Consider the following 144,179-nt stretch of genomic DNA (forward strand, 5'->3'; position numbering starts at 1 on the left):
ATTATATTGACAGAAGACCTTTGTTTTAGCCTGTTTATTAAATCCCCCTCTATGTAGACAGAGTGAAATGAAGAGTTCTCTTTAGAATATTTCTTTGCCTGAATTTGCCATAATGTATTAGAAATTGTGTGTTTTGTTTGGCAAACACATTACTTCTCATCCCTGAAAGACCAATATTCTTCTACATAAAACTAAATAAAAAGACATACTTCAAAGAAAGCAGTGAAATTAGGACAAGGAACACAAGGATTGACAGCGCTACCAAATTATTCTTTTTCTCATCTTGCTAGATAGGTCAGAATATCTCCTAAGAAGTACACCTTTAATATGTGCTATTTATTTGATCCTCACAGAGTTGAGATCAGAATTAAAGGAGCTGATACTATGTATGAATGTTTTTGTTTGATGGACTCCTAATCATTCTTCAAGATCCAGCCCCATTATCCTCTGTGGAGTCTCCTTTCTCTGGATGTCCCTAGCATTCTACTTGTACCCATGACACAGCAAGGGGCACATCTTATTCATCTGTTCATCTCCAGTCCTCTACACTTAATAGATGCTCAATAAATATTGAATGTGAAAACCTCTTGCTATAAATGACAGGAATAGGGACTGTGTTGTATTCTTCACTGCTGTATTCCCAGGTCCTGGTATTGTCCTACACTTAATAGGTGATAAAATAATATTTAAGTGGATAAACCTATTAAAAATTATAAAAGGCTGTAATGTGCAACACACAGTTACTCTGTATTATCTCTTGTATTTGTCCTGTCCATCTCTGGCTCATTAACTCTGATTTTATATTTCCATTACTGTCTAAATACATCCACCTGGACATTCTTCTAGCACTATAGAATCAACATGTGCAAAATTTTATTTCCATCTACATATTTTAATTTTCTTTTCTGATAAACAGATCTCAATTCTCTTGGTCATCCATGATTTCACGAATTCCTTGGCCCCATCCTTTTCCCCACCCCACCACTGCCTGTTTTTATCCAAGCCTGCTGATTATATTTCTACACTCTCACTTCTGACTTTTCACATTCTTCCTGGAAATGCATATTAAATCCTCATAATCTTTACTCTAGACTTCTATGTTAGTTTTCTGCCTGGTTAAGTTTCCTTGCACTACCATGTGAACCTTTTACCTGGTCTCTCTGTTTCCAATTCCTCAACTACCCTCTACCCATTCAATCTATCCTACACAATTTTTAAATCTAACATACTCCTAGATTTTCAATCACTTTCTTGTTTACAAATCAATTTTGCACAATTTATTACTAAACAGAAGTTCAACTCCTTAGGGTGTGCAAAGTTATTGATATCTAGCCCCGACCTGTTTTCATAGTCTTTTCTCTTCTCTCCTTTATTATTATTATAATCATGTTCCAGCCAGACTAAACTGAACCCCTCTGCTCAAACATTCTCTGTATTTTGCAAATCTTTGCTTTATTCCTACTGTGGCTGAAACATCCCTATCGATCTAAACCATACTCGTACATCAAGATTCACCTCAAACGCTACTCCCTGTGTGCATGTATAAGGAGGAACTCAGGTACAAGGTTTCCTATTAATCATACTTATCATTTCCTAGACTACTATCATCACTGGTCCATCTAAGGCCCCTCTCTTGTTTTATTCAGTTATTTATTCTCTTTACTCCTCCCCCTGTCGATGTCCCTTGGCAACCTTTCCAGAGCAACCATTTTAAGGGGTTTAATATGTATCCTTTTGTTATATGTGTTCTGGTCAGGCCATCATTATATAAATGACATTGTGCTATAGAACACACTCTGTCTTTTCCTTTTTCCTTTCAGTACTATGGCTTTTGGAGATCTAGCTACATATCAATGTGTACCTCTAGTCTGTCGCTTCTAATGGCTGCGTCTTATCCCACCAATCCAGTATTTACACTGCAGCCCAAGTAACCTTTAAAAATACAAATCTGATCATGTTGTTCAGTTGCTTAATATCCTTCAGTGATTTTTCATTTCATTTAGGATAAATTCCAAGATTGTTAACATGTCTAGAAGGCCTCGCAGGATCTGGGCTGTGTCTAGCTGTTAAGTTCCGTCCTTTACTCGTCTTCTCTTTGATTTTTGCATTCCCATCACACTGACCTCAGGTTCCTCAAACCCGTTACACTTCCCCTTTTGCTCTTTGCACATAGTGTTCTCTTTCCCTTTAGCTGTCAGTTTAAATTTCACTTCCTCAGATAAGCCTTTCAGGACTGGTGCAATAAATCATGGGCCCAAGTTTAAATATCCTTTCACATCCGAGGCTTTTTATTACACTTTACACAATCTGAATATGTATTTATTTCTAGGTTCTATTCTTTAATATCTGTCTTATCTCCTATAACATCAGCTCCACGAAGGCTGGGGCCAGGTCTATTTGTTCCTCAGTCCACCTTGTTTCCGGCCCATGGCCCATGGGAAGCCCTCAATAAAAAAGTGCTGAATGATGGGATGATGTATGAAAAGTGACTTACCCAAGGTCAGAAAACTAATTAAAGTCAAGCTCAGGACAGGAAATTTGCACCTCTCTCCTTGGACTTGATGTTCTTTGAATGTAGTGCCAAGGTGAGTTCTTATGTCTATCCCCAGCTCAATCCTTTGCACACAATAGATACTCACTAACTACTGCAGGAATACATAGAAATAGCAAGGAGTAGAAATGTTGATGATGTGGCTTTCTATTTAGACTGAAAAGATACTATTATTTTAAATCTGCAAACCTTAGAAATTAGTGGTAAAAAAAAAAAAGTTGTCATTGCCATTTTCCTGAGTTTGTAAGCAGACACTACATTTTCTTTCAGTTTTTTCCAGGTTGAAACTGCTTCCTTTGCTGTCATAAGGTCAGAGCTGCAATCTTAAAGTATTGCCAGGAGATTCTGACTCAGAAAATGTCTGTTAAAATGTGTAGGAAGCTAAGTTTCAAACCACGACTGAATAGAGAGAATCAATCTATGAATGTTCAATTTGTGCTCATTTTAATAAAGGAAAAAGACTAATGACCTCTGCTTAAAAGAGGATGGATGGATTCAAGTTTCTAAGGATATTTCCTTTACTTCAGGAGAACTAGAATAATAAACTGTCATTCTCCCCAACTTGGTTTCCGCCTGAGTAGGTTTTATCAATGGGCCTGTCACAAGGCTGAAATTGGGAGCTCTTGTTATGTTGTTTCATAAATCTAATTATCTTGAATCCTGGCAGTATCAGCAAAAAAAAAAAAAAAAACAAAAAACAACTCTTAAAGAAGGTCCAAAATAGCCTTTTTTTTTTTCTTATTTAATTTTTAGAAGTATCAGTTAAATTGCCATGTCTTCACCAGGTGGTGTATTTATATTATTTATTGAATCCATGCCTTGAAAACCAGGAATGATATTCTTTCCTGTTATTCTCAAAGAGTTAAATTACTTGAAAAGTAATACTGTTTTAACTTTTGACAGTGTCGATAGGTAAGTAAATAAAAATAATATAGCCCCTATTAGGTGTGACTGAGGGTGGGAAATAAAAGAGTCCCTTGTCCCACTAGCCTGTCCCAGCATCTGATGTCCCACCATCTGAGACTTACTCTTTTGGCTTAAGGTGTTATGCTTATAGGATTCTCTTATTTACAAAGTTCTACCCAATTTTCAGAGTTTACCCATTCATTAATGATTTTATCTTCATACCAGAACTATGATATAGCCAGATAAGTTGTTAATAACCAATAATAGGAAAGGAAACTAAAACTCAACAAGGTTAAATTATTTGTCCAAGGACTCAGACCAAACACTCAGGCCTTCCAACTGGAATATTTCACCAATATCACAAAATGCTAATGATTATTTACTATAAGTGCTTTGATTGGGACTATTACAAGTCAACTTCTATCTTCTAATCTCTTCTTCCTTCCCTACAATCTTTCATTGGACAGCCTCTTGCTCATCTTGTTCAGAAGTGTCCATCCCATCAGGGGCTGGCTTTGTCTAACAAGATTTACCTCTACCTGGTGACATCATGACCTCTCAGGCTCTTGGAATTTCCCATTGTTTGATTCTAAATCTCTTGGCAATCTACCTGTTGGGATTCAGAAAAACAAACAAGTCAAGCCTTACATAAGACAAGAATAAAGTTAAGGAAGGAAAAAGAGTATGCTGGGCCTTTGACTCTGACCTTAGGATGGTTTCAAAGAGGAGTCCAGGGATAAATTGCAGATATGGGTATGAAGCAGGTCTTCAAAGAGGTGATAGAAGGACTAAAGCCAGAGAGAGAATTGGCAGTTTGCATTAGTCAAACTCTTTAGTTACAAATGACAATACCCCAATACAGCAGTTTAAGCTATAACAAGAAATTCATTGGATCATGTCACCATATGGACGAGCAGAGTGTTGTAGGGCAGAGGGAAGCTGGCGTTAGGGACAGCTGTAGCCAGGAAATTGAACTATCAGGATGGTGTCCGCTTCTCATTTTTACTCTTCTCTGTGCAATTTCTTCTGTTTCTGCTACTGCATAACACTGATGTGGAGGACAGGGTCTTTGAAAACGGACCTCAGTTCTGTACTCAAGTTCTTTAACTACATGACCAGAGATGAAAGAATGCTCTTTTCCCAGCTGGAGTTAGACATTTTTAGGAGAGAATTCTGATAGATCCACTTTAGGTCTTATGCAAGCTTATTTACCAATCAACATGGATGGGTACACGAGTTTTATGATAGCCCAGTTTGGGTCATGTGCCCACAGCTGTAGCTAGGGAGGAAGTGTTGGTTGCCAGAAGAAAAGGGAGTGGTGCATTTACTGCCTTTCAGAGCAGAGATAGATCATGGAGAGCTTGGTATGCTCTGCCAAAGAATTAGGAGTTTATCCTATATGCCTGGCTTATCCATTGGAGAACTTAAAGTAGGAAAAACATAATAAGTTTTACATTTTAAAAAGACAGTTCTGGTGACAATGTAAAGGATGAAATAGAGATTTTTCCCCAGCTTTATTGAAGAATAATTTTTCAAAGTTTACTAAGATATAACATTGTTTAAGTTTAAGGTATACAGCATGATGATTTAGTATGCATATATATTGCGAAATGATTACACACAATAAGGTTAGTTAACATATCCATCACCTCACATACTTACCTTTTGTGTGTGTGCATGTGGTGAGAACATTTAAGATCTACTCTCTTAACTTTCAAGTATGTGATATAGTATTGTTAACTATAGTCACCATGCTGTGCATTAGATCCTCATAAATTATTTGTCTTCTAACTGGAAGTGTGTACCCTTTGACCAACATTTCCTCCACCTCCTAGCTCCCAGCAACCACCAATCACCATTTGTTTCTATGAGTTCAATTTCTTTAGATTCCACATATAAGTGGATCATACAGTATTTGTCTTTCTCTGTCTGACTTATTTCACTTAGCATAATGCTCTCAAGGTTCATCCATGTTGTAGCAAATAGCAGGATTTCCTTCTTTTTAGTGGCTGGGTAATATTCCATTATATGTATATAATTGCATTTTCTTTATCCATTCATCTGTCAGTGGACACTTAGGTTGTTTCCATATCTTAGCTATTGTGAATAATGCTAATAATAAAAATGCATAATAATGAATGAATAATTGTTAGCATAATAATAATGCTAATAATAATAGAGAATAATAATGAACACGGGGGAGAGGTTATCTCTTTGAGATAGTGATTTCATTTCCTTCAGATATATACCCAGAAGTGAGATTGCTGGATCATATGGTAGTTCTATTTTTAATTTTGGGGGGAACCTTCTTAATGTTTTCCATAATGGCTGTACCAATTTACATTCCCACCAACAGTGTACAAGTGTTCCCTTTTCTTCACATCATGACCAAGACTCATTATCTCTTTTTTTTTTTTTTTGGTAAGAGCTATTCTAACAGGTGTGAGGTGATAGCTCATTGAGGTTTTGATTTGCTTGAAATAGAGATTTTAAATACAAGAGATAGGTATCTTAGGAGACCATTTTACAAGTCTAACTAATATGCAATGATGGCTATAAGGAAGGCATTAGCAATGGGGGTACAGAGATGGAGGTCAGTCTTGAGAAGTGATATGAAGACAGAATCTATAGGATTGTCAGGGCTTGGAAGCGGAGAGTGGGAGAATATGAGAAACGAACTTAACTCTTATATTTCTGGCTTGTGTGATTCATAAATGATGGTATAATTCGCAATGTATGGAAAACATGAGGAAAAGCAGAGTGGGAAGAAATTTTTTATAAATTCATTATAAGATCTGCCCAGTTTTCATCTCTAGGTTACTGAGCAGTGACTACAAGCTTTCCTATGCCCAGAGAAAGAACGGTTATTACTCTTACTTTCCTTTGTCTTTTATGTAATTGAGCTTGTTTAGCAGATGATATGTAGTCAAAGAGTAGGTAAAAACCTTTCAGAGGTATCAGTGATCAGAGTCAACAAAGAGAATGCTTTGACAAAGGGCCTTTCCCTCCCCACCCACTGAACCTCAAGCCTGTATCTTCCACGATGTCTTGTGCAGAGATGCTACTTCTTCAAATAGTACACTTTCTTTCTTTTTACCTATATGAATGTGTATGCATAGGTGTGTATGCATTGCACATGAACGCACACTACTTCTCAAATGTTCCAGAAATGTTAGAGCAAGGAATAGCAAGTATGATGTGGAGCATGTGTCTGTAAGGACCTTGATAAAGAGCTTCGAGATTGTCCATTATCACACATTGAGATTCTGAAATGGTCTCAAATTCAATTAACATCTTTCTACTTGGATATGTTTTCTCAGGAAGTTCTCCTGCTCATGCTGCCTAGAATCTTTAATAATCACTCAGGCTCACCAGCTACATGAGGACATTTTCTTGACTTTGTTAAAAACTTCTCATTCTTAATTGGATCTTATTGCCTCAAGCTATAGAATGCATTGTGGGTTTTTTTTCTGTGTTTATACCCATAAATAATATGCAGAATGTTAGCATATACTTGCTTAGTGATCATTTTGACAAGCTATCCAGTAGGATCTTTTAAGATTCCATCATTAAGTAGTCTCAGTACTTTTTATCAAAAGGATTTGTGTTTCTGAATCTCTCTCTTCTAGACCAGGGATTGGCCAACTATGGCCTTCAGGCTGGTTGCCAGTTTATGTTTTTGTTTTTTTTAGTACTGTTTTATTGGAACATAGTCATTCCCATTTGTTTATGTATGCCTATGGCTGCTTTTGTGCTATGAGGGCAGAGCTGAATAGTTGTGACAGAGAACAAGCCTGCAAAGACTAAAATATTTCCTCCCTTACTCTTTATAGAAAAGATTTGCCGACCTCTGTGGTAAACTATGATTTCTTAATAATGGGGGAACCTGACTACAACTAATGGTCTCACTAAAAGAGTATAAGAATGGATGTGTATGGTGATGGATAGTAATTAGTTTTTAGGGGGTGAACATGATGTAGTCTATGCAGAAATGGAAATATGATGTATACCTGAAATTTATATAATGTTATAAACCAATGTTACCTCAATAAAAAATTATTTTTTTAAAAAAGAAAGAAAATATGTATCTTCCAAAGGAAAAGAAAAGCATATAAGAATGGCATGGTGAATTACTTTTAAAAAAAAGTCTTCTTCCTTTCCTCTGTCAGCTTTTTTTTCTTCACACAATTCATACTTTTCTATTATGTGTACAACTTTGGTTGAATTTCCTGCATTATTCCCACAAACAGTAGTATAAGTTCACTAGCACCGCCAATGTACATGTGTTATAGAGGTTGATTTCTTGGTAAAATAGAAAAGGAAATAGATCAGAATTATATTTTCCTACTGTTCTACTATTCTATCTACATCAGAAAATTATTTTTCTTTTACATTATTTTTGAGAAGAGCTAACAAAATTCTAACATTTATGTCCAAGAGGTAACTCCTTGTTGTTATTCTCTGTGCCTTCTAATCTCAATTTATTTTCAGGGGAATAGAAATGTCACAATTATGTCACTCTAACAAGCTGAATCTTTATCTTTTTTTCTGTGTCTGGCTACATATGAATCATAAGATCTCTGGACTAAAAGCACATTTAGTGACATGACATAACATCTCTCATACAATGCTTACTTTCATGTAATCCTAGTCCTCCCTTAGGCAAAAGGAGGAAATAAAAGAGAAATGTAAACATGAAACAAACAAAAACATAACCTTTTGCTAAAACAGAAAAGAGAGAAACCAGTAGTTAGAATCCCAGTACATAGGAAGCAGTTTCATATAGTGTTCTGGGATTTGTTTGAGTCTCACCTCTATGACTTAGCAGCTGTGTGACCTATCTGAGATCCATTTCTTATCTGTAGTGTGGGGATAATAATAGGTCCCATTTCACAGGGTTTTGGAGTGGATTAAAAGAGTAATCGCACAAAAAAGCACTTAGCATAGAGCCTGACATTTAACAAGCGTTCTGTAAATGTTAGCCTCATTAGTAGTAGTAATAATACCTTCTTGTAAGACTTTGTTAGTCTTAGTCAGCTTGGACTGCTATGACAAAATACTATAACGTGGGTGATTTATCAACAACAGAATTTATTTCTCACAGTTTTGGTGTTTGGACATCTGAGATCTTGGTGCAGGCATAGTCAGATTCTAGTAAGGACCCTTTTCCAGATTGCAGATGGCTAACTTGTCAATGTATCCTCACATGGCAGAGGGAGAGAGAGCTAGCTCTTTGACATATTCTCATAAGGGCACTAATCTCATTCATTAGGACTCCACCCTCATGATCAAATTACCTTCCAAAGGCCCCACCTCCTAATACCATCACTTTAAGGGTCAGGATTTCAACATATGAATTTTGAGGGGACACAAACATTCAAATCATAACACTTATCTACTCTAAGGGAACAAATTATGTTCCAAGAGGCTCTGGAGCAAGCCCTATACAGACATGTTTATGCAGTGTGGGTTCAATGATTTAATCGTCCATCAGGAATGAATGCATACACAGAAGCTTGACAGACACTATGAGACCTGACCTAAAGAAGAGGCGTAGGACAAGACCTGGTATGATAAGAGGAGAAGACAGTCTCGCAGTGTTTATTTAATCCACAATTTCAATCAGATACCCTCTCTTCAGTAAGAAAGAATATGTTATTAGTGAATGTAATTAATTACTTAGGAAGATTTCAAAATTTTGGCCACTGCTTTGTTTAAAAATAAGTTGATTACTCATATTTTTATAAACATAAATTAAAAACATTATATTTTATTGGGGAAATTAATTTTTAATAATGAGTATATAATAAAATTATTTTACAAGAGTATTCCTATTTAATTTGTATTTCTAATTTATCAATAAAGACCAAATAATCTAAATATGCATATCTTCTAAAATTATTAGACAGTATTAGGGAAAAAAATATTTTAAAAAACCTGAAAATCTAGGACCCTATTTTTTCCCCTAGAAGAAAGGAAAGTTTTCCCTCTGAGATCTGGAGACAAGACCTTCCTCTGTATAAAAGTCAATTTTGCCAAACAATATCACATTGACAATTATTCTTGTTCCTTTAGCTGTAGTAAGCTAATTGAAAAATTTACAAACTGGTCATCTTTATTGTTTAGACTGTGGCTTCAGAATACTAGTGGATCTGATGGCAATTTAAACTTAAAAAAAAAATGATTTTTCTTTTTACCATATTTCAACAAAAACACTCAACATACCACAGCTTCAGGGACCTTAACAAGATCCCCAAGGTTACTTCTATACCCGAACAGTCACGTGTATTCTTCCTTCTCTTTTTCTAAACTAGCTTTAAAATGGCTTCTTTTTATTAGTAGTTATTCAGGCACTCTTTTGCAACTCATTCATTTTTTTCCTTTATTGCAACAAAAATGTCAAGTTCCATGAATATTTGAATTCCCAGTGCTCTTCCTACTGGAACTAACTCTTAAATATAATAATTTTTTCAAGTATTTTTAAGATTTTCTTTTAAAATCTGATTAATAGAAAGCAGAGGAAAGTAATCCTTGTATGTGGCCCTGATTTCATTAGGAGAAAGTGAAATTAGCTAAACTTATCTTCAAGAATACAAAACATGGACAAGTTAACCAGGCAAGGGATTCTGTGGGTGATCCTGTGGGCAAGGTTTTAGTTGAGTCAGGTTGTGATGTTTTCAGTAAGCTGTAGAAATTTCCTCTTGAGAAAAAATGGGAAGCAAAATGTAAGTGGAGTAAAATGTGTAGTATATGAAAGTGAATATCTTTTCCTTTTAAGAAATTATCTGTGTGCTCATCTGGAAAATTTATGACCATTTTTAGTACTGCTGTATTAGAATATCATTCCATAACTAATCCAATCTGCTTTATAAATAAGCCATGGCAAACAACAACAGAACAACTACAGGAAAATGTGTGTCTAAGTCAAGAATTTATATTTATTTTAGATATCAAGCATTTTGAAAGTAACTTAAGTCACCGAAATCATGAGTCAGTTACTGTCTGATATACTTAATATTCAAAGGCCGTACCTACTTACTTGTGGGGACTACAGCCTAATCATAAGCTTTATGATTTGTCAAACTGTATCCACTTGGCAGGAACCTGCAGGTGTCAGGTCCTGTCACGTTTAGTGCTCTTTTAATATATCATGATGAAGCAGATATAATTAATCTTTATTTTTTTTTTTCCCACACGGACGTAGATGTGGACTAATGTGGAATCTATAAATGGGATTTCTTGAGTCTGATTCCTAAACTCAACCATTCCTCTCTGTGAATTTGGAGAGTTGGGAAAGATAAAATTTTGAAGATGGAAAAATATAGTCCAATATTCTCATATTATAGATTGCAGATACAGTGGCTCTGAAAAGCTAAATGACTTGTCCTAGACCAGAAGTTAGTGGCAAAACCAGGAGAGACCAGATTTAATGATTTCTGTTTCAAGATATAAATTCTATTTTTACTTAAAATATACACTATAAATGTAAAATAATATTTACAAGATGTGCTGAAATAGAAGTTTTGTGCTTAAGAGTTACATACATTCAGATTATTTTGAATAAATTCCTTCAATTTTTCATTGAATTTCTACCTTACCCAGCAATAATTTGGAAAATTCCATTAAATTATTTTGGTTTATCAACTCCTATTGCCACGATTTTTGAAATAATGGTTTATTTTCTGACTATATAGTTAATAAATAGTTGCTTTATAAAACTAATAAAATTTGTATATAGAAATTTTGATAAATGTGAATACAAAAAGGAAAAAATATAAAGTAGAAGCTCAACACATAAATAATCACTGGTACCGTTTTGGAGCATTTCCTTCTGTGTGTGTGTTTAAGCAATCAAGCAATCAATAAGTCTATCGTTATCATTCATTTATTCAACTTATTTTGGAGTATCTACAATGTGCCATCTTTAGCAGCTGGACATACACTTAAACATAAGACAAATACAGTTCGTTTCGTACTTCTATTTTATGTTGCTTGTGAAAGTTACAATTAAATAGTTTTAAAGCAGTCAATTACAACTGTAATTACAAAGAAGAGCAAAGTGTCATCTCAATATGTAACAAGGGGAACTTAGTTGAAGAGAGGCCAATGGAAGCTCCTCTAAAAAAGTGGCATTCAGGTTGACCCTGAATGATAAGTAGAAGTTAGCTAGAGAAAGCAGAAGTAGGGGGAGGGCTTAAGGCAAGTGTATCACAAGTTATGCACATCATTTTTTAATTTCATTTTTTATTTTCAACATTTTATAAAATAGGAATAGCTGTCATTAATTGTGCCCTACCAAATAAAAATTAGCCTTTCTAAGCTTCACAATTTTTATGCAATAAATATCAATATAATTGAATAGGTGAGGAAATTATAGAATGCTTTCATTGCCCTTCATTGGGCATTTTCTATATCTGATATTGCAATTGTATAAATAAACCTACAATGAGGATTCTTAATCAAAAATACTTTCTGAATCTATGAATAGTTCCTTAATATACATTCAGAGATCTGCAATAACTAGGCTAAAAATTGTGATAATATTAATGACTCAATGCATATTCATAAAATTATTCCAGGAAATGTATCTATTAATAATTCTAGCAGCATTATAGGACAGTTTTATCTTACTGTACCTGTGGTATATTTTTTATGTATTCAATAATAACAATTTTAAAATTTGAAATTTTTGAATATTTGAAAATTTCATTTTTATTTTCTTCTTTTTCTAATTATGATTATTTGCCACCATGGTAAAGTAGTATCTTATGTGCTCTTGCTCTGTATTAATATAATTTTTTATTGGTGAGTTTACTATTTGTTAGAGATTTTTTATGTATTAAAATTATTAACACTGAATATTTGTTTGGCAAATATTTTTCCTGTTATTTAGCTTATTGTTTAAAAATCTTGTATAAAAAATATTGATGTAGTCTTATTGCAGATTTTCCAAGATATAGGTTATATTTTCTGTATAGATAAGTGGTAGAAGAAAAAGAACCCATACCCTGCCACGATGCTCCACGGCTAACCTCGGTCAGCTATTTTGTGTGTATTCTTGCAGATTTAATTCTACACATTTAAAAATCTATCTACACACTCATATAAGCTTTTTGTTACTCAAAGGATCTTTCTATTCTGTAAAAGTTGTTCTTCAAGGTATTACTATTTCTTAAAAATTATTTCGTGTTGGTAAAAATAGCTCTGCTTCATTCTTGTCCGTGTTTATATAGTATTTCATAAAGAGAAGTTAGAAATAAAAGCAGTGATGTGCTGATAAGTGTTTAACAACCAGCTCAATGGGGAAAAAAAGTTTTTAAGCTCTGATATTTACCTTCACTGACTTATGAGGTAGAAATACTCCCACTCTTACTGGTTTCAAGCTACCAAGTTTAACAACCAGCTCACAAAATTCCTTCAAATTTCACAATTGGCTCTTATGCCAGTTGTACAAGGCTGATCCTTTGCAGGCCAGCTTTCCAGGTAGTTGACTTCTTGCAGAACATTGCAATTCTGTATACCAGAGTACTTAAAGGAAATGATACCACTATAATGCTGAGGTGGCAGGTTAATGTTAGAAGCTACTGGTTTGCCATGTCATACAGCTATAATCACAAGTTGTAGACCATAGCACCTGATCATGCCAGGGGAACAGCTGACACGCCTCCAATCCTGAATACACAAATGGTCGAACAGAGCTGGAAGTCAAGTTTCTGCCATATTGTATGGTAATAACAACAGTCAGTCCCTGATTCAGCCAAGGGTGATCAGGTGCTTCTAGTTATGCAAGTTATAATCTGATTACCAAAGGACTGCATTTCTTTCCCTAGGGATCTGACATCTGGCCTTGAACCTGGCCCAAAATTCTGGGTGTGTTTTCTCCCAAAAAACAGTGTTCCAGTATAGGACCATACTTTTTAACTAATCCTCTATTAATGAATATTAGATTGTTTCCAGTTTTTCGTTCTCAAAAACATTTCATGAACGTTATTATATATGCGAATATGTAACTATTTCTGAAGGACAGAAAGCTAGAAGTGGAATTGCTTGATTAAAACAAACACTGAAACTTGGGATAAGCAATGCCAACATCTCCTCCTGGAAGGCTATGTCAATTTGGATCTTCACCTCCAATATTTGTGTGTGTCTGTTTCCCTTCAATGTTTCCAATATTGTTTCCTGCAAGTTTTTAAATCTTTCCAAAATAAAGAGCATAAGAAGAAGTATCTCTGAGCTGATTTAAGGTGCATTTTATGACTACTGTCAGTGCTGATCATATTTTTATTTCCTTACATATCTTTTGTATTTCTTTGTGAAAATCTTATTCATATACTTTATCCAATTTCTGGGTATATATTTTTCTTAATAATTCATAGAAGTTTTTAATATATATTCTGGATGTTAACTTTGGTCTGTTAAATTGTTTTCAAAATATCATTTTTCTTTTAATTTTGACTATGGTGTTTTTCCTCCTATAGAAGTTTATTTTATGTCAACCTTTCCTCCTTATGGCTTTTGGTTTTTATATCTAGCTTAGTAAGTCTTTCTCTATTCTGAGATATAAGAATATTTTCCTATATAGGCTATGAATGTTTGACTTTTAAATATCTCTAAAAATTGCTTTTCTTTGTAGTATGAAAAAGTAATATAACTTCATAAATATTTTTTCAACTGGTTGTCACTACTTGTTCTTTTTCCACTGATTTGAAAATTTTCCTTTGTTTAAAAGGATCTGATTATAGACTCCTTATTTAGTTCCATTAACTTATTTGTGTTTTCCTATAACAACACTATATTTTTTATAGCTTTATTGTTGACCTACATTTTCAAAGTTGTACATTCTTGAGAATTTTATCTTCTAGATGAACTCGATAATCATCTCAAGTTCTGTAAGCACTCTTTTAGAAATTTTCATGGGGATTGTATTGAATTTATAGATATATATTTGGACATTCCACTTTTCTCTTACAATTTATTATTATCTGGCCTTCTTTATCTTCTTCAATAAAGCTTTGCCATCTTATTGTACACATCATAACCATTTCTTGTTATATTTATTCCCCAGGTGCTCATATTAGTCAAGATTCTAGGTTGCAAGTAACAAAACTCTCTGGACAAAATAGGCAGTAAAGACTTTTCCTAAGGATATTGGAGGCTTGTAAAAACAATAGGAGCCTGGAAGCTTATTAGTAGGCAATATCCCAAGTACTTTTGAAGTGCTAAGAAAAAGAAAACACGGTGACACTGACCCAGCCAAGTACAATGAAGTATGTACTCTGCTGCTAGAATAAATCCAATCCAATGATTCTTTCTGAAATTGAGTCATAAAGTTCAACATTCAAAATGCTAGAGTCCAATAGGCTGAGCTGAGATGGGAGACCTACACACTCTCTATTCCAAGGAGCTGGACTCCTGGGACTATTTCCCATGAAAACTACATTACATAGAGAAGTATTTCCCTCAAAGGAAATGAAGGTGCCAATAGGAAATGGGAGTCGGTTAGATAGGAGAAGCAGCCAACATATCACTATAATATTTGATGGTATATAAGAAAGCTACTAAGTTTTATATGTTCATCTTGTATTTGCTTACTTAATGCTTTTATTAATTTTCAGAATTTTTCACTTAACTTTGTGGATTTTCTAGGTAACTTTTCATATTATTTATAAATACAAACTATTATAAATATTTAAAAATATAAATATAAATTTTGTCTCCTCGTGTGTCATTGCATCTTAACTTTTCTTATTTTATTGCAATTACTTTTGGCTTTTCCTAAGATTGTTTTGTTTGTTTTTTCTTTTATGGTTATCATTTTCTAAGTAATAATGCCATATTGTTTATAGAAATCAAATAGTTCTATAAGCTTCATATTAAAAAACAGATTTTCCCAAATCCACCCTTCTTTCTCTTCAAATTTCTCTCTATCTAATGACAATCATTTTTTTTTTTTTTTTGTGAGGAAGATCAACCCTGTGCTAACATCTGCCAATCCTCCTCATTTTTTTGCTGAGGAAGACTGGCCCTGAGCTAACATCCGTGCCCATCTTCCTCCACTTTATGTGGGACGCCGCCACAGCGTGGCTTGCCAACCGGTGTGTCGGTGCGCACCCAGGATCCGAACCGGCGAACCCCGGGCCGCCGCAGCAGAGCGCTTGCACTTAACCGCTTGTGCCACTGGGCTGGCCCCTGACAATCATTTTTGATTCTGTTATCTATTTTTTCTGATGTTTACATACATATCTCTGGACAATATATCTTTAGAACTTCTGAATTTTCAATTTTAGGCAAAGATTACCAATTACCCATTATAGTAGCTGAGGCTTTAACTCTCTTATATAATTTCCTCCTTATTTCCCTACTCTTATCTTCCCAGCATACTTACAGTATAATTGTTTAAATCAGTAGCAGCCTCTTACACTTTTCTGCCTAGATGGATACATTTTTTTTTTCATTGATAAGGGCAAAAAATGTAGATTATATATTTTTTCATTCATATTCCTCATCCTCAGATTTAATCATTGCCTCATTACTTTTATTTACATAATTATCTATTTATCTACCATTACTGTCTCCGAAAGCAATAATTTTCCACACAAGCCATAATTTCTCCAATGCTGAAATGCCAAATAATATATCTGGTTCTTTTCTTTTTTTAATTCCTGGTTCTCTTTCTCCCTCAGCTATTTTCCCTTCTTCTCTAGTCTGGACTGGTTCCTCCTAAGCCTGCTGCAGGACAGTTGTCTTGGGACTTTCTTTACCTATCCTCCTACGTTTGAGGTCTCCTTTCTGGATCCCATATCTTCCTTTTGTTTCGACAAGCACATTTTCTAAAACTTCCTAGGAACAGGTACTTGGAAGATTAAATGTTAAATCCTTGGTTACTTTAAAATGTCTTTGATCTTTTTTCCAATTTTAATGGTATTTGGTCTTGGCAGAGCATGCTAGGTTAAAAATAATTTCTCTCAGAATTTAGAAGACATTGCTCCATTTTACTATAGGATCTAGAATTGCTATTGAGCAGTCCAATGTAATTTTGATGTCCACTCCTATGATATGCCCAGTTCCCAACCCCACTCTTAAGATTTTCTTTTTATCCACAGGTTTTTTGTTTGTTTGTTTGTTTGTTTGTTTGTTTTGTGAGGAAGATCAGCCCTGAGCTAACATCCATGCCAATCCCCCTCTTTTTGCTGAGGAAGACTGGCCCTGAGCCAGCATCCATGTGGATCTTCCTCCACTTTATGTGGGATGCGGCCACATCATGGCCTGACAAGTGGTACATCGGTGCACGTCGGGGATCTGAACCTGGGCTGCCAGCAGCGGAGCGCGGGCACTTAACTGCTACGCCACGGGGCTGGCCCCATATCCACAGGTTTTGAACGTACATGATGATGTACATCAATGAAATTCTTTATTCATTTTGCTAGTCATTCAATAAATCCTTTCAATATTGAGATTTAATGTGTGTTTCTTCACTTCTAGGAAATTTTCTTACTTTAAAAGATATATCAATTGTATATATATTAGCTTTACATATAAATATATATTTTATCTGCTCCTTTATACTTGTTCTCCTTTAGTTGGGTTTCTTAGCCATTCCTAGTAAGTATTATCCAGTTCCCCTGCCTCCCACCTTTGCTCCACAACCATCTTTCACTAGATTTCATTTTATTGTTGGTTGTGTCCCATTCTTTGTTTTTGCCTCTATGACATAGACTTGGTGTGTTCATGAGACCTGATTTTATTAGTTTTCATCAAAATTCTCTCTCTTTTTCAAAATAAAAAAAACCTTCTCATCTGGGAATGTGTACTCAATAATTAGAAGCATATGTTATTGCAACCATCTTAACCTTTGGATCTCACAAGCAAACATGGATAAAGGGGAAAGAAGCTGTGGTCTAGGTTTCTTCTGCATTGATAATTTCTTTATTTCTCTCATAACATGGAAAGTGACATTATTGATTCTGAGATGAATCTTGGTACTCTGCAAAATAATGAAAGTCCATTATTACATAGGCATTCATTCATTTATTAATTTTTTTCAAGAAAATGAATATGTTCTGTGGGTTAGATATTAGTAAGCACTGACTTTGATTAAACAAAAAAGGAGACGTTCTCTGTATTTGAGGTGCTCTCAGCATGTTAAAGGAGACAAATATGTAAACAAATTAGAACAAAATATGTTCATAAATATAATGGCACAATTGTTCACTGTTGCCTGAATTAAAGGATTAAGTTTTAGAATTTTAAAACTAACTGTAACTCTAGAGCTTGTTTTGTCCCAAAAAGAAAAAAAACAATGAACATACTATGTAAGAATATCTTTAGATATTTTCATTGAATCTTCACATGAAATGGATACTATATCCAATTTACAGGTGATAAAATGTATTCAGTTTCTCATTCATTCATTTATTCCTTCATTCACTATTTAGCAAATAATTACTAAGTGATGGACCCCATGCTCTGCACAGTAGAGACAGGCAGATGTAAGAGTCATTGTCCCTGATTCCATAAAGCTTAGTGTGGGTGTGGTGAAATATACAGTCAAATAATCACAAAAACAAATAAAATGTGTAAGTGTTTAGGAGGCATGGTACATGCTGCTGTCAGCATATGTAGTAGTGCAATTTGGCCTTGTCATTCCTTCAAGAACTATTTTAGAGCTTTGGCTTATTGCCAAGCATTGTTCCAGCTGCTGGAAATACCACACAAACAAGTCAGAAACAGTTCTTACCCTCACGGAAATTACAAACTAACAGATGCTCAGAAAGGATAGGAAATATGTTGGAGGTTATATATGAAGGAAGTAGGGGAGCCAAAATTCACACTTAGCTCAATCTGATGCCTAAGCCCAACATCCATTGTAGCATGCTGCCTTCCCCACTTTCATCTTTGTGTAGTTTAATGAGCATTTGCCTCCTTTTTGTTTATCTGCCCAACAAATGAACATCCTTCCCGTGTTGGAGCATTCCCCACACGCTATATGAGTCTTCATGGTAGGCAAAGGCTGCCTCTCACTGCGGACACTGAAAAGCCAGATACGTGTTTCCAAGTCATCAGTGCAGAAACAGGTTGGGCACGTGGTTTTGCCAATTCCGTATGCTTACCCTGCATTTTAATTAGGTTTAGGTGTCTCAAAGAAGGAGAGTACATCTATCAAAAAAGTGGCAGAGAAAACGCCTGTTGTGCGGGGCTTACAGCCATGAAAGCGCAGTCTGTGGCTCCAATATTCAGCAATGGTCTCAGAGCGCTGTGATTTTGGCTCCAGTCCACGCTTTTTTCTTACTATTTTCTGAGTCTCATTCTCCCACCTTCCTGATGACTGATTAAATTATCTAGATTTATTTTCTACTGCCTGCAATTAAAAACCCAGGCTAACTCAGTTTCGACTATTTCATCACAGCACTGAACTTGCCTGACCAATAGCGGATTGGATGATAATGGAAGAAAATTGTCATGTGCGTATGCAGAGTTCTATATAACTTCCTCCTTCATCTCCTTCCCTGTAGGGAAAGACAAATTAACAAGAATTAGAATATTGATTATGCTTTCAGGATGGTTGAGTGGTGTGATGGCAAAGACAATTCGCATAGAACAATTTGGCTTCTTGAAGTCTATAAAGTGATTCAGCCAAAATGAGTATCAACAAATATCCAGACTCTGATAGTATCTTCAAAACGACTGAAAACAGCAATAAAACTGAGATATTTTACTTTCCTTTTAGTCTACTCCTAGCTGTTGTCAACCTTTTATTCTCACTTTTTAATTTTTTTTAGATTTTTGTGTGAACATAGTCATCATTCTAAAAATGTGAACTGAAAAATCTGTCAAAATCTTTAACCTCATGATCACCAAATAACCGAGTACGTGTGATTTTTCACTTTTCAACTAGTTACTCTGATGTTATATACACACAATCTAAAGGAACTGTCAATCAAGGAATCTATTGATCCTCAAAGCTGTGATTTCAAACAGAGAAGTTTCCTTACCACCACTGAGTTTGTCTTTGGTAACTGGTTTGCTTCTCAATGCATGTTTTCCTTGTAATTCAAGAACACTTTCTGTTTTTCTGAGTTTTCACTAAGATTAATTTACGTAAACTTTTTTTTGTTGTTAGAGTTTATAGAGCTTTATGTTTGCTACAAGAGAAGTTTGATAAATGTATGCATATCTGGTTAAACAGAAATTTTCTGTTATGTTTATTTGTTATAGAAATTATTCAAGAATCTGTTGATTCAGCATATTTAATTATAGGAATACACTAACAGTTCTGAAAAGGAAAATGATTCAGCCATCCATGTTTTTCATTCTGTCAACCTTTCAAATCTTTCAAGGATATTAGAGAGCTTGGCCACTGGGCATGTGGCTATATCAATTAACATTAATACACGGTTAACACTACATATTAATCACCCAGAGGTTAAACTCTACATCCAGTAATCTGGGTATTTCAAAATACCGGGATGTCTGATGTTTGGTAGATGGATATCCAAGCAATTTTTTTTTAATTCCAAATAAATATTTATCTTTGAAGCCTATATTACTATGAACCGATGCCTTTAATGACTTATTCAAATTTCATTGAAAATAAGCAAAAGAATTTTTATATCACTATCAAATAAAAATAAAATACAGCATAAAGAAATAAAAGGATACAGCAAAGTGCCTAACCCTAGGATATAATTAAATATTTACATAATAGCAGATGCCAAATTTCTACAGATTGAATTACCAATAGATGCTTTATATCAATTCATTTTTGCCTTATTTATTTTGATACTGTCATCACTGTATTTCTAAGTAATTCATTGTCAGTTTTTGTGTTTCTTTCTTTTGGTTAGTTTCTTTGGAAATATTTTTCAGATTGACCTAGTTTAATTTTGGCCATATTATTTATTTACATTTTCACTCTAGCTTAGTATACCAAACTATATTATGTTATATTGATCCTTAATCCTGAGTGACTTTAGGTGTTATAGTTAGTATTTTATAAGATAAAAGCTATTTACAGTAAATTTGTTTTAGTATTACACAAAAGACTTAGTGAAATCTTTCTAATCCAGATTTGGGGGTGGGGACAAAAGAATTCCAGATAACTTGAACAGGTGGCCAATGTAGATGACTTTAGTGTTTTCACTGCTGACCTTCATCCAATCACTTCCCTCAGTCTTTCTTATGAGATCTATAAGCGAATGAAAGGCCTTTTGTTTTCATGTCATTGGGAGAGGTTTAGTTTCCTTCTCTTCCAAAATGGGAGGAACTAGTGATACTCTGCAATCTTACTAATTCTTGCCTTGCTTTCCTGTTTTATTACACAATACTACTGCTGTAATTTTATTATTGCCTGCATCTGCATCGTTACAGATTGCAAATACTTACACATATTTTATCACTTTGTGTGTCCAATACAGTCAAAGAAAGTATCAGTTTTTATCTTCATTTTATAGATAAGGACCCTAAAGACCAAAGAATTAAATGACACATGATGGCTTATTACATGGATCCACAGTTGGGACGAGCTAGTTCCTTAACCTCTGACTCCAAGGTGAGTGACGTTTCTAGTACACTACAACATCTCACTATCAGTTATTATGCTTATAATAAATATTTATTGAGCCAAACTCCTTTCTTTCAGGCCCATGTTAAAACCCATAGTCATTTTTATCACACTATGCCACCAGGTAATGTGGATTTAAGTTTGATAGTGAAGTATCAAAAATGTTGCTTTCTAAATATTTGGAGTTTGGTAAGTGCAAGATAGAAACATTTTTATTGTGTTATAAGCCAAGAATCCAATTCACTTCTATATCAGAGAATTAAATCTCTCAGCCTGAATGAGAGATCCTTTAGCATTACTTACTTGCGGCCTTTCCCTGAGTTAGCTTCTTACGCGTGGAGGCCAATTTCAGCCTTTCTCAATCATCTTAAGAGTAAATATGAGAATATGGAATAACAATGCTATTCAATTGAACTGCATTTTACAAGTTTTAAACATCTTGATCTGATAAGAATCCTGTCAAGGTCATGGGTTGGATTTTATAATTCTCATTTTAAGAGATGAAAAACTGGAAGTGAGGGACTAGCCCAAGTACACAAAGACTCAAGGCTAGAACCCAGTTTTCTTGACTTGCAGGTCTGCACTTCTTCTACTCTGCCGCCCCACTCTGCCGCAACTTGGCCAATACTTAGAAGCCATCATAATGCTCCTGACAAATAGCATTGTTCAAGAGAGGGTACATTCTCTGTACACTTTGAGAAGGCTTCCCTCAGTTCTTCACCGGGGATTGAGAAATTAAGCAACCAAAATTCTTTACAATAAAAACTCAAATCCTAATTGCAGGGTAATGCACAAAAGAAATGCTTTCTGGGAGACAAACATTTAGAAAAGTAAGAGAACATTAGTACTTCAAAGCACTGGATGCTGCTTTGTGCCGCTACGGGATTTAACCCTCCCCATGGGTTAAATCACTGGACTATTGGTTAAATCAATGGACTTGGGTGTCATCACTGGACTATTCCAATTACTATAGTGATAAATGCCGTCATCACAGTCGTCCCAATTTAAGACAAGGAAACAGAACTCTTATCTTGAAACAAAAATACTCAAGCAGGCTAAAAATGCTGACACTAGCCGTGTCTGCGCTTAAAAATAGTTTGTTCATGAGTGAGTTGCCTATATGGGTTGACAGGAAGTGATTCCAGAGTCACTTTTCCATGAGGTAGACGTATGGTAAGCAGAACAATCCTGTACCCATAAAGGAGGAAAGATGCATAAGAAAAGAACAAAATTATAAGCTGTGAAGGGAAGCTCAAATTATTATGCAATGCACTAATGAGAACAAATAGATACCATGTTGCTAAAGAATCTTCAGAGACAAATGACATCTCCAAATAGAATTTGAATATTAATAAAAAGGATGCTTGTTGAATTGCATGCTATGTAAATGTCAACTGTGTATTAGATCATAAGCAAAATATTGTTTAAAACAAGTCAGATGATTTGGATGTGTAATCATATCTGAGGCTCTAAAAGCTGAATGTATGTGGCACATTCTATAATCTACCAAGCATTTCATAATCGTGGACAGCATTTGACTTTATTAGCTCTCTTTTATCTGAAATATTTACATATGCATGAACATTTCTCCACATTTTTAAAGTTATAGTGACAAAATGCTCTATGAAGCTGTATTGGGGATCTGAATTTTTAAAAGGAATTCTAATCTAAAAAGGTAACATATTGCTCAGGAAATTAATATATTCAGCACTAGAAAAAGTGATAATTGGGTTCAGTTGTAGGAACTGCAAGTTCCTTTTTGGCCATTTCAAATGTCGTATTTCAATGTCACCATGCTGTCCAATTAGCAGTGTTCATGCTTCTTGGCTGGACGTTCATGGCCCTCCATAACTTACCCCAACCTACTTTTCTTATCTAATTTCCTGTTAAGTTTTACTTCATATTCCTTGTTTTCTGTTCATAGTGACATTTTTCTCTTCCAAGTTTTTATTTATGCTCTTCCCACTGTCTAAATGCCTTGTCCCCATTCTGGGTCCCTACACTTGATTCTTTCTTTAAGTTCCAACTCAAATGCATCCTCTTTCCTAAAGTATTTTCTACTTCCAAATAAGCCTGGGGTCACCCATTTAACCCTAATTACAGACATCTGCAGGAGGTTACAGCTAACAAGACTCCTTTGTGAGCAATTTCTCGTTATCATTTCCCGAGTCTTACTGTGAAGCAGAATAGGCAATGACTCTAGGTATTGGTGACTACAGAGGCAGATATTTTATTGATAAATGGTCATTTCATCAGGCTGAAAACAACTAACCTGATAGTGCTTTCTCTATGTTCACTGACTAATTTTTGATCGCTCATGAAGTGTTGAAGAAAAGATTTAAAGAGGCGGGTTCTATGTTTATATCTATAGCACTTCATTTCAGAAAGATGCCGGTTGACAATCTATTTGTATTAGCAATATTTTTATTATCTTAATGATGACTAAATCACTACGTTCTTTCTGTAAAATATTCAGAGTTCTTGTGGTTGCCATGTCAAAGACCTTTATCAGATTACAGTGTGCTAAAAATCTGATGATCCTCGGAACATATAGTTCAGCCTTCCCGAGATATCCATTCTAATTGTTTTTTTTTGAATTCCGGTGATAATGAATAAAGCTTAAAATGTAACTTCATTAAAATTATAGGAGATATTTGGATGTTTTCCTGGTTTGAGGATGCTAGGACATATATCCATTTGTTCAGCAAATAAATATCAATTGAGCACCGACTCTTTTCCTTAATACAGTATTGTGGACATGTAGGGAGGGTCTACTTTACCCTATTTAAAATTATATATATTTTTTATATTTTTATTTAGAAAATTATATATTTTTAAATAAAAATTCTGACATTATCTTCATGTAAAATGATTTACAACCTTGTTAACATATACAGAATTTTCCAAGCCTTGTGCTAATATTTGGCCCTAAAGAGTTTGCTTTCTCTTCTATTTACTGTAACTTGTTTACCTACAAAATAAGAGAAAATGAAAGGAAATGTTCAACTATTATTGTATTTTTTCAAACAACGTTTTAGTGAGCACTTACTTCTAATTTTCAGAATTGCTGCCCTCTGGGATACAAAGAAAAGTAATATTAGTTGCTACCCTCAAGAAGCTCACAGTCTAGTGGGGGAAAAATAATAATATCTAAGGTCTAAATAACCCTTTATTGATTATATGCCTTACTTATTTGTTTTTAATGCTATTTTATAGATGAGAAAATTGAGTTTCTTGGGTCAAGTTGTTTGCCCAAAGTTGCACAGTAATACAGTAGAAAAACCTATATTTAAATCGAGGTCTTATGCCTATGAGTCAGAGGCAGCACCTATTTCAGATTTGACCTTATATTAACGGGCAGCGAAAGCCCTAAGGAGATTAAAACCTGTCTTCTCTCTGATTCTTAAATTTAGAAATGTTGACTGCAACAATGGCAACTTCATTCTTGTTAAACAATTGCTGTCTTCAAATTTTCTCTTTATTCATCTTTTCAATTTGATCTATTAAGTATTTCACAGCTCTTCAGCTGGAGGAGAAACAGAATCAATGTTGTGCTACACTAAAAACAGCAAGGAATTATGAGAAAGCCCAGAGTTGATTATAAAAAGAGTCCAAAATCAGACAGGTGACTAGGATTCATTACTAATTAATTCATAATCCTCTGCTATCTGGAATGGCTGTGGTTGAGTGTTAACCAAACTTTCTAGTTGATACAATAAGTTTTCTGTTTTTTTTAAGTGAGTCTAAGTGCACTCAGTATCCTGCAGCACAGGAATGCCACTGATATCTCAACAGCATTGGCTGATGGTTCCACTAAAAATGAGAAAAATGCTAGTTTTAGAAACTTATGACTGATGGAAAGACAAGTAAAACTGATTTGGAGGCAGGTAAATTTTCTGTCCTTTATCAGAAAATATAAGTTAGAAATAAATTTGAGTCAGTAGCGTTAGCTAGCATTAAGTTTAGAGAGTGACAGATTTCAGCTCCCTGTAAAAAATTTTTCTAACAATTGTAACTGATCATGAATAGAATAAGCTAACTACGAAGTAATGAGGTCTTATGATTGGATGTCCCAATAAAAGCTATATGAAAATGTTTTAGGTTGTGGCAGAGGCACTCCCTGTGTGTGCTAGGGGGTTGAAATAGATGATTTTGAATTTACCTTACATCCCACGTTTCTTACACTATTCCTATGTTAACTCTTTGTTTTTTTCCCCTTCTTTAAAAAGGCTGATAATTTTGAAAAGTGGGCATATGAAAGAGGCAGAATAAAGATAAAAATAAAAATCAGAAATATAGAAGGAGAATGAGGGAAAGGGAGCAGTAGAGGAGAAAAAAAAGCTAGGTAGTATGAGGATAGATGGAAAATTAGGAAAAGGGATGCATAGTGGTAAGTCTAATGAGTCTTGTTTTTCTATAGTAGGAACAGGCCAGTACACAATGACTAACATCTGCTAAATATATCATAGGTGTGTTTAAGCAGGATACAAACACCCAGTTTAGACTTCCATAATGTTAGGGTATTAGGTAGGTCTTTCCGTGATGCCAGCGTGACCACTGACATTCAGCCTGATCTCTTTCACATATACTTCTGCCTCCATGGCCTGCACAGAGCACAGTGAAGAAGCAATGCTCCAGTAAATATGGCTTATTTATGAATAAAGCTTCAAGCTTCTGTACACAGTCTGTGGCATGTTCCTCCCCTACCCTGCTTTCGACTCTCCATGCTTTCAGCATTGTCTCTCATCCTCCTGTTTTCTTCTTTTTCCTGTTTAATGCAATGATTTCCTTCTGATTTTAACTTCTTTTCAGGGACATTCTGCCTCTTTATTTTGACATTGTCCTGAGAGGAAGGCTAATTTACACCCCCGCCATACTTGATTTGGCCTTTTCAACCCTTTTCTTGGGCAAGACATGGTCTGATGATTCATTCTTTTTACTGTCTAAATTCAAACTGTTTCTATTTCTCGTAGGCCTAAGGAAATCTGCTGATACCTGCCTAAGGTCATCCAACTCTAACGGGGATGCATACCAGACCCTCCCAAAGCTTTCTTTGGGACAAGAAAGGTGAAGAAACTCTATCATTAAGAAATTAAACTCTGAAAAAAAGTCTTCTGTTCCTCTTGCTGTAAAAAATAATATATTGATTTATAAGGCAGCGAATCTGAAGAAACTATGAAGGAAATAAAAGAACATCTACAATTGCTACTGGACTTTCCACTCACATCAGTTTACTCATCTTTCATTTCAAATCATTAAATACAGTGTAGTTAACGTGCACACATATAAATGCCATGCTATGGGAATGGGCTGTATAGAGCATCCTAAAGTTTACACAGGGATGTAGGAAGGCTGCCTTTTATGTTGCAGCCAACATAGGAATTGTTCCGGCAATAGTCCTGAAGTTTTATACTTCTACTTCCTTTTAACCTTTCCTGATTGGGCAATAATAGCTGAGCCTCTCTTTTTGGAGGTCGTCAAATATGAAGAATTGCTCTGGTCTGTTGCTGGAACCACAAGGCAAAATGTGGGCAGTTTTAACATTTGTAACAGTATCTCTGAATTTTGGTATTTTTAAAACAAAAAACAAAATTAGCAAATATGTCAAGACCAGTAAGATATTAAATTGGAAGCAAACACTATTACAATTTATATCTTTAAAACCTGAGTTGAGAGTTTTGCTTCTGTCTATGATGGAGTAGCATGTATCAAAGAAACCCTCTTGAAGAAAGTAAGTGTAAAACCTGGATATAAAACAAAAACAAAACAAAACAAAACAGCTGTTTGAATTCTTTAAAGAACAGTCATGACAGCCAATACTTGTGGAGACTAGACCTAAGAGGAAATTGGATCAAGGTGAACCCCACATTTGCCTCTATAACCCCCCCACATTACTTTGCTGATTCTCAGGGATGGAGATGAAGATTGCAGAGGAAGTAGTAGCCCAGAGTTGTGGCAATCTTATTGTGATGGAGAGAACACCATCCGAGTTCAGGGAAGCCAAGGCAACCACAACTTGAGAGAAAAAGATCCTGGAGGAGAGTACACTACAGAGAAGTAAGCCTCAAATTCTAAATGCAATTTTCCTTGAGCATTTACTGACTCATAAGGTGTACGGATTTGGTGCAAGACACTGAGAGACAGGCAGAAGATGTGTCCATTTCACAGTACTGGGGAAGCAATTTTAGCAGTCCCATCTCACAACAAAGGAGGGGCTCAGGAAAACACCCCAGTTGAGAACCTCAAAGGGCTACCCATAGCGATAAGAGCTATGCCATAAAAAACAAGGACTGTGCTTAAAAATAAAGGCAAAGTAAAAGTAGAACAGGACTTGCAAAACCTGAACTCCAGACTAGACTGTATGAAGGTGATCTGGTCATACTCTACGGCTTGCAAGAATTACACTAAATTCTCTTTGGAGGAAGGTAATATGTTCACTGCCACTACAATTTTTTCATAAGGTTCAGTTTAAAAAAATTATCAGTCATGGCAAGAAATTGAACAAAATGACTAAAAAAGAAAAGAAAAAGTGAGAAAAAGAAAATTAAAAGAAAAAAAGACAATAGTAAAACAACCACAAGAGATTCAGTTATTGTAATTATTAGACACAAAACATCAATATGACTATGATTAATATGTTCACAAAATAAAGAAAAAGATGGATGATTTAACCAGAGAACTGGAATCTACAAAAATATAAATCCTAGAAGTAAAATATATAGTAACTGAAATTAAGAAAGTAATAAAGGAGAGCATCTCATTCAGTACCTAGAAAGAGAAAAAGAAAGAAAGTAATAAAAGTTTCAATAGCAGTTTAGACTCCACAAGACCAAGGATTAGTGAACTAGAAGGTAGTTCAGAAAAAATATCCAGATTGAAGCCCAAAGAATACAAAAGATACAACTAGAAAAATATAGAAAATATCATGAGAGCCAAATAAAACAAGGTGAAAATTTCTGAAATTTGTGTTACTAGTTTTAGAGGGAAGGCAACAGATAATTGAAAAGAAACAATATTTAAAAATAATAAAAGGCAATTCTTTTTAGAAAGCTTAAATAAAAAAAGGACATCAAGCCCTTGTTTCAAATAGCTTTTAAAATACCCCAAATAGGGCTGGCCCCGTGGCTTAGCAGTTAAGTGCACGTGCTCCTCTGCTGGCGGCCCAGGTTCGGATCCCAGGCGCGCACCGACGCACTGCTTCTCCGGCCATGCTGAGGCCGCGTCCCACATACAGCAACTAGAAGGATGTGCAGCTGTGACATACAACTATCTACTGGGGCTTTGGGGGAAAAATAAATTTAAAAAATTAAAAAATAAATAAATAAAATAAAATAAAATAAAATACCCCAAATAAGAATAAAAGAAAACACACACACACACACACACACAGGCCCATTGTTAGTTTGGCTGAAAAATGGAAAACCAAGGAGAATTTGAATGCATCCATATAAAAATTTATGTTTTCTTCAGAGCTGAAATAATAAGACTGACAGCAAACTTTTCATCAGAAACAGTGGAAACTAGAAGACAGATATGACATCCTGAAATGCTGAGAGAAAATAACTACCATTATAGAATTCTATTCATGATAAAAATTTCCTTCAAAAAGTAAAGACATTTATACATAAACAAAAATTAGAGAGATTCATCATAAGGAGAGCTCACTAAAAGCACTATAAAAAGATGTTATAAAGCAAATAAAAAGAAGAGGATATTCACTATCTCCTTCAGGATCTTCCTCAGCTTTAGAGAACTGTCTCCTCTAGATCATGACTTTCCAGGGGCAGTCCATATCTGATCAAGGCAGATATACAAAAACTCTACAATTTTTACCTGATATGGGGTAACTATTAGAAAATTCTTGCTATAGTGCTCCCTGCCATGTTGGTCAAGGTTTTGACAGGGCAGTATGATAATGTTAATTTCTAATAAACTGTGATTACTGGTACTGGGAGTCGTTCAAGAAAGCAGGTGAGAAGATAAATCATTACAAAAGTTGGTTTTAGCAGCTGGATCATTCAATACCTGTCTGACAATAAGGATCCCAATGCCAAAGGTAGGTACAGCACAGATATATCTGGCATAAGGTGGTGGTCCAATTGTTAAACCTTTCACTAATAGTGATTTAGGAGGATGTACTGGTGGAAGGGAATGTATAGAGGAAATGGCAGATGAAAGGATAACATGCTTTCCTGGCAATTGCTAAAGACCATTGATGTTCCACAGAAGGGTAATGAAGAGCTAAGAGGAATACTAGGCAATTGAAGCCAGGTGTGAAAGCCTCTCCTGTAGTAAGAGGTAAAGAAAGCCTAAGACCAACTCAAAAACTTAAGAATCAGAGAGACCAGCTTCAGAGGTGATCAAATGCTCACGAAGCCTGTTCTATTATGTCAAGATCATGGCCCTGGTAGGGAAAACCTGGGACTTTGACACATTGGATAAAGACAACTCAGTAGATGCCATGAAACTTTTTGTCTTCTCAGAATCCTTGGACTCTTCTAAGCCTATAAAATAGCAACCCCATCAAGAGCCAGTGTGACCCATTCCCCACTTCTTGTGTTGGAAGATAACTCAGAGGCTCTTTCCTGTCAGCTATCAGGTGTGCCCCTCAGTTTCTGCTCCTACCTTCCATCATGGCCACTACTCCTATAACTAGGGTTAGGTTGCAGCATAGCCTAGCTGGTTCTATAGCCCAAAAGAGCTGCAAATATAGATTTCTTATGCCAGTAGGTACTGGGGGAGTGTGAGTGAGACTATATTCTGAGGGTGGTTAATCAAGGGGTAAGGATATAAAATAGGATAAAAAAGAGTTTATTGACTTGGAAATGCTCTCCTGTGATACAGGATTCAACGCTCAGGCAAAGATCCCTGGAGATAGGAAAAACTTGCTACTAGGATGTCTCCTAGAAGCATGTAAAAAACGATGACCTACATTGAGTGAATTAAAAGGCTAGAATTGCCATAGCAGAAAAGGGAAAAAGAAATCAGAATGCTCAGTGGACATCGGGGAATGGGCATAGCATGTATGGCCAGAAGGTCTACCAGATGATTATGTTCCATGGGAAGCCCAGAGGGCATACCATTTACAAGGGCTATGATGAATGATCTGATGAGAGGGGTACCAACAACACTAAAACTTTCAGTGGTGGCTTTACTCTGTAAGCCATAGCCATGGTTTCTCAGTAGGAGAAACTATTATATAATGCAGCTTGCTGATAATAATAGGGATGATAAGACTTCTCTACAAATAGAGGACATGTGATGGAGTTAACTGCTAAATCTAACAGGCTACAATTATCTTATTATTTACAAGTTAGAGAGGAAGCCAAGGGATTAAGGGTTTAGAACATGGCATCCCTATGGACAAAACAGATAGGCAGTCAACGAGGGCATTACTCAGCTTACACCAACAGAAAAAATCAAGGATGGATGACCAGGAGGCTGAGAGAAGTTGCCTCGATAAAAAGTCATGATCCATTGCACAGTTCAGTAACTTGAGCTGGTTTTCAGATTCGGAATACATTGACTGAAGAAGACACCAGGCCCCCAAGATGCAAGACTCTGCAACACCACAGCAAGTATATTCAATAATTTCCTCAGTGTTTACCCTAAGGAATCTACAGTCAGTTATTCAGGTTAAGCAATAGACTGAGAAAACAGTATTATTCAAACATTTCAAGGACTGTTGGACTGATCTGAATTGGCATTGATCCCTGGAGACCCAAAGTTTAATCACAGTCTCCCTGGTAAGACCTGGGTTATATGGGCCCAGGTAATACATAGAGTTTTGGTGAAGTTCTAGCTTATAGTGGATCTCTTGGGTCTGTGGATTCATCCAGTGGTCATTTTTCTGTCTCCCAAATGAATAATTAAAATACTTAGCAGTTGGTGCAACCTGCACTATGATTCCCTGGGGTAAGAGCTGTTACTGGAGAAGACAAAGAAGCCTGAGAAACTACCTCCATCCCTCAGCCAGGATAGTAACTAAAACCCAATATCATACTCCAAGGTGATAGTGAAAACTAGCGCCTGCTTTAGGGTAAATTTGCTCTCTTTTTAAATGTTATCTTGCTCCCTTCCGCCCCTTGTTCCAGGATCTCAAAGTAACTCATCTAGTTTATTTCAATATACTCTTTATAGAGTTTTTTGCAGTCAGTCTTACCTCTCTTCATACTACAACTAGAGTGATCATTTTAATCTAAGTATAATCGGGTAATTCATCTTCTTCAAAATCCAAGCATGGTTTACTTCTGGATTAAGTCAAAACCATAAAACCTGACACACTCCAATAGCATGTACTTTTGAGGCCTCTCCAATAACATCTAGTATGTGCTGCTGTGGTACCCTCTTTCATATCTTTATAAACCCATATTGTCATTCTGTGTTAACTTGTCCACTCCCTCTAGCTGTTCTGCTCACAGTAAATTATGCTCAGAGGAAAGTGGATATATTTTATTAACCTTTCTTTCCAGTGCCTTATCTAGTACCTGATATATAGTAAGGTATTCGATACATGTACCCATGAATCAATGTTCGTAAAAGTACCTAGCCTACGTTAGAAATGAGAATCAAAAATGGCTGGTTAAATCTGTTAGTTGAGTGCTGCCAGGAGACATAGTTGAGGGAGACGCCAGAGTAATATTTGCTTTAAGGATGCAGGATTGGCTTGTTGTCCTTTGCAGAATTTATTTGCTTTGATAATTAATTTTTAGCCTAGGCTAACATTAAAATTAGTTGCTATTCCCAAGGGCATAAAGACTGCCAGTAAATGATGTCAGGGACAATTTCCTCAGAGCAGTTGATAATTCATATGCAGATACTGTAAAGTTGGCTGCCATAGCAATGCTGATCAATAATAAAAAAGCGTGTTGAGTTCTTCTGCTCGTTGGTGCAAATAACAGCTGTCCATAAATTCTTACCAAATCAGTATTCAGAGAACATGTATATAGCCCTAGTCTAATTTCTAAATCCTGAGATTAGAAAAGTGATCACTTAACCCCTCTGCCATGCAGTGGGATTTTTAGGACAAGTAGATCTGTCTCAACCTATATACTGCCACAACTATTGAGCTTTATTCACAAATTTCAAGAAGAATCATGTTAGAAATGGAAGGGTTTTTTAATATTATTCTCACTGGACTCTGTCATTTTATAGTCCAGTAAGTTGGTCTAGAGATGTTCTGGAACTCTACCCAAAAGCCCCCAATCAGGTAGCGTCCAGAGCCCTCAGGCATTTTTTTTTTTTCCACTGAATGATCTACATTGAGTGGTGTTGCTTTATAGGGTCTCCATAGGGTCCGATTTAGTGAAGCTCAGGTAGCCACAGTGTAAAGGTTGATCACAGCAGTAAATTCCAGGAAGTAGCTCAGTTCAAGTATGTTTGTGCTCCTCAATTCATCCAGACTTCATGTAAAGTTGGACATTATAAACTGTTCTTTGGAACATTTTCCTCTTTAATTCTGAAATATTTTTCTTTTCCACTTGAAAGTAGAATCTGTTGCTCATTTAAAAGGCTTTGTTATAAATTTGCAATCTATTGAGGTTTCAGGAAAAAAAAATTCATTCCTTTAAAATGCTTCTGTGGGTAAATTTTGAGGAGCAATGAAAATAATTCCATTCTCAAAGTATACTGAAAAATTAATTCAGTATAGTCTTGGGAAAGTAAAATAACTTCAATTAGAATTATACAAATAATAATAATAAAATTCAGTACTACAAACTGGTCTCTTGTCAATGAGTGTTTAAAAGCCCATTATATCCTTGGAAATATTTTTAATCTATAAATTAATCTAAAAGGATATTTTAATTCCAGTGATATTCAGTTTGCTTAAAGTTAGTGTGAACATCAAAGTAAATTTTATTAATTAGTAAAATCATTTCATCTATGAGTAAACAATTTGACAATTATGATCCTAAACTGAGAACCTTAAAATTTATCACTGCCAGCTTCTGTTGCCTCATAACATTCTCTAGGCAGCACCAATCTTGCTTTGAGATACAGTAACTACCAATAACTACCCTCTCCCTACAATTGCAGTGAGCAAAATTCTAAGAACGTGCTGATTCATTAAAAATTAATTTTTTCGGGGCCGGCCCCATGGCTTAGCAGTTAAGGGCACGCGTTCTGCTGCTGGCGGCCCGGGTTTGGATCCCGGGCGTGCACCTACACACCGCTTCTCCGGCCATGCTGAGGCTGTGTCCCACATACAGCAACTAGAAGGATGTGCAGCTATGACAGACAACTATCTACTGGGGCTTTGGGGGGAAAAAATAGATAAAAATTAAAAATAATAATAATAATTTTTTCTCTCCTTTGTCTATCTGAAACTGTGGTCAGATCAGTGTGTTAAGATTCTAGATTCACTTCTAGGGAGTCTCTTCTAAGATTCTGAGAGCTAGAAACTATTTTAGAGGTCATCTACTCAATAGTTTCCAATTCTTGTATGTTTTCAACATTTGTCTTTAAAAGTAAAGAATAAAATCTTTGCATGCATTGAGAAACTACCTGATCTTACCCTCCAAACCTTTTAAGACTCCATCTTCAAGTTGTTTCCTAAGAAGCCACCCAGCCAACTATAGTCCATGACATTTCAAGTGAAAAAATATATAAAAAGAAGTTCACAAATGCTGATTCATTGACTATTCAGCATTCACTGAACTGCCAAGTATTGTGGCTTATTAAAAAAAAAAAAAAAAAAAACTAGAACTTGTGAGTCCTTTAGTAGACTTCGTATGTTTTCAAGTGATACCTTTACTGTGACAGCAGTGTGAGTATAGCATCCCTTCTCTTCCCAGTGAACCAATGGTGCTAACATTTTGACCTTTGAAGTTCTATACTTCTTTACTGTATAGCCCAAATCCTGCAGTTCTCTCCCTCATTGTAATGTGATTATTTCACAGTGGCACCATGTTTCTATAGTGATGCAGCACTGAGTCTACACAGAAGTATCATAAATAGAACACTCTACTTTCTTCAACAGCAAGTTAAAGGGTGTTCATGAGGTTGGCCACAATTCTGAAGGTGAGTGAGGCACCTGAATCAGTCTTCAACTCAATCCGTATCCCTCCTCTCGATGCTCTTACATGTTAAAGAATACAGGGGCCAGCAGAGAGAAGCAGGGAGTCAGTGTCAAGGTACCTGCATCTATTCTTTTAATTCTTATTAACTTTTATTAATGAAAATATTCACATTTTCTCACCACACTCATAAAAATTTTCACATCCGTGACGCCTATCTTCTTAAGAAAAAATTTCATTATGTCCCCCAAATAAATCAAATCTTCCTAGGATATGCTCATACAATACCCTATAATTTTTTTTAGCAATTTTCACTTTTATAATTACATCACGATATGATTGCATCATCAATGTCTGTTTTTTATATTAGACTTTAAGTTGCATTATGGCAATCCTTGAGTTTGCTTTGAGCACCATGGATATCCTTAGCACTTATGCTGCCTGGCAAATAGTAGACAATCTATAGATGTTAGTGGAATAAGTATATTAAGAATAAATTATCTTTCTTCTGTCAGTTTCTGCTGATTGATAACAAAACTCTCGCACAAGAAGTCAAGACACGGCTTCAGGGTTCTCAACACAACTTTCCAGAGAGTCACTACCAATTAGAATGGGTAAGAAAGTTGTTTGCCATTCTTGGCCTTACTACTCATCCAAAATAGCATTCCCCTAAAATTTTCTTCATGATAAAAGTCACCTGAGGGCTTAATAGAAAAACACATTCCCAGGTCCGTCCTCTAGAGATTCTGATTCAGTGAGTTTGAGGTGAGACCTAAGGACTTTTTCTTTTTTTTAAACAAGCATCTCAGGTAATCTTACATCAGGGGAATTTGAGAAATGCTGATGTAGATACACTTTACAAATTTGTCTGATCATAATACTCACTTGATAACTTGATTTTAGAAAAAATAAACCTAGCCATATACGAATCTGGATGTTTAACAAACACCAGGTTATTCTATTGATCAGATAAGTGTGAGAAACACTTATCTAGGAGAAATAAAATATAAACTACTCTGCTATATGTAAGCTCTGTTTTATGAGCTTAGATATAGCTTTTTTTTAGGTGGAACAAATTTAATTTTTTTAAAATAAGAGAAAAATGAATTCTGGATGAATATGATGAGTTTAACACATGAATTGTCTTGATTCTCATCTTTAAACCCCATTGAAATATCATAACATTGTTATAAAAAGTTACAAACTTACAGGATAAGAGAATGACAGAAGAGATGGTAAGTGAATCCTGAATTTACCACGATTTGGAAAGTAGCGATCACATGAATAGTAAGAATGATTCAGGTTGGAGTATTCACCCCTTTGCTAGGTGCTTGCAAGGAGGAAAGCACAAGAATCAAGCTAATTTGCCCCACAGATTCACAATGAAGCTCGTGAATTGGAGGCTCAAGTACCCCTGAAAGTGAGAAAGAAAACGAACAATAAACAAACAACAACAAACAGAACAAGAGGAATGGTTGCAAATCTGTATATAAAATAGCTATACACTCGAAACTTCTGGCTCACTGCCCCTTCCCATCCTAATAAAAGACAGCAGGCTTACTGCTCAGAGTTTGAGGACACCAGGTGCAGCTGAATGCGAGAAAGAAGTGCCTTACCAAAACCAGACAGTAATCCGAAGTTTATACGTAAGAATGGAAAAGAGGAAAAATAGAACAAATCAAGATCAATGGTACTATAACACTGCACCGTTACCACTGCACCAGCTCTGGAATCCCTGCTTTCAGATTTCTTGTACATCCCAAATCATTAAATGTCTTTAACGCTTAATCTACTATTTTCTTTCATTGTTGAACTTCCAGAAACACAGCCTACCAGGTTTATAGTACTCTAGACAGGTAAATAAAGAACTGTTATCTTGGGAAATCAGTTCAATAGAAAATCCTCTGTGCTCTGCCTACCCACCCCTGCCCTGCCACAACTCCTGGCAAACACTGATCTTTTTACTGTCTTCATAGTTTTGCCTTTTCCAGAATGTCATGTAGTTAGAATCATACAGTATGTAGCCTTTTCACATTGGCTTGTTTCACTTAGTAATATGCATTTAAGTTTCTTCCATGTCTTTTCTGGCTTAATAGCTCATTTCTTTTTAGTTGAATAATATTTCATTGTCTGGAGGCTTCACCTCTGATGAGAGGAACCACAAAGTGAAATTGCAAAATACATGGATATAAGAAAGGGAATAACTGGGACCATTTTGTTTGCAAGTCTTTTAACCAAGCCCAGCCAGTTTTTCTCCTGCTACTTGTTGCTTTGCTCTTTTTTTTTTTTTTATGGTATAATTGACATACAATAAACTACTTAAAAAGTATACAATTTTATAAGTTTATAGGTATTTATGCACTTATGAAACCATCACCACAATCAGGATATTGAATATATCTATCACTCCCAAAAAGTTTCCTTTCATCCCTTATAATCCCTCCTTTCTATGTACCCCTCCTCCACCCACACCCATTCCCAGGTAACCACTGACCCATTTTCAATCACTACGAATTCATTTGCGTTTTCTAGAATTTTATATAAAGGTAATCATACAATACGTATTCATTTTCCTCTTGCTTATTTCACTCAGCACAGTTATTTTGAGATTCATCCATGTTATTTCGTGTATCATTGGTTCATTTCTTTTTATTGCCAAGTAGTAGTTCATTTTGCTACAGTTTTCATTCATTCACCTATTAATGGAAATTTGGGTTGTTTCCAGGTTTTGTCTATTACATATAACATTACTATGAACAACCTTTTCTACAGACATATTCTTTCATTTATCTCTTGTAAACAGTTATGAGTGAAATGGATGGCTCCACATCCTTCACTACACTTGATTGACTCAGTCTTCATTTTTTGAAGATGTAATTGGCTTTATTAAGTGATTCATGAATCAGGAAGCATCCCATCTAGCAACTAGAAGAGCACTGAGTCAGTTTTTTTAATTGTAAACATTCTAATTGATGTGTAGAGAGATTTCATTGCAGTTTGTATTTCCCTAATGACTAATAATTTGACAACTTTTTCTATGGTTATTTAGCATCCACATACTTTTTTTCCCCCCCTAAACAAGAGAAATGTATTTCTTACAGTTCTGGATGCTGGGAAGTCCAAGATCAAGGCGCTGGCAAGGTAGGTTTCATTCTGAGGCCTCTTCTCCTGACTTGTGGGTGGTTGCCATCTCCCTGTGTGCTCACATGAACTCTTCCTTGTATGTACAGCGGTAGGGGTGGGGCGGGAGAGTGGAGAGAGTGAGCTCATCCTTGCATGTTTTGTGAAGAGTCTGTTCAAAATTTTTGCTCAAGATTTAGTGTGTTTTTTGTTTCTTATTTTGAAAGTTCCTTATATATTCTACATACAAATCCTTTGCCAATTAAATGAATTGCAAATATTTCCCTCTGGTCCGTAGCTTTCATTTTCATTCTCTTAACGGTATATTTTGATGAGCAAATATACTTGATTTTGGTGACCTAGGATTTATCAATTTTTTCCTGTATATATTTGTGCTTTTAGTTTTTTATTTAAGAAATCCTTCCTAATCCAAGATAACAAAGATTATCTCTTGTTTTCCTCTAGGAATTTTAATAGTTTTAAATTTATACTTAGGTTTATGATCCATTTTGATTTAATTTTTGTATATAATATGAAGAATGGATTAAAGTTTATTATTTTTTGCATGTGGATATCCAGTGGTTCCAGCATCATTTTTTTGAAAAGACTATTCTTTCTTCACTGAATTTTCTTTGCACTTTTGTTGAAAATTAATTTCTGGGTTGTTTAATTTGTTCCATTGATTTGTTTATCTTGATGCCAATATCACACTGTCTTGATTACTGTAGCTTTTCTAATCTGTATTGAAGTCAGGTTGTATAATCATCCAACTATGTTCTTTTTCAAAGTTATTTTAACTTTTCTAGATCCCTTGAATTGCCATATGAAACATTAGAATTATATTTCTAATTTCTATAGAACAGCCTGCTGATTTTGACTGAAATTGGATTGACTATGGATCAATTTGTGAAGAATTAATATCTTAACAATACTTTGTCTACTAATCTATGAACATGGACTGACTGTCTCTCCATTTATTTATGCCTTCTTTAATTTCTTTCATCAACGCTTTGTAGTTTTTAGTGACAGGTCTTCACATCTTTCATCACATTTATCCATAAGTACTTCATATATATTTTTTTATAAAAAATGCTGTTTTTATTTATGATTGTTCATTGCTAGTACCTAGAAATACAATTTATTTATTTGGTTTTGATCTTGCATCTTGCAAATTTTTTTAAACTCACTTATTAGTTCTAATAGCTTGATTTTTTTGTAGATACCAATGGATTTTCTAAATAAATGATCATGTTGTCTGCAAATAAAGAGAGTTTGACTTTTTTCTTTTCAATCTAAATGTGGTTTATTTATTTTTCTTGCCTTAGTGCATGGTCTAGAACCTCCAGTACAACGTTAAATAGACATAAAGAGATTTTCTTGTTTCTGATCTTAGGAGAAAAGCAATCAATCACTTAACACCAAGTATGGTGTTATATGTAGGGTTTTTTTTTAAATTTTATGTTCTTTATCAAGTTCTTATCTTTTCCTCATACACTGAAAGTTTTTATCAGGAATGGATGGTGGATTTCCTCAAGTGTTTTTTTCTATATTTATTGAGATTATTGTATGGTTTTTCTTCTTTCGTCTGTTAATAATATTGATAAATTTTCAAATGTTAAACTAGCTTTGCCTTTCTTAGGATAATCTGTACTTGATAATAATACATTGCCCCTTTTACATATTGTTGGATTCCATTTACTAGTTATATCTATGTTCATGAGAAATATGGGTCTCTAGTTTTTTTTCTTGTAAGCTCTTTCTGGTTTTGTTGTCAGGATAATCCTATCACCACTGAGTGGTTAAGAAAGTATTTCTTCTTCAATTTTTGGAATTTTGTATAGAACTGGCATTACTTTTTCTATCAGTTATTGAGAGTGAGATGTTGAAATCTCCAAATGTAATTGTGGATCTATCTATTTCTCCTTGCAGTTCTATCTATTTTTGCTTCATGTATTTTGAAGCTCTGTTACTGTATGTAAATATATCGTAGGATTGTTATAGCCCCTTGATGAATTGACTCTTCTGGATGGTGGGAACAGGCAATATTCTTGGCTCTGTGAGAATTACAATAGTTGTTCTCTCTGATCTTTCCAGTTGGTTTCTTCAGCTTCAGGAAGATTTCTCACACACGTCTACGGATCAGTCCTCTTCTGAAAAACTTGAGACAGACCTTCCACAGATCACCAGAGATTTCTTTCTTTGTTTACCCTCTGGTACTTGCTCTGTGGTCCCTAGCTGCTTTGGCCTCTGAACTCTCAGCTGTCTTCCCAACTCAGCCAAATGCCGCACTCTGATTGTGTTTCTTCTAGCTCACCTAAATTGGAAACTGTAGTTGATTGCATAATTTTCTACTTAAAACAAACCATGTTAATTTGTACTAAGATCTGAAATCTCATTTGGAATTATTCACATACTCTTTATTTAAGAATATACGATGTTATAATTCTGTTTTAAAACAAATTATCTAAAATACAAGGATAGAAAAAAATAAAAGGATAAACAACATAGGAAATTTGAATAACACTATGGAACTAATTCACCTTTGTGGTGTCAGGGAAATAAAGTTTCTACAAGCATTTTTAAAACCTAACTACTCCTGCAATGTGATATATTGTCACCATGTTGTAATGAGAAGCAAGTATAAATAATCATTTTGTGAAAGATTGTTATAAATGTATGTGCTTTAAATAGAATAAGGCTAAAGAACATTTTGTTCTTGTTACTGCTTTCCAGAAGTTTGGTGATTCAGTTTAGTTCAGATAAACCCTCCAAATATCTGTCTTCTTGTTCCAGCTCATACCAAAGATGTTCAAATGCCTTGATATCTCTTATTCCTTCTCTCCTCATTGCCTTGTCTGCTCATTTTTCATGTAACCGTTCCCTGACCTCACTCTTATCTTTCAACATCTAATTGGCCTTCAATAAGGACTGAACATGTGATGGCAAGATTTCGGGGCTGGAATTTTCTCTCTGTAGACTTTCCAACTAAAATTCCACAATGTTCTCGTTTTACTGAGTCAGTAAAACTCCCTAATGTTTCCATTCTTAGTATATCTCTACTTGGACTCTTCACCTCTTTTGTGACTTTTGACACCCTCTTGATATTTAAAAATATGGAAACAGCACCATGTCTCATTTCTGCCTAAGATGACCTCAAAATAAGATTTTTCTGTAAAGATTTGGATGAAAAAATATAGGTATTTATTCCAAATTAAATGACTTGTCTTCTTCAGGTTGAGTTTCAAACTGTGAACTTCAAAGAGTAAGTTCTGCTTGACTAATTATAAAGACAAAAAAAATTCCTTTATGAAAATGACTAAATTGTCATGAACATAAGCTTTTATATCCTGAAAGAATAGAAATAAGTTCTATGTTCAACATTTCTTAACCATTGTGTCTATGAACTACCATCACAGGAAAGGAATTTTTTTTAACATCTTAAGGCAGGATGCAGACAGGTAACCAGGGTAGCATAGATGCCTCTCTGCTACTGTGTGAGCTGCTCTTGTAGATGTTGATTCTGTACCAAGATATTAATGTTATTCAATCTTTCTCATCAAAAAGCAGTATCTATTCTAAATACTTAAACTCAACTTTTTTCTTAGAGGCAATGAACTAAATATAACGATAAGCGACAGAAAGGTCTAAAGATCATAACTTTAACTCAGCTATGATAATGAGATGAAAACACTTGATTGTGTCTGGGAAATGTTACTTTTATCCTAGGGAGAAGGCAGGCAGGCAGTAGAGGGTTGATACGGTGAAAGAAGATACGGACAGAGTTTTGGGGAAAAGAATAGCTTGGCTGTGAACAAAGGAAATCTTGTTGAAAATGTATTTAGGATCCTGTTCTCCTATTGTTAGAGCCCCTTTAGGACATTTTATGGTATTTTCTACAAGCACAGGACTGTGGCTGTTTAGCATGGTTTCTGTTATTCCTTTCTTGGCACCATGTAAGATAACTAGCACATCTGATAGGACACTGGTAAGACAATACAGACAGCACGGAAATAGAATGGCTTTTCTTCAACTGTTTATATGACAAGAAAGGCTGTTTTAGACTATACATGTCCTTAGAAGAATATGTCAAAATAAGGGCACGGAGAGGAACAGATGATTTCAACGATGTTCTATGTACAAACAACATAGTACATTGTTGCATCGTTATATAAATATCAAAAATTCCAGTATACTAATTCCTTTATGGGGGAGGAAGTGTTCTAAATTCATTTACCTCTTACACCACTCTCCTACATAGCCCACTAGACACAGCTTTTTGGCATCCTGAAGATAGCATTCTGAAGGGAAAACAGTACATTCCTTGGGGAGGTCAGTAGATGGCAGTATGTCTGAATTTAGTATTGTATTAGGGGAAAGCTTTTTAGCATTTTCCAAGAAAATGAAGGTTTGAAAGCTGTAGGGCAGCATGGGGCCTGGTGCATGGGCCAGGAGACTTGATTTTTATTTCTGGCTTTACTCCTGAATAAATTTATTTGAATAAATGGAGACCAGCCACTTAACTTTTGTGTTCCTTACTTTCCTGAACTTGAAATTAGAGAAAATACTCTGCCTCTTCGCATCTCCCTCACAAGGACACTGAGTTTAATCAGACTTCAGAATCATTTCCGTTCTTTGAAGAAAGACTCTTTATGAAATTGCTATGCTGTTTATAATGTGGGTGGCAAAAATCATCTGGGCTGTTCATCTGGGACTTGAAGTAAATAAACACAGAGGCAATTGGCAAGAAGGGTCTTCTGTATTTCAGTGCCATAAACGTTGGCATATTTTGGTTTTAAGTTGAAGCACTGGATCTCAGGATGCAAAATAACTCCTGTTACTTGGAATTAAAATAACTTCCTCAATGCCATTGAACTTGACAATTATGGAATGAAGCCAAAGGCCGCTGGCAACTTCCCAATTTAAATGCAACTGCTCACTGCAAGTACGGGTTCAGTCAGATACAATAATATTCATTTGTGGCTGCTATTGAACATGAGAATTTTCACTTTGGCATTTTACTCCAATGGCATTTTACTCCATTTTACACACTACGATAAATGTGAAATAAAATTATAAATTTGAAATAGCATTGAATGATTGAATGATGATTCTTTCTCCCACTGTGACCTGGCTGTGCATGTGGGTACCACTTTCATTTGAAGTTAGAATCCTCAACCAGAACATATCTGCAGGCGCACGGCACCAAAATGGGTCATGATAAGATCATGTTGGGGCAAAACAAACCATGGCATCTGACCTTCCCACCTGGCTCCAGCCATGTTCACAGATAAACTTCTCTGTAGGAGACGTGCTACTTTGAAGCTGACACGTGGATCAAAAAGGGATAAGATCAGTAATGCTTTTTTGGACAGGTGGGTTCTGATAAGGAGGGGTAGAGTGTGCCTAATTCAGACTCCTATCATATCCAGTCTTCCTGGAAGCAAGAAATTATATTGTGTGGGATAACCAGAAACCAACCCGCCATACAAAAAATAAAATCATAAAACTAAATGGCTGTCATGACTTGAATACATACCACACCATCATTTCTAGCCAGCAGCCATTTAATATATAGACACATATTTGAAGTGAATTCTTGCTATATAATCAGTCAGAAAAGCTATGCTAATACCAGAATCCACTGTCAAAATGTTAGCAAACAACTAGGCTTTTTGGAAATCTCTTGTGCAATAAGCATAGATCCAAGACAAGTGATTTTTGCTGTGTGTTATCTTATTTGTCAGACATGCCTTTCTAGTTGGATGGTGAATGGTTTGTTGGTTTGAATGTTAGGAGGTTAAAATTTTAATTTAAATATGCATAAGCATTAAAATATGTTCAAGAGAATGTCACATCAACCTCAACCTCAAAGTACCAATTATGTTGTTTGGGTTCTGCATTTGACTCTGTTCTGACTAAACTGATATCTCCAGCTCAGAACTTCTAAAAATGTTTAGATCTCTGTTTCATAATACATTCTATTTAAAGAAGAAACATTAAGAAGAACTGAATTGTAGGAACATTATTTCATAGTTTCAAGGACATAAAAGTCAAAGCATACTTCTTGCAGCTAATGAACAATTATAAAGATGTATAAGCCAGCACATTATCTATTAGCATTAAGATAGGAGAAATATACTTGGACAATTCTGTAACCGCTCGACAGGATGGATTCAAAAAAAAGAAATTTTTAAGGTTGGAGTTTAATTAGAAACACTAATTTTTAAGTTGGATGAGAACATGGAACTGTGTTTTTAATCCTTAGTCAAAGAGTTTCATCTTTCCCTGAAGCCACTTATTGAAGAAAATAAACGATGCAGCAGAAACAACGGGAATAACTATCAACTAGCCTTTTATGCATATTTATATAGAGAACTTGAGAAAAAACTGGACTGTAGCACAGTCAATTTAAATAAGATAAAACTTTACTTATCTATCAGGTATTCAACCAGAATTCTCTATTAAGAATCCCATTATAGATTAACAGTAAAATGCTAATTGATGTTTGTTGATGAGCCTCAAGCACTTTCTCATTCGGAAAAAATTGAATTAGAAGTTAAAGTATGCACAATACGTTTTTAATGTTATGTACATTTTATTGTATTTTATATTTTTGAATATTGGTGGTTCATAGCCAATTTCTGGCAATCCTATGAGTCTTCTCATTCATAAGTTGTAAGACTCCTTTTCAGATCATTATTTTTTAATAATTTACTATATTAAAATAATTTTAAACTTTGGTACAATGATGTTTAGAGATGGTTGCTCTGACAAGCTATGAATCAGTTAGTAGTTACCTAAAGGCATGGGATATAAGAATGTGTTTCTGCATGTTAGCTGTACACATCCATAAAATAAATCTGAAATAAAAGTGGTAAAAATAAGATGACATAGGAAACCGAGGAACTGAAAGGCCATTGGGAGACCCATGGAAATGGAAATTGGCTTTCTGAACCAGAGAGGAAAAGTAATAAAATGAAGGAAAAAAACAAGGTGACAACAGGCATCAAAAAGCATTGCATTTAATTTCTCTCAGTTACATGGATGATGATTCCTCAATCATCCTGATTTTGTAAAATGGATAGGGAGTTGATAAAAATAGACTGATTTCTACAAACTGAAGTGATTTCAAAAATTGGGAAGTGGAAGGTCACAGAATATACAAATGAAGAATTACAACTAGTTGACAAAAAGATGATGGTATCTATTAGTCAGGATTCTTTCTGCTTTAATAATTGACCATTCAGCTTAAACTGGATTAATAAACCTGGAGTATTGTGGAGAGTAATGGAAAGAAATAGTTCCGTTTAATTAGAAACTAGAATGCTAATGATTAGAATTCTCTTTTACACTGCTCCCTTGGGTAGCTCAGCTCTCAGAGTGGTGCCTCCCATGAATATAAAATGGCGGCAGCAGCAGCCCTCACATTCTCCTACCACTCATTGCAGAGAGAGTATTGTTGTCTAGCACACCTAACAATTGTTCTGAGGAATGCACTTATGGGATTCGATTAAATTGCTGGCCAATGCCTAAAGCTATCCTGATGGCCAGGAAAATATAATATGCCTATTGGCTGAAGACTGGGTTCATCCATTAATTTGTGAACTCCTTCCATAAATAAATCAATATGTTGAAACCCTTCCTTGGCCTCAGTCACTATGGCCAAGGGAATGAGCTGTGCCAATAAAACCCTAGGCAATCCACCAAAATTGCATAACCAATAATGGGAAAGTGATAGTTTCCCAAAAGCAGATGAGACACTATTATTTGAAGGAAGGAAAATAGATGCTGAGGAGCAAGCAACTGCAGGAGAATTCATAGCTGCTTTCCTGATTCAATACTTGCATAGAGTGGGTAAGCTTCAAGGAGGCTGAACATAGAGAGTGCATTTCAATATTTGCAATCTTGGCTCAGGAAAAGAGGATATATAAGTGATTGCCAACAAGGTGAACTAGTTTTATAAATCAAGGTCGCACCAACATTTTTGATTCTGTTCACCGTCAATGCACTCATTTATTTATTCTGTGTCATTTGTGGTTCATTAAGCCTCCATATGTAATTGTGAGGCAGTCCCATGTTTCAGGTATATCCACACATGTTCACTTATATCTGGAGAACTTCTACTCCTCCTTTAAGAGCTGAGCAAGTGTCACTTTTTCTATGAAGACTGAGCTGAACTGCCTTCATGTCAGTCACAAGTATGCCTTATACATACGCTGATTTGTGTACAAAAAAACAAAACAAACAGAAAACTTTAGATCTGATACCAGTAAGAAAATTGAAACACTCAAGTAAATGAAAAACCAGATGTGAATCTGGAAGCTCATCATATATATATGATATAAAGAGAGATTAAAAAACTCATCGAACACTGAAAGGGTATTTCTATCTTGTTATTATAGATTTAATTATTTGTGTGTGATTTTGCCTATGTGAGCTGTTAATTACTCATGTTCACATAGATCGTGGCATTGCTTAGGAGAGCTGGCCTACTGCTTCAAGTATGAAAAACCAGAAGAGGGTCTGTAAAAATTTCCAGAGAATAAGCAATAAGGGAAATTGTGAAACAATTTTTCTTTTCTGAGGTACTTTGCACAGTACCCCCTCTATGTATATCAATATAGATGGATAGATATAAATATAGAGATATACATGACGTGCGTATAATGTATATAATGTGTAATGTGTATACTAGATATAAATATAGAGATATACATGATGTGTGTATAGTGTGCAGTGTTTAATGGAAATGAAACTCCTCAACAAATCAGAATATGAAAACTGAAGCTGCTTAATTTCCTTTCTTCCCTAGAAATCATGTTGACTTCTTAGGATTTATTTTAAAAGTCACCTTTTGAGAATAAAGCAAAGATTTTGTGGGTTTTGGGGGGGATTGTATTTATACAATACCTGCAGTCAGAAAGGCTATATCTGCACTGGGTATAAATGACAGCTTTGTGAAGCAGTTATAACAAGCTTTGGTTCTTTAGGAACCTGGCCACCTCTACAGTATCTCCTGTCTTCTTTGGGTCCTCAAAGTGAGCTCTCACTAATGATCTGTGCATCCCCTCTGTTCGTGCTGTATGACTTTCCTCTAGATCTGCTTTTCAGTAATTCCTTCTCTTCCAGGGTAAGTTAACTCAGCTCTCAATTTGAGTTTGGGTCTCAAAATGTCTGATCATATATTACCCCCAACTCACAATGAACTTTATAAGATCTGATCTTTGTAATTGCTTTTTATTTTTCCCCCTGAAAAAAATGGTAAAATCATTTAAACTTCTCACTGTTACTGATGTTTTTTTCTCTCTATACTCTGACAAAGCAGCTTTCTTTTTTGTTGCATGTGAACCTAATCTAGCACAACGGAAACGGAAAAGAGAGCCAAATTATTAGGAACTGTTTAGAAAGTTGTTTCTAGAATAGATTTGGGAACTTCCGTCTTATCACATTTCTAGTTATTTTAGTAGGAGAAAAAGTAGGCATTAGAGGATGACAGGCAGCCTGATAGGCCCCCTCGCTGTGACAGTGATTCTCCTCGTGTGGGCAGAGTGGATGACTGATATGGGTAGAATGCCTCCAGATTGTTTGGCAACGTTAGCGTAAGCCTCCTCGTCAGCTTCTGCTCTAGTGCGTTCACATCTCCTCTATTGGCGTATTACCCCAAGTGTGAAATCCCATGTTACTGCCCTGGGTTGAAGTGCACTAGGCAATAGTACAACTGCAAATTACTGTTGGGGGCCATGGGGAGGGAAGAAAGAAATTATGTAGCGAGAAAGAAGGCAAAACAGGGTCAAAGAGTAGCATGGGCTAAATTTCAGGAAATATGGGATGATGTGACTAGAAGGGAGACCTTGATCATTCTTTATTTTTCCATACCCTCATTATCTTTTGCTAGTGCTGTTCACTGGCTTAATCACCAATTAGACAGTCATACACAAGCCAGTTGTATGAGCTCTTGATTCGTGCCATGACTGCCAACTCACCAGCTCACATCTTTATGACAATAATATTTTATGACATTGAAAACTGGCTAAAGGATGAAGAAAATTAGAAAGCACTTCTACTAGGGAACTGAAAATTATACAGGCTAGAAGGACAAGGTAAGGACTAATTCCTTTGGAGCAGGAAAGAGCAAACTAGAGTGGGAGACAGCACTTGAGAAAAGGAGATAGAACTCGACAGAGAGCAAGGTCATTAACCCAATGGGGAAGGAGGGAGAGGAAAGGAATTCACCTATATCTCAAGAGTTAGCTTGGATAAGAGTAAGAAAAGAGTGCCACTGGAATTGCAGAGCAAGCACAAGGAACATCAATATTTTCCACTGACATAAGAGTCTACAGGTGGCCCTTGAGATAAACAGAATGTCTGACATTATGGAAATTTGATGAGAATGGGTCATTACAAATATATTATTGCTGCAGCCAATTAGTTGGACAGAAAGTATGATTATAATTATATTTGTATGTTTGTATTCCTAGAGAATTGTATTTGCACCATTAGAATAGTATACAAAGCTCCTGTAAGCTATATATTACATACCTCAGGTTTGGGGGAGGTACGAGGCAGAAAAGCTCATTCCTTTTCATTCTGTGTGCAAGAGAATGACTGAAGGGGAAACTGGTGCAGCAAAATATATTTATATGCCTTCAAATAGCGTAAATCTCCTTCCCTGAAAGAGGAGAAAGGTTTCCACTTAGCAGGAGGATATTGCTGAAGCTCACACTTGGTCTCAGCCAATGGGGTCTTCCTTGGGGAGGTTGCACACCTACCAGTAGATAAGGCCTTCATTGGGAGCACATTTCATACAAATACTCTATTCTTGACCCGCTCATATGTCTTAGGACTTCCCCCTGTGCTGAGCCAGCAAGAAGAGGCTGAGGGTCCAAGACATGTTTCAAACTTCACTATCCACAGGTCCTAGAATAGGAAACAAGCGAAAGAAAGACAGGGAGAATGAGTGTTTGAAGAAGGAAGGGATGGAGAATTATTCCAACATCTGGTGCAGCAGTAAGACACTGTAACAGACAGAGTCGGGAACAGCCTTTGTTGTGAATGGTTCAAATAACAGAAAATAGAATAAATTCTGGCTCTCAAAGTGAGCTTCCCATCCGCACCGGATGTTTGTGAACATCTCAAAGGCACTATTCATTTCCTTTTGGCAGCAGCCTATGAAAAGAGGGAGAAAAAACTTTCCAAAGGCTTTTTTTCTATTGAAATCATAAAAAGTTATTTTCATAAATTGTAAAGAAGCATGTTTGTTAAATATGCCTCCTATTATTTTCAGGACCTACAATTCAAGGGGAAATACTGCAATTTCATAGTTGTAAGAGACACATTAAATACATTTTCAAACCATAAAAGGCTTAACATTGTCAGCTCTAAAAACTACCAGGTTGCTCTGGTGTCATTGAATTAGTTCACATAATTAAAATGATGTGTTGCTATTATTCACAGAGATCCAATATGACACATCTCACTTCACTATGGATTTGTGGCTCTGCTGCCTCTGAGGACAGTCTCTTTTTTACCAAGGAGTGTCTTCAATCAATGTAGTCTTTTAGTAGTCCTTATAATATTCTTCATTTCACTCTTTGTCAGAGAATGCAAATGCATGGATCAAAAGGCATATCAGGGTCTAAGGATAGATTAAGTCTATGAATAATGTTATCCCAAGATGATTTTATTCCCAGAGAAAAGTTGGTGCTAAAAGTATCAAACACAAAAAATTCAGCATTGCATTATTAGGTGACTTTCCTGAGTGAATGAGATTAGTAAAATAAATCAACCAGGTTTTTCTTATACAACCAAATATTACCTACAGCTATTGAGGCAAATTCAAAGAAGTTCCTATAACCAGTATTAGCTCAGAAAGAAGAGAATTTGATACCAGTGTCCATCATGCATAAAGGAGCATAATATTTCTAAAACCCATAACACCCCGTTTTAACACATCTTATAAATTATCGCCAGATGTATCTTTCAGAAACACAGTTGTGATGCTGTCACTCATCTCACCAAAAGCCTTTAATGGATGAGTTTCAGCTAAGGGGAAATCTCTCTGGGAGACCTTGAAGTAGCCATTTTCAATCTTGCACTAAAATATCTCAAGTGGCTCAGAAAAACAGAATAGTCACAATATTGAGGATCAAGACTAATGGTCAAATGTTTGTCATATTTTAAAAGAAATTTTTACCTATTCTTAGGACAATGCAGTTGGACTGAGACAAAGATGTGGTGGCTCACCCATGTTTTACTCTAAGAGAGACAGCGGCAAACACTGGCCACCTGGAAGAAGGTAGGATGACAGTCCGTTTCTCTGTGTCTGCCCAATGACTCAGAGACCTGGGAGGACATTTAGCTCTCTCCTAGTTTATCAGAAACCTGATAAGCACAGTATTCTGGGCATAAACAGGTAGGCATGTGTAAGTGGGTAGAAAGCTCTGACTTAAGACTTCAGTGTTTTCCATTCTCTCCTTCAATCCTTGTTGAGACTTACTATACAGGAGGCAGCATAAGATGGGGGAAAAAAGACCAAGTCCTGTGCCTTGACTCTATTGCTCTCTAGCTCCATGGCCTCAGGCATCTGTGGCTCAATCTAAAATGGGAATAATAGGAGTGCTAGTACTATTTCATGGAACTGTTGAGAACTAAATGAGTTAATTTTATTATGAAGGCAATTTTTAATTCAAGAATTTTTTAGCCAGAGAGGATTTATTTATTTTATTTTTTTGTAGTGCTTTGAAGGAAGATTTTCCAAGGCCAACTTAATCTTAAAGTACTTCCCTTCACCCAACCCTATTCCAAAAGTCAGAGCAATTTAAATAACCCAAATTCTGCTATCTCAGTAGAGAGGGACAAACCGATTCCAGGCAGCTGTGGCGGGGATTTGTGCAGAGGACACGCTAAAGGAGTGTTAATATTGCTAGGTCCTGCTATCACAGACATCTATGTGGGGCAGAAGCAAATACAAACATATAGTTAGATTGATAGAAACACAGTTCATGAAGAGAGTACTTTAAAGTCGGAACCTGAGCAACTGCAGACAGAGACCAAAAATGCTTCTCTTTTATATTCACTCCAATAAAGGAAGTTATTGGGTCATAGAGGGATGTGAGCCATGGGATCCGTGTGAGGTCCAGAACCAAGAAACATTCAGCACAGTGACACCAGGAAGGGCAGGACCAGAATATTTGAGTGTACTATAAAGTGATATTAGATTATTGAGATAACATATAACCTGTAGAAGAATATAAGTTCTGTGTGAGTTATAAATGGATTACCAAAAGAAATTTGCTGTTCCAAATTATTTACCTTGTCTGGAGGCATATATTCATTTAGGAAAAGAAACTAGTTCCCACAACAGTAATCTTACAAATTAAATTTAAATCATGAATAATCTCTCCTTCATATGTTTATCTCGCTCTCTAGCTGTCTGATTTTATATTCAAAATGATAAATTAAGATTTAAGATATTCTGAAGATCACAAGATATTCATAAATCTAGTATAATCCATACTTAATTTTTAAAATTTTAAATCTTTGGTCATTAATTATGATTATTTGTAAGATTTATTTAGCAAGAGCAAAAAACTAGTTTGAAAATATTTTAATTAGCATCTTAAAGTTAATAAGCTAATAAAATTATTTCTCAAAAGTGCCACAATCATTCCAGACACGTTGACAAATCAAAACCTTCACTCTCTTGATTCTCCCCTTTCCTCTTTGTCCTATTCTTCTTAAATCTCCCACAAGTTTTCTACTCCTCCTCACTTCTTCCAATCCCCTTAAGAGTTAGTGGTCCATCCTTCACCCGCTGATCTTCTTACTCCCATGCTGTCCTTGGGAAATCTTATCTACTCTTAAATTTTTAACTATTATTTGCCTGCTTAGATTCCCAAATCCAACCTTGATCTTTCCCTAAACCTAGGACTCCGATATCCCAATGGACATGTCCACCTGGAGGTCCTATGGGTGGCTCAAACTCAACATGTCTAACAGTAAACAAGAAATGATTTTTTAGTCAGGCTTTCTCATCCTTCCCTATTTTCTAGTTCATGGAACCACTATTTAGCTTCTGAAATTCAAGCTACCTATCCTGCATTTACTCCTTATTATTTGCTAGCCCATTTATCTTGGTTTGACTCCCTTTTCATAATTCTGAATGTGCTTGTCTCCCACCCATGGCTTTTCTCCTTTTCAATTTGAATGACATTGGATTAACACACAACTCTTCTCTTGACTCTAAGATCAGTTCAGTTTTTCAAGACAACTGGCTCTCAAGATTTGGTTTTCTAAGGCTCCTTTTCAAGGAAATTAACCAAGAGATCAGTGATATGAAATATACTCTCCAAGTTTCTTCAATTCCCTTGATCACCATGGCCTTCAGCCACATCTGTTCTTTGGATCTTCAACTCAAAATCAAGCCTGGACACTAAACCTACCCTGTGTAAGAAAACTATAGAAATATGCTGATTGGATTCCTTGAAGAATAAAATTTCTCAATATAGATGGGTCTTTAAAGTACATGGTATTAATTTTACGTGTTACTCTTTCTCCATTTCCCAATAGTTATTTATAAACTTTACTTCTTAGCTCAAGCTGACTATCTCCATCTCCAGTATAACCTTGACTTTTATTTCCCGCAGAAACAAAATCTAATGCATACCAACTCTCTTGATTTCTTCTTTCTCCCTCAAAACCTATATGTTTACTCATCCTTATGTAAAGGGATGTTGTGTTCTGAGTAGAACTTTCCTATTGTCTTAAAATTGGTGTCAAGGCCCAAAGTTAAGAATAGAAATCTCTAATCACATTCTAAACTCAGAGATCCACCAACTGTTGGACTGACCATCTTCCACAGGGCTTACTGAAAGGTGCCATCAGAGAACTCATCCTACAACCATTGCCTCACAAAACCCAGCTAATAAAATAAGAAAATTGGGAATAGATATATAGGTCTTTTTATAGAGTGTGGTGTTCTTTAAAAGAAGCTACTTTCTTCACTCTCTTTCCAATAGAAAGGCCAAAAGAGTCTCCTACCCTTTCCCAAATAAAGAGAGAAAGGACACAAGGAAATCACTTGTAAAATGTGGAGTCCTGCAAATAGGGCACTAGCATTTTATTCCTAGGTAGAAAATCCATTTAACCTTTGATGTGTTGATTTGCCCTTTGATGCTAGAACAGGGAGTAAAAGTCCTGGAGAGAGAAAGCATGAAGAAAAGCATGGAGAACAAAAACATTCCCTCTACATCCTGGCTTTCAAGAGATCTAAAGATATACGCCAAACTTGCCTTTAGGTCCTAGAGTTGGAAGTCATGGAAGGAAGATGGAATTGTGGACTTGGTAATAACATGGATTGGGGCAAGTTCTGGACAAAGTAGGGCAGAACTGAACCTTGACCACAAGCCTACAAGCCAAAGGATAAGGAAGTCTTTGTCTCCTCAAAGCCTGCTCCTCAGCCTAACACCAGAGATGGAGTTCAGGGAAGAGAGAGGACGGTGCTCACGGTAAACTATACCCCACTTCGAAACTGATAGAGCTGCTAAGGATCCTTCTGTTGAGAATTAAAAAAAAGCTTTAAAAAAGAAATTAGATTGATGATTTTGAATGATCAGTTGTCAAAGTTAAAATAGAAATTTTAATAACAAATTAATTAGAGAATGCTAGAATTGAGCTAAATTTTTTAAGGGGACTACCGTCAAGCAGGAAGAGTGTAGTTGAAAACAGGGATTCAAAAAATTTTGAAGTGTCTTGTGTTTATGTGAGTGAAAATACCTTTAAAAAATTCCTATTTTTTTTAACAGAGGAAGAATTTTCTCCCTTCATTATATCCAGGCTAATTCTGACATTTGTGATCTACATCCTAATATGTACTTTCCAGACCTTGCAGCCTTTCCTAGCCAAATACCCTCAAGACTCACTTCTAAAATCAGTACAACACAACACAACACAACAGAAACAACACAGTATAATACAATACAATAAAACTATCCCTCAACTCCTCCTTCCACTCAATCTGCTATTATATTTACTATGATGTTCTTGGTAATGAAGTCAACAGATAATGCATCCATTTTCAAGACATATGGATTTCCTGGGCACATTTGTTGTATTATGAAAATCTGCTTAAAAGTCTGCTTCTATTTTGTTACTTTTCTTATTTCATTGAGATCTGGGTCTATAGGCATTTTGAACTGGTCTGATATTCTTTAGATTATCTCATCTATACCCGCAATTTCTGTGCCTCTTTTATGCTGCCATTTTCCAAATCTGCATCTGCAGTATTGACCTCTATTCCAAGCTCTACATGTATATATCTGGTTTTATATTCATCTTCTCTACTTGAAACTTGCAGAGACAACTCACATTAAATATGTCCAAAATTGAACTTATTCTCAAAACTTTCAAACCATCTCCTCCTGAGGTAAGCGTATCAGTAAATGGCAATAGCACCTATTTATTTATTTTTCTAGCTTGTTTCTTGGCATTTAATAAATGCTCAGTAAATCTTGGTTAAATGAAATTAGTAGATTAATGACTATTAATTTAAATAAATCATAAATAGCATGAGGGTCTGCAGTCATATTTTTTTAAACATTTTTCCTTAAACCCTAGTTATTTTCATTTCTTTAAACAAAGATCCAAATTGTAAATTTTAAAATATTACATAAAACAATTAAATGATCTATTTATCAGTATTTAGTATCTTTTATTTCAAATAGTAGACTTTATTTTTCCTCTTTAAATCCATGCAAATTATACTGCCTATGCCCATGATGCTCTTTACATTTTCTTCTCATTTTCAAAGTCTGTCCATCTTGTAGGATCTAATTTAAATCTCATAGGCTCTCAGGAATTCTCAAACCTTCCCTCTTTGATCACTGGCCTTTAAAATTCATATTTATTGTATTCATTATTTTACTATTAAATTTAATATTAAATTCATTATTTTACTATTTTAATATTAAGTAATATTCCCCACTATTTTATGTGGGTTTGTCATATCTTCAATTTTTAACTCTTGGTTGCAATAAACATAATTTACATATCTTTTAGGATAAATCTGAATACTCAATGGGTACTCAAAAAATGCATGGTGAAATCATGCAAATAAGATCTATCTTATTTTTCCAGAATCACTTAGTGTTGCTTCATGAACCCTTTCTTCAAGGTTGGGAAATTGCCCTTGAAGAGTTACTAGTTGTAGACCCACAAAGCCATCAGATTTCTCCAAAAATGTAACTGTCATAAGATAATGAATAATGTTGTTGGCATTCATCTGACTGACCCACTAACTCATTACTTGAGCAGAAGGAAAACAGTCACATTCTTTACTGCAACATCATCTTAAGTGCCAGAGAGCCAAAATGAGATGCAGTGAGATACATGTTTTTGCAGAGCTAACCAGCCTCAGCCTAAAAGAGGCTTACCGATAGAGAGCTCCCTCATCCAATGGAACGATTATCTGTCTAATTGAAAAGTGAATTTAAATATTTTCCTGGGGGGAAAAATGCCAGTTTGATACTCTGTTAAAAAAAATAACCAACTTTGCACATGTAAAATGAGAAAATTGTATTGCAGGTTGCAATGATTTAGCACGTGTTAAAATTATGTATCTAAAATATCTACAGGGCCAGAAAGATATATGGAAATGAGCTGTTTTCCACGTTAATGTCACAGGAAATGACAGCTAAGCTGATCTCTTTTTTACACACTTTTAATGATGTATTTCTCTCAGGGTTTGAGAGAACTTAAGATCTAGCTGCTTTCAACTCTAGGGTATAGAAGATTCAAAGGGAAATTAGTCTTAGGTTGAGATATGTTAATTTGGAAGTAACTGGTAGTTTCATTTATGGGTGCTCAATTTCCATAAGTGATGTGTAGGCAAGTAGGTAGACTTATTAAATGAGCAATGTTTTTCTCTAGCCCCCCCAAGCCTTTCCATTTTCTAACTTACCTTGATAATTGATACAACTTTTATATCTTATCCTTCTTTCTAACGATTCTCTCTGATCATACACACTAATCTGTACATGCCAAATGTAAGTTTCTTTTTCCTATAAACTCTTGTTTTTAGGTCATTTCAATTTGAGCTTTAGAAGGTGGAGACAGGAGGCCACTGAACTGGTCCCCACTGCATGTGGCCATAAGAGCAATGGCAGCCATCTGAGCAAAGCACATGAAGGGGAGACACATCCCCCCTGAATCCTGCCCAGACTGCAAAATAATAACCAAATAGTTTCTGCTATTCTAAAACACTATGTTTTAGCGTGATTTGTTACACAGCCATAGATCACTGAAACATAGGACGATAATGTAGTTGTCAAGATATTGATGTGGGGTGAATATCGTGCGAAAACATATATATGGGAATGTTGTGTGTGTAAGGATTGACAAATATATATTAACACAAGTATTGAAAAAAATATGTGATTCTATATCTGAAATTAACATTAGAGATATTTTAAACCATGTTTTGCCTATGAGAAAAACGATTACAAATGAGGTGAAGAGGCTAGCTATATGTGATCAAGTTAAATTTTGCAGTGATTGCTGCTTTCTGAATTCCTGAAAATATTACATGTGGAGGAGGATGGGAATTAAAGCTCTTTTAATGACAAATGATATAAAAGTTAATAAAGATTTAAAAGGTACAGGAGGATTCAAATACAACTGTCTATTACATCTATTATAGAGACATATGGGGGGCGGAGTCAAGATGGCGGCGTAGGCAGACTCTGAACTCACCTCCTCCCGTGGACACAGCCAATTTACAACTACTCGTGGAAAAATTACCCCTGAGACAGAACTGAAAACTGGATAAGAGGAACTCCTGCAACAAAGGACAATCCTAACTGGGGTAGAAGAGGCAGAGACTCCCTTCCGGAGAGGAAAAATGCCGCCTTCCCAAGCCGCCAGCTTCACGGCCACCGGGAGCAGCTCACAGATACACAGCCCTCCCTGGAGGCGCGGGGCCCTGAGCCGGGGAGCGCCCCCGCTGTGGGCATTTTGTGGACCCAGCACAATCGACACCAGTGGCATAATATCTGACTGTGCCTGCTACTAAAACATTGGGTAGCACACCCAGAAAACCCGGTTCACAAAGAAACTAAAACTGGCTCTTAAAGGGCCCGTGCACAAACTCACCCATTCCAGAAAGCATCCTAAAATCACCAGAAAGAAAGGTGCACAGTGCTTCGGTGACAAGAGACTCACCTAATAGGCCCTGAGTGCATCTCGGTGAGGGGTGAGACCTCTCCAGGGACTGGGACATTGGGGGCGGCCATTGGTGTGGCCTGGTGTGAGCGTGCTGACACAGACGCCATTGGAGTTTTCCCTGAGACCTGCTAGCACAGGGTCTGCTCCACCCACTAGAGCACTGATTTAATCCAGCTCAGCCAGGGCAGGCAGCCCACCCTAGAGACTGGCCCCACCCAACAACAAGCCCTCAGGCAACTTGTGGGCCTGCATAGATTGGTGACTGGATTCTCTGCAGCCTGGCAACTGAGCTGACTTGAGCGGGGCAGGGTGTGCACAAGGAGTGGGTGGAGAGTGTGGGGCGGTGGCGGAGGGTGTGGGGCTCCCGCCGTGGAGAGACTGGGTCCGCTTGGGGAGGTCCGGGCGCTCACACGGGGCAGGACTGTGTTGACTGTGTGTGTGGACCTGTGGGCAACAGGGCTTGTCAGCTGCAGAAGACTTGTGCTTCTCAAAGACCCACATAGGAGGTTTGCCCCACCTTCCAAAGCCTGAAACAATTGGGTGCTCCTGTGCCTGAGGGCAGCCCCACCCAGCTGCAATCCCCAGAGAGCTGACAAGAGACCTAATAGGCTAGAGGCTTACAACAATTGTAAGGCCCTGAGCCTAACAACCTGCCACACTGGGGGCCTACTCACTTAAAAGAAATACTGCAACACAAATGTGGTATTAGAACTTACAGCCAACTGTGCTGGGGCTCCCCACACCTGATAAAGAGACTGAAGGGCCCACAACAACTACAAGCAGCTGAGCATTACAACAGCTGGCTAGGAGCATAACTCAGCCTCCCTGGGCGCCTATAGGGAGAGCTAACAGGCCACAATAGAAGGACACACGTAGCCCACATAGGGGCCACCCCTGGAACATTGAGAACTGAGGGAAGCACACTGGAAGCCTCCTAAGGCATCACCTACATAAGGTCACCTATCCAAGAGCAGGAGACGTAGCTGACCTACCTAATACGTAGACACAAGCACAGGGAAAGAGGCAAAATGAGGAGGCAAAAGAATACATTCCAAGTAAGGGAACAGGACAAAACCCCAGAAAAGGAACTAAGTGAAACAGAAATGAGCAACCTACATGACAGAGAGTTCAAACTAAGAGTGTTAAGGATGCTCACTGATCTGGGGAGAAGAATAGATGAACTCAGTGAGAATGTCAACAAAGAAATGGAAGATATAAAAAAGAACCAATCAGAAATGAAGAATACAATACTGGAAATGAAAAACTCATTAGAGGGACTCAAAAGCAGAGTAGAGGATACAGAAGAACGGATCAGTGAGCTGGAAGAAAGACTAGAAGAAATTACCCAAGGTGAACAGGGAAAACGAAAAAGAATAAAAAAGAGGGAGGACAGACTAAGGGACCTCTGGGACAACATCAAGCGCACTAACATCCGTGTTATAGGTGTCCCGGAAGGAGAAAAGCGAGACAAGGGGGCAGAGAATCTATTTCAAGAAATAATAGATGAAAACTTCCCTAACCTAAGGAAGGAAACAGACATCCAGGTACAGGAGGCACAGAGAGCCCCAAACAAGATAAACCCAAAGAGGCCCACACCAAGACACATCATAATCAAAATGTCCAGAATTAAAGATAAAGAGAGAATCCTAAAAGCCGCAAGAGAATGTCAAGTTACATACAAAGGAAACCCCATAAGGTTATCAGCTGACTTCTCAGCAGAAACCTTACAGGCTAGAAGAGAATGGCACGATATATTTAAAGTGCTAAAAGGAAAAAACTTACAGCCAACAATACTCTACCCAGCAAGGTTATCGTTCAAAATGGAAGGAGAGATCAAAATTTTCCCAGATAAGCAAAAATTAAAGGAGTTTGTCACCAAGAAACCAGTGTTACAAGAAATGTTAAAGGCACTGATTTAAGGGGAAAAGAGAAGACCACAAATAGGAAAAATTATCTATTTCCACGATTAGAATGTAATGGATACAAATGCACAAAAAAGAGGTTAGATATGATATCAAAAACATAAAAGGAGGGAGGAGGGTAGTTAAAGAGTACAGCTTTCAGACAGAGGTCAAAGTAAAGTGACCATCAATTCTGTATAGAAGGAGTAAGGAACAGAGAAGGACTACTAAAACACTGAGGGAAAAAAAAAAAAGTTAAAAAATGGCAGTAAGTACACACTTATCAATAGCTACTTTAAACGTCAATGGACTAAATGCCCCAATTAAAAGGCATAGGGTGGCTGACTGGATAAAAAAACAAGACCCATATATATGCTGCATACAAGAGACACACTTCAGACCTAAAGACACTCACAAACTGAAAGTGAAGGGATGGAAAAAGATACTCCACGCAAATGGCAATGAAAAGAAAGCTGGGGTAGCAGTACTCATATCAGACAAAATAGACTTTAAAACAAAAACTGTAAAAAGAGACAAAGAAGGGCATTATATAATGATCAAGGGAACAATCCAACAAGAGGATATAACACTTGTAAATATCTACGCACCCAATGTAGGTGCACCTAAATATATAAAGCAATTATTAACAGACATAAAAACCGAAATAGACAGTAACACAATAATAGTAGGGGACTTTAACACTCCACTTACACCAACGGATAGATCATCCAAACAGAAGATCAATAAGGAAACATTGGCCTTAAACGACACCTTAGAACAGATGGACCTAGTAGATATATACAGAACATTCCATCCAAAAACCGAAGAATACACGTTCTTTTCAAAGGCACATGGAACATTCTCCAGGATTGATCACATATTAGGCCACAAAACAAGTCTCCATAAATTTAAGAAGATTGAAATAATACCAAGCATCTTTTCTGACCACAATGGTATGAAACTAGAAATCAACTATAGGAAGAAAATCAGAAAAGCCACAAATACATGGAGATTAAACAAAATGCTACTGAACAACGACTGGGTTAACGAAGAAATCAAAGAAGAAATAAAAAAATACCTGGAGACAAATGAAAATGAAAATACGACATGCCAGAATTTATGGGATACAGCAAAAGCGGTTCTAAGAGGGAAGTTTATAGCGATACAGGCCTATCTCAACAAACAAGAAAAATCTCAAATAAACAATCTAAAAATGCACCTAAAGGAACTGGAAAAAGAAGAACAAACAAAGCCCAAAATCAGTAGAAGAAGGAAATAATAAAAATCAGAGCAGAAATAAATGAAATAGAGACCAGAAAAACAATAGAAAAAATTAATAAAACCAAGAGCTGGTTCTTTGAAAAGATCAACAAAATAGATAAACCTTTAGCTAGACTCACCAAGAAAAAAAGAGAGAAGGCACAAATAAGTAAAATCAGAAATGAAAGAGGAGAGGTTACAACAGACACCTCAGAAATACAAAAGATTATAAGAGAATACTATGAAAAACTATATGCCAACCAATTCGACAATCTGGAAGAAATGGATAAATTCTTAGAATCATACAACCTTCCAAAACTGGATCAAGAAGAAGTAGAGAATTTGAATAGACCAATCACCAGTAAGGAGATCAAAACAGTAATCAAAAACCTCCCCAAAAATAAAAGTCCAGGACCAGACGGCTTCCTGGGGAATTCTACCAAACATTCAAAGAAGACTTAATACCTATCCTTCTCAAACTCTTCCAAAAATTGAGGAGGGAAGCTCCTAACTCATTCTCTGAAGCTGACATTACCCTGATACCAAAACCAGACAAGGACAACACAAAAAAGAAAATTACAGGCCAATATCACTGATGAACATCGATGCGAAAATCCTCAACAAAATACTAGCAAATCGCATACAACAATACATTAAAAGATTATGCACCATGATCAAGTGGGATTTATTCCAGGTATGCAGGGATGGTTTAACATTCAAATCAATCAACGTAATACACCACATTAATAAAATGAAGAACAAAAATCACATGATCATCTCAATAGATGCAGAGAAAGCATTTGACAAGATCCAGCATCCATTTATGATAAAAACTCTGAATAAAATGGGGATAGAAGGAAAGTACCTCAACATAATAAAGACCATATATGAGAAACCCACAGCTAATATCATCCTCAATGGTGAAAAACTGAAAGCTATCCCTCTAAGAACAGGAACCAGACAAGGATGCCCACTGTCACCACTCCTATTTAACATAGTATTGGAAGTCCTAGACAGAGCAATCAGGCAAGAGAAAGAAATAAAAGGGATCCAAATTAGAAAGGAAGAAGTGAAACTGTCACTATTTGCAGATGACATGATTTTATATATAGAAAACCCTAAAGAATCCACCAGAAAACTTTTAGAAGTAATAAGCGAATATGGTAAAGTTGCAGGATACAAAATCAACATACAAAAATCAGTTGCATTTCTGTACACTAACAACGAAGTAGCAGAAAGAGAAATTAAGAATACCATCCCATTTACAATTGCAACAAAAAGAATAAAATACCTAGGAATAAACTTAACCAAAGAGGTGAAAGATCTGTACAGTGAAAACTATAAAACATTTCTGAAAGAAATTGAAGAAGACACAAAGAAATGGAAAGATATTCCGTGCTCTTGGATTGGAAGAATTAACATAGTTAAGATGTCCATACTTCCTAAAGCCATCTATAGATTCAATGCAATCCCTATCAAAGTTCCAACAACATTTTTCACAGAAATAGAACAAAGAATCCTAAAATTCATATGGAACAACAAAAGACCCCGAATAGCTAAAGGAATCCTGAGAAAAAAGAACAAAGCTGGAGGTATCACACTCCCTGATTTCAAAATATACTACAAAGCTATAGTAACCAAAACAGCATGGTACTGGCACAAAAACAGACACACAGATCAATGGAATAGAATCGAAAGCCCAGAAATAAACCCACACATCTATGGACAGCTAATCTTTGACAAAGGAGCCAAGAACATACAATGGGGAAAAGAAAGTCTCTTCAACAAATGGTGTTGGGAAAACTGGATAGCCATATGCAAAAAAATGAAAGTAGACCCTTACCTTACACCATACACAAAAATTAACTCCAAATGGATTAAAGACTTGAATGTAAGACCTGAAACTGTAAAAATTCTAGAAGAAAACATAGGCAGTACGCTCTTCGACATCGGTCTTAGCAACATCTTTTCAAACACCACATCTGACCTGGCAAGAGAAACAATAGAAAAAGTAAACAAATGGGACTACATCAAACTAAAAAGCTTCTGCACAGCAAAGGAAACCATCAACAAAACAAAAAGACAACCTAACAATTGGGAGAAGATATTTGCAAACCATACATCTGATAAGGGTTTAATCTCCAAAATATATAAAGAACTCATGCATCTCAACAACAAAACTACCAACCCAATTAAAAAATGGGCAAAAGACCTGAACAGACATTTCTCCAAAGAAGATATACAGATGGCCAACAGACACATGAAAAGATGTTCAAAATCACTAACTATCAGGGAAATGCAAATCAAAACTACAATGAGATATCACCTCACGCCCGTCAGAATGGCTATAATTAACAAGACAGGAAACAACATGTGTTGGAGAGGATGTGGAGAGAAGGGAACTCTCATACACTGCTGGTGGGAGTGCAAACTGGTGCAGCCACTATGGAAAACAGTATGGAGATTCCTCAAAAAATCAACGATAGAACTACCATATGATCCAGCTATTCCACTGTTGGGTATTTATCCAAAGAACTTGAAAACACCAATTTGCAAAGGTACATGCACCCCTGTGTTCATTGCAGCCTTATTCACGATAGCCAAGACTTGGAAGCAACCTAAGTGCCCATCAAGGGACGAATGGATAAAGAAGCTGTGGTATATATACACAATGGAATACTACTCAGCTATAAGAAACGACGAAATCCAGCCATTTGTGACAACATGGATGGACATTGAGGGTATAATGCAAAGTGAAATAAGTCAGAGGGAGAAGGCCAAATACCGTATGATTGCCTTCTTTAAGTAGTAGATAATAACAACAATAAACAAACACATAGGGACAGAGATTGGATTGGTGGTTACCAGAGGGGAAGGGGGGAGGGAGGAGGGTGAAAGGGATAATTCGGTACATGTGTGTGGTGATGGGTTGTAATTAGTATTTTGGTGGTGAACATGATGTAGTCCATGCAGAAATAGAAGTACAATGATGTACACCTGAAATTTTTGCAATGTTATAAACCAATGTTACTGCAATAAACAAAAAATTAAAAAAAAAAAATAGAGACATATGAAAAGACCCTAGTTTTTGAAAGGAAAAGGGCTGGTAAAATGATATCTTTATGCAATGTGTCTATATACTGACACACATGAAGTATTTTGGGGTACATCCTCCATGTGATGCCTTAATCAGATACTCATATAGTAATCACAGAGGGGAAAAAGAAAATCTGGGCTTATAGCCACTTCTCTTATGTGTATATACGGGAAAACATATGGACATGCATCCCTATTTTACAACTGTATTTAGTATCACAAAACTGAGAACCTATAAATAACATCATAGCAGACAAAAACAATTTACTTAAGTCAATTTGTAGGTGTCATCAACAATATGAAGCCTCTGTGAAAGTTTCATCACATTACTTGTATTTGATTAAATGTTGAATCATAGGACTAGACTTTTCATTCTCAATATCATCATAGTTACATTATACATCATAGTTACATTATACATCATAGTTACATATTACACAGTAAACATTACATATAAAACGCCATTTGTTGCATATAATTTCAAAAGCTATAGCTTCATTGATAAAAGTGAATTACAAAGAAAAAATATCAAAATTTTTGAATTAGTGATCTGAGGAGCAATGCTGTTAAGGAAAAAAGTGATCTTAGCTGAGGGAGGCTTTAATATAATAATTGACACAGTAACAAATTATGCCTAGGTGTTGTCTTTTTTGTGTGTGTGAGGAAGATTAACCCTGAGCTAACATCGGTTGCCAATCTTCCTCTTTTTCCTGAGGAAGATTGGTCTTGGGATAATATCCATGCCCATCTTCCTTTACTTTATATGGGACACCGCCACAGCATGGCTTGACAAGCAGTGTGTGAGTCCGTGCCTGGGATCCGATGCTTCGAAACTCCGGGCCAACGAAGCAGAGCTGGAGACCTTAACTACTATGCCACCAGGCCAGCCCCAAGGTGTTGTCATTTTTGAGGACAATCCTACACACCCTGGTTCAGAAACCTGTGCTGCTGAAGCTGATCTACAGGAGATCCCCCTTATTCTTGGTTTCATTTTCTGCGGTTTCAGTTACCCATGGTCAACTGCAGTCTGAGAATATTAAGTGGAAAATTCCATAAATAAACAATTTATAAGTTTTAAATTGCATGCTATTCTGCATAGCATGATGAAATCTCGCACTGTCCCACTCCACCCTGCCCAGGACGTGATTCATCCCTTGTCCGGTGTAATCACGCCATAGACTCTACCAACCGTTTAGTCACTTAGTAGCTGTTTGGGTTATCATTTCAACTGTCATGGTATAGCAGAGTTGTGTTCCAGTAACCGTTGACATTGTCTGCTCCTGATATCCAACCATTGAGGTCACCATGGCTTGGTGATCCTTCTTCTGACATATTGTCAGAAGGTCAGTGGTAGCCTAATTCTATATCACAATGCCTACATCATTCACCTCATGTCTTCTCCTCACCTAGGCACTGTATCATCTCACATCATCATAAGAAGGGTGGATACAGTACAATAAGATACTTTGAGAGAGAGAGAAACCACATTCACATAACTTTTATCACAGTATATTGTTATAATTTTTCTACTTTATTAGTTATTGTTGTTAATCTCTTAATATGCCTAATTTACAAATTAAACTTTATCATAGGTATGTATATATAGGAAAATCCTATAATATATATAGGATTCGGTATTATCCGTGGTATCAGGCATCCACTGAGGGTCTTGGAACGTATCCCTTGTGGATAAGTGGAGACTACTGTGTATGATTCCTTCCTTCTCATTAATTATTCTGAATTCTTTCTATCTCCAGTACATTACATCACTTCTCCATTGCCAATTCCTAACCTCTGGCACAATCCAGATCCCAGGAAGGGGTGAAGGTGCAATAACTGTGGAAGCCATGCCAATTAAAGCATGTGGGGTTTTTGGCTTTGGGCTCACATCCAGGTGATTCAGTTGTACTGAGCTCATGTCCAGAAAAGAAGGTTACTGAGGCCAGAAACAGCCTACCCTTTTAATGACTCTAGGAGCTCTGTAGTCAATACTGGTACCTCTATCATTCTAGAGAAGTTGTATGGCCCAGTTGAAGTGGGTACCAGATACATTTTCATATTAATCCCAGCTCAATCCTTTAGTAGTTTTGTCTTTAGCAAGCAATTTCAACAGTATTTACCCCAATTTAATAGAATTTATAATTAAATGAGTAAATAATATAAAAACTTATAGATTCAGAAAATAAATTCTCAATAAATGGTAAATACTACTAGCTATTTTTCACAACTTGTTCTCGTACACAAGTAATTTTTAATAAGGTTAATAAAGTTAATGTCAAGTTGATTAATACATGATGGATACAGTTTCAATTTATTGTCACATATTTTGGTATAAAATATATCAGTCGTATAGAGAATCACATAAAAAACAGCATTATACCCCTTACTCAGCTTTTTAAAAAATCTTGATATTTGTCCATATTAACTTCAGAGTTTGTGTTGTTTAAAAAATGAAGCAATATGGATATTGGCAGCCCTTGGTAGACACTTCCCAATTCCATTTTCTTTCCTCCCGATCCAAAGGGAATCTTGTGAAGTACATGTAGAATGTTTTCCTACATTTAAAAATATATTGGCATCAATAAACTTTTTAAAAAATAGTTGTTGTTTTTTTTAGATTTGTGCATTTTGATATATAGAGACTATTCATTGCATAGCTGCTTTAAGCTTCCTATGTATGAATATACCAGGCTTAAAACTCTGCTCTCTTATTAAGGAGCATTTAGGTAGTTTCAATATTTTGCTATTTTATACACAACACTGTGTGCCTCATTTCTAAATTGGAAAAGTTAATAGTAACTCCCTCATGGGATTTTTGTGGAGAATACAATAGTTACTAAATATAAGAATTGTGCTTGGTGCAAAATAAATACTTTATGTGTCCGCTATTATTATAAATAATGTTGCTAGGATCTTTTATACATTCACCTCTTTGATTCCAAGCATCAGATGTAGGAATGACATCCAGCAGTGGAAATATATGGTCTTTGGGTGCATAACTCTTCAACTTTACTATAATTTTCCTATCTGCTCTCCAAAGTAATTGTACTATGTTACGTTCTCAGGATTATATGGATCTGGAGTCAGACTCCTTGAGAACTAGTTGTACAACCTTGGCAAGATACTTCTCTGTGACTCAGGTTTCTCATCTGTCGAATGAATATAGCAATAATGTCTATCTCATTGGGTTGCACTAAAGATTAAATAGGTTTGGTACAGAGCATTTTTAACGATGTCTGCAACATCGTAAGTGTACAATAAATATTAGCTATCAAAACCATCATTAGCAGTATAGGAAAGTTCCCGTTTCTCTACTACTAGCTGAAATTGTCTGATTTCTTTTGTTGCTTTCTCTCTCTCTCTCATAGTACTTCGTGTTTGCTTTACTTTGCTTTCCTCTGATTACCAGAGAGGTTAAGTCTTTTTTGGAGGAGCCAGACTTCACCTTCTTCTGTTTCTCACTCATGTGCAATGATTTTAATCCTTGAACTGCTCCTGAAACCAAGCCCTGACCAACCTCCTGCTTCCGGCAGCCCAGAGGCTTTATCCTGATTTGCTCTCTTCTACTCCATGCAGATGGCTATCTTCTTTTTGAATCAGGGTGTATTCTTTGAATTTTGTCTTTTTATATATTGTATTTTCATATGACATTTTCATAGTCATTTCTTTGCTTTATGTTGGGAGCAGAGGGCTTGCCTCCAATCATGAACTTATAGACCATCTTGACTAGAATAAAAAAAAAATTTTTTTTCTAGTAAAATAAATTATGTTCACTGTAGGCAACATGAAAATAGATGACAGGCATTAATACAGTAAATAAAAACCATCCGTATTTCTACTAGTCAGGAAACATTTCTTAACACTATTTTATATTTCCATAAAATGAACTCTAAATAAAATTATTTAGATATTAATGGCACTATATATTAAATTACTTGAATTGTGGAAAAATATGTTATCAGAAGAAAGTTCTTCTTCTTAAACAATTTGATTATATGATAATATAACATTAAATAAATTGAATCAGAAATCAAATTTAAAGTTTGAAAAATAACCACAAAACCAATGTAAGAAAAGCAATTACAAGGACTCAAAAAAAGTAAAATATATGATTAAGTAGAAAACAAGATAAAAATTTGTACTCTTAAATAAAGTTGTAAGTTGGTTCCTTATAAACAAATAAAATATATAAACCAATTCTTAATGTAAATAAGAAAAAATAGAGGAATCATACAAAATTTATTATGAGCAAAAAGTTGTCAAGATACTTTGTATTTTGTGACGCTAATAAAATTGAATTTGTTTGAAATGATTCTCTAGGAAATATAAATTACTAAAATGACCACAAAATAAAACAATAAGTTGAATAGACAAAGAACCTTGGAAAATTTTTGAGATAATTGTCAAAATCTACTAACAAAAAAGATGGTTCCAGAAGGTTTCATAATTGAGTTTGTTGTAAATTTTAAGCAAATAATTCTGTGGCTTTTTAATTCATTCAGAACTTAAAGAAAAAAGGAAAATTTCCCAATAATTTAAAAATATGTAGCACAACCATGATACAAAGATATTACATATACAATGCATAAAACTTGAAATCAATCTCACTCACCAATAAAGATGCAAAAACTTGAATAAAATTTTCACAAATCAAGTACAATAGAGTACCAATTGTATGATAAGCCAAAAGTAGAAAATAGAGTAATGCTTAAATATTCAAAAAATCTAGTCTACACAGAAATCTAAATATAAGGAGATATGCCTGTAATTTATATAACGTTATAAACCAATATTACCACAATTAAAAATAAATATATTTTTACAAACCTAATTCTTCACGTTAATAAATCAAAAAGAAAAACGCTATTCTCGTCTCGATAGATAACAAAGTACATACGGTAGAGTTCCACATCCTTTAATAATTTTTTAAAAGTCAAAGAATCTAAAATAGTTTTTCAATATCATAAAAAGTACTTCTCCCCCACTCCGTTTCTATGTACCTGTATACATGTATGTACACATATTTTTGTCAAAATTGAAATAAAACCCCACTCTACTCCCAAAACTTCTTTAGATCTTAAGTAGAACTGCATTAAATCTATTAAGTTATTTTGGGGTATAGTTGTAATTATGCAATAATATTACATTTCCTAAAACTATGTTCTTTAGAATGCTAATTCTACCAGATATTAATAGACGTACCTTGAATAAAAGAATTCCATGGCCAAATGAGTTTGAGGTACACCAGGTTACACAGTTAAACATTCTCTTTTGCTACAAGACTATTTGAGAGGGAGATAAATTGTGTATGATTTCTAAAACATATTTGGCCATTAACTACCCCCAGCTCATGTATACAATTTCTTTTCACATTTCGTTAATGCCTAGCAAATATTTGTAGCTAAGAGGAACCAGATCCTGAGTCTTAGTCTATTCATTTTAAGATTGCTTGCCAATGAAGTTCAATTTTATTGTGTATTAAAGGATGTTACGCCAAAATTGCTTGTATTATTTTCTTAAGCTGGATGTTATAATTGTGTCTATTTAATAGTCTTGTTTTAAAGGATCCCTTCAAATTTTCATTCAAAATGAAATGTGAACTATATTGGTTTTGTGGATGTATAACCTTCCTTCATTGAATTAATTTTTACAGAATGCTTAATAAGTGCCAGACACCTTCTAGAAACGGGGTATTCAAAATTGGATAAAATAAACAGAAAAAAGTCTAACCTACAATGGCTGTAGAGCATACAATCCAAAGCAATGTTTGTTTAACTTCCAGAATGCATTTCCCTTCAGTAAACTTTTTGAGTATGCAACTTCAAAATACATATATTGCTTTATTTATAAAGTTGTATAAATTTACTGTCCTGAAAATATATTAAGTAAATTATAAAACTTAACTTTTTGGAAACTTGGAGATGTACCATATTGGGAACCATTTTGAAACATGACTCAATACCTACAGCGTCTTTTTATGGGTACAAATTCTGGGGGCCATAATTTCATGCTCAAAATGAGAGCAAAAGTAGATTTTATAGCAGCTCTGAAGTCACTGTGACCCACAATATTTATCAGCATCATTAACATTTATTGAGTACTGGGAAAAAAAATAGCCTGTATTGGATAGGAACTTATAATCTGAAGATCTCAAATAGAATTCTTGGTAGATTCCTAACTACCTACATGGATCATTAAAAGTAACTTACCTTCACATCTTAGTGAAGAAACAAACACCTTTTATTCTAGTATCTTTCATGTGGAAAATCTTAGAAACAAAAATGTGTCTGTAATATTACAATCATTGACTTCTGCTTGTCACCCATTTTAATCATGAATGAGGCCCATAAAGTAACCTAATACGACTTTCCTCCAGGGCTAACTAAGTTACATGACATATACTAATCTCATAATAAATTGCCATTTCGTATCATGGAATGGAAAAATAAAAATATTAACAGAGAAATTTTAAAACTTTTAGTTATTTTATAATTGTGATACACGGGCCACTAGACATACGGATGTGAGTTTGGGGACTCCTAAACCAAAACCAGCTAGTGAGAAAAATCTTTCAGTAATCAGCTCCTATTTGGAAATGTACAACAGGCAAGGCTGCCAATATTATACAAAGTATAATAACGATTCATGGAAGCAGACATGAATCATTCCCATTCATGGGAAAATGTGGAGGATATTTCCCTTGGCAATTGATTACCCTGAGGCAAAACAAGCAGTGAACATTCAGTTGTCCGTGGAAGTAAGGCAGAACAGCAGAGCCTTCAATATGCAGCATATTACAGCCTGGCTCCAATTACTGTCACAATGTCTAAGCTATTCCTATCTATTTGGAATAGTATATTACAATGTTTCCACTTCTATAAGCCAATGAAGGGCTGGTTTCTGCAAAGCCTATAATGAAGCTACTATGGATTTTTCTTCTCACTTCTCCCAACACCCACCAAAAAACAGTTACCAATGATGCCAATGTATTTTTTTCAGAGGCAGCAAAACCACGACCTCAAAGAATTCTTATTTTAGACCATATTTCAGCCTTGATACATATTTCAGTCTTGATACAGACTTAGAGCAGGGGCCATCAAGAATGTCTCCTTTGAAACGAATTTATGATGTTGAAATTTTTTATAAAGCCATGTTCTGCCTTGACATTACATCTTAGATGCAGAACTGAGCATGGGTGAACAATTTGGTTTCTTGGAGACCCTAAAAATAAATTAAGATTCAGCAGCAGCAAGTCAGTTTTCGGCTGCTCTAAGCATTTTGCTATTACTTATTATTATAATATTTGACCATGAGGGATGCAAGTGAATGGCAAGTACAGTAATATTATAAGACATAGGACAAGTGCCTTAAAGTAGTAAAATGTTTGTTTTAGGCACTAAACTTGCAAATTGGAAATTTTGAAGTAGTTCAATTTGAAATGGTAAAAATTAGACTTAGAAAATTAGTACAATAATATTAGAATCTCGTTGCATAAAGAGAGCAAAGTCAGGACAAAGGATAGTGGTTTTGCATTTCAATATGAATGTATTGGTCTATGCAATCTCGCTTAGCGTGGAATCAGTGATAATATGTTCTGCAATTGTTATAAATTGAATGCATTTTCTTTATTTAGATACATTACTTTCTTTCATATACATATTTAATTAGCCATGAGAGAAAAGCTATTGGAATATTTCCTTCATTTGCTGTGGGGTTTAGTGAATGACTCAGTCTTCATTGAATACAGCAATTTCCTGAGATTTACTACTACTAACTAAAAACCTCATCCATTTTCAGTCCTCCCTCAGAAAATGAAAGAATTACAAATTTTCCCTCTTTAAGCCATCAGAAAAAGATGAAACACATAATTGACAAATCAGGTTCTAAAGATGGGGAAATGATTTATATTTTGTTTATCTACTACTGCCACTTAAGTTTTCTTCTTTCATTGTCTTATGAAAAGGTCTAGGTGATGGTTCTTTTTCTCTGGGGAACCCTGACTAATATAGTCCATTAAAGGAAGATACTTAAACCCTCTGCCATTTTTTAATCAGATTGTTTGTTGTTTTTTTGCAATGGAGCTGTTTTAGTTCTTTATATATTTTGGATATTAGCTCTTTACCAGATATATGATTTGCAAATATTTTCTCCCATATAGCAGGTTGTCTTTTTAGTTTGATGTAATCCCACTTGTTTATTTTTGCTTTTGTTGCCTTTGCTTTGGAGTCAGTTCCAAAAATTCCACACCAAGACAAATGGAAAGGAGTTTACCACCTATGTTTTGTTTTAGGAGTTTTATGGTTTCAGGTCTTACACTCAAATCTTTAATCCATTTTCAGTTGATTTTTGTGTATGGTGTAATATAATGATCTATTTTCATTTTTTGCATGTGCCTGTTCAGTTTTCCCAATACTGATTATTGAAGAGACTGTCCTTTTCCCATTGTATATTCTTGGCTCATTTGTTGTAAATTAATTGACCACATATATGTGGGTTTATTTCTGGGCTTATCCTTCTGTTCCATTCATCTGTGTGCCTGTTTTTATGCCAATACCATACCGTTCTGATTACTATTGCTTTGTAGCATAGTTTGAGATCAGAGAGCATGGTACCTCCAGGTTTGTTCTTCTTTCTCAAGATTTCTTTGGGCTATTTGGGGTCTTTTGTGATTCTATACAAATTTTAGACTTATTTGTCTCGTTCTGTGAAATATGTCATTGGAATTTTGACAGAGACTGTCTTGAATCTGTAGGTTGCTTTGAGTAGTATAAACACTTTTCCAAAGAAGACATACAGACGGCCAATAGACACATGATAAAATGTTCAACATCACTAATTACCAGGAAAATGCAAATCAAAACCACAATAAGATATCACCTCACACCTGTTAGAATAGCTATAACGGAAAGACAAGTAGTAGCGAGTGTTGGAGAGGATGTGGAAAAAAGAGAACACCAGTACACTGTTGGTGGGAACATAAATTGGTACAGCCACTATGGAAAACAGTATGGAGGTTCCTCAGAAAATTAAAAATATCGCTTCCATGTGGTCCAGTTATTCCACTCCTGGGTACTTATCTGAAGAAAACAAAGACACTAATTTGAAAAGATTTATGCCCCTATGTTCATTGCAGCATTATTTTCAATAGCCAATATATGGAAACAACCTAAGTGTCCATTGATGTATGAACGGATAAAGAAGATATGTGTAAATATATATGTGTGTATATATATACACACATATACACACACACACACACACACACACACTATGGAATAGTACTCAGCCATAAAAAAGAAGGAAATCTTGCCATTTGTGACAACACAGATGGACCTTGAGGGTATTACGTTCAGTGAAATAAGTCAGGTGGAGGAAGACAACCACCATATGATTTCACTTATATGTGGCATCCAAAAACAAAACAAATGAACAAACAAAACAAAACTCCTAGATACAGAAAACAGATTGGTGGTTATCAGAGGGCAAGGGATTGGGGGTGGGCGAAATGGGTGAAAGGGGTCAATTGTATTGTGACGAATGGTAATGACTTATTGTGGTGATCACTTTGTGGTATAGTTGAAGGCCGAATTATTGTGTGGTACACCTGAAATCCAACTACTGTTTGGTTCCAGTTTTAGTTCCAAAAAAAAAAAAAGAGTAATAAAAAAAACCTTCAAAAATAAAGGAAGATACCTTAAAAAAATCTCAAAACATCTTGTTGTTTTCCTCTTCAATGATCCTTTTGTTTGCCCATATTAAAATGACTTGTAATTATGAAATATTTCTTCAGAAAAAGACCAAAACGATTTTGGAGGCTGAATGTTTGTGATCTTTTCTTCTTCTCTCTCTAACATCATTTTAATAGTCACTTACCACACTCAGACAATAATGAAATTCAATTTTACTTTCTCTATCTTTCCCCAATTTCATTTCACAAGTGAACCACATAGGTCTATCACGATGATCATCTTTTCAGCACATGGAATCTGAGTCTGTTTCATGTATTATGGCAGCCTGCTGAAATCTGATCAGCTCAACTACTTCTGCATTCATTTCTCTGAATTGGTGAGATTGATTCAAATTCGCTCATCTTCGAAGTATACTAGGTCTGGAACAATAAAATCAATGCCTGTTCCCTTGCTTGAATTTGTATGAACTTATTTTCTTTTCATTCAGTCAGATAAATGATATTTTTGACAATCCAATCAGAAATGTCTACTCATTTAGAAAATGTCCTAGAAAAAGTTAAGAAAAAAATATATATTTATGTTTATATCTATCTCCATCCATAACTCTACTGCTCCTTTACACAACTTAATATTTATGGTCACCTGCCCTACTCCCCACCGCCTCACTCCATGACCCATCAATTTAAAATGCCGTGCAGATCTGGTTTATATCTGAAAAATTTGTCCAGCTCTCTTACAGGCAACCTCCATCATCCTATCATCCCCATTCTTTCTGCCCATCTGGGACATACAGCCCTTTGACGTAGCAGCTAAAATGGTAGTAACACCACGAGGGCCTTATACTGAGAGTTCTGTTCAGCTGTAGCTAAATGTCCTGTATTTTCTGAACCATCAGCTCCCACTTGTTTCTAAACCTCTGCAAAACTGGCTTTTCAAACATCTGAATGCTCCTATTTCTAAATAATATTCTTTCTTTTAAGAAGTTGGTTTAAAATATATGAGCAAAAAATATTGTTTTGATTTATATTAGCACTCAATTCCTAGATAGTTAGTATACATATCTCAAAAATGATATAAATATATCTGAAATTAGTGATGACTGGTAGGAGTATTCTCGTTTGTCCCATTATATTTGCTCTATCATCTCTAGTGTACCATAAGTTCTTTGAGGTACGGGACTGTGTTTTCATTTTCTTTGTCAACTTAAGTTACCTTGCAAGCATTATAATAACAAAATAAGGGAAAAATTACAGACAAATGTTGAATCCTTGCCTTATCAAATTTTGTGTTTGCACATGCACGTGTATGTGAAGGGAAATCTTCATAAACATTGTAATCTTGGTTAAAATTGCTATGTAAAGAATATGTAATACCCCTTTATGAGGATTCTACAATTTTTAATTAACAAATACAGTTGGTTTCATTCATGAGAATAATTAAAGTTGATATTCACATTTACTGCAAGACTACTTATCAATCACTTATTATGTCTCAGGCACTGTACTAGCCACAGTCATCCCTAGAGGGCTGGAACATAATGCACATCTCCTCAGTTAAGAATTTACTAATTGTTCTTGTCTATTAATCAGACATTAGTCGGGTCTTATATTACAAGGCTTAACGTTGTGCTACATATTAAAGACAAGAGGATTAGAACCTGTGTTTTCTCGCCTCTTTGTAGCAGTAAACTGCAATGCCATTGCCTTCATTGGCACTTTTATCCCTCAGGCAGTGCTTCACATGTAATACTAACTTCTATTTAGTATGCGTTCTCTAATGAAAGATAATGAGATTCTGTAATGCAGCAAGTATAATTTATGAATCAGCATCAAATAAAGCTTTGCAAGCAAACTAAAGACAAATCTCACCAAGTTAGCTATTCATAGGCTGCCCCTGGAATTAAATCAAAAACACTGGATAGAATAACATCTAAAGATCGTGGGCCAACTGTCTTTTATAGCTGACAAGATGCTTGGCACTACCGTGCAAATCAAAAATTATTTCATCATTTATCACTTGCATTAGTCTTGCAAGATTGTGCAGAACAGCTAAAATGGAACACTCATAGGACAATACAGGGGAGTATTTTTAGATGACAGTAGCTCCTTGTATTGTCAGATGTTTATCTTTTTTTAAAAAATATGTAATCCAAATATATAAGTAATTAAAATGTACACTAAGTCATCGACGTAAAAGATGGTCTTGAATTTCACATGATGGTCCATGAAAGTTAATAATTCTCTTATCCTAACATCTACTGTGTATTTTCATTTGTATGTGCCAAACTGAATTCATGATCTTCCTCCACCCAAAAATGTGTTAGTATTCAGAATTTTGTTTTCCTAGTTTCCTCTCTCACATCCCTCAGCTCAAACTACCCCACAATTAAGAGATCACAAAGTAAAGATCATTCTGCTTCCTAAATATACCACTAAACTCTCCTCTTTTCTCTAGTCATCATGTCACTGCTTCATTTATTCTCATCTTGTCTCTTAACTGGACCAAGGGAGGAAGCCATGTGTAGGGAAGAGGGGACAGGACAATGTCAATATGGTTGGAATAAAAGATATGAATGGAGGACTGGTGCAAGTTAATGGAAATGGAGGTCTACTGAGAAGGATCCCACATGGTGAGATCTTAGATTTTATCCTGAAATTGACGGGGAAATCACTGAAGGATATTAAAAAGTGAATGCAATTATCAGAAAACAAAATTATTCCGATGGTAAAGGATTGTTTAGAAGGAAGGGATGGTAGACAGAATCATGTCTTCAAAGATGTCAACGTCCTAATCCCTGGAACCTGTAAATATGTTACCTTACACGGCAAAAGGTTAAGGAGTTTGTAATGGGGACATTATCCTGGATTCTCCAGAAGGGTTCAGTGTAATCATAAGAGCCCTTATAAGGAAGAGAATGAGGCAGGAGTCATAAAGGGCTATGTGTGTATTGTCACACATCTCTCTCAAGAGAGAGAGATGAAGATGTTGTCTTGCTGGCTTTGAAGATGGAGAAAGAGGCCATGAGCCAAGGAATAAAGATGGCTTCTAGAAACTTAAATTTAAGGAAATGGATTTTCCTCTAGTGCCTCTAGAAGGAATATAGTCCTATTGAGACCTTGACTTTAGCCCAGTAAGACCCATTTGGGACTTCTGACTTCCAGAAATATAAGAAAATACACTTGTATTATTTTAAGCCACGAAGTGGGTGGTAATTTGTTATGCAGGAAACTAATACAGAAGGCAAAAAGGAATGGGAAAGTAAAGAAAGCAATTTCTCAGGATTAGCATGACAGTGAATTTCTGACTATTGCAGCAGTCCAGAAAACCCAGGTTTAGAAGGTAAAGAGAAGATTAAGCATAATGCTTGAATCACAGTACCTTAGGAAAAAAAGAAAATACTTAGCATATTAGAAATAATTATTCAGTTAGGCTAAGTGATAGATTCTATGCATAAGCCCCTGTTCTTTACAAGATATCTTTCTCATTTTGTGGGAGAAATATAAACACGATGCAAAGGCAATTTAAGAATTACTCTAAGACTTAATGCATTTGAAATTTAAAAGTGAATGATATAATTTTAATAATTTGAAAGATTTCTTCTTGTTAAATCCAATATCACTAATGTTTACATAATCTAGAATAATAATACAACTGAAATCACTTTTGCTTTCATTCTAGCTCCCAAATATATGGCGAAGAGTAACAAAATGCAGTGAGCATATAAATTTCGAGCACTACTTCATTGCTGCATATCTCAGTGGCTAGATACTGCAAACTAGAAACAGAGTAGAGCTATAGGTGTGTGTATTCAAGGAAAGGATAGGTTTTTTTTCTTGTATCTAACATTGAAATAAAAATTTTTCATAGTATATTAGGCACCTAAAACCATTTTACTAGGCAAACTGTTTTGCACTTGAAGAAACTTAGACCCAGATATACTAAACAACTTGCCTAGATGACATACCAGTAAGTAATGAGTCAAGGACTGAGGGCTTGATATGTTAACATCAAGACCTGTGTCCTATTCTTAACCTCTACACTATACAATTTACAATCATATATTATATATCATTGGTGTATCTATTCTTTTGCATTTGTGAATAACTACTCAAGCAAGTAAATATAAGTCTACTCAATATCTTAATGGTTGCATAGTATTCAATGCAGTATTATTATTGTTGTACATTTGTCTTATTGCAATTTTTTTTCTAATGAACAGTGCTACAATAGCTATCCCTGTTACTAAATCTTTATACTTTATTTATTTACCTTCAGTTCCTAGAAATAGAATTTATAAATAAATTGTTTGTATGGTTTAAGACTTTTCATTATATATTACTTAATTGACCTAAAGAAAGGATTTATTTATTTTGCTTGTATTTAAAATTTTCCTTCAGTAATGATTCTATAATATGGGATGGCTTAATAATTACTTGTAATGATGGTTTACATTGATACAGTCCCATGTCCATCTTTTCCCTGATCATATGGATGCATTTCAGACATTGCTAAATGCATCGGTGGATACAGTCTATAAACATTAAATTTGAAATTAAACAGTGGCATCTGATATTTCACTCAATTCAGAGGAACACTTATGTTACAAAGAAGGGAACTTTCTGCTATTCCCAAGGTAATTATTAAAATGCCTAACATGTTAAGGTCACAGCCTACTCAGATTAATGAGGTGTTAACATGCTCTAAAAATAGTCTAATTAGAAGTACTGTTGGGTTAAGTTTTCCTGCCTTCTGGGAGCTGGGTCTGTGTTGATCAAAGTCAATTTCCCGCTTATTGTCAGAAAGTTATTCAAATACTCTTTCCTCTTTTTTTCTTTTTCCTCTTCTTCCTTCTAGTTTTGCATAAGACTTAAAGGTTGGAAATGACAGCATTTGAAAAAGGATACATATGCCTAACTATAATGATAAACGCATTTTCTGTAATCCTTTCGGTTTTGTTCTGCATTTCTGCAATATCTGCTTTTCTGTTATTTTATTTTTAAAAGATTTGGAATAATTGCTTTTAGTTATTGAAAATGGATTAACTGCTTGTTAATTATATACAATTATTTTATTTATATGATAGACAACTGAAATCCCGAATGTATTACCTATAAAAAAAATAGGCTCAAGAAATGCAAGACAGAATCTCCATAATTAAGTCACAGCAATCAACTTGGTGTATACACACACACACATACACACACACACACACTAACCACTCATTTATTATCCATTCATTTTTTCACACAACAAAGACTTATTGATCAGCTATGATGTGCAAGATATTAGGAGACATAAAAATTAATAACATATTTCTTGCTTTCAACTAATCCAATAGGGAAATAAGAAAATTACTCTAAAAGTAGAAAATAAGAAAATTAAAATTAGAATGCAAAGTGAAATAAAAGGAGATAGTATAAGATTGCCTATGCTTTTTTCTAAGTGCAGCTCCTATATTTTAAACAATAAAAAAATACTAAAGGCATAAGGCGTAAGGGATACATGATCAAAGATGTGAAGATAGAGATGGGCATGGAGTGTGTAAGGAACAGGGAATAATTATTTCTACTTGACTGGGGTATGCAATATCTAAAAAGGAGCTTTTCAAATAAGGTAGAAAATAAACTACCAGAAGAGATATTTAGAGTTTATTTGGTTTGCAATGAGGAGTGTTTGAAAGTTTCCAAAATGGGGGTAAAATGGTCAATGAGTTACTTTCTCAAGATTAATATGAAATTAGAGCAAAGGACAGAATTAAAAAGGAGACCTATCTTGAAAACAGTTATCATTATTATAAACTAAGTCATTAACAAACATTTAGTGAGTTTCTACCATATTCCAGACAGAGTATTAGACACAAAGCTGTACAGAGAAGTAAGGCAAAAGTCCCTGTCCACAAGGAGTTCCGTCTAGTGGAAAGACTATTAACAAAACCAACAGTTGAAGTGCAATGTGTAAAAGTGAAGATAGAGACGTGCTTGGGCACTTGAAATACAAAGGGGAAGGTGTTTACCTGGGATGGTTCAGGGAGGGGAGGTAATTGAAAGCTTCTAGAACAAGGATCCTGAGGACACTGGCTCTAAAAATCAATAAAAGGTAACTTGTTTGAAAGTTGAATATGTGCAAATGGAAGAGTATTATGTACAATAGCTCAAAGAATGGCATTTTTGAAGAGCAAGTAGTGGCCAAAGCTAGGAATAGGTGCGAAGTCATGGTAAAAGATGAAGGGAAGAACGGGTGGGGTGATGTCATCAAACATCCAACATACTAAGTTAAAAAATTCAGATATTTTCCTGAAGACAAGGAATAATTATTGAAGGATTTTAGGCAAGGAATGGCACGATCATATAGTTGTTTGGATAGATCACTCTCACACAGAATGTATGATGGACAGAATGGGGTAGTTGCTGGAATAAGGGAGACAAGGTAATGGTTACTGCAATAGTCCACATGAGAAACAATGTGGGCCTACACCAAGGCAGGGATATAAGGACGAAATACTATGAAAGAACCAACAGGTTCAACAGCTCTTGGAAACTAGTTAGATTTAAAGGTGGTGTTGAGAAAAGGGGAAGACTCAGAAGCAAATAAATATTTTGCATAACAGAAATAAGTCATTTCCAATCAGTTCTCATTGATGCTTTAGGTAAAGCTTTATCATGGGGAATGGGTTTCTTTCAGGCAGCAGAGTTCAGGGACCCTGAACCCAACATTCAGATTTCTACATTAAATTTTAACAGAGTAAACTATGTGACTGTGAGATCATCAATAACTTGTCTGTATTACTGATAGCCGTGTTTTCTGCTTGGATTATTTCTCACCCAAGATATTTAGAACTCTGTCTCACCTTCAGCAGACACCCAGGAAATGCTGATCGATGACCTTGATGATGATGAGAATTTGCAGGTAGGCTGGGGGCCCCACGGCAGCAACTCACTGTCAGATTTTTTCCCTGTTTCCTTTCCTTTGCCAACAATAAAGTGAAATTTGTTTGTCATTTTTTCATTGCAGAGCACCTGTAACAAAGAGAAATTGTTAACCACGGTACAAAAAGTGGAGTAGTTTTACTTCACAATAAACAGAAACATTCTGACCTTATGACGAGATTAGTACTCCAGTGTCTGAAAGTCTTCCTCTTACTGAGCAGCACAAGTTCCACGCAGGTGGCGATGGTTGGCAAACATTTTGAAAACAAATTGTTGACTATTCTGCCAGTTTACTGATTACTTTGGGTTTATTCATTTGTTTTCTGTTAAGTTTGAGGAATGTTGTATAATTGCTATAAATTCATCACGATTATCATTGTTCCAGTTTTCTTTAGAATCCGATGGTTAATTATATCAGTCTTTCTGCTTCCCCTCTAAGTTCTTGGTTAGAATGTGGAAAAGTGTGAATCAGCACATGGTTGATGTCGAGTAAATAAACAATGAATACATGAATGAACGGTCTTGATATTCTGATGGTAGGTTGACCAGTAAAAATGCATTTAGATTTTCAATGTTAAAGGAAAAATGTGAAACATTGTTTTGAGGAAAACTTTGAGCAAATAAAAATGTAAGGAGCAGAGTGTTATGAAATCTCATATATCCAGCACACAGCTTTAATAATTATCTAGCCATAGCCAATCATCTATTTCCCTTCCTACTTCTGACCCATTCCCTGTCTATGTACCTGAAGTAAATATTGCTGCTCTCTGAATATTTCTTAGCAACAATGAAACTTTAGTATAACATCAAGGAATACATAATTAATAAGTCATTCTAATGAATTTAATGCACTGAGTTATGCATTTTATGACTCTATTTCTTCCCTATTCCAAGTCCAACCGTTTCTATTTTGGCTCCTGTTTCGACATCTCAGTCTTTCCCTCTAAATATGCAATTTCCCTCTATATACATCCTCCAGCTGCTATGTCATTCATGGCAGTTAACGTTCTTTATTTAGTCCTAGTGGCTCTTGTTCTTCTATGTTTTTCCTTGAAACATTTCTACAGTTACTGAGATAACATTCACCTTTGGAATAAATGGTTCATATTAACCTTGTCAAATGTTATTTCTTCAAACTAGTCAACAAGATTTTTGTCACTGAATGGGTAGTATAGCCAAGGCCTTTGATCTCTCTTTGTTTTTATTTAGAGAAAATTTTTGTTTACAGAAAACAAATCCTTTTCCTTAGGAATTAGAGGTTCAGACATGTATATATATATTTTTTGGTGAGGATTGGACCCAAGCTAATGTCTGTTGCCAATCCTCCTCTCTTTGCTGAGGAAGATTGGCCCTGAGCTAACATCCGTGCCTATCCTCCTCTATTTTGTATGTGGGACACCACCACAGCATGGCTTGATGAGTGATGTGTAGATCTGCACCCAGGATTTGAACCTGTGAATCCCAGGCCGCCGAAGTGGAACATACGAACTTAACCACTATGCCTCCGGGCCAGATCCCAGACATATTTTTTACCCAAGAAAATTAAAGAATCTATCTAACTGATAGGGTTTTAGGCATGAATACTACATTTTTATAAAAATGAGTAGTTTAAAAATTATGGTTATTTAACTACAGAATCAGCTCTCACATATGCCCACAGATGTCAGCAAACATGTCCTAGAAATATTTTGAGATTAAAAGAAAGAATATACATACATTGTCACTCAGAATGTTGCAAATGTTTATTAGTCTTATCCTTTTTTACTAATTTGCTAAAGCTTAAAAAAAAAATAAACCAATCATGTGCTGGGTCAAAGTCATCAGACTTTGTTTTTTCTTGTCTTTTAGCATGCCTTGTAACTTTTTGTTGGAAGCCAAAAATAGTGTGTCAGGTAGCAGGAACTGTGGTACATAGGCCTTCAGTGTGAGGTTTCATGATAATCCTGCTAGGAGTTGGGCTTGGTTTAACGTTTGCTGTAGCTGTAGGTGGCAGAGGCTCAGTTCCTTCCGCTGTCCTTGTTTTTATCTCTCCTGCTATTTTTCTTCTTTTGCTAAAGAAGATTAACCCTGAGCTAACATCTGCGCCAGTCTTCCTCTATTTTGTATGTGGGTTGCCGTCACAGCATGGCTGACGAGTGGTGTAGATCTGTGCCCTGGATCTGAATGCACGAACCCGAGGCTGCTGAAGTGGAGCACACTCAACTTAACCACTAAGCCATGGGGCCGCCCCCTCTATCGTTATTTTTGACAAAGAGGAACAAAAATCTCCTTCTTAAGTAGAGTCTGTGTCTTGCACCTCTTTTAGCTGTAATCTGCCTTTGTTATACTGAAGCCTTATTGATATGGAGGTAAAGTGTGGGGGAAGAGAAGTATTCTATAATTTTATGATTAAATCTCAGTTTTTTAGTGGGCTTGAGCCCCAGGGCTGCCACTTTCACAAGTGTTTCTTAACATTTTTTTCTCCCCTTCAGTGAGACAGGAAGGCTAGATAATTGTCCTTCCCCAGACTGGATAAGGATCTGGTAGTCTTTCTCATTAGAAATTGGCCCTTTGTTATGGATAATGCTCTGATAATATTTCAAAATGGTTAATTTTCTCCTCTTCCTGAGGGAAACTCAAGGGGATTTTTTTTTTGGATTTTCACCATGAGGACCTGGTGGAGATCCTGGAGGTAAAACCCATGAATGTATGGTTGACCCCTCAGACTCAGCCTCCAGAAGTTTCTCATTCTCATGCTAGTCCATATCCAGCCTCTAGCAATTCATCAAAATTACCACTTAAGAGTTCCTATTAGTTTATGGCTCCAATAGATTTTGCTCCAGAAAAGCTGATCTCAGCTGTGAGTCTGTGTATTTGTGTGCCTCTCCAGATTTTTGATTCCAGTTCGTCCTGCTACCTTAATTCTCTGATAGGTCAAAGAAAAGTCATCAATTTTCATTTTATTCAGCATTTTTCTTGTTGAAAGGAGAGGAGTGATGAATTCTAAGGTCTTTGTGTGACAGAGCTGAAGCCGGAAGTCCATAGCCATCATTTTCAACATTATTATGAAAATTTTCAAACACAAATTATAGAGAATAGTATATAAGACCCTTATATGCCCACTACACAATCAATGACAGGTAGCATCATTTGTTGATTTTATTTCATCTATGCCTCCATGTTTCTATTTTGGCTGAGATTTTAAAGCAAATATAAAACATCTTGCCATTTCACCCATAAATGTTTCAGCATATCTCTAATAAATGAGGCTATTTCAAAAATATAACTGCAATAATATAAGACCCAACAAAATTAATAAAATTTCTTAATACCATCTAATATTCTGTCCATGCTCAATTTTCCCTGATTCTCTCAAAATATGTTTTTTTTGTGAGGAAGATCAGCTCTGAGCTAACATCCATGCCAACCCTCCTCTTTTTTGCTGAGGAAGACTGGCCCTGGGCTAACATCCGTGCCCATCTTCCTCTACTTTATATGGGACGCTGCTACAGCATGGCCCCACAAGTGGTGCATCGGTGCACGCCGGGGATCCGAACCAGGGCTGCCAGCAGCAGAGCGTGCCCACTTAACCACTACGCCTCAGGGCCAGCCCCCTCAAAATATCTTTTTACAGGCGGTTAAAATCAGGATCCAAACAAAGTCTAGGCATTGTTCTTATGTCTTTTAAAGCCTCCTTTAACCTAAGATTTTCCTCTCCTTTCCCTATTTTCTTGGAACCGGGTCATTTGTCTTGTAGAATCCCCCACGGTCTTGATTTGGTGTTTGGTGTCCTCATGGTTTTTTTGTTGTTGTTCTTCCGTCTTCTCTATTTCCCATAATGGGTAGTTGGAGCTGGAGATCCGGTTAGATTCAGGTTCATGTTTTGTGTGTGGTTTTTTTTCTTTGGCTAGAATACTTCATAGGTGATGGTGTCCACTTCCTGTTGCATCATGCCAGGTGTTTTATACTGCCTGATTTTTCTTTTATTGAGAGGAGCAAACAAAGTTAGAAATAACCAGATGTGTGTATGTGGTGGAATCAGACAGTTCAGCAGAATGTTTCTTTTTGTGGTCTTTCTCTCATTTGTTCATTTGTTCTTTTTCTTCTGTCTCTTTCTTTCTTGGAAGGGGCCATTAAGGGGGTTGTTCTGCATTCTGATGCTGGTCCAGACTGAAGGGGGATCAAAGTTCAACATGGGAAAGAAACTTGACTAAAGTTTGGTCAAGTCAAGTTAGAGGTCGTTTTGTCCACATTGGTTAGTGGGGACAAACAATTCAGCTAATCATTCATGAGACAAAGAATGGGAATTTGGAGGGTCTGTGTATGGCCATGTCATAGGTAAAGAAGGGGGTCATTGGTGAGACTTTTTAAAGTTATATGTGGGAGAGTGATTCTTTGCAGTAAGCCACTTCCCCACGTAAAAGAGGGTGGGGAGCTTTCTTACTCCTCATTGTTTTCCAGTAGCACAGGACTCAGTAAAGTTCAACATTATCCTAAAATTCCCATAAAGCTTTCACCTATGATTTTGGCAGCATTGATGGGTATTTCCTAGATTCATTAATTCATTAAGAGGTGTAACTGTTAATGATCTTCCAGATTTATCCTGTGTGATCCATCCTGTGCATAGTCTTTATCATGTGTATTATTTTGAGATAATTTTTTCACTAGTTAATTTTTCCTAGCTTTGAGTTTGTGTTTACTATGATGACTTTAATGTTACGTAACTCCAAAAACAAACTCATTTTCTAAGGAATAAACATTCAAGTTCTTCAGAATCTTTTGTTTACATGAAATGCTGATTTTGAATTAGATACATGAAAGACGGTTTAGAACATTAGTATTGAAACCGAATAAATTAAAACTTGGGAGTTTTTGTGTGTTTGGGGTTTTTGTTGTTACTTAATATTTGTATTAAAAAAAGGCAGAATTATTCAGAAGATTTTTAAAAAAATTGACTTCTTGTCTTCCTACATACTTGAAATTTTTCTTACCCCTGAAATAGAAAACACACTATGTGAAACTCTTTTTTCCATTACTGCTTAAATTAACTAACTGCTTAATAAAATTAACCGCTGCACTTTCCTATTCTAATGAAAATTGTGCTTTTTTTTTCCCCCCTAAGATAGTTTCTCTTGTGCAATTATGCCAGACACCTCCCAAATAATAGCTGGATACAGAATGCTATTTTCACATCAGGCATCAAGCTGGGGGGAGTCACTTTAAGAGGATGCTAGTAAACCACCTAGATATTTGGAAAACTATGAAGCATTTATCTTAGCATCTATGTACAAAATTACCTAAAGGCAACAAAATAGTTGATGAAGGAAATTTACTCTTTATGTTAATATTCATAATAATAAATGAGGAAAGAATGATAGAATTAGGACATCACTGTTTTGCAATCTGTAAGGAATTAGTGGATCCAGACAATAGGCATCAATGGCTGAGGACATCACTAAAACAGATAGCCAGACATTATGGAAGATTATATTACCATCTGTGAAGTAGGTTTGTGGTTTGAGATATATTGACATAGATGAGATAGAGATAGAGATAGAGATAGAGATAGAGATAGAGATAGAGATAGAGATAGAGATAGAGATAGAGATAGAGATAGAGATAGAGATAGAGATAGAGATACCTCATTTCCTAGTATTTCCTACAAATTGGCACTTAGATTCAGAGGCTTGATCAGACTTACCTCTCTCTCTCATGCACGTGCAAACACACACACACGTTCTATTATTTCTTACATAACCTAGGAATAATATCAATCCTTGAAATATGGTAATTTACTTCATTGATTATATGCTCTTATCCTCTTATATTGACAAAACTTTAAAATATGTTTTTTTAAAGTTATATTATAATGGATTTTACCTGAACTGGACAGATCACTTATGAATCTAAACTTGCAAATATATTTTTATAACTAACTCTATTCACAATCACATTCTGTCTAACTTCAATCGGCCAGCTGAGATAGGAACATACATACACATTTTGTAAGGAAGTGTTTTTGTAGGAATTGACAAATATTAGTAATCATAATATTTAACGTGAACATTGTGCCTGATTTTTCTGTTCAATTTATGTGCATATTCTCACTTATGTTAATATTCCCATCATATAGATAAGGAAACTGAAGACAAGAAAATATGTAGCTTTCCCAATGTTACATAATTAGTAAGGTACTAAAACATATGTAGTTCTTTTTGACTCCTGTGACCATATTTTTACTCACAATAATTAATTTACCCTGCCAGTGCTTAAGTTAATTTCAGTGACAAGTCACATATGACAACAATCTTGGACCTCAAACATAAAGCTTTTCTCTCCTTGGCACACATTACATTTTAAGGTGATCTGATTATTTGAAATAATATCTATATATTTACTTTATCACTCAGCCATGCCACTCCTACATGTTTATGCAAGAGAAATGAAAATATCTTTCCACACCAAAACGTGGACAAATCAAAATCTGTATTAACCCTTTTACTGCTGTAACAAATTACCGCAAACTAGTGGCTTAAGACAGCACAAATTTATTCTTTTACAGTTCTGCAGGACAGAGCCTAAAATCAAGGTGTTGTCAGGCTGTTTTCCTTCTGGAGGCTTCAGGGAAGAATCCGTTCCTTGCCTCTTTCAGCTTCTAAAGGGCACCTGCATTTCTTGGCTTATGACCCTTCCTCACATCACTTCTATTCTTGTTTCCATCGTAACATCCTCTATTATTCCATAGCAAAATTATTCACAATAGACAAATTATTTTAAAAATCCAAATCTCCATCTACTAGTGAATGGATAAACAAATTATGGTATATCCATACTGTGGAATACTACTCAGCAATAGATACAACCACAATGAGGATAAATCTTGAATACATAATTCTAAGTTAAATGAACCGAATACAAAGACTACAACTGTATGATTCCATTCATATAAAATTCTAGAAAAGTCAAACTATTGTGACAAAAAGTAAACCATTGTTTGTGAAGGGCCAGGAGTTCAGTGAAGGGATCAACTGCAAATAGAAGAGAAATATTTAGAAGGAGGGTAATGTCCCATATCTTGATTATGCTGGTGTTTATACATTATAAAATTTTCACAACTCATCAACTGTATACCTAATACGGAATAAGTTTATTTACATTACTCTTCAATAAAATTGGAAAAATTATGATAGAATATCCAGGTTATTTTACAATTCCTTGTTTGTCACATCACTAATTTTCCAGTGATCAGATTTGCCAATGATATAAACCTTGTCAACTTATACACTAGAACAGTGATTTCCACCTTTTCCAGGATACAGTACAAATAGGATTAGAAGTCATCAGAAATACAAACACATTAATAGAAATTAAGATGAGCCATCTTTCCTTTAAAAAACCTGAGACCGAGCATTCAAATGTAAAAAATGTTACTGATAAAATTTCAAAGCTTTTTGGATCATTTTCTTCTCTTCTCAGCAGCCTAAATTCCTGGGCCAAACAATGAGTACAAACTGGTCCCAGGATAGTTATGTGAAGGGCTTAAAGTGAGAACCAAATCATTATTTTCTATAAAGCTCATCCTGAGGATGGGATAAGGATAAGCACAGAGAGGCTAACTGTGAAATAAACTTTGGTGCCAATCCCTCAATGAAAGGAATAACAACAAAGATGATGTTCATTCTTTATAATATATTCATTTGTAAAATGGTCCAATGATATTGTTTTGATATAATGGTGTTAACTTTCTATAGTGCTGTATGCCAAAACATCAAAGTGATTTTTTCTTAATTATGATTACTATGATAACCATAAAATGTACATATATGCCCTCTTTTGCATAAGTTAATAGATAGTTCAGTTTCCCTCCATTCTGCCAAATAAACCACAGAGCAACTTTAATTTAATTCATCCTTCTGCAGAATTATCTGAACAACAGGAGCAATTAATTTCTAAGTTATTTACAAATGCTCACTGAAGCACATATACTGCTGATTTATGTGGCAGCTAAATGTCTACGAGGAAGGCAATGCTCACTAATCATGGGTACCTGGGACATTATCACCATAAAGTAAGTGACATCTTGAGTGTCTTAAAACTGTCACAGAAGAGTTTACATTCATTAGAGGCAGCTCACAGTCTTTCTTAGAACTCTGAGCACCAATGGCTAAAACCATCTATTCCATCCAGGGGTAAAACATTATGTAAATATTAGGATCAATTAAATTACCCTGTGTCACTCGTCGAGTATTATCTTCAACTCGTCCTTTTAACACTACATGCAATTAAGAATGCATCTTGGAATTCTGCTGCATGCATGTGTCTCAACTCTATTCTTCTTCCCTTCTGTTGTGTCTGCACTGTTATAACGACCTCCTACATAATCCTCTGTCCTTAATCTGGCTCCACTCTACATGCTCTACTGCCGTGATCCATCTAAACCAAATCTGATCATACCATCTACCACTTAATCCTCTCCCCTATCCCTTGATGGTTCCAGTTTGAATTTGGAATATTTTGACCTAACGCATAAGCACTCAGATGACCTGGCCCGCACTCACATTTCCTGTCTCACTAGCCATCAACCGTCCCCTTGTCTCTACTGCTGTAGGTCCATACAGGTGTGTTACCATTCAGAAGTACTAAAACACTTTTCCTATACACATCATTCCCTTTCATACCTCAAATATTTGCTGATCCCCACCTTTTGCTATGTCTTCCCGTTAAACTCTTATAGTACTTCTACACTCACCATAGTATTACCTTCTCCCTGACACCTTCTCTGGCCCAACGTATAACAATTATTCACTCCCTCCTTTATGTTCCTGCTGTATTACTGGAAAAAAATTATTTCATATTAATTATCTATAAGCTATTTATCTCCCTGATCTTTTTATTTCTATACTGTAATTCTCTTGAGGGTAGGAAATATATCTTATTCATCTTTGCAAACCTGGTGACTGGAGCATAGGACATGCTTATTATATGTTGAAATGGACAATCTAGAGAAAATTCTGTATTTAGTGACAGATTAGATTAGATGGTTTCTAATGTCCTTTCCAAAGGAAAAATTCTTGTATCTCCTGCATCTTTGTACTATCATTCCAGAGCTCCAATTTGACAAACTCTGTTGCTTTCTAGTTTCATTCTCTTTGTTAGGAAATTTTTGTCCTTTATAAATTGCAACTACTTATATATGAGGTAGAGCAAATATAACATTGTCTTCTATTTTTTAACAGCATATAAATATTGTATAATGTTCTTCTGTCCCAATACTTCTAGATCTCTTAGGGCATTCATGATACAAAGACAAATATTAATTTAGGTTCACTTAATTTTCTTGTATTTACTCTTAATCTTGTTTATTAAAAAATTCAAAAACTGTAACAAAACACAGAGTACTGACTCTGGTGTAAACCTACATACTTTCCAATCTTTACTTCAGCAATATTACTTGAAACAATTACCTTTGAGAAAGGTACATTTCCAATGGCTTTTAACTGAAATATTAAAAAAAAAAAAAATGTCTTTCCCTTAAGCTCTTTGTAAAGGTTAAACATACATACTCAGTGTGCTGTGCGGATCTTACTAATACATTTTGGGAGCACTGATTCATCCAATTTTCTATGTGGATAACAGACTGAGGATCCTTGCCCCTATAAAAACTGTCAAAAATACATTATGCTAAAAAAGGTTTCAATATCTCTTCTGTGCAGAAATGTTTAGGGTTATGTTTAAACAAGCTGATTTTTCATGACTCTGCCACTCATCTAATCGACATTTTATAGTATTCATGTTGATATTTATGACTGTTTTCTAACTCACTCCATGGTGCATAAGTGAAGTTTATAGTATTGTCAAAAGTTGTATATGAAATTCTTAAAAACAGAATGTTACCCTTGAAAATATCACTATCAGCTGTATCAAGATGTTCTGAAATCAACTTGAAATATAAAAACAGACTGTTGTATTTTAAAATACCTAGAATTTCGTTGTGGTGCCCAGTTCAATTCTAATGATTAAATGGTGGATTCAGACAAATGGTCTATTCTATGTAATACCACCTCCTCCGTGTGTGCCCTTCTTCCTTTCCTCTGAGAACTTGTTCTATTGATGCTTTCCTTTCTCTGATGTCTTTTTTTTCTCTCTCTCGTATGTCTTTTAATCTCTCCCTCACCACTAGCTTTTTCCTTCCCTACGCATCCTCTTTTTACCTCTATCTTAAAAAAGGTCTTCCTTTGACCTGGTTAACTAACCATCGTCTTTCTCTTCTTTAACTATCAGAAATCATGAAAAAATTATTTTTTCTCACTGTCTTCCTCTTCCTTTCACTCTCACCTTACTCTCATACAATGTAGCTTCACACTCAATTTCTACAAAGACCGTACTTAGCCCTTACTGTCCTCAAATGTTCTGTTGGATTTGCTAGGTTGAAATTATAAATCCCTTTCTCTTCCTTTCCTGGAAATTCTTCCTCCTCTAAATTGCATGCAGCTGTACTCTTCTGGTTATCTTCTTACTTGATCTAAATCTTGGGCAGGCATAGGATTCTGACTGCCTAAGTCAAATTCGTCCTCCATCATCAACTGCTCTGTGACCAAGCAAAGTTACTTCCCCTCCTCCTGCTTAAATTTGCTCATCTAGGAGAAGGCCTTATCTTTAGAGCAGGTAATCTGTCACTGTCACTAAGAAGAAGCAATTTGCATTAAACTAATGGGTCTTCTCAAATCAAGACAAATCCTAAAGAAAATTCTCAAGAAAAAAGTTAAATATGTAGGTATTTTTGAAAATCAATATTGTACCGTAGGTGATATGCTGCATTCAACTCACAGGATTTTTGATGTATGTGAAACATGTAAATAGGCATGTTTTTGTTCAATACTTATATATGTGATTATCTGTTAAGTACCAGAAACTGTACCAGGTGCCTAGATTTACAATAGTGAGTAAAACATGTCACATAATAGACATTAACATCGGACTCATTTATACTGTAATTTAACTGGTGTCACTAGCATTTAAAAGCTTTCAAAACTTTCACTTGAAGATTGTGAATATGCAGTTTATTAAGACAGAACTTTTTGTTGCAATGCAGAAATCCTTTCAACCTTAATAATTTCAAAGTCTGAAATTCACTTTGACTAATATTTTAAACAATTTTATCCATTTGTCCCAGGGTCTCTGAAATTACTGTATCAGTATATGAAGGCTTTTACAACGTGAGCTCAAACTTAAAATGTGTTACTTCCATTTTAGAGAAGTGTATATTGACTTAAAGTCGTATTACAGACTGAAAATCTTGTGTCACATGTTTTCTTGAGAGCAACCTTTGGGGAGGAGAGGGTGCTTAACATCACCAGCATTTGGCATAGGAAATACTAACATGTTCACTATTAATACCATTACTGAATAAGTACAAATGTGCGAATAGGAAGTTCAGGTTGGAGTGAAGGAAGCCACGGTTTGCTAACCAGAGGAAGATAACAGGAGAAAGGGGAACTAAGTCTCCTATTATGTTAACTAATCCGTAATGCATTTATTATGTGTAGTAATGTTTATGACAATTGTAAATCTATATTTTAATATACAGAATGTGCTCTGGGAAACACATTGCAATAAAAGCATTGCTTTTATAATATTACCTTATTCTCCTTATATAAAGTCATATCTTCTTGTCTCTTTAATATCTGTTCAAAATATTTATTAATCTGCTTGAAATTTCCTGCTGGCTGGAATATTGGGATGTTCTACATGGTTTATGATATAATTTTCCTTTTCCTCTGTATTTTCTACATTTAGTCATTACCCAGAAAACTCATTACTTTTTCATGAGAATTTCACTATGACCTCTGATAACTGTGAGGGCATCAAACAAGTTTCCTATTGTGTTGATATGGACGTTTTTATTTTGTTTTGTTTTGTTTTATTTATTTATTTTTATTTTTTGTTGAGGAAGATTGGCCCTGAGCTAACATCTGTGCCCATCTTCCTCTATTTTGTATGTGGGACGCTGCCACAGCATGGCTTGATGAGCGGCGCGTAGGTCTGCACCCGGAATCCAAACCTGAGAACCCCAGGCCGCTAAAGCTGAGCGTGCGAACTTAACCCCTACACCACAGGTCTGGCCCCATGTTTTGTTTTGTTATTAATATATATATTTTTTGTTAGCAATGAGTGTTTCTACTCTTTTCTTAGTCTATTTAATTCAGTATCTCTACTTTTAAGTGGGACCAACTTCTCAGATACCACCTTTCTGCTTTTTTGTCTTCTTCTTTCCTCAGTCTCCTTCTCTCCTTTCCTATCCTCACCTGGATGAGAAGTGGGTTCAGGGGGTACACATGAATTAAACCAAAAAAGAGTAATCTGGGTGACAAAATACAATTATAGTGGATATGTAGATTAATTTCATTTCCCATCTTACTGCCATATTCAAGATTTTGGTTTATTGTCTAACTGCAGAATATTGCCTAAGATTACTATATTTTATTTTCCATTACAAAAAACTCCTTTAACAGATTTTGGGAAAGATTTACCCTTAAGCCCTCTTGTAAAAGAGAAGTGTAATGTCCCTTTGCCTACAAAACACAAAATCCTCAGCCTCAGAAACACAGGCAAGAAAAGTGGTTTTTAAACTTCAGGTTGGAAAAACAACCACTGGGGGTTCTTATGAAAGATGCAGTTTCTTCAGAGATACCCTCAAAGACACTAATTTGATGAGTCTGAGTGGACTCAGGAATCTGTATTTTTATAAGTATTCCGTGTGATTCTGGTTCAGATAATTCAACGTTGATGGTTTGAAAAATTTTAGCCTACATTTTGGTTTTCTGCAAAATTTTTTTAAAAGCTCTCAACTGCCATTACTATATAATATTATTAAGATCTAAAGCTTCCAGGTTATGAAATTATGGGAGGAGGCAGTGGCAGGTTCCTCAACATATCTTTTGTGGAGCCAACAGTTGACTCAGCACCCTAGTGATGTGTAAGGAGCAGAGTAAATATTTCAGGGGCATTTTGTCACTGTCTACCACTTCAGGGAAAGTGGAGCAAATACTGTACAGAGCTCAAGCATGGTGGGGTATGAGGGGCATAGTGGGAGTGAGATTTCCACCATATTTCCCAGAATGATTCTGCTGGGTATTAGGCGTTTGATGAATATATTAGGAACAGACTGAAAATCAGGCAGAAAGTATCCCTTGATTCAGGAGGCAATGTGATACTGTTGAAGATTCAGCCACAGACTTTCCTTGATTTTCCACGGGCATCCAGAGTAAGGGAAATCTTTGACTAGAAGAAAATCAAAACTCATGTTCAGAACTAGTTGGATTATCATATTTTCCTGAAATAATTTCTCAATGTTAGACTAGGATCTAAAAGGATTACTTAAGTACACGCATGGTATCATTGTTTTGTCTCTTTTATAATAAAACTGTTAAGACCAAAGCACCAACTGTGTTAGTGAGGGAAGATCAAGATCTGCATTCCTTCTCCTTCTACACTCTTCTTCCCTGAGGAGTCACATAAAGATGACAAAGGAGAAACATATATACAGTCAAATATAAACTAATGACTGAGATTGGTGGAATATTATTGAGAATTCTAACACCCAGAATGAGAAAAGCTTGAAAAAATATAAAATTCTCAAAGAGGCATTTATAAAGTTTATTATGTGTAAGGTGAATTTCAGTGGAGGCTTAATCTTGATGTTTGAGACAGATGGTCAATATGTACACATGACGACAGGAAAGAAAATATTATTTCTATTTTACTTACAATTATGGTTTAGGCCAAGAAAAACCTCTTTTTTATTGACAACTATCTACCTATCCTATTCCTGTTTCTGAAGACACAAAGATAAGTAAATATAGTTCTTAATGTTGAAGAACTTACAGTCCAAATGAAGAGTCTGAACAAATTTTTGTACTTTATGTAGTGCCTTCTTTATGCTGTTCCAAGTTACAGAAAGAGGAACCTAACATAGAGGTGTTCTTTCTGCAGGCCCGCCTCTCTGTTAGTAGAATTTCATCAACAACTGCATAACTTGTGTTATTTTTTTATATTTTTAAAATACAAAACTGAGGAGTTGATTAAAGACACCAAATTTCAAAGTAGTAAGCGACAAATGAAACACTCGTGTCAATGGCCCATGGACTTTCTTTAACACCAAAAATAATGATGATAAAAGAACAACAAATAACGATTAAAAAGGAATTGAATTGTAATACATGAAAGAAGATTATAGGGAAATTTGTGGATGGTCTAAATGAATCCAACACTCCAAACGAATGGAAGAAGTCCAAAAAAATGGATTTCTGTCATAGAAGAAAATTCAGAGATAATCTTGGTGATCTAAGTATTCCAAAATTATGGAATATTAAAACAAATTAGAATTTTGGAAACAAGGAATTATTTTTCCGCTTTTAAAACAGTGAAATAAAGTTGATTATATGTATTAGAGAATATAGACCTGAAAAATAGTCATTTGTTTCCTTAGAAAGAGAATCAATGATCATCAATGCTTGTCATAAGTAATATATATGCATGTTTCTTTATTGATAAGATTGTTGTACTCGAACTGGGAAATGCAGCTTAGGTACTGTATCTGGATTTCAACAAGGCATTAATCTCTGAAAATATTTGTCAGGTGAATTAATAATTGATAAAAACCTTATCAATTTAATTGATATCAATCAAGTGAATTATCAATTGAAAAAAACCTTATCTGAAAATCTTAGAGGTATTAAATAATGATAAGGGTTCCCCTGGAGGAAAATTACTACTAATAATCTATGGACATTTCACCCTATCTCCTGTTCACAAATCTAGGCCATGCTTCCAAAGGGGATAGCTCAGGAGAGATGTGCACTGGTGAGAAAAATCCCAGTTTAAGGATGAACTGAAAACTTACTCAAAAGATTATTCGTGTGATAGCCAGCCAGAAAGAGAAAATTGAGATCAAGAAACCAAGAAACAGAGTTGGGGTCAGAGGTCTAGAATGTACAGAGAAAGCATTTAATCTGGAAAGACTAAATATAAACAGAGAAAGACTACAGGTTTTTACGAGCCAAACACATTGAAAGAATAGAGTGAAATACATCTCAGTGTGGCAGCTTTGTGTAGCATCTATGTTAGTGTTGGCTGCTTCTCTAGGTCTTTTTTAATGTAGGAACAAACATGTTGGGCCAACAACAGTGACTAATGGGTCAAATCTGTAGATATCCTCTTCCCCCACAGCAGACTCTCCCTAGAACTGGGGGCAGTGGGCCAGACATTGTCAGGTATCCACGTTGCCCTAGATGCGTTGGAAATCATTCAGGGACTCCTCTAGGTCACAATGATTTTTATAATAAAAGTAAGACATTTATGTGTCTTTTTTTACTGGGCTGATATTTTCACTGACAGTACAAAAACAATGGTGGCTAAAACTACTGGTGACATCACAAATCATGGTAGTGGCAACAAACTGCTTGTCGTTATTGTACAGTCACGAGCCGCATAACAACGTTTCGGTCAACGACAGACCACATATATGATGGTGGTACCATAAGGTTACAATGGGGCTGAAAAATTCCTATTGCCTAATGACATCATAGCCATTGGAGCACAACACATTACTCAGGTGTTCGTAGTGATGCTGGTATAAACAAAGCAACTGCACTATCAGTTGTACAAAAGTATAGCTACAGTAGGAGGCTATACCATCTAGGTTGTGTAAGTAGACTTTATGATTTTCGCATAGTGACAAAATTGCCTAACTATGCATTTTTCAGTGCCTATCCCCAGCTTCAAGCAATGCATGCCTATATTCCTCACTGTTGTACAACACACACACACACACACACACAGAGGCCATTCTTGCTGTCCTTGGTAAAGCAATAAAAAATATCAGTTTTATTAAATATTGACCCTTGAGTATAATATATGTCATTTTAATAGTCTGTGTGACAAAATGAGAAATGTGCATAAAGTTCTTCTGTTGCCTGATGAAGTATGATGTTTGTCTCTAAGTAAAGCCCTTGTGTGATTGTTTCAGTAGCTTGCTGAACTAGTCCGTTTATTCATGAAACACCATTTGCTTGAAATTCCAACAGACTGACAAACTATGATTATTCAGACTTGAGTATTTTGCTGATATTTTCTTTTAAAAAAACAAGAGAACAAAAAATGCAGCAAATCTGTCACTTTAAGAAAACAACTGTTAGTATTTTTTTGCCAACAACAAAATAGCTTTCAAGCAAAAATTAGATTTTCGGAAAAATTATATCTGCTATCATGCTCTTAAGTGCTTCTAGATACTTAGGGATGTTTCTGTCGAGATTCGTGGTAATATTAACAAATGTGATTTTTAAAAATGTTATATAGTGAAAAGTATTGTGGGAGACCAAGATTTGGCCATCCTAAAATATATCTCTTTACCTTTACTGTTTTCTCTGAGGGACATTTGACCTCCCCCACTAACTGCCTAAAGAATTTGACATGGTGGCTCCTTCCTGGAACAGATCTATCATGATGGCTGTAAAGATAATGTAGGATAAATGTTACAATAGGAAAGGCACCAACAAGCCCATCTTATCCAAAGTTCTGTCTCTGGCCACATTCTCTGGATGGCCCTGGGAGGAGGTGCCAGACAATCATTTACATTTATAAGGGAAATCTCCATTTGTAAAGGTATCTCCCTCTCTGTTTTGGGAAGAGGGGGGGATGGCCTCATTTCTAGAGACTTATCAGTGTGAAAGGTGAGGCCTTAAATCTGCATAATAACCTTACTCTTGTTTACTGTGCTCTAGTGGTAATCTCCTGTAACTGACTCCCCCCACCCCCAACATCCTCCTTTGTCGTTGGCTGAACATGGTATTTAAGACGAGAATTTCTGCTATTGTGTTGAGAAACGCAGTGTCCCTGCTTTCTCCCATGTATACATGCTATTAAACTTGGTATTATTTTCTCCTGCTAACCTGTCTTGTTAATTATTTGGCCAGCCATAAGAACCTTAAGGGAAAGGACAGAGGGAGATTCTCCCTCTTCCCCCGCAGTATCAATCTAAGGAGAATCTTTTTAACTGAGTTAACCAATATTTTCCAAATGGCTTATGCATGCTGTTACAAAATCAGCACGAGTAAAAGATCTATTCAAAGTGCACAATAGAAAGTAGTTTATATAATAAGCATACAATAGCTATAAGTTCCCCTTTCCTTTTGTCATGCAAGAATAAAATAAACACCCACCCACACATCTACACATATAATATGCAAATCACAATTACCTACAATATTACATTATCCTACAGTTATCCTAGAGTTTGTAATGTTCGAATAATACTCACAGTCCCTGTTGTATGGAGAATCTTTTCACATAAACTATGTCTATAAGTTTGTTGACCGCATTTCATTGATGTGGTCATTGTACTAGTATCCTTATAGCTTGCTTCTTACTCTGGGGCCTTTTATCTCCTGCCTTCCCCTGGCTGTCCAAATAACCACGGTTCAAAATAGAGTGGGAGGTGAGAGATTTACTCTTCTTGTCAGTTTCCTATGTAATTACACCAGAGCAAACACCCTATCCTAGCTACTTCTTGCCTTTCAACAAGACATTCCCTTCAGGTTTAAATCTGAATACAATACCCATAAATGCAAAATACACAGATCACGGTTACAAAAAAACACTGGTTTGCCTTTATGATGTTCCAATGTAAACAGCTTCAAAATCCCTAAACCCTGCTTAGAAGTTCCACAAAGAGGTGAACTAAAACTCAAGAGTGTTGGCTGATGTGTCTTGATATTTTGACCATCACTGTTTATAACAATTCATTTATGAAATTATTAATGGTTCAATCCTTCATTTCACTTTGACTTTGGAAATCTGATATCTGATCCAAATCATCTTTTATTTAAAAAAAAAAATCCTAAAATTTGAAAGCCATTGGGTCCATTCTCATGTCTCTACTTGGATAAATGTCTAATCTATCCATTTAAGCAACTTTGAAAGATGTCTAGGAAAAATGTGCCTAAATACATATTTTTTGTTTGACAAGTGAATAATTCTAGTTACCAAGCATATTCAACTTGTATCTAGGAAAATTCTTAGAGAAATTTACTTTTCATTTTGTTTTATTCAAGTAGAGCTCAATTGGTCAGCATTCTCACTTAATAAGTAACCTTTAATATACTCTTAGGTAGTTAATAAGTCACCCTGGGCCTTTTCTTTTTCTTTTTTTCTTTTGATAAACACCTCTTACTCCATTAACCTTTTCTCACATGGGCTTAATTCTATCCATTTAATCATTTTTATTGCTTGTTGCTGGACCTACTTAAGTTTTGTTTTCAAATATCATTTTAAAATGTAAGACAGAGTCTGGACTCTGCTCTATTTGAGCCATACCACTCACAGAGGCTGGGTGCCAGCCAATCCATCAGTAGCAATTCAGTACCATTTTTCTGCCATAGGACAATTGGTTCCCATTTGTACTGTATTCAAAAACTTCCTTTTACCAGAGGACTTTAAGAATAAAGGAAATTAAACCAACATGCAGTGCCTGAAATAAAATTAAGAAAGAAAACGAGAATTACGTCATGAGAAAATGGTCATTCTAATATTTATTTATTTTAATTTGTTGTCTTTGGTAGCACGTTTCAAACGATTGCTAAAGACAGATTTCTTTAATCCTGAGAGTCGTTGGGTATAATTCTTATAAACAACAATTATACCCCCTAACACCATTTCTCATCCCATCTTGTAGACTAGTTAATTTGATTCTGATCGACTTCTACTAAAGACCCATTTGTTAGACAGCTGCTATGTGTAAAGCACTCAGGCAAATGCATGACACAAAAAGCTCACAATTTATTAGCAGAGGTAAGAGACTATAGCTTTAATATGTCAGACATATAGATGGCTAAACAGTACAATGGAAGCAATGATGTGGGAATAATTCATTCTATCTAGGAAATTAAGAAATGATTACAGAAGAAGTGACAGTTGGGGTGGGCCTTGAAGAATGAGATAAATCAAGGCATAAAAAGCTATAGGAGCAAAGATATGGAGGAGTGAAAGCATGTGATATATTCAGGAAAGGGAGAATAACTCAGGGAATGAATGCAGTATAAACAGAAGTAACAGAGGAATTATAGAATATAGGATGAGAAAAATACGTTAAATGCCATATTACATTTAAAGTTTGAGGAAATATGTGAAGATCTGAACGTACTTGAAACCAAAGAAGTATGGAAAAATGTGGTGTGAGGTCCTGGATAGTTTTTGAGCCAGATTACAAAACTTTGAATGGAATGATAAAGAAATAATAAAGGATTGAGAGTAAATCGAAAATTTGTGAGAACACAAGTAACATAATTAGTGAAGGAGGGGAGAAGAAAGTGAGTGGAATTGGGGAAAAGGATTACCAACTTATTAGAGGATGCCAGATGAGATGTAAGAAGCATATGAAATATAGAGTAGCAAAAAGCATGGATCTAACATAACAGGTGTGATAGATATCTTGTAGTAAAACAAACATGAACTGATGATCATAGCAGATACTATAAGTGAGCCCTCATCTCCCCTCGGCACTTACCATTTCCCTCTGGGTGCTCTGGCCCAACTTCCAACTGCCAACACCTCTTATTCTCTGTCTCAGAGTTGTCCCTGGCCACCAGAGCCTGCTCTGCCTTCTCGATGGGTGGGCTAGAAGCACTGGTACATCAACAGCCCTCAGGATCAGCCATCCCTCAGCCAAGGGCTGATGGGAATATTTGGATCATTACCCCATTTCCTTGTCCCATGGGTGGGATAATTCTCATGTGTCTGCGCTCCATTTTCCTCAATTTTCCAAGAAGATTAAGCTCCAGGTGCCCACAGTGGTAACGTACTTTTTATTGGCCAACTTCTCTTCCTTGTATTACACATTCTCTCTCCAATGGTGTTTCCTGGGACCACTTCCCAAATACACTACTTGCATTACAATTTTTTTCAGGATCTGCTTCTAGGAGAACCCAAATTAAACCAGTTATACTGGAAGTAGTCCTATAGATCCTCAGATTGAAATACTAACAATGAACCTGTTTCTAGGACTATATCACCAATGATTTCTTTGAAGTAGCTAGAAGTAGTAGTAGCAGTAGTAGCTAGTAGTAGTAGTAGTAGTAGTAGCCTAGCCCACTTTAACATCACAATTACCAACCCTCTCACCCAAGGAATGAAATGGGATGCACTGGTGTATTAGTTTTCTATTGCTATTGCTTCTATAACAAATTACCACAAACTCAATGACTCAACACAAATTTATTATCTTAGATTCTATAGCTTAGACGTCTAATACAGGTCTCATTAGGCTATCAAGTGTCAGTAGGACTGTATTCCCTCAGGAGGCTTTAAGGGACCCTCTATTTCCTTGCCTTTTCCAGCTTTTTGAGGCCACCTGCATTCCTTGGCTTCCTTCTATCTTCAAAACCAGTAATGTTGCCTATCTCTGACCATTGTTCCATAGCCATATTTCTTTCTGACCCCAACTGAGAAAAGTTTTGTGCTTTTAAGGAACAATGTGATTAGGTTGGGTCTACCCTCATAATCTAAAATAATCTCACCATCTCAAGGTCCTTAACTTAGTCACCTATGCAAAATCTCTTTTGCCATATAAAATAAAATATTCAAAAGTTCTGGAAATTAAGATGTGAACATGTTTGGGGGGCATTATTCTGCCTACCCCAAGTAGCTTAAGGAAAATAACAAGAATTTAAGAGATATGAGGACAGTGGTGCTCAGAGATTGTGTAGTTTGTTGGTTTGACTGCCATCAAAGCATTGAAGGAAAATATTATAGACTCAGGTCAGGTAATTAGCAACTCAGGGTAAGCTGTGAAAAACAAAAGATATCTATGGTAACATTGAAAGAGACCCTTATCTACTGCAGGCAGAAGGCAGACTGAGCTGAAAATTAGACCAGAATCTGATTGTGATAAAAGCAGAGTTGAATTCACAGCCCTAACAAGTCTTACATGAAAGATAAGGATAGCAAAGAGTGGGCAAAGATATGAGAGAGGAATGTAAGTGTGGATATTCTTTAAAACCTTGAACATGCAAATTCCCCTGAAATGTCTGGGTCCACGGGAACGAGTGGGCTGTGTGGCTGTTGGCATGCCTCAGGTACTTGCTGGCTGTTGGCTGGAGACACCAGTTCCTTGCCACATGGGCCTCTCAATAGGAAAAGTTACATCACGGCAGTTTATTTCCTCACACAAACTTTGAGACAATAAATGTTTTAAGCTGCTAAGCTTTGGGGTAATACTTTACACAACACTGGATTAATATAAGGCTCAAAAGAAAGCAGATACTGTAGAGGAAGCACTGTACAACAAATGGATAGAATACATTTTCCAGTGACAGTCAGGCAGGCTTTGTCCTTGGCTACCCCATAACTTTCAAAATAGTTCAATGAATACGCAAGTTATGGTGCCAGAGATGAAGACTGTGAGTTAGAATAACAGCATGGGCTTCCTCTCACCTAGACTCATGTAGCTGTTGTTAATGATGAATTTGCAACCAGTCAGCATCAGAGACTGACACGGAGCCCTATATGGCATAATTCCTTGAGGACAGTAACCAACTATTTAGTGGCAAGTTGATCATATCAGATCTCCTGATGTAGGAAGTGCTTTGTCTTTACCGAAATGATGTGCTTTCTGGGTATGGGTTTGTCTTCACGGTCTCAGTTAGAATCACCATCTCAGGCTCACAAAATATCTATCTTATGATCATAGGATTTTCATAACATGGTCTTGGGCTAATAGACCTATTTGACAGTGACAGAGGCATAAAAATATAGGACCATAAGATCCATTGGTCTTTTGTTATATTCATCATATAGAAACTGTTTCCTGATGGAAAATTAGAATGACTTCATGAAAGATACATCTCAATTGAGCTCTTCGGGAGGAATCCTTGTGGGATTGAAGTTTAAGCCAACAGTTATCATATGGTGCTGTGTCCTCAATAGGTAGAGTAGACATCACTAAGAGTGAAAGTAGGGGTACATCCCTTTCCCCATCACTGACTGCCCTTGACTCCCTTGTGTAAATTTTACCACCTTTCCTCCAAAATGTAGGCTCTGCCTGACTAGAGTTCCAGTTTGGGTGGGGGGCGGGATAGGGGTGTGCTTCTATCAGGGGGCACAATAGGGTTACATTAAGCCTAGAGGTCTCTCTCCCACTAAATATTTTGTCCACTCCTATGTCAATGGGGAAAGAAAAGAGTTACTAGTAAAGCAGAAATAAGTGACTTATTATATTGAGGTGATGGGGTTGCTGCTGGGTTATTGGGGTAGGGAGAAATGTGTCTGAACTCAGGGATTTACTGAGGTTCCTCTTAATTCTCTCATGCCTAGTGATAAGTAAAGGTAGGCAATTGCAGCAAGCATGGTCTGAAGGCATGGAAGCCAGGATGAAGATGTGAGTTATCCTACCAGGGATGAGGATCTGAGAATTGTTGGCTGAGGGTGACTAGCATCTACAATAGGCAGTAGAAAAAGGAGATTATGAATATCAATTACAGCCTTGGGATCAATTACTGCAACAGACACAATAATAGTGAATACAAGAAAGCAAAAAGAACTTTAGATAAATGTAAGTAATATTTAAGCAATATTCCCAATGATATCACCTACAGACATCTCCAAGATTAAAATTTTGGCAGAGACAAAGCTATGTGTTCTTCATCAAATATTGTTTTATTTTTCTTTTTCTGTACTCATAGTAGTTAGATTGAGTGACTGGGTTACAGACAATGGGATGAGAATGAAAGATAGGCAGGCTTGGCCCTTAATAGTCTTCCATGCATTCATTCAGCTCTCCTCCCTTGTTGTTATGACCTTGAAGGCTACATACTTCTGATTTCATAGCCCCAAAATGGAAGAAGTTTCCCTGACTGGAACCATATCATTGAGTCAACACTAAACCATTACTGCGTTAAGCCACTAAAATTTCAGGGTTAATTTTTTACCGCAACATAGCATAGCCTGATCTGACTAACAGAAGAAGAAGGAGAGGGGGAGGGGGAAGGAAGAAGGAAGAGAGGAGCAGAAGGAGGAGGAGGAGGAGGAAGGGAAGAAAAGTCTCAACAGATGGGCTTAATAGAATAGACACAGCAGAAAGTTTTATGAGGCAATAGAAAATTGACCTAAGCAATTCTCTCAAACTGAAAGGCAAAAGAATGAAGATATATGATGTAAGGGAAAAGAGTTATGATATACAGAGAACTGATCCAGAGTTTCCAACAATGTCTAATGGGGATTCAGGAGAAAGGATGGAGATAAAAATTTTACAACAGCCAAAGAAAAATAAAAGAAATTACCGTGCCAAAGGCTGCCTCCAGGCTTCAAATGGAAAAGGACCACAGAATAACAAATATACTGTCTCTTATGGGGAACAAACAATGGGGTGAGAGGGGGAAATCAACCAGCTGGCTGGATCTGAGATACAGTTCATTCAGATTTCAGGACTGAGTTGCTCATTTTAAGAATGTATCAAAACAATGATGACCATGCAAAGGGAGAGTATCTGTCAAAAGAGAATAATTGAATGAACGCAGAGAAAAGCAGGAATGAGAGGCCATGTGGTCACGGAACAATGAAGAGAGCATACAGATTCCTGTGGGATTTCCAGTATATATGAGGTCTGGCTATACTGTGTTTTCTGTCTTTACATCCTAAAAGATTTGTTTTTATCCTTCCCTCAGTCTGTCTGTATAGGGTTCTCTATGCCTTGCAACAAAAGTGCAATGTCTAGAATAAACATACACAACATTTTTCAATTTAATTCATATCTAACTCTTCAATCTTATACCTTGTAACTTTCTTCAATGCATTCCTCTTTAGTTATTTTTAATACTTCACTGTTATCCTAGTACATCATGTCATTTCCCACACACTTACCTTTATACATGTTTCTTCTACCTGAAATACTTTTTTCCCTTTCTCCACCCTGCAAATTCATATTTATTCTTTAAGACTCAGGTCAATTAAATCCAACCTCTGGGGAACTTTTCCCAGTGGCCTGAAGCAGATTTAGTTGCCCTTTGTGTTTCATGGCCTCCTATTCACATATGTATAAAACTTCACCAGGCAGTGATGCGCCAATTTTGTTACGTATCTGTCTTGTCTATTAGACTTTGAGTTCTTGAGCACGAGGTCCATGCCTTGTTCACTGATGTATACCCAATGCCTACCACAATGGCAGGCATACAGTGTGTGCTCAATAAATGAGCAAAGATATGGTCCCGATTACATTAAATAGCAAGATAAATTTTTCACTTTCAGTTATTTGACTCTGTGACACACCATACATAAAATATCAAATCTGGGAATGGTTGTCATTTAATTTCATGAGACTGCTGAAATCATAAAATTATTTTGATTTTACTTCATTTTCGTTCAGTTATTCATTTAGCTTGATGATCTAAGCAAACTAAAGATTTTGGGGTCAGGAGAGCTGACAGGACCATTAATTCAACAACCATCAAGGCATATGACAGCCCTCAAGGCAGTTCAAGAGCTGCTAGTCTCACCAACTGCTTCTGGAAGAGTCTGCCAAGTAGTCAGACTGTGGAAAGAATACTCGTTCCCCATATGACATCTGTGATTTCAGGTGGGCTACAGTGTTCCCCTGTGCCAGACAAGGGCCAAATATATTCATTTACTATTTCTTTCAGTGTTTGAACAGAAAGCGCATTATTTAAATCTTTATTTTTTTTCTCACTCATAACAGGCCTGGTTGCATTGCCTTCATGAAAATAATAATCAAGAGAAAATTATATATGGCGTATGTATCTATTTTTGAGGAGGCCAAGGGCACTGCCTATTTTTGCATTTCACGGCAAATTTAATCTGTAGTAGAGATATTGCCCCAGTTGGCAGCCTATAAAAATGTAAGCTAATCACAAACACATCTCACACACACACACACACACACACACACACATACCACACACATTTTTGGCTTGAATATTACTTTATCTTACTGGAATGAAAAAGTATTTTCTAAAATTACATGGTAATAGCACTTATTCAATGTATTATATTTGTCCTAAAAATAACAGGCTGATTAAAAACTAGTGTAGAAATCTTATTTCTTTTGTTATAATCAATATGTAATATTTTGTTCAGAGTATATTGTATTTTGTTCAGAGTATTTCTAGAGCACTGCTGCAAATTTAAACATCTAGGCCTAAACTGCATTCTCAACCAATTCAACTTACTGTTTTGAACTGAGCTTTCCAAATAGACTGTTCAGCCATTTACAGCTCAGTTTTAAAGAAAAGAGAGCAGGATTATGATGAGAACTGTTACATTGGTATTTGGTTGACCTCTAAAACTAAAATTGCTTTGCATGTTTCTCTTCTTGCTCATCAAGCCAGGGACAACTGCTCAGCTTGTAAAAGAGGAAGAGGTTTTATTATATTATTCTATTTTTATTATGATATAATTCACGTACAGTAAAATTCACCCTTTTTAGTGCACAGTTCTATGATTTTGACAAATGCATACATTCACATAACCGCCAATGCAATCTAAATACAGAATAGTTTAATGATCTCAAAAAAATCGTCTGTGCTCCTTTGAAGTCACACCTTAATCCCATTCCAGACTATGGAAAGCACTGATCTGTTTTCTATCCCTATTCTTTTGTCTCTTCCAGAATGTAATGTAGATGAAATTGTTTTAGTGTCTAGCCTTTCCATTCTACCTTCTTGTAGTTAGCATTGTGAATGTGAGATTCATACATGTTGTTGAATTATATCAAAAGTTTGTTTCTTTTTGCTGCTGACTAATAATATGTGGATGTCTCACAATTTGTTTATTAATTTACTATTTGATGGATATTTAGGCTGTTTCCAGTTTTGGGTAGTTATTAATAAAACCACTATAAAGATTCACATATAGGATACTGTGTGAATGAAAGTCTTCATTTATCTTGGTTAAATACTTAGGAGCAGGATTGTTCAGTTGTATTGTAAGCATATGTTTAACTTTATAGGCAAATTATCTTTCTAAACATGCATCACGATGGCCTCTTGCCTGGTCCGCGTCTTTCTGGTGAGCATCCAGTGAAGGTTTTTGAAGAAATTGTGAGTGTGAATGAAATACCAGTGCGTCTGTGGCTTCCAGGAGTTCCATCCTCTACTTCTCTTATGCTAGCTTGCACTCAGCCTTTAGGAATGTGTTAAAAATGTAGGTGAATTATTGCTTGCTATGGCACCTGGCGTATCTTCCTCTCATGCTCTGCCACAGGTAATCCTGGGCTCATGTCCTGTCTCTTCCGGGAAACTCCTATCTTTCTTTAGATTTCAGTCTACTTTATTGCCATGCAACACCAGCTTTCTGATGGATTCAAGAAACTTGTGATTTTGTAGTCTGTTTTTTCTTGGTGTTAGAACGGAAGCAATGCTCCTCCATTTTTATCTATCCTAAGTGGGAGCTTAGCTAAGCTCAGGTTTTTTTAATGAAACCAAATTATAATTTCTGATGCTCTTAAGCACATTGAAATGAACAATCTTTAGGCAAGTGAGCTACCCAGTGAAGGCAAGCCTTGGCAGAAATGCCTTGACAATTTTAAATGCAAATTCATCCCTTCAGCTTAGTCATCTAGGAAACCTGAGGCCATATCCTCTGGAGTTGACTTGGAGTTTTACAAAGTGCAATCAAGTAATAAATAAAAAAGAATTATTACTATGATCATTGTATATTCACATCACGAAGACAGAGCTGCATACTAAAATGGAGACCGTTAGTGGCTTAATTAGCCACTAAGACTTGTTTCAAAAAGTTAGTGGGGAAAATCCATCCTCTTACTGGACTTGTTGCCTCCTTGTTGTGCTGTGTATGATTACTTGTTTTCCCTTTTCTTTTCATTTTGTTTGCCTAATTCCATATCCATGCCCTGCTGGTGAACTTCTGCATATTCCTTAAGATGCAAACTAAATATATGTGTAACTAAATATATATGTGTGTGTATATATGTGTGTGTATATATGTGTGTGTGTGTGTGTGTGTGTGCATTGTTTTTTATCCTGCCTCTTCCCTCAATGGAAGCAGTCATAGCCTTGCTTTTGATTGCAATCCGCTTTGTGCAAATATGTTATAGCGTCGTGGCAGATATTATTTGTTACGTAGGCTTTATTCTCTCTACTTTTTTTTCTTAATCACAGAACTGCAATTTTATTCAAGGTTTAATTTTCTCTAGATGTTCCCATTTATCACCTCTTAGACAAATTCCAGTCTTTTTAATTGGGAATACAAGGCACTCCACAATCTAATTCCATCTAAGCCCTCCAGCCCCATCTCTTGCATTCCCTGACTCAAACACTAAAATGCGTCTGGTACCCTTCACAAATCATGCCCTCTCTTGTCCATGCCTTGACTCATAATGCCCCCTTTTCCTATGAAATCTTTTCCTCACTCACTATCACACTATCAGACTTTAAATGTCAGATCTGAAGGCACCTCCTTCAAAAAGATTTGCCTGATTCTCTATAGTTATGTTTACCCTGAATATGCCCCTTTATCATCCCTCTCATAAAATACTTTATGGAGTAACCATGCACTCCTTTTTCTCTACCTTTCTCCTTGAATTCTGGGCTTCTTGAATGCAAAGATTGTCTTATTCAGCATTATCTCCTTTACACAATGCCAGACACATTCAATGTCTGTTTCTGTTTGATGTTTAACTTAGAGGACAGTGCTTTCCCTGAATAAAAATTTAATGAATTAAGAGATTAAAAATATAAGCCATAGACTGAGAAAATATTTACAAAAGACATATCTGATAAAGTACTGCTATTCAAAATATACAAAGAACTCTTAAAACTCAAAAATAAGAAAACAACCCAATTTAAAAATGGGCAAAACACCTCACCAAAGATATACAGGTGGCAATCATGTATATAAATAGGTCCTCAACATCATATCTCATTAATGAATTGAAAATTAAAACAACAATGAGATACCACTACACACCTGTTAGAATGGCTTCAATCCAAAACACTGACAACACCAAGTACTAATGAGAATATAGAGCAAAAGGAACTCTTACTCTTTGGTGGAGGGTGTGGTACAGTCACTTTGGAACACAGTTTGACAGTTTCTTACAAAACGTACTCTTATTATATGATCCAGCAATCATATCCTTTGGTATTTACCCAAATATATTATAAAACTATGTCCACAAAAAATCTGCACATGAACTTTTATAGCAGCTTTATTTATTCATAATTGCCAAAAACTGGAAGCAACCGAGATACCCTTCAAAAGGTGAATGGACAAACAAACTTTTATATCCATACAATAGAATATTATTCAGTGCTAAAAGGAAATGAGCTCCCAAGCCAGAACAAGACATAGAGGAAACTTAAATGTACATTGCTAGGTAAAAAAAAAAAAAAAAAAAAAAACAAAACCCAACAATTTGAAGAGGCTACATACAGTATAATTCCAACTATGTGACATTCTGGAAAAGGCAAAACTACAGAAACAGTAAAAGGATAAGTGGTTGTCAGGGGAGGAGGAAGATGGGAGGGATGAATAGGTGGAGCATAGAGGATTTTTAGGGCAGTTAAACTCTTCTGGGTGATAATATAATGGCGGATACACATCTTTATACATTTGTCAAAACCCACAGGATGTACAATACCAGGAAGGAACTCTAATATAAACTATGGACCTTAGTTAATAATAATGTATCAATATTGGTTTCTCCATTATAACAAATGTACTACACTAATGCAAGATATTAATAGTAGGGGAAAATGTGTGTGGGAAAGTATATGAAAACTCTGTACTTTCTACAAACCTAAAACTGCTCTAAAACTAAAGTCTATTTATTAAAAGAAATCAATGCATAGCAATTCATAGGACGTAAGGTATCTTCTTCTTGAGAACCCTGAAAATGGCTTAGAAAATGATTTGAAGAAAAATATCTAATATATCCTGGAAAGAATTAAATGGCTGGGGACTGGCGCTGATATGTGAATGCTAGAATCCACCATGGACCATGAGAGAAGACAATGTCGTGGTTAAAGCCATGTTTGTTGCCAAGACACCGTCCTGCTTTTCGTAAAATTTGATTCCCCATGCCCATCAGTCAAAACGAGATGGATCATGAGAGACAGAAAACTAAACAGCTAGCTCACTGGCCTCCTCATGACTTTACAGCCATAAAGGCTTTCCTTATTCAATTCCACTGAACTCTAAAAATAACCTTGGGACGTATGTAGAACGGATAATATTAATACCATGTTACAGATAAAGAGACTGAGAAAAGTTAAAGTTGCAATAGGGCTTAAAATAGGTGTCTAGTTTTATGCCTTCCAACTGACTCTTTTCTGCCCTATTATCAACATGATGTATGTAAATCTATGTATCTCTTTCTCTCTCTCTTTCTCTCCAGCTATGACAATTTTGGCAAAATAGTTACTATAAAATAAACTTAAAGTTTTAGGAAAGTTTATATTTTATTATTTTAAAATGAAGTCATGGCTTTAATATTTTCTCCCTGGATTTGGTCTAATTTACCTTCCCACCTACATTTTTGTTCCAAAGTACAATGAGAGCTAATCTTTTCAAGGTCTCTCATCTTTCTCTTCTCCTTCTTCTTTCTACTGTGGTTATTTAACTAAACCATTGTATTGCATTTTCAAGTATGCCTGACTTAGATATACTCAGGGCTATTTGATTATGTAAATTCTTTGTCCATATCAATTTCCTTTATGTACATACAAATTTTCATTATCATTCCAACTTAAAATTTGGTGATGAGTGAAAACAAGTAATTCAGATTTATATTGACTCCTTTTAGAGTTGATATAAGACTTTACTATACAAAGAATAGCAAGGAATTTGACTAAGATAGATTTTTGTGCTGTCAACATAGGGGTATGGAAAGGATTAGGACAACAGTTAACAGGGGTTAACTAGCATTGGTAAATGCCTTACGTGTACAGCAGCAGTTTGAAAATTCCATAAATAGATGGAGACTTCTGTTGGCTCAAACATTTTTTTTTTCAAATGTATCCTCCAGAGAAATTTGAAACCAAGTTCATGTGATAAATGTTTCTTTACAATGTATTTGTAAGGGCAGCTGTTTTAAACTCAAACCACTTATGTATACAAACCATTCATATTTGTAATGTAAGCTTTAATTATAGGTTGAGCTAAGCTGTAAGATCTATGCAGAATATAAAATTACACTCATGTGATCGCTATTTTTATGTTGACTATTAAAATTATTTCACACCAGAGATTTGTTACATTTAACAGGATTGAAATTAGAGTATATCAATTAAGTATATTACCCAGTAATTAAATGGAACTGATAATTGAATTACTATGTTTATTGCTTTGAGGAAATACTTTGTAAAAATCAAGATAATATTCTACCTTGAAAGTATAACAATGCACAGCATGCACCTTTGTTATACATGGTCTGGAAATTACATTTTATTACTTGTAGTCTTGCATGCCTCCATATTTGTCCATGATGGCTCTCTTGTGTATTCCATTATGCGTTAAATTAACTAGTACCCATTTTTACAGCCATCACTAAAAGAATGAAAATCTAAATCTCCACTCTTCTCAAATCCCTTTACCTCTCCTTATATTGACTCTTCTCTCTGCAACCAGTGGCCTCGGTGCACAGAGAAGCAGAAGTCCTGGACTCTCCAGACTTAGTTCTACCACCGATCCTAGATTGACTGGCAAACAGTAATCTCCGGGAATGAAATTTTCCAATTATCCATATTTTCATTTATTCATTCAACAAATATTTACTGAGCACCTATTATGTGTGAGACACTGATATAAACACTGGGAATAAACCAGTAATCAAAACAAACTGAGTCTTTGCCCTCATGGAGCTTACATATTATTTGGAGGAAGATGGAAAGAAACAGGCAAATGAATTAAAATTATGGCATGAAGTAATAAGTGTTATGAAAGGAAATATAGAAAAGTAAGAGAGTTAGGTTGCTTAAGGATGGCATGTCTGATGCAGTGATATTTGGTTAAAAAAGAAAGAGTGGGAGAATATTATGTAGCTCTCTAGTAAGAGTGCAGAAGTCGGAGGGAACATGAGCAGTGATCCTGGAGAGAAAGAGTGTTGTTGGTAAGTAAGGGGGAAAGCAAGAAAATCCATAGACTGAGAGTAGAGTAAATGATGGGGAGAGTAGCAGGAGATAATTACAGAGCATAATTGAGATGGTAGATCATTAGGGCCTTATTGACAATAGTCAAAATGTTGGGTATTTGGGTAAAATTTTGTAAAGCCACTAAAAATCTTCATTATAGATGGGGAAAAATGTCTTTATCACTAGAGCTATCTTCTAGAAGTATCCTTGTTTGCTCAACTTAAAGGCATTTATGACTGACACAGAAATGAAAGTTTGGAAAAGCTTAGTGGTTAAGGATTCAGCCATATAGAATGGTGTTAGTATAGGTACAATGGGCCAGAGAAATAGTATTCTTCAAAAGAATATATAAAACAAGAAAGCGCATGGCTGAAGAGCACAGGGATAAAGAAAAGACAGGATTGCATCAGCCATTAAGAGCTAGAGAATTGGATGAATTGGAGCAGCAATTGTTACTCAGTTAAGTAAATGGAAGCACAGTTCTGGAATAAGACAACATCAGAAAATGGGCCAGAGAAAGGTAGTTTTATTGATTTATCTTTATGCTTGCTAACCTCAGAAGATGATTATAGTAAAAGAATGCAATTTTATTATCTTTCCATCTTTAAAATAGAAATTCAGTCTCATGAAAATATCCCAGAATTGGAGAATTTTGTTGGACCCTAGAGACCATCTGGTCAACAGAGTCTTGACCTTGTTAGTACATTAGATTTATCTGGGAAGATTTTAAAAAATGCTAATGCCCAAGTCCAATCTTATATCTACTAAATCAGGTTCTCTGGGATGTAGTGTCCTGACATTAGTACATTTGATTAGCTCCCAGGTGACGCTACTGTGCAGGCAGATTTGGAACCAATGATCCACTACTTACCTGTCCCTTCCAGCTCCACATTCCAAGGATTCTCATGGAAGTGACCACCAATTGATTATTTTTAGTTCTTTCTTATATTGAATCAACATTTGCCTCATTGTAAGTCCTATCCTTTGGTCATTTTTATCTTCTATGGGATTACACAAAATATTCTGCCCTATCTTCCATATGGCAGTCCTCAGATATCTGAGAGTCTCCCAAACCTATTCTTCTCCAAATATAATATCCTTAGTTACTACAATTATTCTTTCAAAGGCATTGTTTTAGATCTGTTGTCTGCCCGTTCTTTATCTTTTTCCCAATTTTCAATATCTTCTACTGAAAATATTCTTCAGTTAAAATAACTGAAGAATGCATTGGTTTATTTTCCCAGTCACATCAGGTTGTCTTCTTGTATTTAGTTTGTATTCAACTTGAAACGTCATACATGTTTTTTCTCAGATGAACTGTTGTTAATCTAAGTCTTCCCTACACTGTCTTATAGATGTTGTGATTCTTCCTTATTTAAAAGAAAGCAGGTTTACATCACACACCATTCTGAAAAATGTTTCAAACCCAAATTTGTATCCGATGGAAAAGATGACCCCAGGGAGTCTTTATATGGGAGATATAAAAATGAGGAAGAAATATATTTTAAAAAATTTGACATCATATCCAAGACTTCTGAATTTGAGAAGTAGTGAGATAATATCTGGCAGTTCTGCTTCTTCCTAGGGTATAGAAATCTGGAAACTACATCACACCCAACTTCACAAAGAGAAAATGCTGGATGAACTAATGACAAAGAATGACAAAGCCAAGTGTGAGCTAGCATAATAGTATAGAACTCCTGGGATCCCCAGACACAAGTGAAGTTCACACTCATTCCAATGTTCTTTTCCATGAAACTGGGCACATATGAGAACATTAAGGGCAGGGTTGGAGGAGACTCAAAAGGACTTACCTTGGGGTGTAGAAGTTGGAGATGGCGTGGGGTTTTTTTTAATGCATCACCTTGGCCAGGATGAATTACATTTCCCCAAATTACTGTTATTATACGTTTCCAGTTATAGTGGGCTACAAGAGATATTATTGGGAAATTTGGAAGTGGAAGGGAATCTGAAGCCACTTTGTAGCTCACACGTTGTTGTTAAGAGGCTTATTCATCTTTACAGTGTGATACTTCTTTACTCTTCCCTTAGTCCTCATATCACCTAGTTCAGAAATGACACAACCTGACAGGACTTCAGTTTATCCTAATAAGACTCTGGCTTGTGCCTGGAGGCTCCAGCTTGCTCTTGATCTTCCCTCTTTATATCCATCTTCTCTTCCCATTTGTCCGTCCTATGGATTTCAAGTTCCAGTATTGGGTGAAAAAACTTATAGAGATTGCCTAATTAGCTCCCACAATTGATTAAGGCCAAATTGCAATAATAAATCCATATATATTCCATGCGTATATTCTAGTAATTTACTTCTTTTATTGAACTCTGATTGATACAGAAAGGATCAGCCTGTGTTGCAGGAAAGGCATGGAGCCCCACTCCACTGCACAGTCCATTATCTTATATGGAGCAAAATGTTTAAACTTTGGGGGAAAAGCAGAAAACTATGTCACCTCCAAGGAATAGTTAAATAGCTGTGTTGTTGCTGGGAAAAGGGTAAGAGAAAGAATACCTTTTAGCCCCGAAAAATAAAATTAAATGTCTCTTATTAATGGAGGAATAGGAAGTTCTCTCAGACAAGGTCCACAACAGGTACAAGACACAGTTTGTTTGCCTTGGAGAAGAGTGGTAGGAATATTGTGAAATCCCTATCCCCAAAATCCAGACATACAGGGCTTATATAAGACTGAGTTTAGGGGCCGATCCCGTGGCTTAGCAGTTAAGCGTGCACGGTCCGCTACTGGTGGCCTGGGTTCAGATCCTGGGTGTGCACCGACGCACCGCTTCTCCGGCCATGCTGAGGCCAAGTCCTACACACAGCAACTAGAAGGATATGCAACTATGACATACAACTATCTACTGGGGCTTTGGCGAAAAAAAAAGGAGGAGGATTGGCAATAGATGTTATCTCAGAGCCGGTCTTCCTCAGCAAAAAGAGGAGGATTAGCATGGATGTTAGTTCAGGGCTGATCTTCCTCACACAAAAAAATAATAATAACAATAATAAATTAAAAAAAAAAAAAGACTGAGTTTAGACAATAGCAACAGAGAACTCTCCCAGCCCCTCACAATCAAGCTAGAAAGCCCCTGTTAAGTGATCAGTGGACTGTATCTTTTTTGGAGGACAAAAGCATGGAGAGAGTACTCTGTGTTATAGGTATTCAGGGTTGGCTTTAAATCTGAAAGTGGGGCACACACATTGAGAAAAACCCTTCAGCATTAGGCTCCCAGTACAAGAAAGCCATTGGAGGCATTTGAGCCTACATTGCAGTGAAGGTAACCATAGCAACCACAACCCAAAACTCAGCTCAAATCCTGACAAGATTGACCCAACACTGCATGCTAACTGCATGACAGAGTGGTATTTGCAGGTGTTAACACAGTTTACCTTAGTCTCTAGTATTCTACACATGATGTCAGGTATTTGACCAAAAATTACAAGATTCACAATAGAGAAAGAACAAACTGTTTTCCATAGACAAAGGAATTTTAAAAATTCAGGGAAGATATAATGGTGGAAATATCAAACCAAGACTTTGAACTTTCTATGGTTAATATATTAAAGGATTTAGTCAAAAGGTGGACAGCACAAATGGATAGATTAAAAATTTCAGTATAGTGATAGAAACTATGAGAAAAAGTCAAATTAAAATATAACAGATAAAAAAGAAATCACAGATGAAAAAGTCCTTTGAGAGGCTCATTAGTAGATTAAATAGAGCTAAAGAAGCAGTCAGTGAACTTGAAGAAATATCCAAAAACTTAACCAAATTGAAATACAAAGATAAAGACAAGCTCATTAAAACAACACAGTGTACAAAGCTATGGAACAATACTGTAAAGGCACTCAGAGAAAAAACACTACCATATAGATGAACACAAATCAGAATTATAGTAAACTATTTGTCCGAAACTAGGCAAGGCAGAAGATGATGGAGTAACACCTTTAAACTGTTGAAAGAAAAAATAAAAGCAGACACACAAGCAAAAACTGATAACCCAGAATTCTATCCCAGTGAAACTATCTTTGAAAACCTAAGGTGAAATAAAAATTTGTCCAGATAAACAATAACAGAGAATTCATTATGCTCCAAGAAATGTTCAAGAAACTTCTTCAGGAAGAAGGAATATGAGACCAGAGAGAATAATGAAACTACACAAATAAGTAATGGACAGCAGAAATGGTAAACATGAATATATAGACATGAAAGACATTTTTTTTTTCTTTTTATAAATCACTTTAGATGATTGTATGCTGTTTAAAAAATAGTAACAATGTATTTTGGAGTTTATAAACTGTTGATAAATAAAATGTATGACAAAAATAGCACACAGAATTGGAGGTAAGAATTGGAAGTACGTTGTTGTATGATTCTTTAACTGTATAAGAAATGCAATAGGAAAGGGAATAATGTTATTTGAAAGTAAACTGGTGATAAGTTACATATGTTTGTTGGACACCACAGCGCAATCACTAAAAGAAAGAAAATTAGAAAATGTAATATAACAAATAAGCCAAGGGTGTAAATCAAATGGAGCTATAAAAAATTAGCCCAATTAACTCAACCTCAAATCATAGAAAAACTGAGAAGAAAAGAACAAAGAGCAAAAGGAGCAGAGAGAAAACAACTAGGAGAACAGCAGATTTTAATAAAAATAACATCAATGATTATAATAAATTTAAATGATACTAACACACATTAAAAGATAGTGATTTTTTTTTCGGATAAAAATGAAAAACTATTATATGCTGACTATAAGAAGTATACTTTATATATAAAGACATCAATCAATAGATTAAAAATAAAAGGACGGAAATAGATATACCATGGAAACACTAACTAAAACAAAACGACTGGCTATATTAATATTTACCCAAGTATACTCTGGAAGAAAGAATACTACCAAGGAGAAAAGGTGCATTACATATTAATAAAGAGAGATAATTCACTGAGAATTGTATAACAAATCTAAATATCTATGTACCTAGCAATATTACTTCAAAATATACGAAGCAAAAACTGTTGGAAATGACAGGAGAAATATACAAACTCTCAATTACAGTTAGATGTTCAACGTTTATCTCTCAGTAATTAATAGAACAAGTAAACAGAAAAATCACTGAGGATGTAGACGACTAAACAACACTATCAATTACTTGATCTAATTGACTTTTATGGAATAGGCCACCCCCAAATAGCAGAAAATATATTCTTTCCAAATGCACATGGAATATCTATTTAGGTGAACAATATTCTGGTCCATAAAATAAATGTTCACCAACTATAAAAAATTAAAATCATGTAAAGTACTTTCTTTAAGAAAAATGGAATTAAATTAGAAACTAACAAAAGAAAAATACATGGAAAATCCTCAAATGTTTGGAAACTAAACAGCACACTATTACATAACCTGTGGGTCATAGAGAAAGTCAAAAAGGAACATAGAGAATATTCTCAATTCAAGTAAATTGAAAATGAAACATATCAAAATTTGTGGGACATATTCAAAACAGTGTCAAGAGGAGAATTTATAACATTAAATGCTGCATTTGAAAACAAGAAAGATCTCATTCAATGATGTAATCTTCCACCTAAGAAAGTAGGAGAAAAGTGCAATCTAAATGCACAGGAAGCATAAGGAAAAGATATAATGACGATAAGAGCAAGAACCAATGAAATAGAAAATAAAAAATAATAGAGAAAATTAATGGAACGAAAAGCTAGATCTCTGATAGAAGCAATAAAATTCATACATCTCTACCCAGATTGATAAAGAAAAAGAAATATGGTGAAAATAAACGTTATCAGAAATGAAAGTGAGATATCACTACTGACATTAAAATTACGCCGAAGAAATATTGTGAAGAATTACATCCCAAGAAATTTAACATCTTTGATAAAATAGGCAAATAACATACAAGGGACAAGCTACCAAAGCCTATTCAAGAAAAAGATAATGTTGAGTCCTTTATCAATTAAATAAATTAAATTTGCAGTTAAAAATCATTCCAAGATAAATATTGCAGGACTGATGGCTTCACTATGATGCCTAAAACACAGTTATAGAAGAATTAATACCAGTTCTAGAAAACTCTTCCAGAAAAGAAGAGAAAATATTTTCAAACTCATTTTATAAGGTTAGTAAAACCAGAAAAGGACATAGCTAGAGGAGAAAATTATAGATAAATATTCCTCATGAAATATTCATGAAGTCCGTCAACAAAATATTAGCAAATATAATCCAAATTTATATAAAATTGATAATACATGATAACCAAGTGCAGTTTATTTTGCGAATGCAAAGTTGTTACCAAATTCAAAAATCAATCAATGTAATTTACCATAACGACAGCTAAAGAAAAAAGAAAGAAAGAATGAAAAAGATAAATAAAAATCTGTATCAAGATTCAATCAAGGCATTAGAAATAAACATTAATTCCTCCGACCTCAATGACTATAGCAACTGGAGAAAAGATAAGTGTCGGAGTTCTAAAAGTACTTTCCAGCAATTATTTTATCAGGATGACTATTCTATGAGCACAGGTAAACCAAGGCCACCACATTGTACAACTAAGGGACACCAGTCACATGATAGCCTACGTGATTGGGGTCTGTGGAATTGAGCACCCACAAATGGTAGCCCAGAGAATGGCGTAGGAGAAGTGAGAATCTGCCCAAAGATGTCAGGTTAATAAAACCATATGGCCAGGGATGATGAAGAATATATATTCATCTATATGATAGAAAAAATATTTTCTTAAATAAAGATTGTATCTTCTAATTACCTCAAGTTCCTTAAGGATAAGCACAAGGTATATCCTGAAAATATTTCTTAATTTTAGGAATAAAGAGAGAGCTTAATCATGCAAATGAAAAACTGAGTGATGTACAAGAAAGAACAATCAGGTTTGCTTCAGACATCTACATAGTAATATTAATGCTAGAAGAAAATTTCTGCAGATTTCTGAAATACAAAAACTGTATCTTATACATTTACAAATTAATTTCAAGTTTAAAGTCAAGAGAAAACCATTCTTGGTTTGCAGGAAAAAAGAATAACAGTATCTGTAAGCTTTTCTTTGGGGGAAAAACTAAAAAAGAAAACAAAATTAATTTATGATGACATTTAGTTAACCAAAATGTGACACGATATAGCGATTACCCATGAGTAGGAATCCACTAAAATATAGATTATAAATGAACAATTATAAAAGTTATGGTGTCATAGAAAAAATACAATTGTTTAAAAATTTGTCAAGGTTGAATTAATATAACTAGCAACCTAAGAATGTGAAATGTTGGAAGTGAAGTTATGCTACTATCTTCCTTTTTCTTAGTAGGAATTAATTTAACGATATCAATATTTGAAACATATAACTGAAAATAACATAATGATGCTCAAATGATTTTTCATATAGATCTGTGTGTGTATTTAACTTTATGAAGATATTTAATGAGCTAATGTCACTTGTGGTAGAGGAAACTATATCTGAAGTTTAGTAAATCTTTTCATTTCACACAGGATTATTTGTCTTCTTTTAAATTAAATTGAAAAATTTAATATGCTTTAAAATACATTTACAGCAAGATATAATTACAGTATATTTATCTATCCATCCTTCCATCTTCTGTCCATCCATTCATCAATTCATCCATCCATCCTTTTACATATACTCACACACCCACACACACATACACATGCATGGAATCGTATCTGAAATTATGTTTACCAAATTTTGATTATAAAAATATTTTGTGGGCTGGCCCGGTGGCTTAGCGGTTAAGTGCATGCACTCCGCTACTGGTGGCCTGGGTTCGGATCCCAGACGCGCACCAACGGACCGCTTCTCCGGCCATGCTGAGGCCGCATCCCACATACAGCAACTAGAGGGATATGCAACTATGACATATAACTATTTACTGGGGTTTTGGGGGTAAAAAAAAAAGGAGGAGGATTGGCAATAGATGTTAGCTCAGAGCCGGTCTTCCTCAGCAAAAAGAGGAGGATTAGCATGGATGTTAGCTCAGGGCTGATCTTCCTCACAAAAAAAAAAAAAAAATCTAAAAAAAAAAAAAATTTTGTAACAACAGCAAAAAAACACATAGAGACAGAGATTGGATTGGTGGTTACCAGAGGGGAAGGGGGGAGGGAGGAGGGTGAAAGGGATAATTAGGCACATGTGTGTGGTGATGGTTTGTAATTAGTATTTGGGTGGTGAACATGATGTAATCTATGCAGAAATAAAAGTATAATGATGTACACCTGACATCTATACAATGTTATAAACCAATGTTACTGCAATAAACAAAAAATTTAAAGAAAAAAAAGGAAAAAAATCAAAACAAAATATTTTGTGATAAAAATGTATTGGCCTTTTCATATAATAGTCATGTGTCAAATTACACAAACCAACAGGTTTATTTTCCTTAAATATTTTAAATAAAAATACATGGAAAAAAAAAGCATAATTTTAAATATTAGCATATTATTCATATTTTTGACTAAAAGTAGGTTCTGGAGGAAGGGGGGATGCAGGAGATCTTTTAATTCTGTGTAATTCTGTATTATATAAAATTTGATCACGTTTGTATTTTTTTTCTAGTATGAAACTTCAGAATGATATCACAATTAAAGATCATTTACCCATAGAATGGGAAACGCACTAGGGCTGTTAATGACAAATTACCACAGACTGGGTGGCTTAAGCAACATAAATTTATTTTCTTACAGTTCTGAAAGCTACAAGTCTGAGATCAAGGTATAGCAAGGTTGGTTCCTTCGAGGGCCATGATGGAAGGTCTCTCTCTCTGTCTTATAGATGGCCATCTTCTCCTTATGTTTTCATATCATCTTCCCCAAACCTGTCTATGTCCAAATTTCCTCTTTTTATAAGGACACCATCATATTGGATTAGAACACACACTAATGCCCTCATTTTAATTTAATTATCTCTTTAAAGACCCTCCAAATACAGTTATATTCTGTGGTACTGGGGGTTAAACTTTTAACATATGAATTTGTGAACAGACACATTCAGCCCATAACACTAATGATTGGTCTTCTTCCCATCCCCAGACACCAAGACTTAGATATACTAGAAAAGTCTAAACTATGGCATAAGACCACACTTCTTAGAGTGATAATGGAGAGGATATAATGCTTCCCCAGGCCTATAGTGACCTACCAGGATAAAATGATTAACCTCCTAAAAATAAGTGAATCAAAGTCTAACATATAATCAATTGAAGAGAGATTAGAGAATAAAACATCTCAGAAAGAATTAAATTTTAAACAATGTTAAGAACAAATTTCTACCTGATAAACTACACAGAATATCATCTTGCCTCTTGACAAGCTATGTTTGACCCTTGGGTGCTATCTTTCTGCCAACCTTATCTTAATGGCAACCATATCTTAATCTCTGCCTTCTTCACATCTTGCCCAACCTGCATCTCTATGCCCACGACTTACCCGTCTTCTCCATATTTGGACTGGCCTTCTTGACACTCTGTGCCACTTACATTCCCAACTCACATGTGCCTGAACTTGATTACTGCCTACACCTTCAACAGGCCCAGTTTACAGCAAAAGTTAGCAACATGCTTAGCAACTGGTCATATTCTCATCGATCTTCCTAGTGATAATAAAGATGAAAGGACAGTTCAAAATGATGTGTGAGAAAATGAGCAAAGAATAAAGAGATAGATGGACATGGAGAGGGTCAAAACTATTTGTCAGAGAATTTATGTGCCATTGTAGAGGCTGCAAGGTGAAAATAACTAACACCATGTAATTGGTGAATTAGTTCTGAAGGTTAGAGAGCATTGGGAGTCCAAGACACCGATTCAGAGACACCTACAAAAATGTGATAGCTTTAGCAATGTTTGTGGATGAGAAATACGAGATAAAGTATGTATGGAGACAGAGTCAAAGAGGATTTTGTGGTTTCTATGAGGAAGAGGGGCCTGGGAGCCATAAAGATTTATCAGTGAAGAAATAAATGAACCAAGATAGTGCATGGAAAGCAAGGAAAAGTCTACTCATGAAAAATTGCTACCATTTATTGAAACCTAAATGTGGCAAATATTAACGGTGTTAAGCACTGTGCTTAACATTCTATTATGCATGCCACCTTTGGTGAAATTCTTACAGGAAACCATATGAGGTAGGTTCTAATTTTAGTCCCATTCAATACAGAAAAAGAATACTGACTTAGAGTGGTCAATGCACAAATCACACCACTAGGCAGTATGGAAGCTGGGATCCAAAATCATTTCTTTCCTGCTCTAGTAGCTAAGCTTTTAAACTACGATATTATATTCTTTCTTAACAATGTCAAGCCCTTGGGACAATAAGAAAAGCTATGGTCAGCTTTAGGAGAGTTTTTCCAATTCTTTTTTTTTTTTTAAAGATTTTATTTATTTTTTTATTTTTATTTTTTTTCCCCCCAAAGCCCCAGTGGATAGTTGTATGTCGTAGCTGCACATCCTTCTAGTTGCTGTATGCGGGACTCGGCCTCAGGATGAACGGAGAAGTGGTGCCTCGATGCGCACCCGGGATCCGAACCCGGGCCACCAGCATCGCAGCGCGCGCACTTAACCACCAAGCCACAGGGCCGGCCCAATTTTTCCAATTCTGCACTGAGAGAGGAAATCATATTGCAAGCAGTAAAAAAATTTAGGATTGTAGAACATAATGTACTAAGACTATAAACTCTGGAGTCAGACTTCCTCGTTCAAAACCTACCTCCTCTCCTAATTTGCCACGTGACTTTGGGAAAGTTAGTTAATTTCTTTGAGTTTCTATTTCTCTCCTCTGTAGAATGAGATTAATAGCAGCATTGAACTCTGGGGTGTATGGTGATGATTAAATCAGTTAATGCAGGTAAACAACCTGGAACATAGTAAACACATTGATTCAAAAACCATTTATTTGTGGGGAGAAAGATGAATAGGCAGAGCACAGATTACTTTTAGGGCAGTGAAAATACTCTATATGATGTTGTAATGATGGATATAAGTCATTATACTTTTGTCCAAACCCATAGAATGTACAACACTAAAAGTGAACCCTAAGATAAACCGTTGGCTTTGGGTGAGTATGATGTGTCAACGTAGGTTTACTCTTGGTAAAAAATGTACCATTCTGGTGAGTGCTGTTGATAATAAGGGAGGCTATGCATGTGTGGAGGCAGGGGTTCTAGGGAATCTCTGTACCTTCCTCTCAATTTTGTTGTAAACCCAGAACTGCTATAAAAAAATAAAACCTTAAAAAAACCCAACTATGTGGAGGGGTGGGGAGGTTACAGCGCTAAATGGAAGAGGCACAAGAAGAGATCATTCAAAGAGACAACACATTCAGGGATATTTTTGTTTTGGGTTTTGGTTAATTTTTAAGGTAAGGATATGACTATTTACATTTACACGTATATATACATGTATAATATGTATATATATTTGCATTAATGTAAAGATATATTTCATAAAAGAGTTTGACAGGCAAAGAAAAGCATCACACTTCCTAAAAACACAAGCAATTCTTCTTACCCTAGTCTACAGAGAAAATTGTAAAAAACAAAATTATGACATCATCAATAAACACCCGTCAGTGTACACCACACTAGAATGTACACTTTGGCAAATAGGTAAAGGTAGCACTCAATCCCTGAGCAATGCAGGAAGAACGGGTACAAGATCCAGAGAAGTGTTAGGAAGTAGCCCAGCCAAAGATGGACAAATGGCCCCAGATATTCCTTATGGGGGTATTCAGTACGTAAGACAGACTTCGTTTCCAAGAGCAAGCCCCAGAATAGTCCTGACAGGGAGGGTGACGCAGTGCCCACAGATATCCCAGTCAGGAAGGAGTCCCCACGAAAGTTAGCAATGAAATGTTCCAGGCTTCTACGCAACTGCACACTGAGGTCCGCAGCTCCGCACAGGGGATGGCTGCAGAGCTTCTCTCCAGGGAGAGGCAAATGTCAACCATGCTGGCCCTTGGCATGTGGCCTGGAAAGGAGCTCTGGCTAGAGGTTTCAAGCTGGCCATCTCCGGCTGGGGCTCCCCGGCCTTGCAGCTGAGGGAGGGTCAGGATTCAAGATCTGGGTGACAGTTTCAGCAGCACCAAGACCAGAAGACAGTGAAGCCAAGCTGGGGAGTGGAGAGGTCGTATGTGCGTTGCGGGTGCACAGAGGAAGGGGGAGTACATCTGTGCACCTGGATTGTTAGGGATGAAAAGGAGAAGCTGATGGGGTTGGTTCTTGAGACACTCAATGGAACTGAAAGGGGTGGCCTCAGTCCCAGACACCGTGGAAGGCTGCTTGGCAGAGAACTGCAGAGGAAATAAAGAAACGGTGTGAGAACATTCTTACTCCTATAAATAAATTGTTTACACATTTTAAGAAAAGGAGAGCTGACTCTCAGAGGAGAACCATGCCTGCTGCCCACCTCCTGCGTCAGGGCATAATGTTGTTGAGACTGGAGGCAGTTCTTGCCCTGGGAAGGACAGCAGACGAGGCACTTCTGTGGCACCAGTCCACGCACTACGTATATAGTCATATCCTTACCTTGAAAAATAACCGAAACTCTCTCTGTATATATACCAATAGATATGTACCATATATGTACCTATATATATGCAACAGGGATCAACAGAAATGAGAGCTAGAGTAAAGATGCCAAAGGAAGGGAGAGGCTTGGGAGCTTCTTGACAATGTGAGATCTTTATTTAGGAGGCCAGGCAGGACGAGATCAGTAGTTGAGGAAAAGGGTTGTTCTAGGAAAGAAGGAAGTTGCATTTGGAAAAAGGAACAACTTTTCTTCTGAGGAACGAAGAAGTTCAGGATAGTGGATGGCACAGAGTATCTTGAGTATGATGTAAAGATATGGAGAGTTGGGGGGAAATCACAGAGTTAAGCTTTACGAATGACCTATTTTAGGAAAGCAGGATGTGGGGTAGTCAGCTAGATGTGAAGAAAATTTCTGTGAAGGAGGCTTTTGAATGAAAGGATTTGCTATTTGCAGTGAGAGCCAATTTGTCGTTAGCACGAACATAATGTCCAGGTAGCTTTGGGATCCTTATTGTGAGTCCCCTTGAAATTATTCTGATTGTATCACAGAGAAGTAACTACTCAAGAAAAAGACAGCCCTTCTATAAAAATCCACTCTCCTAAGTAATCAGTCCCATTTATCAACCAGGTGTAGCTTTAAATTTACCAATCCACTTTTGTAGAAGTCTTCTAAGTTCTCTTTCTTTCTTTGTTTCTTTTTAATTTGATATATCAAAATTACAGAGAAGTTGCACGAATAAAACGTGGAACTCCTATCTACCTGCCCAGATTCACCTACTGTTTAAATTTTGCCATTTCCTTTCTCTTTCACTATGTGTGTGTGTGTGTGTGTGTGTGTGTGTGTGTGTGTATAAGAACTTTTTAACCATTACAGAGTAAGAGTAATTTGGAGACATCATGGTCCTTACTACCCCTAAGTACTTCCATGTCTATTTTCTAAAATCAAAGAAACACCTTTTAAACCAAAGAACAGTTATCAGAATTAGGAAATTTAACATCCATACATTATTACTTAAATGACATTTTATGGATTATCACAATATTTGTATATTGATTTTTTTCACAGTCTAAGATCCAGTCTATGATCACCTTTAGGATTTGATAGTATATCTCTTTAGTCATTTTTCATCTGGAACAATTCCTCAGCTTTGTTTTTGCTGCTTGATCTTAATTTTTTTGAAGAGTGTAGGTTTTTATTTTTTATTTTTTTGGAAGAATATTCCTGAATTTGGGGTTTTCTGAGTTTTCCTAATAATTAGATTCACATTATGTCAGGTGCACCGCTGAAGGGATGCTCTGTGTTTCCTAATACATCACATTAGGAGACACATGATGCTAGTTCACCCCAATATTGACAATGTTAATTTTGTCAGTTGGTTATGGTGATGTCCCCATACTAGCCATATGAGGGAAGATGCTTTGATGTAATATAAATATCTGTTTCTCATCAAATTTCCAGCCACTGCTTTTAGCATCAATTGACAATTTCAAATTCCATTATTCTGTCTATATTTATTAGTTTGCATACTATTATATGAAATAACTTTCCCTCTTCTTCCATTAATTTATTTATTCATCTTTTTATATCAATATGTACTCATTGATTTTTATTTTATTTAAAGGTTTATAATCTATTACTCTCATTATTTTATTGCTAAAATTATCCCACATTTAGCCAGTAGAAGTCCTTTGAAGAAGGCTTCAGTGTCATTTTGCCATGTCTCTGATTCTGTGAGTACTACCTTACTTTCTGGCATGGGGATAACTCAGGCTCATCTTGAACTTTTCCTTCCCTAGCCCTGGAATCAAGTATTTCTACAAAGAGCCTTGATTCCTTTTCATGTTGAATGATATGTACAAAACAAGATCTGGGTCGTAAGTATGCTCATTACTATGGGTGTGCCATTGCTTCTAGGCCTTCTCACATGAGATAGCTTACATATATACGTATACATACACATATTAAGTATATCTTTCTGTATCTTCATATACATCCATAGTTTTATACTGTCTCCAATTTCAATCCAGTAAGAGTGTGTACATTCTAGTTGTTGCCATTTCTGTACCTGTACCTCCTCGACAGTGAGAAAACTGGCTTCCATTATTCTCAATGTATTTATTTCTTTGCTTTAGCTTAGAAGACACAGAAGTTAGTTTCAGCTTTTCTAACTTATACCAAGTGAAAAGCATAGTTATTAATGAGAGTCGATCGTTGTGTACATCTCCTTTTTTGAGGTAAAATTGACATAAAGTGAAATGCACAAATCTTCAAGTTGTAATTGAATGTGCTTTGAGGGTTAGAGTTCTAGAGGTTAGAGGTGAGTTATACTTCTATAGCCCACAGCCCTATGAAGATATGGATTATATCATAAGGGCTGAAGATCCCTTATGTTCTTGCAACTCAAGCCTCCCTAAAAGCAACCACTCTTTTGATTTTCTTCATAGATTAGTTTCGCCTAAATTAGAATGTTATGTAAATGAAATCAAATAATATGTATTCTTCAATGTCCAACTTCTTTCATTCAGCATAATGACTCAGATTCATTGATATAGTTGCATGTATCAGTAGTTCATTCTCTTTATTCCTGAATAGTATTTCATGGAATGAATAAATCACTATTTATTTATTCAATCTCCTTTTAATAGACATTTATATTTGTTGGCTATTGTGAATTAAGATGTCATGAGTATTATATAATTATTAGGAACAAGTTTTTATTTCCCTGTGCAAAAATTCAGAAAGGTAATTATTAGGCCATATGCAAATGAATATTTAAAAGAAACTATCTTTCCCCAAAGGAGTTGTATTATTTTATACCACCACCAGTCATCATGTGAATACTGATTTTAATCATTCTAGTGTATGTGTAGTGGTATCTCATTGTGATTTTAATTTTAATTTCCTTGAAAACCAAGAATATTGAGCACTTTTTTGTGTGTCATTGGACATTTTATATTTTTCTTTGTGCAGTGTTTGTTCAAGTCCTTTGTCCATTTATTTACTGAACTATTTTTTCCCCCAAGTTGTAGGAGTACTTTATATTCTGGATTCAAATCTTTTATGAGATATGAATATCCAATATTCTCTCCAGGTCTCTGCCTTGTCTGTTATTGACATCTTTTGATGAGAAGTAGTTTTTCATTTTGACAAAATCTGTTTTATCAATTTTCTTTAGTTATTGGTTTCTGTGTTCTATCTAATAAACATTTGTTAACCCAAGAAAGCAAACATATTCTCCTATGCTTTCCTTTAGAATCTTTATAGTTTTGAAATATTTTTTTTTAAATCTATGATCCATCTCAGATGAATCTTTTATACGATGTGTGATGGGTTTTCTTTTCACATATGGATATCCAATTGTTCCAGCATCATTCACTGAAAATAATTTCTTTTCATAAGTCAATTGATATCAAATTTCCATATATGTGTGGGTCTATTTCAGAATCATCATTTTGCTTAATACATCAATTTGACTCACCTTATGCCAATAGCCCACTATCTGGATTACTGTTCCTCTAAATTATGTAGTGAAGTCAGGTATTATGAGTCCTCTACCTTTATTATTATTTTCCAAGTTTTTTTTTTTTTGGTCCATTTGGTCTACTTTAAGTTCTTTGCAGTTTTATATAAACTTTTAAATCAATTTTTTAATTTCTGTTACAAAACCTGCTATGCTTATGGCTGAGATTATTTTTTATCTATAGATTGATTATAGGAGAATTGACATCTTGACAATATTGTGTGTTCCAATTAAAAAACAAGGTATATCTTTCCATTAACTTATTTTTTCTTTATTTTATTTTGATAATGATTTATCACTTATAGTGTAGTGATCTTGAACAACTTTTAATTTTATATTATGTTTTTGAAGCTATTACAAATGGAATTTTTAATTTCATTTCTCAATTGTTTACTGATAGTAATTAGAAATATATTTGATTTTTTCCCTGTGATGTGCTAAATTCATTTATTGATTCAAATATTACCCACAATACTAAACATTATTTTTTTTTTAAATTGTTTATTTAATTTTTTTTTTTTTGATATGGAGAAATTTCATGAGGGAAGAAAAATAATGATCATTCAACCCAAAGGTAATTTTACTGCTTAACATATTAATGTATTTTCTTTCTCTTTTTCTATATATATTTGTTTAAACACATAGTTGAAACCATAATATAGATGTAGCTTTGGCTTCATATGTGGTAAGCATTTTTGACAAAGTTCAATGGCTGTAGATTATTTCCTCACGTGAATGCACCATAAAATAGTGGTTAAGAGTGTGGGGGCTAGAGTTAGAGGTTTGCCATTTACCAGCTGTGTGATCAGGAAAATTATTTAACCTATGATTTTTGATTGGTATTATCGTAGAATGAGATATAACAAGGCCCAATGTCTAGGTTGAGGATTGAATGAGATAATGCCTATAAAGCACATTAGCATGGTGCCAGACATTTTGTTAGTACTGAGTAAAAATTAACTATTAAAAATAATATTAAGAGGAGCTGACCCGATGGTTCTTGTGCTCCGCTTTGGCAGCCCGGGGTTCGCAGGTTCAGATCCCAGGCACAGACCACGCACCACTCATCAAGCCATGCTGTGGCGGCATCCCATATACAAAATAGAGGAAGATGGGCACAGATGTCAGCTAAGAGGAAGACTGGCAACGAATGTTAGCTCATGGACAATCTCCCTCACAAAAAAAAAAAACCCTTTTGGAAAACAAAATGGGAATACATACCATTGAGATATTCCTACTCTTTTTTTTAATTGAAGTATAATTGACATATATCCCATTCGTTTCAGATGTAAATCAGAGTGATTCGATATTTGTATAAAATTACAAAACGATCACCATGACAATTCTAGTTACCATCTGTCACCATATAAAGTTATTACATTGTTATTGACTATATTCCCTATGCTGTACATTATATCCTCATGACTTATTTATTTTATAACTGGAAGTTTGTACCTCTTAATCCCTTTCACCTATTTTGCCTGCCTCTTCAACTCCTCCCACCTCTTATGTTTCCTATATCTATGAGTCTGTTTCTGTTTTGTTTTGTTTGTTCATTTGTTTTGCTTTTTAGATTCCACATTAAGTGAAATCATACAATATTTGTCTTTCTCTGTCTGACTTATTTCAGTTAGCATAATACCCTCTAGGTCCATCCATGTTGTCGATAATGACGAGATTTCAATCTTTTTATGGCAGAGTAATATTCCATTGTGCTATTCTTTATCTATTCTTTAGGTATAGATATCTTCTTTATCCATCTATCAGCAGACACAGGTTGCTTCCATATCTTAACTATTATAAATAATGCTGCAATGAACATAGGGGTACACATACCTTTTTGAACTAGTGTTTTCATTTTCTTGGGGTAAATACTCAGAAGTGGAATTGCTGGATCGTATGGTAGTTCTATTTTTTTTTTTTTTTTTATTGCAGTAACATTGGTTTATAACATTGCAAAAATTTCAGGTGTACATCATTGTACTTCTATTTCTGCATGGACTACATCATGTTCACCACCAAAATACTAATTACAACCCATCACCACACACATGTACCAAATTATCCCTTTCACCCTCCACCCTCCCCCCTTCCCCTCTGGTAACCACCTATCCAATCTCTGTCCCTATGTGTTTGTTTATTGTTGTTATTATCTACTACTTAATGAAGGAAATCATACGGTATTTGGCCTTCTCCCTCTGACTTATTTCACTTTGCATTATACCCTCAATGTCCATCCATGTTGTCACAAATGGCTGGATTTCATCGTTTCTTATGGCTGAGTAGTATTCCATTGTGTATATATACCACAGCTTCTTTATCCATTCGTCCCTTGATGGGCACTTAGGTTGCTTCCAAGTCTTGGCTATTGTGAATAAGGCTGCAATGAACACAGGGGTGCATGTACCTTTGCAAATTGGTGTTTTCAAGTTCTTTGGATAAATACCCAACAGTGGAATAGCTGGATCATATGGTAGTTCTATCCTTGATCTTTGAGGAATCTCCATACTGTTTTCCATAGTGGCTGCACCAGTTTGCACTCCCACCAGCAGTGTATGAGAGTTCCCTTCTCTCCACATCCTCTCCAACACATGTTGTTTCCTGTCTTGTTAATTATAGCCATTCTGACAGGCGTGAGGTGATATCTCATTGTAGTTTTGATTTGCATTTCCCTGATAGTTAGTGATTTTGAACATCTTTTCATGTGTCTGTTGGCCATCTGTATATCTTCTTTGGAGAAATGTCTGTTCAGGTCTTTTGCCCATTTTTAATTGGGTTGGTAGTTTTTGTTGTTGAGATGCATGAGTTCTTTATATATTTTGGAGATTAAGCCCTTATCAGATGTATGGTTTGCAAATATCTTCTCCCAATTGTTAGGTTGTCTTTTCGTTTTGTTGATGGTTTCCTTTGCTGTGCAGAAGCTTTTTAGTTTGATGTAGTCCCATTTGTTTATTTTTTCTATTGTTTCTCTTGCCCGGTCAGATGTGGTGTTAGAAAAGATGTTGCTAAGACCGATGTCGAAGAGCGTACTGCCTATGTTTTCTTCTAGAACTTTCACAGTTTCAGGTCTTACATTCAAGTCTTTAATCCATTTGGAGTTAATTTTTGTGTATGGTGTAAGGTAAGGATCTACTTTCATTTTTTTGCATATGGCTATCCAGTTTTCCCAACACCATTTGTTGAAGAGACTTTCTTTTCCCCATTGTATGTGCTTGGCTCCTTTGTCAAAGATTAGCTGTCCATAGATGTGTGGGTTTATTTCTGGGCTTTCGATTCTATTCCATTGACCTGTGTGTCTGTTTTTGTGCCAGTACCATGCTGTTTTGGTTACTATAGCTTTGCAGTATATTTTGATATCAGGGAGTGTGATACCTCCAGCTTTGTTCTTTTTTCTCAGGATTCCTTTAGCTATTCGGGGTCTTTTGTTGTCCCATATGAATTTTAGGTTTTTTTGTTCTATTTCTGTGAAAAATGTTGTTGGAACTTTGATAGGGATTGCATTGAATCTATAGATGGCTTTAGGAAGTATGGACATCTTAACTATGTTAATTCTTCCAATCCAAGAGCACGGAATATCTTTCCATTTCTTTGTGTCTTCTTCAATTTCTTTCAGAAATGTTTTATAGTTTTCGGTGTACAGATCTTTCACCTCTTTGGTTAAATTTATTCCTAGGTATTTTATTCTTTTTGTTGCAATTGTAAATGGGATGGTATGCTTAATTTCTCTTTCTGCTACTTCGTTGTTAGTGTACAGAAATGCAACTGATTTTTGTATGTTGATTTTGTATCCTGCAACTTTACCATATTCGTTTATTACTTCTAAAAGTTTTCTGGTGGATTCTTTAGGGTTTTCTATATATAAAATCATGTCATCTGCAAATAGTGACAGTTTCACTTCTTCCTTTCCAATTTGGATCCCTTTTATTTCTTTCTCTTGCCTGATTGCTCTGGCTAGGACTTCCAATACTATGTTAAATAGGAGTGGTGACAGTGGGCATCCTTGTCTGGTTCCTGTTCTTAGAGGGATAGCTTTCAGTTTTTCACCATTGAGGATGATATTAGCTGTGGGTTTCTCATATATGGTCATTATTATGTTGAGGTACTTTCCTTCTATACCCATTTTATTCAGAGTTTTTATCATAAATGGATGCTGGATCTTGTCAAATGCTTTCTCTGCATCTATTGAGATGATCATGTGATTTTTGTTCTTCATTTGATTAATGTGGTGTATTACGTTGATTGATTTGCGAATGTTAAACCATCCCTGCATCCCTGGAATAAATCCCACTTGATCATGGTGTATAATCTTTTTAACGTATTGTTGTATGCGATTTGCTAGTATTTTCTTGAGGATTTTCGCATCGATGTTCATCAGTGATATTGGCCTGTAATTTTCTTTTTTTGTGTTGTCCTTGTCTGGTTTTGGTATCAGGGTAATGTCAGCTTCGTAGAATGAGTTAGGGAGCTTCCCCCTCCTCAATTTTTGGAAGAGTTTGAGAAGGATAGGTATTAAGTCTTCTTTGAATGTTTGGTAGAATTCACCAGGGAAGCCGTCTGGTCCTGGACTTTTATTTTTGGGGAGGTTTTTGATTACTGTTTCGATCTCCTTACTGGTGATTGGTCTATTCAAATTCTCCACTTCTTCTTGATCCAGTTTTGGAAGGTTGTATGATTCTAAGAATTTATCCATTTCTTCCAGATTGTCGAATTGGTTGGCATATAGTTTTTCATAGTATTCTCTTATAATCTTTTGTATTTCTGAGGTGTCTGTTGTAACCTCTCCTCTTTCATTTCTGATTTTACTTATTTGTGCCTTCTCTCTTTTTTTCTTGGTGAGTCTAGCTAAAGGTTTGTCTATTTTGTTGATCTTTTCAAAGAACCAGCTCTTGGTTTTATTAATTTTTCTATTGTTTTTTGGTCTCTATTTCATTTATTTCTGCTCTGATTTTTATTATTTCCCTTCTTCTACTGATTTTGGGCTTTGTTTGTTCTTCTTTTTCCAGTTCCTTTAGGTGCATTTTTAGATTGTTTATTTGAGATTTTTCTTGTTTGTTGAGATAGGCCTGTATCGCTATAAACTTCCCTCTTAGAACCGCTTTTGCTGTATCCCATAAATTCTGGCATGTCGTATTTTCATTTTCATTTGTCTCCAGGTATTTTTTGATTTCTTCTTTGATTTCTTCGTTAACCCAGTCGTTGTTCAGTAGCATTTTGTTTAATCTCCATGTATTTGTGGCTTTTCTGATTTTCTTCCTATAGTTGATTTCTAGTTTCATACCGTTGTGGTCAGAAAAGATGCTTGGTATTATTTCAATCTTCTTAAATTTATGGAAACTTGTTTTGTGGCCTAATATGTGATCAATCTTGGAGAATGTTCCACGTGCATTTGAAAAGAACGTGTATTCTTCGGTTTTTGGATGGAATGCTCTGTATATATCTACTAGGTCCATCCGTTCTAAGGTGTCGTTTAAGGCCAATATTTCCTTATTGATCTTCTGTTTGGATGACCTATCTGTTGGTGTAAGTGGAGTGTTAAAGTCCCCTACTATTATTGTGTTACTGTCTATTTCTGTTTTTATGTCTGTTAATAATTGCTTTACATATTTAGGTGCACCTACATTGGGTGCGTAGATATTTACAAGTGTTATATCCTCTTGTTGGATTGTTCCCTTGATCATTATGTAATGCCCTTCTTTGTCTCTTTTTACAGTTTTTGTTTTAAAGTCTATTTTGTCTGATATGAGTACTGCTACCCCAGCTTTCTTTTCATTGCCATTTGCGTGGAGTATCTTTTTCCATCCCTTCACTTTCAGTTTGTGAGTGTCTTTAGGTCTGAAGTGTGTCTCTTGTATGCAGCATATATATGGGTCTTGTTTTTTTATCCAGTCAGCCACTCTATGCCTTTTAATTGGGGCATTTAGTCCATTGACATTTAAAGTAGCTATTGATAAGTATGTACTTACTGCCATTTTTTAACTTTTTTATTTTTTTTTCCTCAGTGTTTAAGTAGTCCTTCTCTGTTCCTTACTTCTTCTATACAGAATTGATGGTCACTTTAGTTTGACCTCTGTCTGAAAGCTGTACTCTTTAACTGCCCTCCTCCCTCCTTTTATGTTTTTGATATCATATCTAACCTCTTTTTTGTGCATTTGTATCCATTACGTTCTAATCGTGGAAATAGATAATCTTTCCTATTTGTGGTCTTCTCTTTTCCCCTTAAATCAGTCCCTTTAACATTTCTTGTAGCACTGGTTTCTTGGTGACAAACTCCTTTAATTTTTGCTTACCTGGGAAAATTTTGATCTCTCCTTCCATTTTGAACGATAACCTTGCTGGGTAGAGTATTCTTGGCTGTAAGTTTTTTCCTTTTAGCACTTTAAATGTATCGTGCCATTCTCTTCTAGCCTGTAAGGTTTCTGCTGAGAAGTCAGCTGATAGCCTTATGGGGTTTCCTTTGTATGTAACTTGACATTCTCTTGCGGCTTTTAGGATTCTCTCTTTATCTTTAATTCTGGACATTTTGATTATGATGTGTCTTGGTGTGGGCCTCTTTGGGTTTATCTTGTTTGGGGCTCTCTGTGCCTCCTGTACCTGGATGTCTGTTTCCTTCCTTAGGTTAGGGAAGTTTTCATCTATTATTTCTTGAAATAGATTCTCTGCCCCCTTGTCTCGCTCTTCTCCTTCCGGGACACCTATAACACAGATGTTAGTGCGCTTGATTTTGTCCCAGAGGTCCCTTAGACTGTCCTCACTCTTTTTAATTCTTTTCTCTTTTACCTGTTCACCTTGGGTAATTTCTTCTAGTCTTTCTTCCAGCTCACTGATCCGTTCTTCTGTATCCTCTACTCTGCTTTTGAGTCCCTCTAATGAGTTTTTCATTTCCAGTATTGTATTCTTCATTTCTGATTGGTTCTTTTTTATATCTTCCATTTCTTTGTTGACATTCTCACTGAGTTCATCTATTCTTCTCCCCAGATCAGTGAGCATCCTTAACACTCTTAGTTTGAACTCTCTGTCAGGTAGGTTGCTCATTTCTGTTTCACTTAGTTCCTTTTCTGGGGTTTTGTCCTGTTCCCTTACTTGGAATGTATTCTTTTGCCTCCTCATTTTGCCTCTTTCCCTGTGCTTGTGTCTATGTATTAGGTAGGTCAGCTACGTCTCCTGCTCTTGGATAGGTGACCTTACGTAAGTGATGGCTTAGGAGGCTTCCAGTGTGCTTCCCTCAGTTCTCAATGTTCCAGGGGTGGCCCCTATGTGGGCTACGTGTGTCCTTCTATTGTGGCCTGTTAGCTCTCCCTATAGGCGCCCAGGGAGGCTGAGTTATGCTCCTGGCCAGCTGTTGTAATGCTCAGCTGCTTGTAGTTGTTGTGGGCCCTTCAGTCTCTTTATCAGGTGTGGGGAGCCCCAGCACAGTTGGCTGTAAGTTCTAATACCACATTTGTGTTGCAGTATTTCTTTTAAGTGAGTAGGCCCCCAGTGTGGCAGGTTGTTAGGCTCAGGGCCTTAGAATTGCTGTAAACCTCTAGCCTATTAGGTCTCTTGTCAGCTCTCTGAGGATTGCAGCTGGGTGGGGCTGGCCTCAGGCACAGGAGCACCCAATTGTTTCAGGCTTTGGAAGGTGGGGCAAACCTCCTATGTGGGTCTTTGAGAAGCACAAGTCTTCTGCAGCTGACAAGCCCTGCCGCCCAGAGTTCCACACACACAGTCAACACAGTCCTGCCCGTGTGAGTGCCCGACCTCCCCAAGCGGACCCAGTCTCTCCACGGCGGGAGCCCCACACTCCGCCACCACCCCACACTCTCCACCCGCTCCTTGTGCACACTCTGCCCCGCTCAAGTCAGCTCAGTTGCCAGGCTGCAGAAAATCCAGTCACCAATCTATGCAGGCCCACACGTTGCCTGAGGGCTTGTTGTTAGGTGGGGCCAGTCTCTAGGGTGGGCTGCCTGCCATGGCTGAGCTGGATTAAATCGGTGCTCTAGCGGGTGGAGCAGACCCTGGGCTAGCAGGTCTCAGGGAAAACTCCAATGGCGTCTGTGTCAGCACGCTCACACCAGGCCACAACAATGGCCGCCGCCAATGTCCCAGTCCCTGGAGAGGTCTCACCCCTCACCGAGATGCACTCAGGGCCTATTAGGTGAGTCTCTTGTCACCAAAGCAGTGTGCACCTTTCTTTCTGGTGATTTTAGGATGCTTTCTGGAACGGGTGAGTTTGTGCGCGGGCCCTTTAAGAGCCAGTTTTAGTTTCTTTGTGAACCGGGTTTTCTGGGGGTGCTCCCCAGTGCTTTAGTAGCAGGCAAGGTCAGATATTATGCCACTGGTGTCGATTGTGCTGGGTCCACAAAATGCCCACAGCGGGGGCGCTCCCCGGCTCAGGGCCCCGCGCCTCCAGGGAGGCTGCGTACCTGTGAGCTGCTCCCAGCGGCCGTGAAGCTGGCGGCTTGTGAAGGCGGCGTTTTTCCTCTCCGGAAGGGAGTCTCTGCCTCTTCCACCCCAGTTAGGATTGTCCGTTGTTGCAGGAGTTCCTCTCATCCAGTTTTCAGTTCTGTCTGAGGGGTAATTTTTCCACGAGTAGTTGTAAATTGGCTGTGTCCACGGGAGGAGGTGAGTTCAGAGTCTGCCTACGCCGCCATCTTGACTCCGCCTCACAACAGAATCGGTAGTTCTATTTTTAATTTTTTGATGAACCTCCATACAATTTTCTGTAGTGACTTTTCCATGTAGCTGTCCAGTTTTCCCAACACTATTTATTCAAGAGATTGTCTTTTCCCCATTGTATCTTCTTGCCTCCTTTGTCATAGATTAATTGACCATACATGTGTGGGTTTATTTCTGGGATCTTTATTCTGTTCCATTTATCTGTGTGTCTGTTTTTGTGCCAATAGCGTACTGTTTTGATTACTATGATTTGTATTATAGTTTGAAATCGGGGAATGTGATACCTCCAGCTTTGTTCTTTTTTCTCAGGATTGCTTTGGTTCTTTGGGATCTTTTGTGGTTCCATATAAATTTTAGGATTATTTGTTCTAGTTCTGTGAAAAATGCTATTGGTATTTTGATGGAGATTGCATTGAATCTGTAGATTGCTTCAGGTAGTATGAACATTTTAACAATATTAATTCTTCCAATGTATGAGCATGGTATATCTTTCCGTTTATTTGTGTCATGTTCAATTTCTTTCATCAGTGTCTTATAGTTCTCAGAGTATAGGTCTTTCACCTCCTTGGATAATTTTATTCCTGGGTACTTTATTCTTTTTGATACAATTGTAAATGGGATTGTTTTCTTTCTTTTTTTACAGGTTTTTTTTTTTTTTTTGCTGAAGAAGATTAGCCCTGAGCTAACATCTGTGCCAATCTTCCTCTATTTTGTATGTGGGTCTCTGCCACAGCATGGCTGATGAGTGGTGTAGGTCCGTGCCTGGGATGCAAACCCGTGAACCCAGGATGCCAAAGTGGAATGCGCTGAACTTAACCACTACGTCACAGGGCTGGGCGCAGATGTCATTATTTTTTGTTGTTGTTGTTGAGGAAGACTGGCCCTGAGTTAACATCTGTTGTGAATCCTCCTTTTTTTCGCTTGAGGAATATTAGCCCTGAGCTAACATCTGTGCCATTCTTCCTCAATTTTGTATGTGTGTCACTGCGAAAACAAAGTTAACGAGTGGTGTAGTTCCATGCCCAGGATCCAAACTCATGAACCTGGGCTGCCAAATTGGAGCACATGGGACTTTAACCACTATGCCACAGGGCCGGCCCAATGGGATTATTATTTTAATTTCTCTTTTCGATAGCTCGTTATTAGTGTATAGAAATGCAACTGATTTCTGTATGTAATTTTGTATCCTGCAACTTGACCGAATTCATATATTAGTTCTAATAGTTTTTTGGTGGAGTTTACTGTTTTTATATATAGTATCATGTCATCTGCAAACAGTGACAGTTCTACTTCTTCCTTTCTGATTTGGATGCCTTCTATTTCTTTTTGTTGCCTAATTCCTGTGGCTAGGACTTCTGATACTATTTTGAATAAAGGTGATGAGAGTGGGCATCCTTGTCTTATTCCTGAACTTAGAGGAAAAGCTTTTAGCTTTTCATCATTGAGTACGATGGTAGCTGTGGGTTTGTCATACATGGCCTTTATTATGTTGAGGTATGTACCCCAATACCCACTTTGTTAAGAGTGTTTATCATAAATGGATATTGAATTTTGTCAAATACTTTTTATGCATCTATTGAGATACTTATATGATTTTTATCCTTTGTTTTGTTAGTATGGTGTATCACATGAATTGATTTGTGAATGTTGAACTATCTTTGCATCACTGGACTAAATCTCACATGATTGTGGTATATGATCATTTTAATGTATTGTTGAAATCAGTTTGCTAATATTTTGTTGAGGATTTTTGCATCTATGTTCATCTGAGATATTGGCCTGTGAATTTCTTTTTTTGTTATTTCTTTGGTTTTGGTATCAGGATAATGCTGGCCTTGTAAAATGAGTTTGGAAGTGGTCCTTCTTCTTCAATTTCTTGGAATAAGTTGAGAAGGATAGGTATTAAATCTTCCTTAAAAGTTTGGTAGAATTCACCTGTGAAGCCCTTTGTTCCTGTACTTTTATTCTTTGGCATTTTTTAATTATTGATTCAATTTCATTACTTCTAATCAGTCTATTCAGATTTCCTATTTCTTCATGATTCAGTCTTAGCAGGTTGTGTGTTTCTAGCAATTTATCCATTTCTTGTAGGTTGTCCAATTTGTTGGCATATACTTGTTCATCGTAATTTCTTATGATTCTTTGTATTTCTGCTGTGAGCTGTAACTTCTCTTTCATTTCTGATTTTATTTATTTGGGCCCTCTCTTTGTTTACTTGATAAGTCTGGCTGAAGTTTTATCAATTATGTTTATCTTTTCAAAGAATCAGCTTTTAGTTTCATTGATTTTTTTGTATTGTTTTTCTTTTCAGTCTCTATTTCATTTATTTCCACTCTGATTTTTATTATTTCCTTCCTTCTATAAACTTTGGGTTTTGTTTGTTCTTTTTCTAGTTTCTTTAGGTGTAAAGTTAGATTATTTATTTGAGAAATTTTTTTCCTGAGGTTGCCCTGTATCACTATGAACTCTTAGAACTGCTTTGGTTGCATTCATATATTTTTGAACAATGTGTTTCCATTTTCATTTATCTCAAGGTATATTTTGATTTCCTCTTTGATTTCTTCATTGATTCACTCATTGTTTAGTAACACGTTGTTTAGTCCCGACGTGTTTGTGTGTTTTCCGGTTTTCTTCTGTAATTGATCTCCAGTTTCATACCCTTGTGGTTGGAAAAGATGCTTGATATGATTTCAATCTTCTTAAATATATTGAGACTTGTTTTGTTGTCTAACTTGTGATCTATCCTGGAGAGTGTTTCATGTGCACTTGAAAAGAATGTGTATTCTGCATTTTTTAATAGAATGTCCTGTATATCTCTATTAAGTCCATCTGGTCTAATATGTCTTTTAAGGCCCTTATTTCCTTATTGATTTTCTGTCTGGATGATCTATCCATTGATGTAAAAGGGGTGCTAAAGTCCCCTACTATTATTGTATTACTACCAGTTTCTCTCTTTATGTCTGGTAATATTTTCTTTGTATATATAGGTACTTTTATGTTAGGCTGCATAAATATTTACAAATGTTATATCCTCTTGTTGAATTGTCTCTTTATCATTATGTAATGACCTTCTTTGTCTTTTGTTAGTCTTTGTTTTAAAGTCTATTTTGTCTGATATGAGTATTGCTTACTCAGCTTTCTTTTCATTTCCATTAGCATGGAATTTCTTTTTCCACCCCTTCTTTTGGTCTGTGTGTGTCTTTAGATCTGAAGTGAGTCTCTTGTAGGCAGCATACAGATGGGTCTTGTGTTTTTATCCATTTAGCCACCCTATGTCTTTTGATTGAAGCCTTTAGTCCATTTAAATTTAAAGTAATTATTCATAGGTATGTACTTATTACCATTTTCTTAGTTGTTATCTGGTTGTTTTGGTAGTTCTTTTTTCATTTCTTCTTCTCTTGGTCTCTTCCCTTGTAGTTTGATGATTTTCTTTAGTGTTATGTTTGTATTCCTTTCTCTTTATTTTTTATGTGTCTGTTGTAGGTTTTTGGTTTGTGGTTACCATGAAATTTATATGTGTCAAGCTGTATATATAACAGTCTCTTTTAAGGTGATAGTCACTTGAGTTCAAATGCATTCCAAAAGCACTACATTTTTACGCCCCTCACCCCGTTTTATGTTTTTGACATCATATTTTACATCTTTTTATTTTGTGTATCCTTTAACTACTTTCTGTAGTTATAAGTTGATTTTGCTACTTTTGTCTTTTAACTTTCATATTAGCTTTTTAAATGACTGATCCATTGTCTTTACTAAATATTTGCCTTTACCAGTGAGATTTTTTCTTTCATATATTTTCTTATTTCTAGTTATGGCCTTTCCTTTTCCATTTAAAGAAGACTCTTTAACATTTCTTGTAAGACTGCTTTAGTGGTGATGAACCCCTTTAGTTTTTGCTTGTGTGAGAAACTATTTCTGTCTTGTTCAATCTGAATGATAACCTTGCTGGGTAGAGTATTCTTAGCTGTAAGTTTTTTCCTTTTAGCACTTTAAATATATCATGCCACTCCATCCTGGCCTACAAAGTTTCTGCTGAAAAATCAGCTGATAGCGTTATGGTGGTTCCCTTGTATGTGACTTATTGTTTATCTCTTGCTGCCTTTAAGATTCTCTTTTTATCTTTACCTTTTGGCTTTTTAATTACAATGTGTCTTCATATGGATTTCTTCGGTTTCATCTTTTTTGTGACTTTCTGTGCTTCTTGGACCTGGGTGTCTACTTCTGTTAGCAGGGTAGAGAAGTTTCTCTATTATTTCTTCAAATAAGTCTTCTGCCTTTTTCTCTCTTTCTTCTTGTGCAACACCTATAATGCAAATGTTAGTACACTTGATGTTGTCCCAGAAGTCTCTTAAACTGTTCTCATTTTTTAAAATTCTTTTTTCTTTTTGCTGTATTGATTGGGTGATTTCTACTACTCTGTCTTTCAGATCACTGATCCATTCTTCTGCATCATATAATCTGCTACTGAATCCCACAAGTATATTTTTCATTTCAGATATTGTATTCATCAGTTCTGATTGCTTTTTTCCTATATTTTCTATCTCTTTGTTGAAGTTCTCACTGTGTTCCTCCATTCTTCTCCTGAGTTTGGTTATCATCTTTATCTTTGTGATCATCTTTACTTTGAACTCTTTATCAAGTAAATTACTTATCTCCATTTCATTAGGGTTTTTATCTGAAGTTTTATCTTGTCCTTTCATTTGAAACATTTTTCTTTTTTTCCTCATTTTGTTTGACTTTCTGTGTTTGTTTCTGTGAATTTGTTGAAACATCTACCTCTCCCAGTCTTGAAGGAGTGGCCTTGAGTAGTAGTGTCCCCTGTGTAGACTGCGTGTGCCAGGTGGCTTTGATAGGTTGGCTGGAGCTGGAGTGGGCACAGACTGGGGGAGTCACCAGAGTGTGCCACTTCTGGGCCACCTTGATGAGATGGCTGGAGCTAGCATGGGATTTGGCCAGGGAGTATGTTACATGCTATACTGAGGCCACTTTGGCAGGACAGCTGGAGCTGGTGCGGGCATGGACTAGGGGTCCCTGTGCCACACCAGGGCTGCCTTGGGTAGACGACTGGAGCTGGAGTTGGTATGGGCTAGCTGGGTCCTGGGTTGTGCCGTTCAGTGGCCACCTTGGCAGGATGGCTGGAGCTGGGGCAGGTGCAGACTAGGGGGTTCCAGAGTGTGCTGCACCCGGGCTGCTTTGGGGGGACTACTGGAGCTGATGTGGGCCAAGGGCCTAGGATGCACTAGATCAGCCTTAGCATTCCAGCTAGAGTGTCTGGACTATGCTCCCTCTCACACTATCAAGGTGGAGAGGTAATGCAAAAAATGGTGCCTTTGAGTCCAGAGAGAGTTCCAGCAGTTTCTCACCCATTTGGCAGATGCTCTGGGGTTAGTAAATGAATTTCCTTCCCATATAGCCTACATGCCTTTTACACTGCTGATTTATCACTGTGCCCCTGGGCAGGCAAGTGTGCACATGGGCCGCCTAGTGATAGCCCTTTTTGCTGCAAGTTGCGGCATCAAGAGTGGGGTTCCCCTTGATATCATGTCTCCATCTCACCTACCCAGCTCTATGTGGCCCCTCTATTGTTTTTTGTGCAGAAGCTGTCCAATCAGCCCTCAGTTTTTCTTCAGGAGGAATTGCTTTATACGTAGGTGTGGATTTGGTGTGTCTGTGGAAGGTGATGAGTTTAAGGTTTTCTCATGCAGCCATCTTGACCCTCTCTCAAGATCTTCAACCTTTTTTTTTAAAACCTATTCCAATTTTTTATTTCATCTTTTTTGTTAAGTTAGTTTTAAAAGGAATTTTTCCATTTCATGTTAGTGGTCAAATTTATTGACATAGATTTTTCATCATATTCCTTATTTCAAGACCATAGAGTTTCATTCATATCTCCTCCTTTATTTGTGAGATTGGTAATTTGTTTTCTTTCTTTTTCTCTATTTTTTCTATAGGCTTATCAGTTTTGATAGTTTTTTTTTTCAAAAAAACACTTTTGGCTTTGATTCTTTTTTCTATTGATCACTTTCTGTTTCATGATTTCTGCCTTTATGATGACAATTTTCTACCTCCTACTTACTTTGAGTTTAATTTGGTCATTTTTTACTTGTTTTGGGTAAAAACTTAGGGCATTGCTTTTAAACCTTTCTTGTTTTCAAATATGGCCCTTCAAAACTATAAATTTCCTCTTTATCTACTGCTTTAGTTGCATCCCATAAATTTTGATGTGTTAAACCATCACTGTTATTCAGTTTGAAATATTTTATAGTTTTCCTTTTCATTTTTGGTTGATCCATCACTGGTCATGCAGAAGTGACATTTAATTTTTAAATATTGGAGGGTTTCTAGATATTTTATTTTGCAGCTTTCTAATTTAATTCTGCTCTAGTCAGAGAATATACAGGTAAACATTCCATATATCATTGAAAAGAATGTGTATTCTGCAAATGTTGGGTGTAATGTTTCATAAATGTCAGGTTAGTTTAGTACTGTTGTTTAGATCCTCTGTATACTTACTATTTTTGTATTGTTGTTTTGTCGATTTGTAAAAGAGGAATATTAAATTTTGAACTGTAATTTTGGATTTGTTTCTCTTGTTTTTTCTCACTTAATTCTATCAGTTTGACTTCATATATATTTTGAAGCTACTTTTTAATGCATACACTTTTAGGGTTTTTGTGTCTTCCATGTGGATTTGTCATTTTATCTTTATGAAATGCCTCTCTTTATCACTAGTTATGTTCCTTGTATTAAAGTTTATCTTGTCTGATGTTTAGCTAGACATGCCAGCACTCTTATGCTTAATACTTGCTTAGTATATCTCTTTCCATACTTTTGCTTTCAACTGAAATTGTATTTATATTTAAAATTCATCTTTATAGAAAACTGTTGAATCTTGGTTTTTCACTCTGTTGGAGAGTGTCTCCTTAATTTGGGTGTTTAATACATTTACATTTAATGCAATGTATATAAAAGTAATTTGATACAATCATCACAGTGGTTCTTAATTTATTTTTATTTATTCCATATGATCTTTTATACGATCCTTTCCTTTTTGTGTCTTATGCATTAATTGAATATTTTTGTATTATTTCATTTTTTATTTCTCTTTTGGCTTCTGAAATATATCTTCTTTCATTATTTTTTAAAATAGTTATTCTTGGAATTAAAATATGCTTCTGTAATTTATCATAATCTAGTTAGATTCAATACTGTATCACTTCATATAAAATATAAGAATCTTGCAACAGAATAATTCCATTTAACTAGTATCCTTTGGGCTAGTTCTATTATTTATATTACTTAATTCTTTCAGTAATTTTTCTTTTCCTAATTTCACTCTATGTTTTTGGATGTGAAAATTTCCACAGAATATGGGAATAAAACAAATGGCCACAGGAAGATCTCAACATCCTTTCTTTGTTCTTAGTATTCTGTATGATACTTGGAAGAAAGGGAGGATCTCTTTTTCAGCACATGAGAAAAATGAAGATTAACAGGGCTTTAAAAAAACAGAAAAAATATTAAAGAAAATGAACATGTTAGAATGGAAAGAACAAGAATTTGGGAAGTAAGTGGGCTAATTCTGAGTCTTGGAACTTTAAATTTTAGCAATGTTATTGAGAATCACCCAAGCTTCCTTGCTTGTTCCCTCCCTTCCTCCCTCTCTCCAGTCCTTTATTCCTTCTTTCCTTTCTTCCTCTTTTTTTTCCCTTTGTTTCCTTTCTTCCTTCTTTCCTCCCTTCCTTCCATTCATGAACATTCATTGAACTCCTACTATGTCTTAGCACTCAGACACAAAGTCTTGAACTCTGGTTTCCTCACCTATAAAATGGCATTGAGTAAATATCTCATCCTATTCTTTTGGAAATTTAATTAGAGGAAAAAAATCACTGTGTCTTGCTAATTACAGTCCCTATATTTAGTGTGATCAATCAATGATATTAGCTATAATTATTCAACAAATATTAATTTCTTCCCCAGCCCCCAAATGTGGTAAATTATTTGGGGTTTACTTTGCTAAGTAAAATTCTCTAGGCAATTTTCTTTGCACTGTGCCACTCAGATGTCAAGGAGTTATCATAATAGCTGGAGAAATCAAAGCTCTGAAACAAAGAGCCTATTCTAGTTTAAACCTTAAAATCTCAGTTGTTTAAAGACCACAGTATCATCTTCCACAAATAACAGAACTCCAGATGCTTGGTGAACAAGCAATTCTACTATTTTACTCTTATTTCTTCTTATTGCATTCACTGTGTATTGCTGGTATCACTCATGTTAGGTTTGGCAATAATTCTTAGAAGGATTTCAAAATCTTAAATTTGCGTAAGACTGAAATTTAATGTCATCTAGCTATACATACTAAAACATAGGCAATCAAGCATGACTAACACAGCACATTCATTAAACCTGCTGTCCAAAATTCTTTCCCTAACCAAAAATTTCCTTACTATTCTCTACGTAATGGACTTTTAGTCCCCACATAAGATCAGAAATATTTTATACTAATGTTTTCCAGAAGGCAGACAAAACCAATCCAAAGAAATGCCTAAAAATATCTTACTGTGAAACCCAGGCTTATTCCAGATTTTACAGAGGCAGTGCATGAGAGTCTGGACTTAAAATGAGACTGATCAATACTTATTGGACAAAAGAAAAAATCAAGCTGATTACCCACAGTTCGAGTTCCTATATAATCTCTTCCATAGAAACCAACTGTTTATGTTGTGTGAGAAAAAAATAAGATTAAAGAAATAACTCTCAGTGGTTAAGTTCACGCACTCTACTTCAGCAGCCCAGGGTTCATGGGTTCAGATCCTGGGCATGGACCTACATACTGCACATCAAGCCATGCTGTGGCGGCGTCCCACGTACAAAATAGTGGAAGATTGACACAGATGTTAGCTCAGGGACAATCTTCCTCAAGTGAAAAAAGAGGAAAATTGTCAACAGGTGTTAGCTCCAGGCCAATCTTCCTCACCAAAAATAAATAAATAAATAAAATAAGAAAAAAGAAAAGAAAAAAAAAGAAATCTCTCTCAAGATTT

The 144,179-nt window shown here is 35.9% G+C and overlaps 1 long non-coding RNA gene across 1 annotated transcript; it reads right to left on the bottom strand.

Annotated features, from left to right (window-relative positions):
• Positions 1-17,015: 17,015 nt before the first annotated feature.
• On the bottom strand, positions 17,016-56,590 carry LOC147916677 (uncharacterized). Its single transcript, XR_015552800.1, has 3 exons — positions 56,369-56,590; positions 18,876-18,963; positions 17,016-17,441 (listed from the first exon to the last, which is right to left on the bottom strand). It is a non-coding gene; the product is annotated as an uncharacterized LOC147916677 (long non-coding RNA).
• Between the last annotated feature and the right edge of the window lie 87,589 nt (positions 56,591-144,179).

This window comes from Ceratotherium simum, chromosome 7 (genome assembly GCF_057802395.1).
Source record: "Ceratotherium simum simum isolate JZ-2026a chromosome 7, ASM5780239v1, whole genome shotgun sequence".
Taxonomy (NCBI): Eukaryota; Metazoa; Chordata; class Mammalia; order Perissodactyla; family Rhinocerotidae; genus Ceratotherium; species Ceratotherium simum.